Source organism: Pimephales promelas, chromosome 8, assembly GCF_988280905.1.
Source record: "Pimephales promelas chromosome 8, fPimPro1.hap1.1, whole genome shotgun sequence".
Lineage (NCBI taxonomy): Eukaryota > Metazoa > Chordata > Actinopteri > Cypriniformes > Leuciscidae > Pimephales > Pimephales promelas.
The window spans coordinates 35,456,309-35,568,934 of record NC_142776.1 but is presented as its reverse complement, the minus strand read 5'-3'; the positions used below and the strand labels follow the sequence as shown (position 1 = coordinate 35,568,934).

Genomic DNA, 112,626 nt, shown 5'->3' with positions numbered 1-112,626 from the left:
AATTTTAAGTTTTTGCACTACTTTGATGTCTTCACCCATAAATGACTTTAAGAAGAAGAAAATAGTAATTAAAATGAATAAAAGTTTATAAAAAATAACATGATGCATTATAACAGTGGAAAGGTTATAATGTATTAGTAGTTATACTTGAATGGGTTCATTATGCAAACAACCTTCAGTTTTTATTTTTACTACATAAAGATAGCTGTCACATGGAGAGGGGCTTCCTCTTTAAAACATCCCATTTGTTCTGACGTAAACTGGAATGAAACGACCTGATAATCCAGTGTGTACAGTACTAGTACTCTTTTATTACAAGAAAACAGAGCACTGCATTGAAATATAACATGAAAGGGAGAAAGAAAAAACATTAGCGTCTCAATCGTTAAGAATTGTTAAGAAACGTGTTATTCAATTTAACTAGTACTCCATTTTTGTGTAAACCTCAAAAAACAAGTCATTTTCTGACGGAATTTTAATCATCTTCCTGTAATGGACACTAGAGGGCGACACTGGATCATTCCTTCACCTTCACGCAGGGCTTCTGTTTAACACGGTAAGTAAACTTAATTTTGTGAGCCATTAGAGACCATACAGTGATTTCGAATATCAATAACATGCATATTAATGATATATAATATGAAATGACCTGTTTAGTAGCTGATAGGAGCTCCTTGTTGTACTTTTTGACACGAGATAAAACTGAAATGGTTTATGGACATCTCACTTAACGTTACCGTAATCACATAACCACAACATCTGCATAACATTACATGATATTAAGACCACATAATTGTGCCTTTTTCCCCGCGTCTGGTACTGGGTCTCGAAAAAAAAAAATGATGTTAAATCTCGATCTGGATATCAGCTTCTCCTTATTTCAATTTGAATTTCAACTTGATTGGAAATTCTGCAATAAACGGAGCATTTTCTGTTTTAGGTCTTTCTGGTTCTCGAATTGACAGGATTTGGTCTTGGGCCTCAAGTTTCGATGTAAGGATGGGCCCACTCAAGGATGGGCAGACCAAAGGTAGGATAATTATATTAATATTCAACCGTTCAAACCCCCATTACTGTCAAGTCACCTTTATTTCTGTAGGGCTTTTTACAATACAGCTGAAGTCAGCTCAGTGTTGATTCAGTTCCATTGAAAATCATCAATTATTTAATCATTTCCTCTATAAAGCAGTTCTGCAGAAAACAGTGACGTCATCGTCCATTTCAGTGTCAGTGTATTCAAATCAGTAGCCTAATAGCCTATTGTTGAATTATTAAGAGTCAAAATCACAATTAAAGTCAAGTAATAATCTGCATATTCACTGTTTATGGTGGTTACGGGGTCACCAACTTTTTTCTCTCAGATGTAAACGTACAGAAAGCACAACAAATATCCATGTAAATAGATTGACTTGTTCCAGAATGTCCCCAGTGTTTACGTCCCCTAGCCCTGCGCACATGGGCTGGTCAGGTGACTGTTCCTGTCAGCAGGTGAGACGCCCTAAAGGGCATTCCAGTGAAGCATACCTTAACCTTGTGTTTTCCACCACGTCACAGATACTCCATATCGTAATATGTGGTCACTGTCACGGCAGAAGTCATCTCTCACTTATCATGTATGCTTTGTATTTAGATGCAAGTCTAAACCTTAATCAACAATCCACTTTTTTCTGCTTTACTGGTTTCAATTCTGTCTCTCTGCTCCTGTGAGAATGACTTGTAAGGTTGTGTGGATTTTTACAAAGGGGGAACCTCATCAAAGCATACCAAGAAAAGCTATGGAAACACACAAAAGAGTCTGTTGGATGTTGCCAGTGAACAAAAGCTTCCCAGCTAACCAGTTTGCCTAATAATCAAGCCTTTTGTCAACCAGATTGAAGAAACACAGGGAATTGTGCTGGGAGAACATGTGCCACTGCTTGTGTTGTGGTCTGTTTGTTGTTGGTTTGTCTGAAATTGCTCCGAGGTTGTCTCGCTCACAGCTCATCAACTTTGTCTCAGATGTTTCTATTAAAATGTTTAAAGAGAAAGTAAAATAGAGACGCTTCTTAATAAGTAAGAGTTTTACTTATTAAAAGATGAATGTTTGAGTTCACACTGGGACTTTTGTGTCTCTGTAAAGTAAAATTTGAGACTATTTTAGGATTATCATCAAATTATTGCCGTTATTATTTTCATTATTATTATTTAGTTAAAAAAACCTAGAGCTTTAAGTACAAACTTTAAGTACAAACTGCAAACTGTTCAAAAGGCTTTAAACGATTCCAGACGATGAATAAGGGTCTTATCAAGCGAAACGATCGCTCATTTAATAAAAAAATAACAAAGTTTAAGTTTTATAAGCTCAGCTTTATCTTGCTCTGTTCTGCAATGCACGTTTGTGACTCTCCTATTCGAACTCATTCATCAAAATGAACGAATCTTTTTCCGAGTCAATTCATTGAATGAACCAAATGACTCGGAAAAAGATTCGTTCATTTTGATGAACGAGTTCGAACAGGAGAGTCACAAACATGCGTCACAGAACAAGGCGAGCATTTGCTTATAAAACTTAAATTTTATTTTTTATTTTTTTAAATGACCGATCGTTTCGCTTGATAAGACCCTTATTCATCGTCTGGAATCGTTTAAAGCCCTTTGAACAGTTTGCACTGAAACTGTCTTTTGGACCTTGAACCGTTTGGTTCCCATTGAAGTCCATTAAATGGAGAAAAATCCTGGAATGTTTTCATCAAAAACCTTAATTTCTTTTTGACTGAAGAAAGAAAGACATGGACATCTTGGACGACATGGGGGTGAGTAAATTATCAGCAAAAGTTTTTTTTTTTTAAACTTTAACTTGCAAAAAAGTATGAAGTATCAGTCAGTCAACAGAAAGCATAAACGTTTTGATCATGTTGATAATTTAGAGAGCTTAGTTTGCGTATCAAATCTGATAGAGAGTAAGCTTTATAGGTTAAAAGTGCTGCTGTTTGTGCCCGGACTGGTTCCTGTAGTGCTACTGTGCTGGTTTTGTCGAGACTTGTCTCCTCACCTGCGGTCCCTCATTCCCGGCCTGCTCCTTTTGTACGCTGGAATGCTTGTACTTGAATCCTCGGCTCATTCAATCACGGGCTCAGGAGAGGGAACGCCATTGTTCATCCTGGTGGGGTTGCGTCCCCTCGGGAGACTTATTTGATGTAATACAATATGCTCTTTTTTTAAGGGTGGCTGCACAGATTGCCTGATGATGAGATTCTAACTATCTTCTAACACTTGCTGGCTAATTTTCAGATTTCCACTTTTATATATGGCAATGCTATGGAAACATTGGGAAAATATACGTCCGTGTGGAAAAGATTATGCACCAAAATTGAATACTTGGGGGTTTTGAATTAACTATGTAAGCACTAGTAACAGTGGTGCTTTTCTTAGCAAGACCTACTAATAATATAAAGAGACATTTTACAATGTTTATATGGACTTTTTGACCTGAGCTACTTTTTCCCATGGTGTAGGATGAACGGGCATATGGAAGTGTTTAGAACGGCACAGCTAGCGCGGTTCTGTCGCCACTCAACCAACAGCCACCCTCATAGGGGCATGATCCTAGCAACTGGGGGTCAAAGGTCAGCAGAGGTGAGTGAGACTGGAAAGATCCAGATTGCTCTGATGAGTCAGTATGTGTTTTTGAAGGGTTCGGCCACTTATTTCTCATTTTTCCTTTTTATCTGCTTCAGCTGGATATTTTCTTTTTCTTTTTTTTTTCTTTTTTTGTAAGTTGGATCACATGGCTTTTATATTTCTATGTAATAAAAACACCCTGGCATGTTCATAATAATATCATCAACAAATCTCATGATATTGTATAGATCTAAAACAACGTATTAGGTATTAACCATTTGCATTAGCATTACAGCCACACTCTAAAAATGCTGGGTTGTTTCAATCCAAATTTGGGTCAAATATGGACAAACCCAAATGTTGGGTTAAACATGCAATTAGAAAACAATTACAGTTTAAAGTGAAAGTTGAAGTTGGGTTAAAATTTTAAATTACATTTTTCACCCAACGTTTGACCTAAATTTGGGTTGAAACAACCCAGCATTGTTTAGAGTGTGTAATGTTCAGTTTTGCAAGTCATATAATTGGCAAGAATACATTATTGTATTTTGATAGTTCTAATTTTTCAAGAATGTTGAACCGTTTTTGGACAGATCTCTAAAAAATTGTGTTTCAAACCAAATCTGGGTCAAATATGGACAAATGGGCCATTGGGTTACATTTTTAAAGTAGGCTACACTTTTTAACCCAACATTTGGGTTTGTCCATTTTTGACCCAAAATAACAACATGGGTAAAATAACTACTTTCATAGAGTGGATATGATTGTAGAATGTGAAAAGTTTAAAGATTTTTGGGTGGGATGTGCCAGAAAGTAAAGCAATAAGACTATATTCGGAATTAAATACTAGTGACTATGTATACTAAAAAGGATATTTACACAGTTTTGGGTCAAATGTGGACAAACCCAAACATTGGGTTAAAAATGTAATTTACAAATTTAACCCAATGGCTGGGTTTGACCGTATTTGACCCAAAATTGGGTTAAAACAAGCCAGCATTTTTTTAGAGTGTATTATGAAATGAAAATTCACATCTGTTTTGTAAATGCAGTAATATGCATGATAGATCTTATTAATGAACAATTCATCTTTGCAAAAGATTCTTATTTTTACCTGATAATATTTAATCAAAATAGACCTTTCAATGAAAATGACACTCTCCCTGTTTGTGTTTTATCACTGATTAAAGCAACAATTTGAGTACTTCAAGTGTTTGAGTACTGCAAAAAAAAAAGTAATTTTATCTTTTTTCGTCTACATTTGAAATAAAATACTTTAATCGTCCAATTGTCATATTCAATTTGTAATGTTAGAAAAAAATATATGAAATATTTGATAGTAAATATGTTAAAATATAATGCCAACAAGACATGCACTAATCTATTTTGTTGTCCTTATATCTTTCAAATACATATATTGGATCATATTTCTAATTTAGTTTCAACAGACACAAAAAGGGAGTTAAAATAGTCATTTTATGTAACATAAATCAATCCCTTATTTATTCTGTATACCTTTAAATTACTTTCCATTTGGGCATGTGGCATCTTTAAACCCATAAAAATGCATTATGTTTCTATATTAATTAGATGTTTAAGACTCCATTACAGGTTTCATAAGCAAATGAAATTCAGATGAAAGCACTGGTTGATTTTGATCTTCAATCTAATGCATATTAAAAAGGTGAATCAACATATTTTGTTCTAATTAACAGCAATTCATTTGCTAATGAGAGTGCTGGCATTCATCTAGCTTATGATCAAAGAGAAAGTTGTTCTGATTACTTTCTAAACTATCGTCTATCGACTAAACTATGTGAGAGAAAACGTGTAATTCAACACAAATCTGTGTTCACTGACTGATGAGATGAGGCTGTATGCAGTGAAGCTTAGCAGAAGCAGAACATTGATTGCATCAAGCTCTTCATCATGATCAGGACTGCAGATCAGTGCTGGTAAATGCTGGCTCCTTCTTAAAGGAGTAGTTCACTTTTAAACAAACTTTTGCTGATAATTTACTCACCCCCATGTCATCCAAGATGTCCATGTTTTTCTTTCTTCAGTCGAAAAGAAATGAAGGTTTTTGATGAAAACATTCCAGGATTTTTTTTCCATATAATGGATTTCAATGGGAACCAAACAGTTCAAGGTCCAAAAGACAGTTTCAGTGCAAACCGCAAACTGTTCAAAGGGCTTTAAACGATTCCAGACGATGAATAAGGGTCTTATCAAGCGAAACGATCAGTCATTTTAAAAAAACAAAACAAAGTGTAAGTTTTATAAGATCAAATAATCGCCTTGCTCTGTTCTGTGATGCGTGTTCGTGACTCTCCTGTTCGAACTTGTTTATCAAAATGAACGAATCTTTTTTTCGTGTCATTTGGTTCATTCATCGAACGAAACGAACGAGTTGACTCGGGAAAAGATTTGTTCTTTGATGAACGAGTTTGAACAGGAGAGTCACGAACGTGCATCACAGAGCAGAGCAAGGCGAGCATTTGTGCTTATAAAACGTAAAGTTTTTTATTTATTTTTGAAATGAGCGATGGTTTTGCTTGATAAGACCCTTATTCGTCGTCTGGTGTCATTTAAAGCCCTTTGAAGCTGCACTAAAACTCTCATTTGGACCTTGAACCGTTTGGTGCCCAATGAAGTCCATTATATGGAGAAAAATCCTGGAATGTTTTCATCAAAAGCCTTAATTTCTTTTCGACTGAAGAAAGAAAGACATGGATATCTTGGATGACATGGGGGTGAGTAAATTATCAGCAAAAGTTTTTTTTTTTAAAGTGAACTACTCCTTTAAGTCTCATCATCGCTTATCTACTCGAGTTCTGCCTGGCAGACCAAAACATCAGTATCAACTTGTTCAAGGTCAGAAACACTTGATTTGCAAAGACTCGTTTTCAATGTCAAAAAACATTTCTCATTAAATACATTTAAAGCTCTTGTCTCTTCTCTCAATTCAAAGGAAAAAACAGCAACGTCTGAACGTCTGATTGTACCTCAGATGTCCACATTATCACAGACTCATTCCCCTAGAAATGCATATCAGCATATCCACCTTATTTTGCAATGCATAACTAAGCTTTTTTTTATTGCATGTATAACTTCCGATTAGCCTTTTTCACACTTCCTTGTTTGTGGCTTCTGGATTTGCATAACTATAAAAATAACAAAGTGCCATAACCGGTTGAATTGGAACTTCATTGCATATGATATGAATAGAAAACAAGGCATTGCTTTCATTTCTGGGAAAAAAAAAAATATATATATATTTTAAAGGAAATAATTGATGTGCCTTGAAATGTGGAGCGTTATTCAATGTGTTCACATAATTTCTACTGAAATAGGAAGACAGGGCGGGACATATCGAGCAGCTCCTCCCCTTTTTTAAAATAGCCAATAGCTTTAGTTTATATCACAGCTCGCCCAGAGCCGTTGAGCTCGATAAAGCTGCAGTTTCCTCCTAATCTCTAACCGTTTATCCTTCTAATCTCATCCATGACTTTAAAGCACAGCATTCTGTCCAGAATTCAAATGGATCTGATACGTTTTATGATCTGCGTCGACTCGATCATACGATCCGCTCTTTGCTGTCGTGTCTCTGGACCGGATCTGCAGAAACCCGACTTCATTCGCCTCAATGGAAAGCATATTTCCACTGTCCAAATCATTTTCTATGCCATATATAGTGCACTATGTGCCATTCACCATATCTAAAATAGTAAATGTGTGATCAAGTGACCGATTTCAGCCGCAGCTATGTGTAGTGGGTGGGACGCTTTAGATTCCAGAGCATTTGATTGGACAGAAAATCTGATGAGAAGCTGAAGTGCAGAGTGATGTCATCAGAATCATTGATAGATGTTGGCGAAAGTGAGAGACATAAGTTTTGAATGCTTATATCTTCTCAACGTGAATTGTGTCATTGTTTTGGAGCACACTAGCCTGTGGATAACCTTAAGGCTATCATATTCATATTAAAAGCCAAAAAAAAAAAAGATTTTGGGGGATTTTCAAGATTTAAAATATTTTGAAGGAGAATATTTTAAATTTTCATCTTTATATTTTCAGTTATGTGCTTTCTTTTACTATTTCTTTTTAGGTTTTATATATATATATCAGCAGGAGTTATTTCATATATCGTCATATATCGTATCATATTTCACACGTGATTTTGGGGGACTTTAAAGATTTCAAATATTTTGAAGGAGAATATTTTAAATTTTCATCTTTATATTTTCAGTTATGTGCTTTCTTTTACTATTTATTTTTAGGTTTTATATATATATATATATATATATATATATATTCAGCTGGAGTTATTTCATATATCGTCATATATCGTGTCATATTTCACACGTGATGCTTGCTTTAGCAAAAACAACTAATGAAAGCAAGAAACTTTAAAAAATGAAAAGTGTGGATTATAAGCAATAGAGTTATATTAATAGAACACACCAGAAACTCTTTTTATTTTTTCATGAAACCACAGAGAGCACCTGCCGTCTGCTCACTACCAAAAAGCAGAAGAGAAACGGACTCGGTTACATGTTGAGCTTTTGCCAAAAAACCCAGATTCATTATAATATTGGAGAGAACACAGAGAATTATATTGTGTCCTCATCAGAATCATGTATCTTGTAAAATAGAAACACTCATTGAGTATTGAAATGTCACACCTGGCCGAGAGCAAAGACGCGGCAGCGGGTGAAACGGCACAGAGACGTGTTTAGTGTCCATATTGTCTCCTGGGCATATAAACACTCTGAACTGGTAAAATGATCCATGTCAGAGTTTTTGCCTAACAAAGGCAGTTGAGGATAATCCTCAGTAAAATTTGGAGTAGAATGACACTATTCATCCAAACTCCACACCCTGAAACACATACAGTACACATGTACAATTTAGAAATGCATATTTAACTCGATATTTCTGAAACTTCAAAGCACTGCAACACTATTTCTAATTTATTTTTCACATATTATGAAGAAAACAAGTGGCGTTGACTTGGGTGTTTTGTGTGGTTACCAGGGTGTGTAAAGGTGGTTGCTATGGTGTTGCTGGGAAGAATTTTGGTTTCTTATACGTGGGTTTTTTTCACCCATTTTTGCAAATTATTAATCTCATTTAGAAAAATGTCAAAAGTTTGGGGTCAGTATCAGTGTTGTAGTCGAGACCACCTCACTCGAGTCCGAGTCGACACCGAGAGCAGAGAGAGTCGAGTCCGAGTCAAGACCGAGTACATAGAGAGTCGAGTCCGAGACCAGAGACGGTCGAGTCCGAGTCAAGACCGAGACCACTGAGGGTTGATTACCTAATTTACTTTTATTTACTTAGAGAAATCCTTTTTTTTTTACTGAATTTACTTAGAGTTTAAAAAATATGATCAGTTTAGGGTAAAAAGGCCACATAGTAGGTGGTGTTAAAAGTAATTTTATTACAATTTGTCATGCGCAGTTGCGCACTAGAAAATCACCAATCACTGGGCGTGTCAATCAATTTAAAGAAATATTTTATTAACATACATTAATAATCATGAAAAATATTTTTAATTGAACTCGAGTGGACTCGGGAATAAAAAGTCCTAAAAAAAAAAATGTTCGAGTACGAGTCAATTCCGAGTCCAAATGGACACGAGTCCATGACAAGACCAAGACCATTAAAATATGGTCTCGAGACCGAGTCCGAGACGAGTCCGAGTCTCGAGTACTACAACACTGGTCAGTATGATGGTTTTGAAAGAAGTCTCTAGTGCTCATCAATGCTGCATTCATTTGATCAAAAATACAGTAAAAATAAATAATTAAAACTATCAGAAAATGGCCATGATGTGTCACTAGACATTAAGAAATCATGTTAATCTCAAATACTTATATCACTGACAACAGTAGTCCAGCCAGGATATTGTCATTTAAAAAGTGAAGTCATGTTGTGTTTTGGTCTGATGCTCCACCCTCCACCGATCTACCAATCACGGAGTCAGTAGTGTTGCAGCATTCGGGTTGCCAGCTCTGCTCTAGTAACCACAGCTGCAGATACAAACGTGTCGCATTACAAAATGTTGGATCCTGCTGTCTATCTGGCAACCTCGAGTCTGGGTGGAGGGGATACACCGCTCTACAGTAATTTGAAAGTGATTGCATTACCAGTTTTGGCCACAATCTTACATACGGCTCCTTTAAAAGTAATATTGTGAAATATTATTACAATTTAAAATTATTGTTAAATGTCCTGAATTATAAAAAATATATGTTGTAAAATGTAATTTACTGTAACGTATTTTTCCTTTGATCAAAGCTGAATTTTCAGCATCATTTCTCCACTCTTCAGTGTCACATGATCCTTCAGAAATCATTATAATATGCTGATTCGATGCTCTAGACACATTCATTATTATTATTATCGGGTTGAAAACAATTATACTGCGTCATATCTTTGTGGAAAACTATCATGCATTTATTTCCAGGATTCTTCAATGAATAGAAAGTTAAAACAAATGTATTTGGCATGGAAATCTTTTGTGACATTATGTCAATTTTGATCAATTTATTCAATAATTTGTCTTTTTTAAGTTATGGACCCCAACTGTTTGTACAAGTTGATTTTTTTATGAGATAAAAATAACTTTGAAAAAGTAGAAGCTCCTCTGTAACAATCTTTTACTGTAGATTTTAAGGTACAAATTTGTTTTGTTCATGATAATCAATATGAATATCTTTATAAAAGAACACTTTTAGAAGACCCAATGGTATACCCAGCTTACAGCTTTCTTCGTACAGGCCCAACCATTGTCTAATAAATTCCTAGAGGAATTACACCACAACATTTGGCAGAGCGCTAAGGTGAAATATCATTCCTGTGAAACCTTTTGACTCATCATTTATGGTGAGCTATGTTCTCACTGTGGATGAGTGCAGCACATGTGACGTTTTCAGCAGGAAATTCCAGTCATTCCAAACAATTCCCCTATCAGCTTTGCTCAGTTACCACATGGTGTTTCTCGTATCCTTTTCCACACACACACACACTACATCTCCTGCTGTTTAACCCCCAGGGCTTCGTCTTAAATTCTATTTTCTTGCATATGGACAGGAAGTGCTGACGTCTCTGTGACTTTTAGCATGTGTTGGGAAAGGGAACATGGACTCTTCTATATATGGTTTGGCCGTGCGGTAGGCGGATGTGGGTGGAGGGGGTGATCTGGAGCTGTTGTGTGCCTGTTTTTATGGCTTATTGTCAACAGAATGACCTTCTACAGCCTCTATCTCTGTCTCCATAAGGTGAAAGAGAGAGATACGAACAGAGAAAGTTTAAAACAACAAAAATGAAAATGAATTGGAGAGAGAGAAAATACAGAAATAGTGTGAGGGAGCTGGTTAGATTAGAAAGAGAAGGAGGATCCAGTCCAAAGTTCACTGGAATATGGGTGGTGCTTTAGTGATACGGTGGTAGAAAAAAAAAATGGGTGTGTATTTTTTGTGCATGTCCAAAGAAGAGAAATTTACTGAAAAGGCAAAGCAAAATGCGTTCCCATATTCATATTTAAGAAGTCAATATGAAAAGTGCTTTGTCATATAATTAAAATAAAAAATGGATTTCCACAGATATATATACATACAACATTAACTCATCAAAATAAGTAAGCAATTTTGGTAACGCTTCCTTTTACAGTGCAGTACTTACAGTGTACTTAACTAGAAAGTACTGGCTAATAAAAGGTAAGTACATGCACTGTAAAAAAAATATTGATGGTTTAACTTAAAAAAGTAAGTAACCTGGTTGCCTTAAAATTTTAAGTTTATTGAACTGGAAAAAGTGAGTTAATACAATGAAGGAGATTAATTTAACCATCAGAAACTCAAAATTATATGTTATCTGAACTAAATAAATTATTTAAGTTGATTTAACAAAAGAAAAAATGTTGTGATTACTACACTGTAAAAAATATTGTTGGTTTAACTAAAAAAAGTAAGTAACCTGGGTTGCCTTAAAATTTTAGGTTGATTAAACTGGAAAAAGTGAGTTAATACAATGAAGGAGATTAATTTAACCATCAGGAACTCAAAATAATAAGTTATCTCAACTAAATAAATTATTATAAAGTTGATTTGACAAAAGAAAATATGTTGTGATAACAAATCTTGAAAATATTTTTTACAGTGGGGGTAGGTTTAGGGGTAGGTTCAGGGTTAGTACTAGTTATTACCCAGTAATTGTAGTTACTAAAATAAGTACATATTATTTACATGGGTAACTGGACTGTAAAAGGATGCGTTCCCGCAATTTTCAACTTTTTTTATAAGTTATACAGGAGTCACCTAATTTTTCTGCTTATTGAAAACTCTTCAAAAAAAGTCAGTTTAATGTAATTTAAGTTAAAATGACTTCTACAGTCAAGTTGATTGTACTTTAAAATGTAAGTAAATTGCTTGTGTGCAGAACCACCTCTAGCAGCAATAATTTTCTGTATGACTTTATCAGTCTCTCACATCGTCCTGGACTACTTTTTCCCCGCTCGTGGCACTTCTTTACAAAGTTGCTTCATTTCTTTGAGGTTTGGGCATTTGATCATGCACAGCTCTTTTAAGGTCAGGTCCTGCCACAGAATTTCAATCTGGTTGAGGTTTAGACTTTGACTGGGCCATGGCAACAACTTAATTCTTTTCCATTTCAGCCATTCTGGTATAGATTTGCTGGTGTGATCCATTGCATGGCCCAATTGCGGCCGAGCTTTAGCTGTCGGACAGATTGACTGAATGCTTTACTATACAGAGGAGTTCATGGTCAACTCAAAGACTGCAAGGTGCCCAGGTCCTGTGGCTGCAATACAAGCCCAAATCTGTTTTTGAGTGGCTCCCCTCAGGGCTGTAGGACACAAAGAAGGACGGCAACCTTTGTTCCTAAAGTTGTGCAGCCCAACCGTCTCTGACCCCTTGTTTAGCATGCCATGACTTTCCCCCCTCTTATTTATGTTTTAAGTGCATACAGTTACACATGTGTATATATAAGAATGAATATATATAATAATAATCATTAATAATAAAAATGTGTTACATTTATAGCACTTTCTTTTCTGGGAATCTCCTCAAACCCCACCAATGTGCAGCATCACCTGTCAGTCATATAATGCAGGTCTATGGTCCACCTCAAAGAGCATGCACAGAGAAGTCCAGATTAAACATGATTTAATGACTTGTAAATGTAAGTGCACATTGATGGCCAAAGACACGAAATGAGCGTGTGAGAACACAAACAGTATTTATATCGTTTTTACCTCTTGTAACCGCAGCCACATCCAAGTGATCTGAAGGCGCGGGCACTTCGGTCTGCACAAGTGCCGGAAAGCGCCGGAAGTGAGTCATTAAATCATGTTTAATCTGGACTTCTCTGTGCATGCTCTTTGAGGTGGTGACCCATAGACCTCCATTATATGACTGACAGACTAGAACGGTTTGACCTAAAAATATCAAAACTGAAAATGCTGTGGAAACAAAGACACCTACATCTTGGATGCCCTTGAGCTAAGCTAAAACATACCAAAAATTAATTTTAAAGTGAACTATCCCTTTAAATAAATAATGACACAGTGTAATATGTCATGTTTTGTTGTTCATCTGAGGTTATATTTACCTAATTTTAAGTTGATTTATTTATTCGGTCCTGACACGTAAAACCGTAGTTCAATAGGGTGTCCTTTCTTTTTCACATGACTATATATATGTGATAACGACTGATCGTTCATCAACACAGATCAAGACCAATTAATATGTTAATTTTGTTAATGATAGAGGAATGTGGGGCTGCACCCTTTGTAAACTGATGAAGGAAGATAAAGAAAAACAAACAAACAAAAGGCCACCCCTAACAGCATTAACCTATGTTGGCTGCTTAAGTGTCTTCTGTGGCATGTGTTTTTGTGATGAGCTTATTTACTTCATAATGAGTAGTTTACAAAAGCAACGACGAGCCCAAACATCATCTCAAGTGTGACATCTCAAGAATGTCTCAACCTCCACACACCTGCTCCGACTAACACACTCACCAGATCTCTCACAGGGACAGCAGACGACTCAATAGATAGATGGATGGATGAAATGGATGGATGGATGGATGGATGGATGGATGGATGGATGGATGGATGGATGGATAGATAGATAGATAGATAGATAGATAGATAGATAGATAGATAGATAGATAGATAGATAGATAGATAGATAGATAGATAGATAGATAGATAGATAGATAGATAGATAGATAGATAGATAAAATGGATGGATGGATGGAATAGATAGATGGATGGATGAAATATATAGATAGATAGATAGATAGATAGATAGATAGATAGATAGATAGATAGATAGATAGATAGATAGATAGATAGATAGATAGATAGATAGATAGATAGATAGATAGATAGATAGATTGATAGATTGATAGATAGAATGATGGATGGAATAGATAGATGGATGGATGAAATAGATAGATAGATAGATAGATAGATAGATAGATAGATAGATAGATAGATAGATAGATAGATAGATAGATAGATAGATAGATAAAAAAGGATGGATGGAATAGATAGATGGATGGATGAAATAGATAGATAGATAGATAGATAGATAGATAGATAGATAGATAGATAGATAGATAGATAGATAGTTAGATAGATAGATAGATATTTTGTATATATAAATATATATATAGTATATAGTATACATATTCTATATTTATATATACTTTTTCCAAGTGAAAGAAAGATAGAACACAAACAGATATTTTCAGTATATATATATATATATATATATACTGAAATGACGGCATATATACAGTATATATATATATATATATATATATATATATATATATATATATATATATATATATATATATATAAGAAAGAGATAGATAAAGAAAGTCTAAAAGCGAATGGACCACACAGAACTTCATAAACAGTCATAAATTCTTCTACAATTGTGTTTTTTGTTACGGAGGGGAGTTGTGAGATCACACACATACCAGCAATACGGCTACAGAAAATGATTAAACTTTCTAGTCTATCTAGAGTGTAATAAAAAAAATGAAAAGCAAACACACACACACACACAGCAGCGCAGGCACAAAGGCCTCCATTGTTGTGCTTGAACTGGAATGTGTGTCAGACTATGTCAGAGGTTGGGTGGAATTTGCTTTTTACATGGAGACAAAAGACGGACTATGACTGAGTGAAAGTCGAGGCGGGGATGTGGAGAAGGCCAGCGTATGCAGCACTGAGCCAGGCAATTCTCTTTAATGTACTCCATGTGGACGTGATTGCCACAGCGGCTTGAACGAGCTGACCCGAGCTGCAGCGTAAACTTTTCCATCGTTGTTCTCGGATCCGCAGCCGCTATACAACTAAATGATTATCAATGACGGCATAACACTGACAACCCTTGAGTTCTGAGATGCACATTCATGCACAAACCAGTATGTGTCGAGGAATATGTAGTGCAACTGGTCCATTTGAAAAGAACTTTGATTGACGTGGATGGTAAAAGCTTTCGGTTCATAACCATGACACACTGCTAAAATGCTTAAAGGAGTAGTTCACTTTTAAAAAAACAAACTTTTGCTGATAATTTTCTCTCACCCATGTCATCCAAGATGTCCACGTTTTGTTCGTTAAATGACTCAAAAAAAGATTCGTTCATTTTGATTAACAAGTTCGAACAGGAGAGTCACGAATGCCTATCACAGAACAGAGCAAGGCGACCATTTGAGCTTATAAAACTTAAACTTTTTTATTTATTTTTGAAATGAGCGATCGTTTCGCTTGATAAGACCCTTATTCATCGTCTGGTGTCGTTTAAAGGCCTTTGAAGCTGCACTGAAACTCTCATTTGGACCTTGAACCGTTTGGTTCCCAATGACGTCCATTATATGGAGAAAATCCTGGAATGTTTTCATCAAAAACCTTAATTTCTTTTCGACTGAAGAAAGAAAGATCAACGCAGCCAATCAGGACAGATCAACCGGTCCATGACGTCATTTTCGGAAACTCCGGACGTAACAGTTTACAATACCATAGATTCAAATCCATTTTGACAATTTAAACAGCGAAATTACAGTATACGATTATTAGAATAGTTTTTTAAGCTGTAGTTATTAATCTTGTATCAATACAAAACCCTCTGTCCTGTCACAATTTCACATGGTTCATGTTCTAAAGGTCTACCTCTATGACCAATATGAAACGGTAGAATAATGATTAGCATTTTTGAGGAAGTTTTTGGGAGAAGAGCTCGGAAAGTGAAAACACAGACGTAGGCTACATGGAAACTTTCAATGACGTAAACTTACTCACCATACTTTTTGAGACTCTTTCTTCCTCTTTCCCTAAGTGTTATGAAAAACAATGATATTTAAATGCTGTTGATGATAAGAGTTTTTCTCTTTTTTTATCGCTCCCTTGCTGACAGAAATTCTTGAACTAGCTGGTCTTAGTTGGTTTAAAGGGACGATTCACCCAAAAATTAAAATTCTGTAATCATTTACTCACCCTCAAGTTGTTCTAATCCTGTATGAATTTATGTCTTCTGCTGAATATAAAATAAGATATTTTGAAGAATATGGGTAACCAAACAGTTGCTGGACCACATTGACTTCCATAATATGGGGGGAAGAATACTGAGTCAATGGGGCCCATCAACTTGCTTACAGCATATTATATATATTTTTTTGTGTTAAGCACAGCAGAAGAAAGAAATTCCTACAGGTTTCTGTCATCTAGAACACAAACAGATATATAAATATTTATATATATATATAAGAAAGAGATAGAATGCAATTTGTATTGATTTTAGGACTTTCGGTTAATCTTTCTTGGAAAAAATAAAGAACATAATGCATAAAATTGTTATGTAATGTTAGATCATAGCCTTGATTGATTGCTATTTTTATTATCAAATAATAAAATAAAGACCAATTTCTCATGTCGCATTTCTCACATTTATTGCATTCAGTCTAGATGTATTTCACTCAACACTCTCAATCTTAAGGCGAATACCACCTTAAGGCAAATGCTCATCTCTTGCATATTTCAGAACGCTTCCTTCAGTTTGTTTAAAATGTACTTTAGACCCAGACTAAACAAATCAAGGCTGAAATCAGGCCAGATTCTTCTCTCACTTCATAACAGGACAGTCTGAGACCTCATGAGCACCAGGTCAGACGTGCAGCTGTTACTTTTTCCACTGTTTTACAAGCAACCCGAAGTTAAACTTTGCTGTATGTGCAGAAGAGGAGAACATGTACTGTAACCACGCAAGCAATCTTAATACTGCAAGACTCCCCAGAGGACAAATATTACCCAACAAGATCATTTCAAACAGGGCAACATTTACAGTATAAAGGGAATTTCTGTAGAAGTGTATGAATGTACTGTATCTAGGTTGTTGACTTAACAACCATTAATAATGTCTATTTGATAGTATTAAAATGAGACTGTGTGGTCAAGATTATAATACATAATGGCCAATTAAGTCAAATAATTTGCTTTGCTTTTTAAACCGCATGGAATTAAAAGTGGCGCTGCTAAGTTGATTAACCTACTTTATAAAAATGCCTAATTCTAATCTTTGTGATTGAGTATATTCTGGCTTTACAGAAATTAAATGATTTAGGCTATATGAATAAAGTGGACTGGGAGTAGAAATCTCTTCACTGACGGTGTCATGTTGTGACATGCAGAAGTGGTTTCAAGTTCAAAGTCATGAAAAAAAATGTTTCAATGATAACGAGAAAAGTTATCTAGACATTTCCCGTTATTGTGGCTGGATGAGGCTGACACATTTTAGTGGAGACGACAACTGTTAATTCTATGAGCAACACCACTTAAACCTGAATGTAACTGACATTTACGTAAAGAAAGGAAAAATAAAACAACCCAAGATGGTTTACTGGTTTTAGATGGTTTCTCCAGTCAGTTTGCTGAAGAATTTCAGGCAACAGTGAGATTAGCATGATTAGCAGGAGAGACCATTGATAATCTAAAACCATTGATGATCAGCAGGAGAGACCATTGATAATCTTAAAAGGGATAGTTCACCCAAAAAAATGTAAATTCGGTCATCATTTACTCACCCTCAAGTTATTCTAAACCTGTATGAATTTCTTTCTTCTGCTGAACACAAAAAAAAAATATTTTGAAAAATGTCTGTAAGCAAGTTGATGGGCCCTATTGACTCCCACAGTATTCTTCCCCCCATATTATGGAAGTCAATGTGGTCCAGTAACTGTTTGGTTACCCACATTCTTCAAAATATCTTATTTTGTGTTCAGCAGAAGAAAGAAATTTGTACAGGATTAGAACAACTTGAGGGTGAGTAAACGATTACAGAATTTTTGGGTGAACTGTCCCTTTAAACCAACTAAGACCAGCTTAGTTCAAGAATTTCTGTCAGCAAGGGAGCGATAAAAAAAAGAAAAACTCATCATCAACAGCATTTAAATATCTTGTTATTCGAAATAAGGGAAAGAGGAAGAACGAGTCTCAAAAAGTACGACGGGTGCAAAAAAATTCCCGGAAGTTTACGTCATTGAAAGTTTCCATGTAGCCTACGTCTGTATTTTCACTTTCCGAGCTCTTCTTCCAAAAACTTCCTCAAAAATGCTAATCATTATTCTACCGTTTCATATTGGTCATAGAGGTAGACCTTTAGAACATGAACCATGTGAAATTGTGACAGTACGGAGGGTTTTGTATTGATACGAGATTAATAACTACATAGCAAAAAAAAAAAACTTATTCTAATAATCGTATAAATTCGCTGTTTACATTGTCAACATGGATTTGAATGTATGGTATTGTAAACTTGCGTCCGGACGGAGTTTCCGAAAATTACGTCATGGAGTGGTTAATCTGTCCTGATTGGCTGCGAGTTCGAAATGAGGCGGGGTTTAAGTTGGTGAATAAAACCAAAAGGGGATCAATCATTACACAGGAATACTGCGCACCAACACACAGGACACCAGAAAGAATACGCGTTAAAATCCCTTCACATCGACATAAAAAAGGACTAACAAAGCAAGGACCGGTTTATTTTGATTCATAAAAGTGAATCCTTTCGGAAACTGACAACTTTCATCACCCGGGCTCCATATTTTGAAGAGAAGATGTTGAAAGTTTACCTCATGTTGGTTTTGTCAGCGGCTGCTGCTGTTTTCGCTGAATCGGTGAGTATTTTGTTAACATTAACTAATATTCACTTCGTTTAAGATGCTAAGGCTATAATCGAGCCATATCGTGCTCTATAATCAAACTTGACCCCCCAAAAAGTGGTTATATTTGTGTTAGCTAAAGCGTTAGCTTTCTGACAACAGACCTGTTGGTACAACAAAGGCTACTAAGTTATAAATTCAATAAAATTAACAATTTAAATGCACGATTTCAACTTTAGATTAATTGTCTAACGTCTAGGCAAGTCTTCTTTGACTTTGGTCGAATTTACGAATTTGGTGCACATCTGAAATAAACCTAATATTACAAATAAATATGATTAACGTGAGCCGAGTAACTTATTAATCGTTGTGTTGTGGTATTTTGCAAGTCTTTTGTGTGCCTGTACGTGTGTATAATTCAATTTTATATATTTAACGACGATATTTAATGACGAGAGTGACTTTCTGGCACTTGGCACCGAACTAGTCTTGCTCATTTTTGTTTGTTGAGTAACCTAACGAGTAGCACTAGCTTTTTCATGTGACAGTGTTTGCCTGCAGGGATTTTTTTTCTTTTTATATAGCACTAGCTCAATTTGATTAGACTGATTCAGTCATGAGGTTTACATTTCCATCTGTTCATTATGAAATCACCCACTGGAGCACCTGTGAATGGGATGCCACAGCTTTGTGTTGGCCAGTTCTTTCATAACTCAAAAGAATAGCTTGCTGCAGATGTCTGTGGAGCTGAAATAGAAGACAAATGCCACCCAGTGTGCTTGCTCGGTCAGTCAGACACACACACCACACACACAAGTCAAAATGCAAATTCTTTGAGCCCAAAGCCTCCATTCTCACAGACCTTTGGAAAGGTGTTGTCGCAGATCTTTATCTACACTTCAACGCCAACACATGCAGCTTTTTTTTTCGTCCCGTCTTGACCTTGTCTGCTGAATGGTTTAGTATAATATTGTGTAATCCACTGGGAAATAAAGTAATAGAACAGTAAACTTAACTAGCTGTGCAGTTAGTAGTAAATCAGATGGTGTGATTTAATCTCGGGCGGGAATGTTGCAACAAGCTTGCACACTCCCAAAGCCTTGTCCTTCGAGGCGGAGAAGGCCGCAGCATTCCTCAAAATTATGCTGAAGTGTCTGTGTTCCTTTCATCCCCCTCCCTCTCCATTCTTGTGCATTTTCCTGAGGAATTTGACCCCTCCTGACCTTGACCAGCCCTTCTTTTGGGATTTCACACACTTCGGCGGATTTAAATGGTCCACCTCTTTCATCCAGGTCCCTCCTCTTCAGCCGCTGGACAAGTGTGTGTGGCTTAAACTCAACATGGCATGGACACTTTAAACCTCAGAAATAGGCAAAGTAGGAGTGTGGATGTTCTCGATTTTGGCCTCGTTGATTTTATTTGAATACTTGTGCAGATTTCACCCCCTTACCTGATGGGATGATGTTGCTACTGCCACTTTTTACCACGTGTCTTTCTAACTAGATATTGAATTATATATTATATTGATTGACAATAAAAACCAAAACAATTATTGTAAAACGTTGCATTCACTCTGTTATTATTTTAAGTGTAATGGCCATGCTAGATGTCCTGGTAATGATTGTGTTTTGAATAAGGCATGAGGTGTTTTGCATATCAATAGGTTTGGATTTATTTATTTACTCGGTTATTTTTGGGGTGCAAAGCTCATCTGAATGGCTGTTGAAAGGCAGAGCAGTGCACATGATAAATACTTTCGGCAGGATATAATAATGATTTCTGGATTGCTGTCCACTGGCCTTATAAATCTCTTTTGAGGGGGGAATGTTGGCACAGAGCGAGAAGGTTTTATTTGCTGCTTGGGTGAAAGAAGGATTTTTGGTAATTTATGTAATGCATAGTATGTGTCTCTTAATATTTATTTCAACAAATACAATGCCTTATGCTGTACCCTTTTGTTTGCCAAGTCCAGAGAGGTATCTTGAGGCCATGGAAAAGGGAACCTTGTCTGTACTAGAGTCATTTAGCAGACCACATCCTTCACCGTTCCAGTTCTGTTGCTTGCGGAGCTATTAACCATATGCCATACAGGCTTTACTTGGAAACGCTGATAACCAGCCACCAGCTGTTCTTCATAATGACGGTTCCTCTTTCTTAAGTTTGCCTTTTTCTTGTTTTCCAGCTTAGTATTTTGGATAACTCTTTTGCATTAGATTTTGTTTTGTTTTTTAAATCAGGATCAACTTTACTGCCTACTCTATTCTAGTTAGGTTTCCTCTTTGTGGACTATATACCCTCCCCCTAAGCAATTCCCATCAACCCCTTTGTCTTTGGTGGTCTTTACACGCCAGGAAATGTGTACTTCTGAAAATACCCATTCTTCAAATAAACACCCGTGTTTCTCAGGTCAGACTTAAGTTAAAGCAATCTAGTCGAATCACCCAATTTATCACCCTAGAAACATGAAGTCTTCCCCATCTAATAACACATTTACTGCTAACTTGCAGTATCTCGAGTCTTTGTATTGTTCAGATGCAGTTCTTTTACGAGTCCTTTTAATGTGTAATTTTGGAGGGAATTGTTTTCTTTATGTAGAGAAAATCTAATTTGTTTGTGTTGATAAGTGAGAGCATTAATTATAATGTGTTGAGATCTAAATGTTCACATGTATTGTTGTTGGGTTATTTTTGGCCATGTCTAACCGTTAATCTTAATGTTTTTCGTTTCTCAAATAAATGGCTGTAAAAAGTTGAGTGATTATGCATAAGTAAATGAGTAACTTTTCCTGTTGAACTTGCATGTGTGGCATGGCATGGTGTTATTCTTTAGAGAGCCAACCAAATGACTAAATGTCTAATGTGTATAGTTTATTGGTGAATCTCTTGACCTCCATCAAGAACAAATTTAGCTAATTTGATTCCATAATCCAATCGCAGTCTCTATTAACTTAAGATTTTAGCCAGTCAAGGAAGGTCTGTTGTCAGAAAGCTTAAAGAACTCCATGTTTTCAGGCTTAGACTACACAATACTGATTGTTTGGGCTATTCAGAACGGCTCATTGTGTATTAAACAGGCTTTGACTTAATGGTGTGAACCTTCATTAATGAAACCCAGATAGAAGCAAAGCATGATCACACTTCCTGTGGGAGAGAATAAAGGCTGGCGCCAGTGAGGCTGAATAGTCCTTTTTGTTTGGTTTAGTTGTAGATTTTGAAGTCCAATCTTGTTTCATCCACATACACTAATGCTTCAGAGCTTTGAACAGGTGTTGGGGTGAGAATTTGCCGTGTGATTTGAACAATTTGGTATCGTTTACCAGGCAGGTGAGTCTTTCTGCCCCGCTGTTGAGATTCAGCGGGGGGTCTAGAAAGGGAAAATGCAGCTATAAATAGTTCCCACAAAGGTGGAAGGAATTCTCCTGACGTGCAAGTGTGTTTGTGTGTGCAAAGTAGGACGTTCACTCTGTCCCGAGGGAGGAGTGTATCTCATGAGGAGATCAGATGACATGAATAAATCCGATTGGCGGGAGCGACAGACACCGTTTGTATTGACGACTGGGGCTGTAATTGGTTGTGACCTGAAAGGACAACAAGGAGAGTCTCAGTCTTCAAACCACAACAGATGATAGCGGATCATGTTTCTACTGTAGCTTTAATGGGTCATCACCACTGAATCTCAGATGGAGATTTTTTGGAGAAAATCTGTGAGAAAAGCAATGCTTTTTCATACACAGAAGTTGCTTTGTAAAACTCTTGACACAAAACACTTGTGGTTTTTTTTCAAAATTGGCCGTTAAACTCAAACCGTGAATAATCACCTGATCACCTGGGAGAGTTTACCACACTATTGGGTGAGTCACTGATTGTGGTATCTTCTTTACTTCTTTCATGGACTCACTGGAACAGATGCCAGACCATTTGTCAGCAGATGGCCGGATTTGCTCCAAGATTTGCTAGTCTTGACTGAGGCCTGGTTAACTAAGCTGGTTAATTTACACAGGCTTCTCTCTGGCATTACAGCTCACTCAAGAGCCTGGAGAGTCAGTACTAGAGGCATACTCATACTTGTAGACATGCCGTCATCTTCATATCAGACATATTCATATCAGTCTCGACGACTATCATGAGGGTTACCTAAGAAAATAGACGCGTTACTCACTCACCCTTGTGATCTTTTAACCCTAAAACCGTATTCTGGACAAATGTGGCCAAAATAGTTTTGATAAGATACTTCCCTTGATCTGAGCGGTACAAGACTTGGCTACTTTTCCCAAGTTTGCCTCCTGAACACTCAATTCTACAATGTTAAGTGGGTGAATTTGATCAAAAATGGGCACCCATAGAAATGAATGGGTAAAACTGTAAATAAGCCAAAATAAGACGCCAAGTGACCGCAAAGTCACTTCATCTTTAGGTTTTAGCTCTAAGAACTTATTGGAATGATATTTTAAAAATAAAACATAAAATAATGCATAATGTACATCGAAAATATGGTACTTTTTGAAGTAAATAAATTCAAAAATACCCCCAAAATAAAAAAACACACCATAAATGGATAGACAAAACTTTATCGAAGACAGTGATATAACATTTATAATAAATAAAAATTAGGATCACACCTGAGCCCTCTGTGCCCACATTTGTCCACAATTACCGGATTAAGGGCTATAAAGTGAATACGGTTTGAGGGCTACACCTGATGCCAAATCAAAGCACAAATTGGTTAACGACGTGAATAATAACTTTAAATTTCAGTTCAAGCTCTATGCACACCAGACTACTTTAATAGTGCATTTGTTATTTGACTCCAGCCATTGTATAGACAAAAGAAGCATAAACATTGATAAACCTCTCCTTTTGTGTGCAAGAAAGTCATACAGGTTTGAGGGCATGAGTAAATGATGACAGAATTTTTCATTACTTCTAGAGCTGTTATCTCACACATTGGGGTTGTTTCTTTTAAATGAGGGGGGATTTTTGGTGATTGCTGAGAAATTAAGAAAAAAAAACCTTTATTTCCTGCATCGCGACTGAGAAATTTCAAGGGACTTTCTTTAGCCGTCCATCTTAGTCTAGAGCTTTTAGTTTGCTCTGTGGGATTTCTTTTAAACTCTTTTAAGTGGCTTATATACATTTACTGAGAATTTAAGGGGTTGCTTATGGGAATTGAAGCATTGGTTGGTTTAATTGAACCACGGCCTTGCGCCTCTTCGCAGTCAGAGAGCATCCGCTGTACTTTCTTAGACAGCTTTTTTTTTCCCTCTGAGCTGAGTATTTCATAATGCCATTGCCAGGGGATTTTGGTGTGGGGTTTCACAGCACTCTAAGGCTGAAAACCATAAAGTATGTCGGTCTCTCTCCCCACACCCTCTTGTGGTTTCTGTCATTCTCTGTTTCTCGCTCTCCCTTTTTCTTTTATTATCCTCAAACAACAGAGCAGGCTAGAGCTGACTTGCAGTTTCATGTGACGTTTGCGTGATCCTGGTTTTCCTGGAAAATGAGTTAGCCCCCTCCCCGATCTCCATTTTAAAACCTCTTCCATTTAGCGTCTAGAGCCATTTTAAGCATCGAGTTTGTTGTAAAGACGACGTATTGTAAGATGAAGTCACTAAAATCCTCTTTAAAGTGTTTTTGAAAAGTGGTTCCACTGGGTTAGGCGGCATGAGTACACACCTGTACTGCATTATGAAAGTTTTTGACTTCCCGGTATGTGAAACTTTTCAGTGAGTCAACTCTGATTAAATCTGTTTTTGACAGCGAGTCGGCGTGCGAGACTGATAAAGACCCTCGGCCCCTGTCCGACGAATTCTTCCGTTGTTTTACACGATGGAGGCAAACCTGCGCTAACTTGTTCTTACCTCTCTGACTCACTTCGAGGTCAAGAGGGGTGTGAATGTAATACAGTATTGTGTAATTCACGGGCGTGTCATTCGGAATAGAATTTAGAATCTTTTTAAAATTACAGTTAAAAAGAATGTTTTGATGTCTCGCAACCATAGCAACGGTGAAAATAAAAATGGCCACTTCTGTGGACGACTCTTTAGGGAAAGACGAGGAAAAATATAAATCAGTATGCGTGTTCTGCTTCCTCCTGTTATGCTAATAGGCTTTAGTCCGTTAATTGTTTAAAACTCATTCATAGTGCTTGTCCAAATGTCTCTGCTGAAGTGATTTAAAAGTGTTGGTGTGTCTTAATTTAATTAAGTGTGCTTTCAGAACCATCATGATGCCATAGACAAAGTATTAAAGGGATATATAAAACATAATCTTAATCTTAACCAAATAAAAGATCCCCCTCTTGATTAATGTTGCTTTAATGAGGTCTTCAGATCATTCAGGTTTTTTTTTCTTTCATGATTCGCTTAATGCTTTTGAACAAACGGTGTCAATCAAGTGTATTTTCTTCATGATTTTTTTTCTTCTCTTTGTAGGTACGAGAAACGGAAACATGGGTACCTCTGAAAACCGAGTCACCCCATGAGGATCTGGAGTCGTCCGGTGACTCTACGCATCAAGATTTTGAGTTTGCTGATTTAAACCCAATTGACGATGAGGATGCCTATGATGATGATGATGAAGAGGATGATTATGATGACATATCAGGCTCAGGGTCTTCAGAGATCATCATTACGGAGGTAGCTATAGAACAAATTTAGTCATGATGTCAGATTGAGTTGCAGTTATTTTTATACTGCAGAAATGTTCGGAAACAATGAATTTAATGAGGTTTTCATCTGTAAATAATTTAAAAAAGAAAAGCTCTTCAAAGAATTTTTTTAATAGGCAATTTATTTAATTATTTTAATAAACTGTCATAGGCTAATAACTAGACGACATCTTTCTATTGCGTTTTCTCACGGATGTTGTACGATACCAAACATACAGTTCAGCTAGTGTCATTTGATTTGTCTCCTATTCTTAATGAATGTCAGATGAATCATTAGTCTAAAATGATTCATTCATGGTTGCTGACTGCTTTATGAATTTTCTTCCTCTCTCGGAAGGATCTCAATAACTGGATACCTGATCCTGTGGGTCCATTTGCCCCGCTGCCAACTATAGATGAGGTGATTGCGGTTCGAAACAATGAGGTCGGCATGGAGAAATCGCTAAACCAAGAAAATGACCAACAAAGCAATGTGCTCATGACCGTTGCTGGAGAAGAGAGCTTGTTCAACAACACAGAGGTTCTTGCAGGTGAGGAGATGGGTTTAATTCATTTGTAATGATGTTTGTTTAATATGCCAAGTAAATAGTTTAATACTTATTATTGGACCAAAATGTAAATATGTAAAGAGTTCTTTCACCCTAAAATGAAAATTCTATCATCATTTACTCGCCCTCATGCCGTTCCAAACCCGTTAGACTTTCATTCATATTCAGAACAAAAAAAGATTTCTGTCCCTCCATAAACGGCTACACAACTGACACTTTGACGTTTCAAAAAGTTCATGAACGTGAAACTAATCCATATGAAGTGAGCGGTTTAGTCCAAATTTTCTGATTAGACACAATCGCTTTATATAATGAACAGTGAATTTAGGCTTTTATTCACATTTAAACATTGATCTGCGAACATAAATAAATAAATGCGAGAACAAACCTCATTGGTTCTTGTTGAAGCTCAAACGTGATGCGTAGCACAAGAATGAATCTCATTGGTTCTCGTGAGTTTCTTTTGCCACAGCTGATGTGTGCGTTTATGAATATGTGAATAAAAGCCTAAATTTGGTCTGTTCATCATATAAAGTGATCGTGTCTCTTCAGGACTAAACCGCTCGAGTCATACAGATTCGTTTTACGATCTCTTTATGAAGTTTTTCAAGTGTCAAATTGGTAGTTGTGTAGCTGACAACGAAGGGACATCAAAACGATCTTAATTTGCTTTCTGAAAATGAACGAAAGCCTTGCACGTCTGGAAGCCTTTTTGGGTGATCAATTCCTTTTTAATGTTACTTTAGTATAATTTATATACTGTTTGGCCGTGTGTCCACCAAAGCGTGTTTCCACGCGCCTGGCGTTTGTTTTCAGTAGAAGCGCCGCGTTTCTTAAACTGCATGAGCGTAACGAGGCGCTGAGCGTTTTTTCACGCTGAATCGCAAGCGCCCAGCGTTTTTTTTTACAGGTCGCGAGAGTTGAAAAATGTTCAACTTTGGATAAAACGCAGTCACTTTTTACCCAGCCGTCCAATCACAGTGGAGGAGGGGCGGGACTAAACCACACTGTCCAACTGTCAAACATTCTTTCTGTACAACGACATCAACCAGCAGAGCTAACCAAACAAAATGGATGAAAAATACATTTTTAGTATGAAACAAATTATCTTCGAAATTAGTTACACGTAAACTGTGCTGCGGATAATCTGTATAATAGCAAAGAAAACGTCTCAACGGAAAAAACGCTGCGCTTTAAAGCGCCCCAAGCTTGGCGTTTTCGGCAGAGCGGCAGGCTGACTAAAAGCGCTTTGGTGGACACACGACCTTACGGCAGTATTCATATTGTGAATTTATTTTTGATATTTTCAAATTTTAGTAATTATTTATTTTTTATATTAGTATAGCTTTAATATATGTTTTAGTAATGTTACCCTATTCTTTTTTTGAATATTACCTTTCATGCAGTTTGTGAATGTTTTACGGCCGTGTCTGTCGGTTATGCCTCACGTTTTGTATGTTTGTTTTATAGCTATTATTGCGGGCGGAGCAGTTGGTCTCATCTTCGCCATCCTGCTCATCGTCTTCCTCGTTCACTTTGTTCTCCGCATCAAGAAGAAAGACGAAGGAAGTTACGACCTGGGCAAGACGCCCATCTACAAGAAAGCTCCCACCGCAGAAATCTACGCATGAGCATCCTTTCCCTCTCAAACCTTCTCTCTCTCTGTCTCTCTCTCTCCCTCTCCCTCTCTCTTTTGAACTATAAGCTCACATGGTGCCTCGGTCCGACGGGCCGCCGCCAACCTCTCACGCACCACGAAAACCGCAGGAGAACCTCACGAATAATTGACTCTGACTGGACATTTGCATTGCAATCTCAAAGTGAATCGAAGAGGATCGCGTCTGTTGCCAAACTGCCCGATTCTTGTCGTTTTGTTCCCACACTCTGTCAGGTTTATTGCCTTTTTGTCACGTGGCCTGTTGTCTCCATTATTTTTTTTCTTTTTTAATAAAACACTACAAGGTGTAATGGAGCTTCCACGGGTTAAAGGCTTTGGATTGACGATTTTAATCCACCGTTATGATAAGCAGTCAGTGTCATGATTGATGCTACAGAGAGGGGGTGTTACTGTAGCCTTTTACGTTATCAGATGTCTTTTGATTTTAAGTCTGTGCTGTAAAACCTTTTAATTTTCATATTAAACATCAGAGGTGAAACCAAACTGAAGGCACGCAGCATATGTTCGAGATGAAATTCTGTGAGGGCAAAATCTGAACTGGGTGTACTAGACTGACGTATACTCCTTTCAGCCATGGTGTTATGGTACATTCCACATATCCGTATGTAATTGCTGTGGTGGTTTTATACGTCGAGAGACTAGATCCACTACGTGCTGCTTGACTGTCAGCTAAGCTACTTTAACAGGTACAGATGCTGTTGATTGAGAATCAGTTCACTGCAAACAGACTTTGTACATCCAGGGATCTGTATATAGCCATTTGAATAAATGTAAAACTTTGGTACTTAGCCATCTTGACAGCCTTTTATTTACCAAATATTTAAATGCCAAAATCAGTTTTTATTGTTCTTATATCTCATCCCGGTATTTGCTTTTGGCATAACCTGAAAGCTGATGGTTTGTGTCTGTATCTTTCGGAAACATGTTTTGTTTTGAGAACAATGACCAATGTTAGTAGTACTAACTTTTTTTTTTCTCAATGTTTTTGTAGATGTTCTTAATTCCTTTTTAATTTTGTTTGGTATTAATTTAACTCATATTTTATTGCCTGCCTTCAGGTCGGGGGGTCTTTCTTCCCCTTCTCAGCTGTTGTACATGTAATAATTTTTATTTTTTATGGTTTTTAGATTTGTTTTATATACAGTAGTGCAAAAATTCAAAGGCTGTTAGTCTTTCAACAGATTTTAAGAGTTTCTATTTCGTTTAGACTTTTTAAGCCGAATATATTTATGTTTTGTAGAAGGATGTTCTGGATTAGTAAAGGGGAACGTGAATAAGCTGTGCATTACTGTGCATGGTGTAAAATGATAAATTTGCTGCTTTGTTTGGTCACATCCAGATAAAATCACTGATCTAATGTTGAAGTCAATGAATCATTGATTTCTGCATGCAATTTCTGATCTGTTGAAAATAAAGCTATTTTATGCACATAACCTTTTGAACGGTCTTGAGCTTTTTTCATGATAAAAAGAGGTTGCCTTTGACGGGGCGTTTACACGACAACGTTTTTCAACTGAAAACGTTTTCTGACTTTTGGCTGTTCATTTACACCGCAACTGCATTTTGGGGGCATTTTTGCATTTTAATGCAGACTTAAATAAAACTGGTTTGCGTAAAGTACAAAAAAAGCGAATTTGTGAAAACACTGACATCACGCGCATGCGTATTACGTGTTTAGGCTGTAGGCGCGTGCGCGTAGGGTTTTTTTTACGAAGTGACGTCAATTATTGGCTTGGCATGATTAATGTTTTTAGCCGTTTTTGTGGATCAAGATGGATCATTTTGACAGTGTTGTCGTCTGTGTTCGAAAAATGCAAGGAAAAATTTTTCCATATTTTTAGTAGGCCCTATCGTTGACGTATAAATGTACGCTTAATAACGTCACCATAGTTCTCTAGACGTGAAAGATTGGTCCTCCCTCTTGCCCTAAAAGCACACCTGAATCAAGTCAAGAATAAGTTTATTTGGGGGTTCCTATGGTTCAGAAAGACTCTGAAACAGGACAGTGGGTAGCGAAGGTGGATGTATGAAACATCTCGACTTTTAAATTAGATTGAATTTGAACCTAAGATGGCCGATGTTTGGGTTCAGACAATGAGGATCACCGAGGACCAATGGAAAGAATGTATATGTAGACAAGGTAGAGATGCACTCTTTTGTTTATCATTTGAAATCATTTTTATTATTCTGTTGGGTTATCTATGTACAAAATTTTGTTATTTTTTTAAGGAATCCTTAAAAAATGATAGTGATTTTAACGTTAAAAGACGAGAAAATTTCCTTACTAGGCTATGGTAAATATAGGATAACTGATAGATCTAATGGTACACTTAATGTATTTTTACTGTAAAATACCATTCAATTTACAGTTTTTAAAAGTGAAAAAGAACAACTCATTGTATAATTTAATCCGTAAATTGACATCCCCACAATTTCCTGCGTGACACTTCACATTTTATTCACTTCACAAGTTTCTTCAAAATTTTCTTAGTTTTTTTTCTAATCAGCTATGGCTTTTATGTTACATTTAATGTTGTTAAATTAATGTGTATGGCATTTTTAAAATTTCTCGTGTGTTAGCATGATGGAGTTTAATGTTTGTGCGAATGACATTGTGCAGCTTCTATATAATAGTATTAACTTTCTTGTGGGAAAGCTGTTTATGATGAGCTTTGATTGATCATGTGACTCATCTCTGCAGGGATTGTTGGTAATCGGTGTATTGCAATGGTACAAAACAGATATTAACACTTCAATAGGACGGTAAATGAACATAATATCAGATAATGAAATACTATTACTATAAATTATTTTTATAGTTTATTACTATAAATAATAAGTTGAGTCTATAAAACCAATAAAGTTGTTACCGTAAAGTTAAAGTAAACACAACTTTTCCACAACTTTACTGTAAAGTATTTGACGGTAAAGTTGTGGTAACCACAGCTGCTGTTTTTGTACCGTAAAAAATACAATTTATTTTTTAACAGTGTACTATGGTATAAGTACTATCACTAAAAATAGTAAAAATAGATTCTTAAGCCACCATTGTGGTTTCCCACATTGGTGAAACCCTCTAGAGAACCTTGTGGAGGCTTCAAAATCCTATTGTACAACCTAAATATTTTTTTCAAGCACCTCAAATATGATCAAATGTGGTTACTAGGGGAACCATTGACAGTCTTTAGAGTTCCTCTGAGAACTGACCTTTCTGCCTAAAGTCTTTTCACCAGAGTGAGGCCTTCTGTGTGGAATGTCACTTCACATAATGATGACTTTGCCTATGTTTGGTTTCTATGGTTTTGCAACCTGATACCTTTGGAGAAACACTGTAACTTCAATGGTTCTTTAGAAAACCATCTAAAACATTCGAGAGTATGGGATCGTTTTTAAATGTATTTCTCAGCGAGGATGCATTCAATTGGTCAAAATTCACTGGTTTTCGTTCATCAAGTGAACATGCCTGAGCTTCTTTTGCCACAGCTGATGTGTGCGTTTATATGTGAATAAAAGCCTATTCGATCTGTTCATTCATTATATAAAGCGATTGTGTCTCTTCAGGACTAAACCACTCAAGTCGTTTTACAATCTCTTTATGAAGTTTTTGGTAGTCGTGTAGCTGACCTCGGAGGGACATCAAAAAGATCTTAATTTGTTTTCTGAGGATGAACCAAAGTCTTGCGGGTTTGGAAGCCATTTTGGGTGATCGATTCCTTTTTAATGTTATTTTTGTAAAGTCGAAGAGCTTTACGTAGGATTTTCAAAAGCCTGTTTGAACTGAATAACACTCAGATCATTAAGTGTTTGTTTGAAAATGTCAGCTTTCTGGTTCAGTTTGCATATTATTCATACATGGACCTGTTTGTGATGGATGAAAGTTGAGTAATAGGACAGTCTTTAAAGTGTAATCTAATTGGCTCAGTGTTAAATCGGGAATTTCCACCCCTAGAGAAGTGTGTGTGTGTGTGTGTGTGTGTTTCCCATCATGCTGATGCCTGTCTGCTCTGCTACCAAAACAAATGAGCATACCAGAAGAATAGACTGAGTTTGTTTTCTTTTTAGATTGAAGGATAAAAATAGAAACGTTTTGATTAAAAAAGGTCATGCATGAGGCCTTGAAAATGAACTATTTTTGTTTTTTTAAGAGGAGAAAGATTGACAGTATGTTTCTTTTAAAAATAAATGCCATTTGTTTTTAATATTTTGGGTTGCAATGGTGTCATGAGTGTGTGTGACCTAAAATGAACACTCGCCAAGCACCAAATGTGAGTAAAAAATTATGAAACAGTGGTAACATTTTTATAAACCCTAAAAATCGCCACAAAAACGCAAGAAATGACAAGGGAACTCGATTTTTATGCACATATCCGAAGCGTGCGCCCAGAAATCTGCGTCTCACACAGTGCATTGAATTCTCTTTTGCGTCAACTTGTGCTTGAACAGATATGTTGAAGTGAACATAAACAGTTCAGAAATACACATGTGTATCAGTATATTGAATTTGTGCATTAGCTCCTAAAATGACAGCAGCCTAATAATTTTTAACTTTAATCACTCAAAGAAAAATCACTCACTGCTCTTGACTGAATAACTTTTGTAATTTTAATAAAGACATCCATTTATGTTTCATGGCTGGTAAAAATATTTATTTTTATCAGTACATTTTCACTGGCTATTGGCAGGAATGGCAAAAAGTTAGTTTTAGGCCCGGTGTGTGTGTGTATGATGATGCAACATTATGATTAATGACAGGGTGTGTTGAACACATGCCGACCTGAAAAAGACGTAAATGATGTAACTTCAGTACAAACAGATAGTTGAGACATATCGGAAAAAACAATTGAAACCTGTTTGGTCAACAGCAGATTAATCACTTATATTTTACACAGATATAATTATATGACCTGCATGGGGAAGTTGATTTAGTATATCTGGTGATGTTGTAGTGTAACCAAATATCTTAAAGCTCATTTAAAATAATATGCAAATCTTAATGTTTCCATGACGAGTTTCTCATTTATCTGTCATCTGTTGAGAAAAAAAAAAGCACGGCTGCGGTCACATGTTGAATGGACAACTAGACCAGGAAGTTTTTTTTTTTCCTCATAGCACAAGGAACTGTTTCATCATTAACACACGTTTTCTGCTAGAGATATTTGAATGCGAATCAGAAAAACAAGTCTGTGGAACGTTCTGGAAAGTGTTCAAACGCTCACGTGTTACGCAATGCTATTGGAAGATGAATGCCTTTTTGCTTTCAACTACAGTCTGGGTGTGTTTACACAGGAGGTGGAGCAAAAGAAACCGTTTGTGATGATCTCTTTAAAATAAACATTACATTTACTGTGGACTGAACAGGGTTTTCACTAAAATGTAAGTAGCTATAAGATTGTGAATCCACACACACGCACTTTATTATACTATTTTGCAGATGCATACCTTTTAAAATAGAAGCATGTTCGCACCAAATTTGCATTACAACCTGTGTGTGTATCATAGAGGCGGTTATGATAGCTAATATTACGTTTCTGGCCTTGGGGAACTAAGTCAGACAAGGAAAGTAAAGAAGAAAAGCAAATAAAGAAAAAGGCTGAAACCATTTGATCTCACGAGGATGTGCATCTTAAATGCAAGGCAGGCAAATCTCTTAAAGGTAAATAATGCATCTCTCTATTTTTGTAATATGTAAATTTAAAGGCTAATTTTATTTCAGAGAGGAAACATGGATACTGCTGAGTTAAACAGATGATGGCCTAAAGGCATGGCCTAAATTTATCACATTGGGCTACATAATATATAGGGTAGCTATTGCTTGACATGCATGGGAGGTTGCATATGGTATGTAGAAAGCAGTACGCTAGTATTCAATAATACTAGGACTTTATAGTCAAGAAGTCTGGGATTTCTGACGTACACTGTTAAGAGTTGTGGAGAGCATTTGAAAAGCTCCTAACTACTGCCACCTGCTGATTTGTTTTAGACATTACAAATCTTTGTCCTTTTTAATCTTTTATGGGTTTGCTTATTTTTAAGAATATATCATAAAAATACTTTCTTAGAGGAGTCAAAAAACTGTATTATTTGCAAATTCAGAGCAAAAATAAAGAGGCAAGCTTTTGTGCATGCATGGTAGTTTTTGAGGATATTGTGAAGGACAAACTGTCAGTCTGTGTCTCTCAAAGTAATCACAAGGCTTCAGAAGATTTGAAATATTTTTTTACATGGATCAATTTTATTATACACTTTTCAATTTCTCATTAATGCAATCATCAAATCAACCAATCACATGGCAGTTGCTTCAATGCATTTAGGGATGTGGTTCTGGTCGAGTCAATCTCCTGAACTTCAAACTGAATGTCAGAATGGGAAAGAAAGGTGATTTAAGCGATTTTGAGCGTGGCATGGTTGTTGGTGTCTGAGTATTTCACAATCTGCTCAGTTACTGGGATTTTCACACACAACCATTTCTAGGGTTTACAAAGAATGGAGTGAAAAGGGAAAAACATCCAGTATGCGGCAGTCCTGTGGGTGAAAATGCCTTGTTGATGCTAGAGGTCAGAGGAGAATGGGCCGACTGATTCAAGCTGATAGAAGAGCAACTTTGACTGAAATAACCACTCGTTACAACCGAGGTATGCAGCAAAGCATTTGTGAAGCCACAACACACACAACCTTGAGGCGGATGGGCTACAACAGCAGAAGACCCCACCGGGTACCACTCATCTCCACTACAAATAGGAAAAAGAGGCGACAATTTGCAAGAGCTCACCAAAATTTGGACAGTTGAAGACTGGAAAAATGTTGCCTGGTCTGATGAGTCTCGATTTCTGTTGAGACATTCAGATGATAGAGTCAGAATTTGGCGTAAACAGAATGAGAACATGGATCCATCATGCCTTGTTCCCACTGTGCAGGCTGGTGGTGGTGGTGTAATGGTGTGGGGGATGTTTTCTTGGCACACTTTAGGCCCCTTAGTGCCAATTGGTCATCGTTTAAATGCCACGGCCTACCTGAGCATTGTTTCTGACCATGTCCATCCCTTTATGGCCACCATGTCCCCATCCTCTGATGGCTACTTCCAGCAGGATATAAATGCACCATGTCACAAAGCTGGAATCATTTCAAATTGGTTTCTTGGATATGACAATGAGTTGACTGTACTAAAATGGCCGCCACAGTCACCAGATCTCAACCCAATAGAGCATCTTTGGGATGTGGTGGAATGGGAGCTTCGTGCCCTGGATGTGCATCCCACAAATCTCCATCAACTGCAAGATGCTATCCAATCAATATGGGCCAACATTCTCAAAAACAGTATTAGGATGGTGTTCCTAAAAAAACTTTAGGTGAGCGTACTTGTATTGATTTTTTTTTTTTTGCCTTTTTAATGAAACAATTTAATTAATAAAAAAAAAACAATTGTATAAATAAAGTAAAAGCCTTTAAATCCCCACTGAACATTAATTTAAAATCCAGCGGCTCACGCAGCCTTGTAAGTTTGATCTTTTTTGTTTTTCTAAACATATTACCCGGAATTGTCCAAAAGAGGGCAATGCTGCACTTTCTTTCAGCCTGTAATTGTGAAAAACCTTTCAGGGAGCAGACATGGACTGTACAAAGTAGCAACACAATTCTTCACGTGCTATGGGACATTTCCGATTTCCTATTCCAGATGCCGTGATTACGAGTTTGTCGTGTTCAAGTGCTTTTCTGTCTGAAAGAACACAAATCATTAAGGATTTATTCTTGCCTTTTTAAAGCCAAATGTATTGAAGATATTTAACTTTGAATAAAATGGGGGTCTCTCATTCTTTGACGACCACATTCATTGTGTGATAGATAGCCTGCTATCTGACAATGGGATTTCGGTCGAATACATATTATTTGTTTCAAATGGTTATGTGAATATGGACTACTTTACTGACAAAACAAGGCTGTTGTAGAAAAAACTAATAAAGCATATAGGCGACCAGTCAAAGCAGCAAGTTCTCCCCTCCGCCATGTTTAAAGATGATTGCACGCCCAACTCGGGAACTCGAGTATCAAAATTATCTCAGAGTTTCCCAGTAGTAAATACGATTTGAGAGGGCGTTCATCGGTTCATGTCCAATTTCCTATTAGGAAACTCGTATTCACGATAATTCCGATTTTATATCACGTGTGGCCCAAACCCTTTCAGCAACACAAGGTGAACAAGCTTCTGTGAAAACTTGATAGATTGGCTATTAGGCCTATAGGGTCTCTGAAGTTGATATAAGAGAACTTTTAAATTGTGATTACCTGGAAAAGTCACTGATGAAATGAATGAAATCTTTTTTTAAAAAGAATGGGAAAGGGTTTGTTGATAGGCAGGCACAGGAGTTGAGACCACATGATTATTAGCAGAATGTCAAAACTCCTCCAGAACAAGAGCCCATTTATTTGGTTTGTCCACGACTGCACCTGAGAAATGTCTGTGGTTTCGCAACGACTAACACTTCGACAGCACATTTCTCTACACAAAGATACCAGCGTAGCATGGCAATTTGGGGGAATGTGAAGGGGGTCAAAGCCGTATGGTGGGGTCCCAGCCTTTTAAATTGCTTGTAAATCCCTCATTTAGCTATATTATCACTTTATATTGGGTTCAATCTTTTTGTGAACTTATTTTCTTTCATATAGAACAGGTTTTATAATTCTTTTTTTTTTTTTTTGGAACTGATTGATTGTAAGCCGCATTGATATGACTTTATGTCACTCAACGTTCACTCCACCTCAAAAGCTGAGGTGAAATAAGCTCAGATCAATGAGGTCTACAATCAGTCGGTTTCCACAAAGTGATAAAGGAAACAAGGTGGGGGAAAAGTACAAGAATGATTTGAATTGTCTGGGTAAGTTGTTATACCCTGAGTGATCAAAGTCAGTAAGTTTTAGTCCAATGTGATGACAAGCAATTTCAGTAAAAACACAATGTGAGAGTTAAAGTTAAGAGAAACAATCCATATCATAAATGGATGCCATTATTTTCAACTCGACTCTATATTTAACTTTGTAATGAGAACATTTGTATTTAATAAGAAAAATGTCACATGGAAGCATTTTCACTATAGGTTTTAGACTGTATATTCACACAAAAGAAATGTTCCTGGTGATCCGTGCCACTGTGGTGTGGGGTAAACCACAGGCCATGTGTCCTCCGTCCTTCTGAAAACATCCTGAGACGCTGAACACACCTCGGACGGTTGGAAATGTGCTGCGTTCACTCTTATGAGCGGCAGTTTACTGGCCAGCACTGAGGTTTTCACCCCTGGATGAGCATGTTTATGTGTGTGTGTGTGTGCGTGTGTGTCCAACTTCACCTGCGTATTCCACAACACTGTTCATTCCCTCATCTGTTTGTCTTTTTTTCAATGTTCGGAGAGGATTGGAATGGTCCGTGGGCGTGGGTTATAGCGTAACCAATAGTCCATATATTTAACTTGAGGAAATAAACTGTTTCTCCACTGCCCACAGTTCTCAAATATGAATGTATGGTCGAGGTTGAGAAGAAACCGAGTGCATTGCCAGTCTCTATGCCTTAAAATCTGTCTTGTGACCTCTAACCCAACACTAGTGTGATCTTATTTAGAGGATGTGGCTACTAAATCCTCATTTGATCTTTTAGTGCTCATGCTCAATGGAAAATGTTCTACTTGTACATACACTCTAAAAAATGCTGGGTTGTTTTAACCCAACTTTGGGTCAAATATGGACTAACCCAGCTGTTGGGTTAAATTTTTACATTACATTTTTAACCCAACATTTCGGGTTTGTCCATATTTGACCCAAAATTGGGTTAAAACAACCCAGCATTTTTAGAGTGTACTCTGATCAGACAGTAGCTGACTCAAAATCAATATTTACTACAGAAAGGACAGAAATATTTCATTTATAAATGTCATTTAATATAATTAAATATGCAATATATAATAGTAATAATAATAGTAATTATATAATAATAATATAAAAGTTAATACACTCTAAAAAACGCTGGGTTATTTCAACCCAAATTTGGGTCAAATATGAACAAACCCAAATTTGGGTTAAAATGTAATTAAAAAATTTACATTTGAAAGTGAAAGTTGGGATCCAAATTTGAAATGACATTTTAACCCAACATTTGGGTTTGTCCATATATTTTACCCAATTCAGGATTAAAACAACCCAGCATTGTTTAGAGTGTATTTATTTTCTTTGTTTTGTTTTACTTTTGAATAAAGTGAAAATTCTTAAAAACCAGATTAGCCCATGTAGTAGCCAACGGCAGACTCTGTCATATTAAATAATGTTTTTGACAAAATTTTGGTTACTTGACAAAACACGTTTTGATCAGTTAAATCAAACCTTTGAAGAGTACATTTTTTAATAAGGATCCATGAAGTTTAATAGCATTAGCACATAAACTCTTGGTTTTCTTATCAAGTCATGAATAATGCATGGTCATTTGCATATCAATTCTGACCTATGGCTCATAAACTGAGGATTTATTCTGGTGACCTAATGCAAAGCTTTTGGTTTTATGTATTCAGTGACTCATGCTGTAAGAAGAAATATTGCACTTGAATAAATCTGGACAGCACGCATGACATCAGAGAGTAATTAAGCCAGTTTGCGTTGGAATTCCGTTTCCAATTCCTGCGCTCAGGTTTGCGCACAACTTGAGCACCTGCAGGTTTCTGTGTGTGCGTGCTGTTTTCACTGGACGATGTTCAAACTCCGAGAAAGAAAGAGAGAGTGAGGGAGAGAGCGCATTACGCCATCCTTCCCTCTTGGTTGGAAAAAAAAAGTGGGATTTGAAACAAGTCTCTCACAAGATATCAAGCAGAACCGCCGGACTTCAACGAGAGACACTGCGCGTTTGCACCTACTCTCTTGGATCTCCACTCCGACAGAGCTGGATCACTATGGTTCTGAAGAGAGGGGCACATGGCAATGGTTTGCGCAGACTAATCGATCAGACGTTTCCAAAGCTTCATTTTTACCTCTCCAAACCCGTTCATGGTAGTTCGCCAAGAGCCGTTGGTCATTTCTCCATCACCGAAACTCAGAGGAAGATCAGAGGATGAAAGTTCTGACTAGTCTCCCTCTTTTACTGGGCTTCTGGACTCTGTTATACCTGGTCTTCATCCCGCAAGCGCTCTCCCTCGCCGGCGTGGCCGGTCATAGGGGCACCGGAGCGGCCAAACCCAATCCGCGGTTACCGGCGGCGCGCAACGGGACGACGCTCGTTAAGCCCTCCGACAACGCGAAGATCTCTCGCATCCGGGCGGGTCCACCACCTCTGATAAAGACCGAGACCATCCCGGCTCGCGCCTCGGTACCTGTGAGTTTAGGGCGCAGGGAGGCCGTGCGCTCTTGGGTACCCAAGGATGCAGCGAGAGTATCATCCTCTTCCAGCATCCAGCACCAAACGGGACACAATAAAGGAGTTTCCAAAGCGCCAGCTGCCATCAGGGCCGGTCAGCTCAATCCTGGCGTGATGAAAAGCATCGCACCAGCACCTGCCCATCTGAGAGGGAACGACGCAGTTAAACTGGAGGACAGCGAGGAACCCAAACACCCTATAGTGACGCCCCATGACTACATGCTGTCCCTGTACTGGTCACTGACCAGCGGCGAGGTCAATACTAGTGTCCTGCACGAGGCTGGGATGGCCAATACCATCACCAGCTTTGTAGATAGAGGACAAGGTATGGTATATATTTAATCTGGTTTGCATTGGAGAGTTATATATGCACTATATATATACCGGGGCAAGTTGTCACATTGCTTAACAAATTTTAGTTGAGTATTGAATCAAGTCAAATTCCAAAAAATGTATTCCCTCAGGTTTTGCATGTTCAAATAATATTTAAAATATAAAATTATAGCTCTGCTATAGATGTCAGGTAAATGAATGAACACAGTGAAGTCACATTGGTTTATTGGAGAAGGTTCTTAAAGTGACCCAAAACAATGTTTTTATTCATGTGGTTTCGTGATTTTTTTTTTCTTTCATACTAATTTAACTATTTAAAATGAGCTGAAAAGCCTATAATTAGTTATTTTATAGTAGCCTATCAGGTTCTAAATGTGACAACTTACCCCGACATGGCCTGCTAGAGTCAATGTAATTTATACATATATAATGGTGACAAATGGTGAAATATTTCAGCTTTTTTGTAGTCAACACTTTTAATGTGTCTACAGAAACTGAATTTTTTTTTTTTTTTAATGACTTGAGTAAAAAGCGTGACAACCAGCCCCGGTCAAGATTGTAAGTTAAAAGTTATTTGAATGCATCAAGGAATGTATTTAATTACTTTTTAGCTTTTGGAGTGCTATTAAATCATCCATGTGAGACTTTTTTTCTGAGAATAAATATCCCACTTAGATTAATATGAACCAATAAAAATGGTATGATAATGGCACAAAACATTAGAAGGGATAATGTTTGATTTAGATGAATTGCAGCCTGTCAAATGACAGGATACTGCTGTGACTGCTTGAAATGTCACATCAACTACCCATACCGCATTACGCTAAATCATCCTTTTCTGTTTATACAAAAGAAAAGTCATGGATATACATTTTAAAACATCTTATTTCTGCTTAGTATCGCACTACACACTAAACACAATCATTTTTTTTCTTTCTTTTTTTATCTGGGTCTCTGACCCAAACCAACTGTGTCAATATGCATCTGGCATAAGACTTTTGATGGACCTCTGCTTAAAGTAAATAAACTCCTGGGCCGGTTACAAGTAGGTGGCCTCAATATGTTTTTATTTTTTCGAAGTAAATCTGTTTAAAACAGCATTTAAATGGCCCTGCTTTCTGGAGCTGCAAGGTTGACTCCTCAGAAGCTTTAAATGGTTTTAGTTTATGCTCTGTGAAATACCCTTTGCAGATTTATCGTTACCACATCCTCTGTAGACTTCGAGCAAGAAATGCATGCATCTCTTCCTTTCTCACCTACAGGGAAATTCTCCCTAAAAAAAGATAATTTACTCATGTTGTTTTAAACCTGTAAGACTTCTTCTGTGGAGCACAAAAGGAGATTTTTAGGTCTCCATTCACGCCTGGAACATTCTGCTAAACATCTCCTTTTGTGAAGAAAAAAAGGTCAAACAGGTTTGGATCGACATGAAGGTGAGTTAATTATTGCAGAAATTCCAGTTTTGGATGAACTATTTCTCTAAGTTTAAAAAGCCACCTCATGTCCTTCTACATCAGTGTAATTTACGCCGCCACACACACACACACACAGCACTAATCAGTTGCACTCTCTCTGCCCCTCTCTCCATGTGCTTCAGATGTTTTTTTTCAGCCTATGTTAGTGAAAGCCATATGTCACGGTGGTAGGCACACTGGTAAATAGCTGCAGGTTGATAATAATGCAGTGTTTACAGTATGTTGTGATCTCCAGGCCGAGTTCGTCTGGTTTCAATAGTTTTGTGAAAGCAAACTGTTCTTGGATAAAATGAAACCTTTTGATTTTTAAAATGCACTGCCTTTATATTGCATTGCATGCAGAGCGAAAGTGAGCTCGTTCTCCCTTATGTATACATATCTCATTCTCACACAGACAAAGTCACAATATGTGAGCTTTGATAGTGGAGAAGCTTAACTGTGGTGTAGTGATCATTTTACTACTTTATAAATAAATATCTTCCACAATTTGTCCATTTCCACAGATGGAAATGGACAAATACTCTTAAATGTTTCGATCCAATTTGTTTTGTAATCAATGTTCCTTCGTTGGCCTGGGCTCTCCTAAGGTTTTGTTCTCCATTGGCACCTGATGGAGTTTGGGTTCCTTGCCACTGTTGCCTTGCTTTTGGCTTGCTTAGTTGGGGACATTTAATATTTACCAATATTATTGATCTGTGTTGTATTATTTTCATGTTATCATTGTGAAGCTGCTTTGATACAATCTGTATAAATAAAGGTGACTTGACTTGACAATTCAGGTCCAATTCTTCATGCTATTACCATTAAATATTTCCACAAAACCACATTATTAATTTGATTGTCATGTGGAAAAAAACATGGTATTATGATGGTAAATCAAAAACCCTCCAGAAAAACTCAAAATCATGGTATGTCTAAATAAAAAATGTATCACTCTGACACCATTTGCAAAAAACATGGCATCAACATGATAAATGTCCAAAAACATGGAATACCATGGGACATATAGTTGGTATGTGTTTGGCTCTTAAAGGAGTAGTTCACTTTAAAAAAAAAACATTTGGTGAAAAAATTTACTCACCCCATGTCATCCAAGATGTCCATGTCTTTCTTTTTTCAGTCGAAAAGAAATTAAGGTTTTTGATGAAAACGTTCCAGCATTTTTCTCCATATAATTGACAGTGGGAACCAAACGGTTCAAGGTCCAAAACGAATCTTTTTCCGAGTCAATTCGTTCGTTTCATTCGTTGAATGAACCAAATGACTCGAAAAAAGATTCGTTCATTTTGATGAATGAGTAACAAACGTGCGTCACAGTACAGAGCAAGGCGACCAATTGAGCTTATAAAACTTAAACTTTTTTTCTTTTAAATGAGCGATCGTTTCGCTTGATAAGACCCTTATTCATCGTCTGGAGTCGTTTAAAGCCCTTTGAACATTTTCCAGTTTGCACTGAAACTCTCATTTGGACCTTGAACCGTTTGGTTCCCATTGAAGTCCTTTATGTGGAGAAAAATCATGGAATGTTTCATCAAAAACCTTCATGTCTTTCTGTCTTCAGTCGAAAAGAAATTGACATCTTGGATGACATGGGGGTGAGTAAATTATCAGCAAAAGTTTTTTCAAAAGTGAACTACTCCTTTAATATGGTTGTAATCAAGATAAACTGCAACAAATAAAGCGATGCAAAGGCCATTTTCATTGACCTATGACCTTAACTTTTGCAGACGAGCGAGCGCCCCTGCTGAGACGCCAGCGCTACCTCTTCAACATCAGCTCAATGGAGAAGGAGGGTCTGTTGGGCGCAGAGCTGCGCATCCTCCGAAAGAAACACATGGACTCTCGTAAGGCCGCGTTCGAGGGCGTGGTAGCTCTGAGACTGTACACCTGCGCGGCGTCAGGTAAGCACAGAGGCCAACTGGTGTACACTCTTCGCATCGACCCTCACAGCGCCCCCTACTGGGAAGTGTTTGACATCTGGAAACGGTTCAAAGACTTCAGAAACGCTCCTCAGATTTGCTTTGAGCTGGAAGCCGTGGATCAAGGGCGACCGCTCGACTTGCGGTTACTCGGCCTGGGCCGGGCGGGAAGGCAGACCAAGGAGAAAGCCTTCTTTGTGGTGTTCGGGCGTACAAAAAAGCGAGGGCTCTTTTACAACGAGATCAAAGCCCGTTCAGGTCACGACAACAAGACGGTGTACGAGTACCTCTTCACCCAGCGTCGGATGCGTCGGGCACCGTTGCCGCGTGGGAAAAAACCACCCAAGAACCAAACCAAACAGCGCTGCAACCGCAAGCAGTTGCACGTCAACTTCAAGGAAATGGGCTGGGACGACTGGATCATCGCTCCTCTGGAGTACGAGGCCTTCCACTGCGACGGCGTCTGCGACTTTCCCATACGCTCCCATTTGGAGCCTACCAATCACGCCATCATCCAGACTCTCATGAACTCCATGGACCCCAGGTCCACGCCGCCGACCTGCTGCGTCCCCACCAGGCTCAGCCCCATCAGCATTCTGTACATCGACTCCGCCAATAATGTGGTGTACAAGCAGTACGAGGACATGGTGGTGGAGAGCTGTGGCTGCAGGTAGCGAGATGTGAGATGTCTTCTTCATGACTTCCAGACTTTCGTTGACGAGTTTTATTTTATTGACTAAATCAAGAGTTCGATTTCCGGTTGTTGGTCAGTTTTAGAAACAGGGAACAGGGTTGTGCACCATTCAGAAATGCATTGAGATTGTCTTTTACTGTAAATTCCAGAATTCTGGTAGCAAACAGGGTGCAGAATTGCAATTTGAAGGTTAATGGAAAAAAGTATCATTAAAATGAACTGGAATTCGATGCTTTTATCCAAAGCGACTTACAATTGCTATATATGTCAGAGGTCGCACGCCTCTGGAGCAGCTAGGGGTTAAGTGTCTTGCTCAGGGACACATTGGTGTCTCACAGTGGATTCGAACCCGGGTCTCTCACACCAAAGGCATGTGTCTTATCCACTGCGCCAAAAAAAAGTCCAAAAACCTGTCATTTTAACCAGATTGTTGGCAGGACAAACTTTGATTACGGGATTGATAAGCTTTATTGGAAAGATTTGAGGGCTTTAAAAGAAGTGATATTTAAAGGTTTAACTTTTAACATGCTATATTCCAGTAACCTTTAAGGATATTTAACAAAATTACCTGAAACAAAAATGTTACTGCATCAATCCAGCCTTACATTTCTAAAATGTATGTTCATTGGAGGAAATGACATCACTATCATTAAGTAATATTATTGGAACTTTAATTTCAAAGCAATTTCAGGCAATATTTACATGTTATATAACACTTTATTCGCAGTTGATAGATAGATAGATAGATAGATAGATAGATAGATAGATAGATAGATAGATAGATAGATAGATAGATAGATAGATAGATAGATAGCAAACACACATTTCTAAATTACATTACTTAACAGAATAACATTAGTGTACCAGTGTTGAAAAACCTAGAATGCCTCACTTGTCAGCAAATTCATCTTCCTGTCTCTGCATTTCAACTTCCTGTGGATTGTGGCCAATTCGATTCAAATCCACACTCCAAAACTGGAAAGGGATACAGTTCTTCCACACTTTGAATTTTGCACAACCCTGACATTTAGAGATCATTATTAACATCTGGAGGGTGACAGAGGATTCGGAACAAACAAACACTGTTGCCTTTATATCTTGTACCTCTTTGTTAACACAAACCTGTGTCAATGTGCTAATAAAACGCCTCGGCTTCCCTCATCAAACGCAGGTGTCTTCTTCAAAACTAGTTGAGGCCTTCACTGGTTAGCAATGCTCAGTCAGCCCCTGCTGGTAGAGGTCATAACTACACCATCTGGCTGCTAAAAACATTCAGTGGTTTTTGTTAGTGTATTCTGATGGAAGCAAGCAACACACATTTCATTATATTATACACCAGCGCCGAGACTGTATCTGTTGATTTGTGAATGTTGCTGGTGAAAATACACCACTACTCACCAGAGGCATTTAAACTGGTTGATGGTTTTGTTCTTACAACAGAAGTACATTTTTAAGGATTTGTATAATCAATAATGAAACTTGATTAAATGTCTAGTTGTTGTTTAAAATGTGCTGTTTTTGAGCTAAATGTCATGTAGTTCAATACAAAGTTTTACAAAAGAAAAATGTTGCTATTGCTTTGAAAGTGCTTTAACTAAAGGGATAATAAACGTGTATTATTATTATTATTTTTTTGTTTTTTTTGTTTGATTATCCAGTTCAAGGTTACTCCCCAAAGTAACAGCATGTAACGCATATTGTGATGTAAACCATTTAAACAAAACAATGGTTTCAAAACGTTTTGTACAAATATAGAAAGGTCTATAATTCTATTTGAACATGGCATTTAGATTTAATTCAACAACCATAGCACAGATAGTTTATGTCTGCACTTTCTTTATTATTATTTTTTTTTTTTTTTGTATATAAATGAAAACTTTAAACTAAGATTTTTACAATGCAGCAGATATTCATAATAAACAAAAATGACCCAGAAAAAAGTTTCAAGTGATTTTCTTTGCAGGCATTTTCTTTTCAAGGCACACACAAAAAAAGACGGAAAATAGTTTGTCTGACCAAACTAAAAGGAAAAAACTTGAGAATCATTCAATCAAGATGACAATGGCACAATTTCTATGGTAGGCTACTGCTCTTAAGACCAAAATTAATCCACATATAGATTTGTTGTTGATGATGCTTTATGCTTTAATAATAAAACTGTATACAGACAAAGCGCACATGCAGCCATCTTTAAAATTTTGTCTTTGAACTGCCATTATTGCGGTAGATTTTTATATTTCAATGGCACCGCTAGTGGATATACTTATTGTAGAGTTAACGAAAGTTATCATGAGCATTATAATGTTTGAAGCGGATGACAAAAATAGCAGGAGACCTTTTCGTGATCTTTTCAAGATCTTTTCATGATGTGTAAATACAAACCAGAAGAGAGAACAACAGGCGCAGTGTGAAACAGCTGTTGAATGCTTGAATCTGATTGGTTGACAAGCATTCGAAGGTGTGAAATTATTTGCTGGGAAATGCACGACTAAATAAGTTCCAGGCAGGTCTTGACTGCATTACAGTTACATATCACTTCGCCAAATGACTTCCGATATTTCAAAGGTCCTTACAGACTACAACAGCAAAAGAAACAACACCCAACACATAATTTAACAACTTTGACAGCAATGACAGTGACAACAACTATAGACGCTGCTGCCTAATATATTGACATGCACAGACTCAGGTAATTCACACAGGCTAAATCTCTCTCTCTCTCTAGAGTCTGTTAAACTCATATTTGAGGTGAGTTTAATGCAATTTAGGTTGAAATGACTTACATTTTTAAGTTCAATCAACTTTTTTTTACTTTGCTATCAGTGGTTGAAGCATAAAATTATATTTTGGAATTAGCAATGGAAGCTTAAGAATAAATGCATAAGAAATTAGTCCTACACATAAGAGTTTTTAAGGACAAAAAATAAATCCATCATTTGAACAATGTTTTGAAGTGTGGTTAGCATAGTAGAAGAAGAATAATTGCCTCCAGGCCGTTGAATTATTGGAATTATTTTTTAAAGCATGAAACTTTGAAGAAGTGTCATCACATCGAACGCAAATTTAATTATTTGCGTGAGTAGATTACATACAAAGTCAATGCAAATACGCAAATAGATGGATCATTCGCGCCAGGCGTTGCGATTGATCCAAATTGGGCGACGTGTTTGCCGCGAACGTCTTTCGCGCAATTGAAAAATTTGAACTCAAACGGAAGATTCAAGCGTCTAACTAGACGTGATAGTATTTGTAGACGTCTAACTACATGTTTGACGCTCTGTTCGCGCGTGAGTAGATTACATACAAAGTCAATGCAAATACGCGAATAGACGCATCATTCGCGCCGGGTGTTGCGAATGACGCGAATTAGGCGACGCGTTATCCCGTGAACGTCTTCCGCGCATTTGAAAAATTTTAACTCAAGCGGAAGATTCAAGCGTCTAACTAGACGTGATAGTATTTGTTGACGTCTAACTAGATGTTTGAAGTATTTGACGCTCTATTCGCGCGTGAGTAGATTACAAAGTCAATGCAAAATACACGAATAGACGCATCATTCAAACGTCTAACTAGACGCATATTTGATGCTCTATTCGCGTTCCGCGACACACACCAAACGCAAATGTCATTATTTGTGTGAGTAGATTACATACAAAGTCGATGCAAAGCCGCGAAACTGGGCGTTGTGAATGACGCGAATTGGGCGACGTGTTTGCCTCGAACGTCTTCCACGCAAATTGAAAAATTGAACTCAAGCGGAAGATTCACATGACGCTTTGTTGCGCCAACCAATCAACGAAGAGCTAATTGATATGTCCGGTCCACAGCCATAGCGGTCCGGTCTATTACTGTTGTCGAAAATGGAGGAGATGCTAATTGTTGCCGTCTGTGGGTACCCTGAAATATACGATACTACATCCTATGCTAACTGAGACCGGGTAGTTGGTGTCCATCCGAAAAACCTGCGACCCTGGGGTTGGGGTTTGGCTTTCCTCCGTATTTGGGACTTACACAACAAGTACAGAGCAGCAATATCTTTTATTTCAGACATGACGGAAACGTATGCCAGAAAGAAATTGTGTTGTTTTTTTAATCGCGAGTGACGCAGGTTGTTTTGTACGTGCGAATGGGTTCAAAATGTTCAAGCGTCTAACTAGACGCGATGGAAGCGTATTTGACTCTCTGTTCACATTTGGGGTGAACACGCCATAAGCAGAAACATGACTCGTTTGTAGGATTAAGTTTGGTTGTTGCAGTACGTGGCCCTAGATTGTGGCATACTGTCAAACTAGATCAGATTGTACAGTATCACGTTGTCTTTACAGAGACGTGTTTTGTTTCATCATATAAGGAGAAACACCTGCTCACTTGGCTAGGGTAGTTTTAACTCGTGGAGCTAATTGAATACAACTTTAATTGCCCGTCCATTAGCCTGTGCAGATTTCACAATGATACTTTGGGAAAGTTGACAAAAACACGTCTACATTAACATTGGGCAATGGACACTCGCTACTCCAGTCTTTACACACTCTCACTTTTATAGAGTTCCTGCGGCTTTGAGCGGAGAGTGTGTTTCCTAAACCTTAATCTTTCCCTTTCCCTCCATCTCCGTCTTTCAGGCTTAACATTTTTGTTGGCTTGTTATCGGCTCTGGCAGGGAAACCTTGACCGATGTTTAACATTTTTCCAACGCAATCTTATATTTCCTTGACGGATGCCTGTACAATTCTATTATATAGCAGGATACCACGAATTGGAAAACGAATTAAAGATGTAAGCAAGCAGTGATCAAGAAAAAATCTATGTTTTAGGAAGATTTTTTTTTTTCCTTTTAGATGGGGAAAAGGATAAAGTTTAACAAGGTTATAAAACTCAAGAGAGAAAACGTAACACCCAAACACTCCAGTAGTGCCTATGAACTCCATGCTCGGACTTATATATTGTGCACTTATGTCAAATATAAAGTACTTCATTTAAATACCAAAAAATATGTATAGTTTCTCAGCAAGTTCATGACCCAAACGTCTTCCTGACCTTCTAAGGTGCATCTATGAGGAAATAGTTATCTATTATTTGTACTAACTCTATATCACTGCCTCCAAAAGTAAAGCTGACTTATTGCCTCGCTGTCTTATCAGACAGTGTTTCTGCACAGTCACCGTGATTTTGCCAAGTAAGACATGGTCCTGGATCAAAATATTTTTTGGATCCTGGATCAATATTCCTGTCCCAAAATGTAGTCCTTACCCAATCCCTAGCCCTAAACCTAACTCTACCCCTTTCCCTAAAATCATAGGGTAATGAAAGGTGAATAGCATTGATGTTTAAGTTTACTTCACCCTGGTTCTAAGCCTAAACTTGGCAGAAACTCTAAATTTGTCCCTCAAATCTGACTGGTTGATTAGAAAGTTGATGCAGGATCAACAAAGATGTTGATCCAGCAACATGTGGTATCGTTTGGGCACATGCACACAAAGGTACATCACAAAACCGATCTCGGACAGATTTTGGACAATGATCTGGATCACTGTGATTTTGCCAGGTAAGACATGATCCTGGATCAACATTCCTGTCCCAAAATGTATTCCTTACCCAATCCCTACCCCTAACTTTTTCCTAAAATCATGATAGCACTGATGTTTGAGTAATTCATGGTTCTAAGCCTAAACTTGACAGAAACTGTAAACTTGTCCCTCAAATCTGATCGGTTGATTGGACCGTTGATCCAGGATCAACAAAGATGTTGATCCAGGAACATTTGTAACATGTGGTAAACAAGAGAGAGAGAGAGAGAGAGAGAGCTTTGGTGATGACTAAGGAAATATTTAATTACTAATTTCCTGCTAATGACATCAAAAGTGGAAAACATTTCCGTTTTTAGTTCAACTGTCACGGAATGCATAGGATTGTGGGATATCAAAGGCAGCGAATGATGCGTTTCCTTCAAAAATCGATCAGATGAAGGGATCAATCAGGAAGTGAAGCTCACTTTGGTTTCGGACGTGCCTTGATGCCTTTTGACCTTGGGATGTTTCCTCTGGCAGCATTTTAAGCTTTCGGTCGCAGCCTTGCTTCCACAATGTCTTTACAGGACCTGACTGAACACATGCAGTTGCACAACTTTAGCACAGCATTTCAGTACAAACAAAATATTTGCTTGTCATATCTCACCAATAAAAGGCAAAAAGACAGATTATGGCAAAGATTTAATTATGAAACTATATAGAGTTCATAACATAAAAGTAATGATTGGTTTATCAATGTTAATATTGGACAAAAAATGATACGCTCAGTAAGTCTTTTTTTTTTTTTACAAGTTTTTCAAAATTCAACTTACTGCCAATTTAAGTTCTACGACAGCAACTGAACTTAAGTTTTTAACTTATAACAGGTGGATTTTTTTTTTGTTTTGTTTTTTTTACAGCGAGTGCACTATCAGCATTAATTTTTTATTGAATTCCCCTCCGGTATGTGCCGTGTTTTGGAAAAAAACAGCGGCCAACTGTAGCATCAGCAATCCGAGCCAGACAAACTTTGATAACCCAGCCAATACAATGTCATCTGGTCAGGCAAAAGACCACCTTTGTCGTTCATGCATAACCTTCCCAGCTTGCCTGGACCTCCTGGTTTTGGACGCCATGCTGACATTCTGCAGATCATTCCACCCCAGCTTTGAGATCTGCTGTTGAGAAAACACGGGAGAGCCTGATGGATCAATGGCATGCATACTTTCATGACTTCCGTCACCGGATTTGGCAGCTGCTTACATGCATCAAGGCATTCCAATGGATGCACATAATTTTTCCGCCTCCTCCTATTTTCTATCACGAAACGACATCAGAACACCATGTAGAGATCTGTCACAGCTAGACCAATTAGCAGTGATATACTTTGAGCTTTAGTACTAAATCCACATTGCACATCTGCTCGTGGAACAAGAGTGTTAGGGGGTGTTAACTAACAGGAACTGGAGGGTCGCAGGTCTGTTCTGATGGGGTATACAGGGGAATAACGATTCAATGCAAATGAAAAACACTATAATCATGCATAGTTCGGACAAATATTAAATCATGAGTAGTGAAAAAAGTTTAAAATAATTAAAAAAAAAAATTTTTTTGATGATGTTAAATTTTTTCACATTAAGGTGGAAACTTAGCCTGGATGCCAGCCTGAACCCAACAACATTTTTTGGTCGGGAAGTTCGGTCTGGACTCGTTCCTTAGAGTAATTATTATCAGTCAAAAAATGATCAGGCCAATCAAGTTCCCAGGGCGGGCTTTATACGATGATGGCCAGATTATCTGCAAGGACGTAATCATCACGTTATCAAAGTGCGCTTAACTGTTTTCCCTCAGAGATGACTGCAGCTGGAGAATTGAGATGTACAGATTCCGCTGTCGCGTCTGTTGTAAAATAAATCGACAGGGCATTCATTTTAATAGACAAACAGAAAACTGCAATCAAAGCATTTGTCGATCGGAAATTTAATTTTTGCCGTCCTTCCTACATGATTCGGGAAAAGTGTAACTTATCAGTTGGATCTGACGGTCGCTAAGAAGATGGGACGTAATGAAAAGCCTGTGGTCGTTGTGGTTTCTCCTTTGGTCGCACTCATGAAGGACCAAGTAAAAGAAGCAACACTCGTTATTTTACTTCTAAAATAAGTAAGTTCTGTAGTTGACAACGGTGCTATGCAAATTAGTTGACTTACTGCATTGCTCTGATTGGTTGTAGGTCTACCGACTATCCAATTGAGTGCAGAGTTGTTGTTTTTTTCGGTTTTCATAATAAAAGCCCAATGGAGCAGTTTCAGACTCACATTCTGACTAGAATATGAGTATGACGAAGTCAGGCTAGTGGAAACTGGCTTCCCTAGAAAATGTACATTTTACTAACTAACGATGAAAATACTTAAAGTTTACAATATTTAAGGGACTAAATGTATTAATTGCTTTTCTATTGCCAGTCTGTAAACAGCTTATAACGAATTTTGCAAAACCGAGACCTTCCCTGACATCCTATGTTACCGAAAGGCTTTTGACAGATTTTTATGTGAAGTAATCGGGACATTTTAGCAAGAAAAACCAAAAGGATGGGATGTTTAAGTGAGCTTCTGACCCAAGAGCCTCTCTTCTGTTCATTGACACATGAAATTAGTCATTGTGGCTAGCTAGTAGTTGCTATGCAAGCAAACCTCACTCCTCTGGTCTCAATAAGTACTCTAGCGACAGATGCTAGGGGCTGCAGTCTTTAGCCTCCTTGTTAGAGCGCCCGACTCGAGTAGGACATGGGTGGAGGGGTAACGTTGGTGCCGTCGTGACCCGGATGGGAGTGAGGTTTAGGGGGGTGAGTGTAATGGAGGCCAGCTAGTAGTTGCTGTGCAAGTAACCTCACTCCTCTGATCTCAATAAGTGCGCTAGGGAAAGAGTCTTTAGCCTCCTTGTTGGAGTGCCCGACTCTCATGCCGGAGACCCGGGTTCGAGGCCCGAGTAGGAACCGGGCGGAGGGGTTACACTAACATGAACAATGAACAGTTGTATTTTTGTTAACCAACACCACGTATTGCTGCCTGGTTAGTGCATTAGCTGCGTTATCGAAAACAATTTGGGTGCAAAATCATCCTTCATGTGGTAGAAGCTAGAGACAGATTCTCATGGACAGATTGTGTGGCATTCACTCATTTCCAAAAATCGTAAATAATCACACAAAATAAAAGTTAAAACTAGATCCTGAAGCAAAACCAGTTGAAAACCACAGATTTAAACAACTTGAAACTTGAAGCGGTGTGGTCTGTCGTTTCCTTCGCTTTGATTTTGTTCTATTCTTTCCAATGTGGCCAACACCTGCAGTACTACATGCACATTTCCAGGTGTCACTGAAACTGGAGTCTCTCAAAACATTGGCAGTCCACCTTATGGGAATATTTATTTTGTCCTTTACATCGTGTTTTATTGTGTTTATTGTAGTATGCCAGGCGTGCTCTCTCCTCATAGCAGACTAAAATGGAAGCTGAGGAGGCGGAATTTACATTAGAGCTTATAGTTTGTTGAAAGATGAGTACTGCATCCCGTAACACTGATGTATAGCACATTGTAAGAGCAGACGAGAATATTTCAGGCCCGGATTTACTTTGCGCGCCCCCGTTCTTTCAGTGGTGGTTTATTTGGTTGATGGAGTGGCAAATCACACAAGTCATGTTTCATGCAATAAACATTATTTATTATTGTTCAATTGCACATTTCGCTGGAAGCCTTCTGGGGCCCAAGAATAGAAGAGAAGTGGATTTCCAACAAGAAAACAGGTTCCGCTGGGAATAACATGGCTTAGTATCAGCTGTCAAATGAAACCGAGTGCTGCTTGTATTGGGATTTCTTGAGAATACAGGTATGTTTTGTTATAACTTTTATTGCATTTGGCCAAAGTATGAAACCTAAGCCTGGTGGGTAAACACACAGTTATGCCATTTAAAACAATGCTGCAGCATTAGGCATCGAACCACCTGATGCTCATGTACACAGTGATGTCATTTCCCGTGTAAAAATGTGCACCCCCTGTAGCATATGAAGTTAAATTATTAATGAGTTTTACGTTATAAAATCCGGCTTTAAAATACTGTCAGCGAAGGGGTAAAAAAAAGAGTAGTTCACCTTAGAAATGAAAACTTTCACCCTCACGTTGTTCCAAACCTGTATGACTTTCTTTTGTGGAAAACACATAATTTTGAGTTTTGTTTAATTTTGGCATTTTGAGGAAAAGTCCATGTGCACTATAGTTCATGTATGTAAACAAAGGCTTCAAATGTGGAAAACATTTTTTTTTAAATATTATAAAACTATAGTTAATATGACTTGTGCATGAAATTCTTTAGTCAAGTTAGACTTGTAATATAGTGAAGGTTTTGTACAGACTACTTTAAGGTTAAAATCCATGATGGAAAAATAGGCTCCCTTTCAACTCATGAGTGCGAACAGTAAATTTATTTATTTATTTATTTATTTATTTATTTAGAAAAGGGACAGTGTACATTAATAAACATTCTTAAATGTAAATGTACCCAAATTAGCCCAAAGGCTAGTTTTCATTGGTAGTCCCTTTGCCAGATGTTATTAGGCTCTTAACTAGAAAAAAAAAGAGAGAGTTAAAAATTACAGCAATACATCAGTCATAAAACTAGAAGTATACAAAAAGACACTGCATATATATATACAGACATATACAAATTTGGATATACAATTAAAAAAAAAAAAAAAAAAAAACTAAATATAATTTAATTAAGTATGAAAGAATAGGTCTATAATAAAATTAATAATAAGGTTAGTAATAATAATAGAGGAGCAGCGTTAATGTTCACAGTGTTGGTTATGTAGAAGCCATTTCTTAAAATTAAGCTTAAAAGAGTTAAATGATGAGCACTCTCTAATTGGTTGAGGTACTGTATTCCACTGATGTGAAGCTTTGTATGAGAAAACAGCTTGACCGAACGATGTTTTCCTACGTGGAATTATACAATCCGCTCTAATTGCACCTCTTGTAATTCTGTTTTCAACAGATTTAGATTTAATAAAATCTGCCAAAGGAGGTGGAGCCAAACCATGCATAATCCTATAAACTAAACAAACATTTTTAAATTTGATAAGATTTTCCCAGTTAAACAGATTATACTTATTTAAAATGTGACAGTGATGAAAACTAAATTCTTTTTTATCTAAAATTTTTAGTGCTTGTTTGTATAATGATTCTAATGGTTTTAGGACTATCAAATGTGTGTTTGACCAGCTTGTCAAACAATATGTGACATGAGAAAGAATCATAGAATGGAAATATATCTTTGCTGCCTGATTTGATAAACAATTTCTAATGAACCTAAAATTAACCAAGTTAAATTTAATCTTTTTGAAAACTTTTTTTACGTGAGTTTTAAAACCAAGATAGGAGTCCAGATGTACCCCTAGATATTTACATTCTAAAACAACTTGTACTCTTTCTCCTGAAATAAAAATGTCCTGTTTTTTATAAGATCTATGTCCTTTAGAAAAGAACATACAAACTGTTTTTGCCACATTTAACCTCAGAGAATTCTGATTAAGCCATGATGTAACTTTTACCATAACGTCTGTCAATTTTTTTGCAATCTCTTCTGCATTTTTACCATTTGTAAAGATGACTGTATCGTCAGCATACATTAAGATATTACATTGTTCACACTCCTTGGGTAAATCATTAATATACATGCTAAAGAGTATTGGGCCCAATATGGACCCTTGTGGAACACCAGTTGATAGACCTAATAAATTAGATTTAAAATTATCAATTCTTACTAATTGAGAACGGGAAGAAAGGTAAGATTTGATTAAATTTACAAATTGTATAGAAAAGTTAAAATCATACAGTTTTTGCAAAAGATTATTATGGTTTAGAGTATCAAATGCTTTCTGTAAATCAAGAAATACTAATAATCAAGAAATAATCAACGCATTCTCACCCCAAGGCGTCACCTTTGACCATGCTTCAATATTTGACGTTTTAGGCGCCCTTTAGCGTCACTTACATGACGCGATCCTACGGCGTCATCTAACTGACGCTAAAGGAAAGCGTCTAGGACGCGGTTAGGTTTAGGTGTGGGGTGGGGGTAGGGTACACGCGATCCTAGGGCGTCATCTTACTGACGCTAAAGGGCGCCTAAAGCGTCAGATATTGAAGCATGTCCAAATGCTTCCCAAGGCGTCAGTTAAGTGATGCCTTGGGGGTGAGAATGGGCTGAAATAATTGGCCACATGCCACAGGAAGTTGAGTTTTAATTTGAATTCAAAACGAAATGACAAAGAGGAATTTACTGAATTCAACACACAGTGCATTCTAGGAAATCAGTCAGTCAATCAGTCAATCAATCAATCAATCAATCAGTCAGTCAGTCAGTCAGTCAGTCAGTCAGTCAATCAATCAATCAATCAGACCTATAAACCTTTAAACTTCAAGGCTTTTAAAACTTTTTTCCCAAAGCATTCAAACAAGGTTTGTATATCCAACATTCAAAATGTTGTTTTTCTAATTAAAATTCCACTTTCTAATGGTTAAATTCCAAATCTGCATCCTGCTTGCCACCACCATTAAATTCAGAAATAGAACTACATTTCCAATTCAAAAAATGGTCAGCATCCCTGTATATGTTTTTTTTCTTTGTTTTGTAGAGCCTGACAGCCATCCACATTCACTTTCATTGAAGAGCAGCTTTTGTCTTACACAGAAGAAAGCTCACCAAACTTTGGAATGGCATGAGATGAGTAAATGATGACAGAATTTTCATTTCTGGGTGAAGTATCCCTTTAAATCACCATATGATTTACCTGTGTTTTTTTTTTTTTTTGACTGAATGTATTTTAGAAATATCCCTGCAAACAAATTTAGGTTCTGGGAACGTTAGTTTTTGGTTCCCAGAACGTTCCTAGAACTTTCCCTTAAGGTTAAGGGAACGTTCCCGGAACATTCTATTTACTTTATAAAAATGGAATCTAAAAATAACCTACATGGAACCATTCGGGAACGTTAGGGGAACGTTCTGTGTTTGCTGCTGAAGTGAAACAGGTCAGATTCATTTTCCATAAGTGTACCAGAGCACCAAAATTCAGGATATCCTATGTCCTTTGGAAGCTTTCCAGTCTTAAAATCATGGATAAACCAATGGATGGCTACAGAATAGAGAGGGCGTTCAGAGTTCAGACAAACGTCCGGCACAAACATAGAGGCACTTCTATTCGGCAGATTGATGGATCATAATGACACCTGCATGCGCACAATTTTGATTTGGAATCAGCCAGGGCTCATTATTCAGGTCTTCAGAAAATGCTCAGGTGTTGAAAAATAATATTTGCAGCACGGTTCAAGGTCTCGGCCTCCACAGACTGTGTCTTTATACCTGAACATCCTTCTCCTGCCTCCCTGCCCAGCATCTGTTCAAACAGCCGTAATCAGAGCTTTCGGTAAGCAAAGGCTATTCCCACCGAGAAATTTCCAGTGCTTACACAAACACGTCCTTAAGTCCTCTTGTTATGATTGGCCGTCATATTCCTACCAGTCACACACAGGTATACGAGCACTGCGTACGCACACACACTTGAGTTTATAAACTGTGACGCACAAGCTCGGTACCGGCGTGCTGTCATCTTAAAACCCTAAAACACACAGAAAGAGCTTTCATCGGGGCAGTTTTTCAGATGGGAGCTCATAAAACCCATGAGGATCTCCAAAATCAAAATGAAACCAAAATGTTGATATACTTCATTATTTCACACTTCTACAAAGTGTAGCTCATTTGCCTGGCTGATAAATTAGCCTAAATATTACGTTCACTGACGATATAAAAACAGCATCATGAATATTGCTATAATTTCAGAATTAATAATAAATTAAATACATTGTAAATTTATAAACATCTATCAAATAAAGTTGCCATGAAACTAAAGTTGCGATAGTCTTTTCTTCTCTATTGTGACGTGTATCCGAGGGAAACGGCTTCTCGAACAATAAAAAATGAAGGGCGGGGCTTAATTTTGCCCAAAACGAATCTATTGAATGGTTGTGGTTTGTTATTGGTGGATCTCATGTGAGTGACAGGTTTTCCCGCCCTAAACATGTCATCAGAAAAGAGAAAAGATGTTGCTGCAAGAGTGAAGAAAAGTGATTTTGGTTAGAGATCACGAGGGCACATGAATAAAAAATTATGCGCACAGATAATTTATGATAAATATTGCAATATTCCATACAAAAATACAAGAAATACCAATTTCGGTTTCATTGTGACTAATATTGAGCGGTCATGTGAAGATATGCTTACATCAACTGTAAGTTATGTTTTATTTAATAGTATGTAAAAAGATACCATTAGAAGTTTCACTCAAAAACAAAAATGTTCCTAGAAGTCTTAATTTGGTATTTTTCATGTGAAAATGTGTTTTCAGATTAATATTGCTGTTTGTTAGTGCAAATAAATATGATTATGGATATGATTAGGCCTATATATCATTTGTCCTTATTGTGTGGAAAATATCTATATCTATAATCTATAACTAGATTTTTGCTGTATTTTATTGATTGAAATGAAAATGTCATGCCATTTCAAAGCAAATACACATTTATGAATATCGTCCAGCCTTACCAATCACAGACTCTTTACTTTGCGAGCTGAGCGTGTTCAGTGTCAGAGACTGAGTCACTCCCGTTCTTGACGTTTCGGGACATTTCTGCATTTTCCTGCTTTCTTTTAGCTTGTATCAGAAACAGGTGGCACTCGTAGAGCCGCTCTCTGATGAATGAGTTGAGTGAGGGATCTTGTTAAGTGTATTTTTATCGGCTTCATCTGAACCCGGCCTTGAACTGCTGTTTCCTGGGGGAACAAGTCATGTAAGAACCGACTTTTGTTCATCGTGGTTTTGTGCAACGTGGCTTCGACTAACATGCTGACAGTTTCTGCATCTGGCACCGAATGTTAACTTCACTCATGGTGGAGTGGGGCCCCAAACTGCACACACACACACACACACACAAGATTCCGCTGACATTCTCACCTATTACCCGTCATTTAGAAAACAGCGCACTCTCTCGCTCTCTCTGCAAGGTGCTAGGCAAACATACCGGCCCTGAAATATGAAAATATCGGCACTCTCCAAAGCAATTTCCTTCAGCACAGCTTTGCTCTGAGGAGAGACAGAGAGATTGAGTAGCCCAAGATGAGAAATATGCTTCACTTTAAAATCTTTTAGGGTGTGTTCAGACTTGGCAGGTTTAGTTCCACTAAAGGGGGGGTTGATAACGATTTCACTTTTATCATTTTAAATAGTGTGTAATGTTGCTGTTGGTGCAGTAGTTGCAGCACTGAAAGTTCATTGTAAGCAGAGATATCACTTCATGTTTAATCTGATGGACTTCTCTGTGCATGCTCTTTGAGGTGGTGACCATAGACCTGCATTATATGACTGACTGACAAGAACGGTTTGACCTAAAGCTATCAAAATTGAAACTACTGTGGAAACAAAGACACCTATGGATGCCCTTGAGGTAAGCTAAAACATACCAAAAATTAATTTTAAAGTGAACTATCCCTTTAAGAAAAGTCGCTCTTACTGCCCGAAAAGGCTACTATATTATTATTTCCTGAGATCTTCATTCCCATAGGGAGTGCTAACTGCTGCACCTCAACGCCGACTGGTTTCGTTTTAAGATAAAGTCATTTAGGAACCCTGAACTGTCTCACGCACTATCAAAGGCAAAGATCACAGACTTCCACTTATTAGCTGACTCGTGTTTGTATTGATCACAGACGTGAAATGACTCAAACCTGAGACCTGAAAACACATCTTAGGCCCTTGTTCTGGTCGTCCGTCACCACATGCGCAACACATAAACACTTTTTCTATGCCACGCAAACACACAGCATGGAAACCATTCCCAAGACGCTCTGATCCGAGCAAACAAACAACAGTCGTGTATTCCTGGAGGAGATGCAAGAAGAATGAATCAGAGGGTAGTGTGGACGCTTAAAGCTGGGCCATAAGATTACAAATGGCTTTAGAGTAATAGTTTGATCTTTCTGACAGTGAGTGATATCATTTATTGTACCTCAGGGGTTAAAAAGCATGTCATTATGTTTACATTAATAGACATCACGATGCACAATAGAAAAACATTTACACACGCATTCAAAATGGTGTTTTGGCACAAATGATAGTTGTTAATTAAAGGGATAGTTTCCAAAAATGAAAATTCTGTTACTCACCCTCATGTTGTTCCAACCCCGTAAAACTTTCGTTCATCTTCAGAACACAAATTAAGACATTTTTGATGAAATCTGAGAGCTGGATCACTCCTCTATGGGCTTCTGGGTAATTTAATTTGCAGGCCCAGAAAAGTTAGTAAAGACATTGTTAAAATAGTCCAAGTGACTACAGTGGCTCAACCTTAAGTTTATCAAGCGACGAGAATTCTTTTTATGCGCAAAAACAAACAAAAATAACAGCTTTATTCAACTATTCGTTTTCTTATAAATATAAGACACTTATATGAGTGATGTAATATTAATGCAATAAATAATTATTTAATATTACGTTCAAGAGTCTGCGGTTAATACAAAAAATGTTTCAAGAAAGAAATCAAAACTTTTATTCAGTAAGGATGCTTCAAAATGTCAGTAAAGACATTTTATAATGTCACCAAAAAATTTAAAAAAAAAATTTAAAATAAATGCTGTTCTTTTGAAATTTCTTTTCATCAAACAATCCTGACAAAAAATGTGTCATGATTTCCACAAAAATTGTAAGCAGGATTTTAATATTTTATGTCATTTTGTCGCCCCCCAATGTCTATGTTGGTTACAGACCTGGGGTGCGTTACCCGAAAGCATCGTTAGACAACTATGGTCGCAAGTTGGTCGCAATTTCCATTGAACTCTATAATTAGTAACAACAGAACTTGCGACCGTATTTGGCTAACGATGCTTTCGGAAAACGCACCCCTGTTTGTCCTAAAAAGGGAAAATATATTTTCTTGAAAGTTCTACGAGCAGGAAGTTCATTCCAAGGAAGTTAAATTTCAAATTAAAAGTCTCTTCTAGCCAAGCCCCAATAGAAGTTCGTGTAGAATAGTTGTGCTCATCCCACATACATACCTGAGGATTACTTACAATCTGCAATGAGTTTTATGGAGAAGCAATAGTTTAGATATCCTGTTTAACAAGCATAATTTGTTGCTAGACATCTGCTCGTAAACGTAAATTCCGGCAAATCCTTGTCTTCCGTAATTATTTACTTCATGGAAAAACTGCAATGAATATCCAACCAACAACAATTTTGTCAAAAAGAGTAAGTACAGAAGGTTGTATTATATGTAACAGAATGAGTAAAACGGAAACAGGTGTTGAATTTGGTAGTAGAAATTCTAGTTCTGAAGAATTATTTTCATTGTTTCAGATAATGAAGCCCTCATAATGCTAATTCAGAGTCTATAACATGTGTGTGGATTAATTTCATTATGACTTTAAACTCTCATGATCTGTCAGTCTTCCTTTAGTATAAAACCACAAAAAATGCACAGAACCACAGAACACAATCTCACCAAACTGCACTTTTCACCATCACTAATTTGTATGTGTATATATGTTCGATGTTATGTTTAATATGTCGTTTGGATTGTTGGCTGAGCATCAATCTTTGTCAATATGGCAGAATGGAAGCAGTCCTCGTGTGACACCCTGACCGCTTTCTTTGCTCCCAGGTTCCTTGAGTCCAGATATCTCCGTCCGCAGTCTCCCACAAAGAGATCCACTGGCCAACAGCCAATTACTCCATCCTGGACTTCTCAACTTCACCAATAGAAACCAGATGGAGACTCATACAACAATGCTGTATGGCCAGAACTTGAGAGAGAGAGCGATAAAGAAAAAGAGAGGTGAGACAAGTGTTGAGGATCAGTTGAGAAAGGCGCTAAATTCCTAAATCAGTCTTCTGAAGCCATACGATATCTCAGACTGAAACTGAAGTCCTTATTTGCTGTAAACTTGCCCTCTGGCGTTGCTCTCAAATTTGATTTTTGCTTGTATGCATTAAACGTGACACCTCAAGACATGCTATGTTCGACATTTTCACATGTAGTGTAAAAAAGAAACCGAGAAAAGTTCAAATCAAGGCAACATGGTGCACGTTTTCTTCTCTGTGGGCCTTGAGATTTAACGTAGTGAAACTGCGCAACGCTTCTGTGTTGTACGCAACATGCATGACCAGCGTCATCCAATAGGGAGCTTACATGTGATGTACAGCACAGAAGCACTGCGCAGTTTCACTACGTGAAATCTCACGGCCCACAGAGAAGGAAATGAATAGTTGAATAAAGTCGTTATTTTTGTTTTCTTGCGCACAAAAATTATTCTCATCGCTTGATAAACTTAAAGGGATAGTTCACTTTGAAATACATTTTTGATATGATTTAGTGGTAAAAACAATATAAATACTGTTCGTTTTCTCACACAAACCGCTCGTTTCGTGTCTTAGGCCATCAATGTGTACTTACATTTACGAGTCATTAAATCATGTTTAATTTGGACTTCTCTGTGCATGCTCTTTGAGGTGGTGACCATAGACCTGCATTATATGACTGACAGACAAGAACGGTTTGACCTAAAAATATCAAAATTGAAACTACTGTGGAAACAAAGACACCTACATCTTGGATGCCCTTGAGGTAAGCTAAAACATTAATTTCAAAGTGAAACTATCCCTTTAAGCATCAAATCACCATATTAGAATTATTTCTGAAGGATCATGTGACACTGAAGACTGGAGTAAAATGATGCTGAAAATAGCTTTGCATCACAGGAATAAATTACATTTTAAATATTAAAATAAGCAAGTATTAGTAGTATATAGTAACTGCAAGTATTGGAATAACAATGCAAACAGCTTGCAAATAAACAATGCCATCAGTGTACACACTTGATTGCTATAGTCATTTAATGGTGCTTTAGTCTCTTTTGAAGCTTGCCAGCCCATTCTGAATGCCTAAGAGGTGTAAAGGAAGGAAGGAGAGAAATATGGAGGAATATGAAAGAAATGTGTGCGAATGTGCGTGTTGAAGTAAAACCTGGAGTGTCAAAGCAGCATAATTGATGTCTTTGTTTGGTTGGCTTGGTTTCAGTGACTATATGAATCCTTGCAGTGTAGCAGGGCTGAGAGAAAGAGAGAGAGAGTGGCAGTAAGCAGGGAGTTGATGGAGTAGCAGGCTGAAAGAAAGGAGCCCTTTCACATGCCCATTGACCGCTAAGTAGTAAAAGGAGAACAGAGCCGTGGTGCTGACTGAGAACACCTGAAATACACAACACTGACCAGAGATCAGTGCCATGAACTCGCCATAACCCCCACAAGCCTTTCTGTCTCACTCTCTCCTTTTACAATCCGACAAGTGTCCATTTTTGCCTCAACTCAACAAACTCTTTTTCAAACACTTAATCGGTCTAATCCAGCTAGACTTTTGACTACCAGCTATCAAGGTGTACAGGATTTTATTAGCTCAGGAAACATGTAACTTCTGAACTACGGCCAGGTTTATAACAATCTCTGAAGGAACATTTTTCCATCCAAAATAATAGAATCAAGGGAAATGTTCAGTACTGAAATTCATAACAACAACGTCTTTTAATTCAAACTTCGTTTCAACTATTTTAAGTTGGTTATTCACTAAATGCAAAATGTCTTGTTCAGCCATTTTTTTCTCCAACCCAATACGGATTGAAATTCAGATTGAGTACATTTTTAATTAACAGCCAGTGTTATTTTAGTTGTATTAATCATTTGAATTAGCTTTTATAATAGTTTTCATTTTAATTTTAGCTTATATATTTCATGTTAATTTTATGTACTAGTAAATCTCATACTAAATAGTCGAAAGTTTTGATCAAAATATTTCAGTCTAATTAAAAATGTATTATTTTACCCATTTTTTCCTTTAATTGCATCATTAAAGTGTGTCAGGATTTACGTCAATGTGAGCAAACGTTATGCACCAAGTGTATCCCGACTTTTGACTTGTCTTGAGTCATATATCACTCTTAGAAGAAATGGTTCTATTTAGAACCAGAAATGGTTCCATCCCCCGCTTCATATATTGAACTCCAAAATGGTTCTATATAGAACCTTTTTTTTTTTTGGTGAAAGGTTCTATATGCGAAGTATGGAACCCCAGTGATCTATATAGAACCCAGAGGAACCCTTTTTTAGAGTTTATAGAACCTTTTAGGGGTTCCAAATACATAGCGCTGATAGAACATTTTAAGGTTCTATATAGAACCCTTTCTTCTAAGAGTATGGACTATTTTATGATGCTTTTTTGTCCTTTCTGGCGCTTGAGAAGTCATAGCTTTAAATTTTTTATTGTGTTGAAAAGAACAGCGTGAACATTCTTAAAAATGTCTCATTTGTGTTCCACAGAAAAGATGAGAAATGGTTTAATTTTTTGTGTGTGTGTGTGTGTGTGTGTGTGTCTTTCTTTACCTAGTTCCAAAAAAAAGTTTCCTTCCAACTGAGTTCCATCAGTCGAGGAATTAGAAACATTGGCTTTCTCTGTCTGCAAAGAGAAAGAAAAAACCTTGAGTTTTTCATTTTTTCCTTCTCTCTCCAAAAAGCAGTTCCAGCTGTCCTCTCTTTAGCTCTTGCCTAATCAGGTTTAAGCTAATTATGAACTTAGATCAAATTCTATAAACAAACACGGCGTTCAAATCACTTACTTACAACGTCCCGTCGTGGCTTATAGGTTGAAAGAGCGGCTATACGTCCACCTGCCCCCCACCCAAAGCAAACCATAAAATCTGAGTTTCCTTCCTTCCTTGCTTGCTTTAAAATCAAGGGAGTGTTTCAGCTAGTGCTTGTGCAGATATAGATGGTGGAAATGAAAAGCAAGAACATTTCTTTGTTCATTTGTGAACGTAGAGGATGAAGATGATGATAAAGATGACACACTCCGTATGTTTTCCTGTAATGCACTGCAGATCTTGCGACTGACGTCCTGCAAAGAACAGAGGAATGTGGAGTTGAAACAGTTTGCTCTGGTTTTCACTTGTCCCTTAGAGTCATTTATATAGCTCAGTTTAGAAACGCTGTATTGGGACTGCCAGTAAAGTAAGAAATGACTTTCAGCTCTTGGTATTCAGTTTGGGTTTAGTAATTTAGACAACCTGCTATGTTCCACTTATCATCACTGTAAAAAAAAATGTACCATAAAATGTATAGTAACTTACTGGCAACAATTAGCCAGTAAGTTACTGTGAATGTGTTTTACAGTAAGGGTCCTGTACTTCCATTTACAGTATTTCACAGTGTATACATAAAATACTGTAAATGGAAGTACAGTACCTGTGAAACGTATTCACAGTAACTTACTGGCAACAATTAGCCAGTAAGTTATTGTAAAAACAACTAAAATCACAGTATTTAATTGTTTTTGTTGGTACTGTACTTCCATGTACAGTATGTTATGTATACACTGCAATCAAAAACAATTAAATACTGTAATTTTAGTTGTATTTACAGTAACTTACTGGCTAATTGTTGCCAGTAAGTTACTGTGAATAGGTTTTACAGTAAGGGTCCTGTACTTCCATTTACAGTATACACTGTAAAATCAAAAACAATTAAATACTGTGATTTTAGTTGTATTTTCAGTAACTCACTGGCTAATTGTTGCCAGTAAGTTACTGTGAATAGGTTTTACAGTAAGGGTCCTGTACTTCCATTTACAGTATACACTGTAAAATCAAAAACAATTAAATACTGTGATTTTAGTTGTATTTTCAGTAACTCACTGGCTAATTGTTGCCAGTAAGTTACTGTGAATAGGTTTTACAGTAGGGATATTGTACTTCAATTTACAGTATTTTATGTATACACTGTAAAATCAAAAACAAATACTTTCATTTTAGTTGTATTTACAGTAACTTACTGGCTAAGTGTTGCCAGTAAGTTACTGTGAATACGTTTTACAGTAAGGGTCCTGTATTTCCATTTACAGTATTTTATGTATACACTGTAAAATCAAAAACAACTCAATACTGTGATTTTAGTTGTATTTACAGTAACTTACTGGCTAATTGTTGCCAGTAATTTACTGTGAATATGTTTTACAGTAAGGGTACTGTACTTCCATTTACAGTATTTTATGTATACACTGTGAAATGGCGTGGTGATGGTGCAGAGGAAATGGGTGGTGATGGCGCAGTGGATACGACACATATCTTTGGTGTGAGAGACCCGGGTTCGAATCCACTGTGAGACACCAATGTGTCCCTGAGCAAGACACTTAACCCCTAGTTGCTCCAGAGGCATGCAACCTCTGACATATATGGCAATTGTAAGTCGCTTTGGATAAAAGCGTCAGCTAAATGAATAAAAATGTAAAATGAAAAAAAAAAATTAAATACTGTGTAGCCAATATGCTACAAAATATGCAAGCTACAACCTAAAGCATGACTTTGAAAAATTGCCCGGCACACCTGCACATCTCTGAAAACGCCAACAGTGAAAAGGAAGTAATGGAATGTCTCATAAACAGCATGGAGAAAGCCATCACTCTCGATACGGGCCTAAAACCCAACACAAGCTGTCAGACATGATTTTGTACTGGTCTGAGAGGAAGCCTTTGAGTTTTAATCTAATTCTGCTGTCAAACACAATTTACAACATAGCAGACAATGAGAGGTAAACGAAGCAGGGTTCTTGCAAAAGATTGCGTAATTAACTCAAGACTTTGCATTTTTCGAGAGATAAACAACTTGTCAAGACGGCAGCTGATGTGAATTTCTGTTAAATGGCAATGCACTCAGCATTTGGAAAAGGAAAATAAACAACAGATTACAACAAAGAAACAAGTCTGGTTAATTTCGTGGCCTCCTAAACGATTAAAAGGCAATGTAGTATATTTAAGCAATATTATTTGTCTTGTCACAAGGTTAAGGGTTCATTCAAATCCCCAACGTTGTCACATAACTCATTCTGCACCATTTGTGCTATACAGCCATGAATGACAGTTGTGCTATTTCATTTCTAAGCGATCAGATTCATGATTTGTGCATTGTAGGAAATAAAAGATGTGGAAAATTTACCCAGAACACCCAAGAAACCATGAGCAACACCATATGCAATGCCCCGTACAACCCTAGCATTGGTGACATGTCTTGCATTGGTGAGCACTCATTGTTTTGTTCAGAATTACTGAATAGAAATACAGAAATGATTCAGAAAATGCTTGCATTTTCAGCTCCAAAAGAGACATTCATAGGTTGTTTACCCTAAAAATCTGTATAAATCAAGTGTAGCATCAGTTCTACCAGAAAGACTCTGGAGAATAATACTGTAACAATTGACCATTTATTAACAGCCCAGCAAGCAATATTATGATATAAAGTTCTTTTGTGTATAGGCCCCGTCCTTAGCTCGCAAACCGATGGTCCGGACTCTGCATTTCCTGCCTGAAGACCAAGGCAGGGGTGCAGCCGACCCCCTGTGAGGTATGGGAAGGGACCATCCTGGTGGTGGTGGTGGTGGTGGAGGATGGAGGGGAATGGAAGCATCAGCATCTGCAAACTCAGACATGTGTAAGTAGCTCTTTTATAACACAAGTATTAGAACACAATTGGGTAGATGAGATGGTAATAAGTGACGTAACAATTAAGTCTTCCTGGCAGATATTATGCTAAAGCTTTCATTTCTGGCTGGTCACGTTAGTCAAGCAAGCTCGCTCTCAGCTGATCCACGTCTACCTTAAGGAATACGACGCCAATGTATTCATAGACTCCACCAAAAATGGAAGACATAGGGAATATTCATACTTTTACACACTTCCCCTTTAACTTGATGAGTTGTGATGGCTCCTCTATGAAGTGAATGATTGACATTTGATGCTTTTGTTTGTTTATGCGTATGACAAGCAATCTTATATCTCTAGGATTTTGTGAAAGCAAAAGCACATGAAAAACTGCACTGCATTTAGACAACTCAACACAAACAAATCTCCCCACAATCAGCCTTCACACCCAAGCCCTCATGCAGCCTCCGTCCGAACTCGACGCTTCTCGCCAAAGCGAAAACGAAACACTATAAAACACCATTTAGCCCTGTCATGATGTCATCGTCCCTCTACTCATTTTAACTTATCAGCTCTACATTTAATGACTCAGCGGAGGCTGAGAGCGCTTACCTCGGGCCAATAAATTCAAGCAGAGGAGTTTCGAGTTATTTTGATGACCTTGCTCCTTCCTTTTCGCTTTGCAGGGCACCATGTTGCAAACACCAAGCGTTTCAGGCTCCAGGGAGGGTCATGCACCTCTGTACGCTTCTGACCGGAAACTTTATAACAGTGGTGACCTTGGAATCAACCTAATCGTGAAGAAGGGCGAGAAAAAATTACATTAAGAAAATACTAGAGACTGGTTCCCTCACATGGCATAACCGTATATTAGTGAAGAACATAGTGAGACCTAGCAGAGAGAAAGCGCTTGACCACCATTGCCGGAATTTTCCGTCATTTATAAAACAGCGCTTCCCCACCATTTTTCGTCATTTATGAGACAACACTTCCCCGCCATTGCCGGAATTTTTCGGCGTTTTTGAGACAGCACTTCCCCGCCATTTTTCGTATTTATGAGACAACACTTCCACACCTTTGCTGGAATTTTCCATAATTTATGAGACAGCGCTTCAACAGCATTGCTCGAATTTTCTGTAATTTATGAGACAACACTTCCCTGCCATTGCTGGAATTTTCAGTAATTTATGAAGCAATGCTTCCCCACCATTGCCGGAATTTTCCGTCATTTATAAAACAGTGCTTCCCCACCATTTTTCGTCATTTATGAGACAACACTTCCACACCTTTGCTGGAATTTTTCATAATTTATGAGACAATACTTCCCCGCCATTGCCGGAATTTTCCGTCATTTATAAAACAGTGCTTCCCCACCATTTTTCGTCATTTATGAGACAACACTTCCACACCTTTGCTGGAATTTTTCATAATTTATGAGACAACACTTCCCCGCCATTGCCGGAATTTTCTGTCATTAATGAGACAACGCTTCCCCACCATTGCTGTAATTTTCCGTAATTTATGAAGCAATGCTTCCCCACCATTTTCCGTAATTTATGAGACAACACTTCCCCACCATTGCCGGAATTTTCCGTCATTTATAAAACAGCGCTTCCCCACCATTTTTCGTCATTTATGAGACAACACTTCCACACCTTTGCTGGAATTTTTCATAATTTATGAGACAACACTTCCCCGCCATTGCCGGAATTTTCTGTCATTAATGAGACAACGCTTCCCCGCCATTGCTGTAATTTTCCGTAATTTATGAAGCAATGCTTCCCCACCATTTTCCGTAATTTATGAGACAACACTTCCCCACCATTGCCGGAATTTTCCGTCATTTATAAAACAGCGCTTCCCCACCATTTTTCGTCATTTATGAGACAACACTTCCACACCTTTGCTGGAATTTTTCATAATTTATAAGACAATACTTCCCCGCCATTGCCAGAATTTTCTGTCATTTATAAAACAGCGCTTCCCCACCATTTTTCGTCATTTATGAGACAACACTTCCACACCTTTGCTGGAATTTTTCATAATTTATAAGACAATACTTCCCCGCCATTGCCGGAATTTTCCGTCATTTATAAAACAGCGCTTCCCCACCATTTTTCGTCATTTATGAGACAACACTTCCACACCTTTGCTGGAATTTTTCATAATTTATAAGACAACACTTCCCCGCCATTGCCAGAATTTTCTGTCATTTATGAGACAGCGCTTCCCCACACTGACGAAAATTTCCAGCTTCACCGTTATACGGTAGGGGGCGCTATGACACGTCTTCTGAAAGAGTACAGAATCTGTCAAAACACAGGCAAAAAAGAAGCAGAAACAAGCTATGGCATATGTAAGTAGATGCTTAGATGCTCATTCGAAAGTGTGTTATGTTCACCCAGCTGTCAGGTCTTGTTCGGGATTCCCACGGACGTTGTAGTTTGTCAAAAATGGATAAAATTTATGTTTGATTATGTTCCTGAAAATTACAATCGTAATTTAGCTCTCTGTGCAACGCATTTTACGAGAGCGGCTTCTAGAATCTCCACGAATTCAATGCCAGATTCAACAAGAAACTTTCGCCTGTAAAGGTAATGGGCGTGAAGTATCCAGACAACATGCACTACACAGTTTAGCCAATCACATCACACTGCCCCAAACTAACCAATCTGAGCCCACTGCCTGTTTCTGAGGGGGTGGTTTCATAGACTCAGGAAGTCAACCGGTCGTTCAAATGACAGAGGAAGCGACTTACAGTAAAGGTGAAATTTATGAAAAATAAGACTTTTTAAAAAAGAAAAACCACAAATCCATGTTATATTGCACCCCATAACCACAATCATGCAAAGAAAAAAAGCAGTAAACCACCCCTTTAAATACCTCCTCAGAACACAAACTGCACAGCAACGCCCTGGCAATCATCGTGGTGAAGAGGTAAAACACCACTTGCATTTACTTCAGAAAATCTAGTTAGTAGAGTTTGGTTGGTTTGAGCTGCGCCCAATAGTTGGCAGAGATTCTCCCTGGTAAGCAAACATCTTCAGAAAGACTCTTTTTAGTTTTCTGGAGACGGTTCCCCATCATAATTTTTGAACAAACGGAGCAAAGAAAACAAAACGTCAAAAACCACAATTTATTGCCGCTGCCCTTGAAAAGGCTCTCTCTGTTCTGGGCAGCTCAGCGTTTACACTCGATTTCTACTTCTGGATGGCCGGACAGTAAGATATCTCTCTGTCATTCTCTACTGAGGAGCCAATTCAGTTCATTTATAAGCCCCCCCCCCCCCCCAACCCCCGAACCCTGTCTGACATCACTCGCTAGTTGAACTTTACTATACCAATGCGTCGTTTACTCAAGTGTGGCGTTTTATTATCAGAAGTGCTATTAGAGGAGAAAGAAGTCTCCTTGCGGTTTATAGGGCTTGGGTAAGCATTTCAGAAGTCGGTAGAACAAAAATATGGGCATTTGTTATGCAACCACGTGAGAAAAGAAGGAACAGCAAGTTGCCTGAAGGTTTAACTGAGCTATTAAATAACTCTCCATATTGTTAGCAGCCTATTTAGAGGGGCTGCACTCTTGTTTGGGAGTTTAAATTACCATTCAGGGTATGAAATGGGGATCTGGTACTTAAAGGGGGGGTATCGAGTAGCTCAAGCCCTCCCGTTATAGCCCCTAAACTGGCCTGCTTGATGTCTTCTCCTCTGGAACGGCATTGTCCCACGTTGGCGTACCGTTAGTGTTGCATTTGGGAGCTGTTTGCTGCCACTGTAAAGAGTCAGATGGGACACTCAATGAAAAACAGGCAGCAGTAATAAAATAGCAACTAAACAAGGAGCCACTGAGTAGCGTCGGCCTCCTACGGCGCTACAGGAGCAGAGTGCAACTCAGATGCCCACAGCCAAACCAGAGCATGTCTACAAACTGTAAACAGATGCGTGCAAATGTATGCCTTTAAAAAGGCTGAGAGTGACGGGCATTGGGATTCTTTAATTGTTTATTCATAACCTGCACTGTAGTTTTTTTTCCCCCTCAAATTTGTAGATTATTGGAGAACGTGTTACAAGAAAATATGGTAACACTTTATTTCCACTTTAGACACTACTGAATAACTTTGCAACTACATGCCAACTATCTCTCATTAAAATATTAGTAGACTGTCTGCTTAATATCTCTTATTTTTTTTAAATGACTGATTGTTTCACTTGATAAGACCCTTATTCATCGCCTGAAATTGTTTAAAGCCATTTGAAAAGTGTGCAGTTTGCACTGAAACTGTCTTTTGGATCTTGAACCGTTTGGTTCCCATTGAAGTCAATTATATGGAGAAAATTTCCTGGAATGTTTTCATCAAAAACCTTAATTTATTTTCGACAGAAGAAAGAAAGAAAGACATGGACATCTTGAATGACATGGGGGTGAGTAAATTATGAGCAAATGTTTTTTTTTTTAAAGTGAACTAATCCTTTAACCCTAACCTACCAGTCTACTAGTTTTCTAACTCGACGACATTTAGTTGCAAAAGTAGTTTGTAGTGTCTAAAGTGGACCATCGAAATAAAGTGTAACCAAAAAACTATTTCAGTCTATTTTAAAATTTCACACCTAAGATAATGTGTTACTTGCCATTCATATTTATTTATTGGTAGTTTTAAAACTTTACTTGCAATTTTAGAGTGAAAATGGTTTCAATGTAAATCCTACTCCAGATTTTTTTTCTAGTGTTGAAACAATATTGAGATCACATAGTAAGGCACTGAATTTTTTTTTTTAAATGATTGTAATACACACTAAAAAGGGCAGCTTATGTGGACAGAAATTCACCATAAAAAATTCTGTGACATTTTTTCCAGAATTACAGGGTGCTTGTACATTTTCCAACATAAAACTGTATATTTCATTAAGTGATACAATAGAAAGCTCATCAGACAATGGTCTGTTCATAAAAAATGTCCTTTTCTCACATCTAGATGGTGCACATGGTCATAAACACAGACAAAACACCATCAACGCACATGACACTAATAAAATAATGGAATGTAACATTACTGATAATCTAAGAAGAAACCAGATTATACAAAATATAATTATGTGTGATGTCACAAGGACTGGGAATGTGCTTTTACTGTTTTTCACCATAACTGATATGGCAATTAATAGTTTTAACTTCCATAAACCATAAATTTGACAGTAAAATGACATATAATGCCATGCTAAACAATTTATAATTGTTCACTGTAAGGCATGGGTCACCAAACTAAGGCCCGCGGGCCGAATCAGGCCCGCCACACCCCTTTGACTGGCCCCCCAACCCCTCTGCCCCCCACTACTTGAACCGGCAATCCCAAAAGTCGTCATGGCCTATTTTTTTAAATTGCTTTTTGGAAAATAATAACATGTCTGCATTTGGTATTTTGATGTTTATTGAGCATGCTCACCTGGATAGGCATAAGAGCTGACTAGTTCTATTACTCATGTTGTTGTTATAATTTCAATGTTTATTTATTTATTTTATAGGCCTATTTATTTGACCTTTATTAAGTGCTGTACACAATTATTATAAATAGTAACAGGCCTACCTATAATTTATAATTTTTCATTCATCCTTACCAGTGCCACTCACCTCAACTAGGCAGATGTTTCTTACCTTGACAGGTTTGATGTTATTTGTATTCGAAAATAAATAAATGGAAAATCTGTGGTATTTCAAATTAAAACAAAGTGTGAAGACTCGATTACTACTTTTGCAAACAACTATTAATGATAAACAAATATGGCTGTGCCAGGCTAGTAATCTCTACTATGAGGCCTGCTGGTGGTCAGTTTGGTCTTGGTCACACAATTCTATTTTATATAGCCCCGGCCCCCCATCACAGTCAGGAACGATAATGTGGCCCCCAGAGAAAAAAGTTTGGTGACCCCTGCTGTAAGGTATCTTACAGTTAACCAAAGGTTTTACTGTAGCATTTTTATAGTATTTGTCTATAAAAATAAATTACAAACATTTTGTACAGTGTAGGAATGATCATTTGAAAAGCCTTTTGCACGTACGTGGCACTACAGTGAAATATCCCTTGCAATAAAAACTAACCACTGTTTTGCTAAAATACTATAGTAACGGCAATTACTGTTACTACCGTAAAACCTACATAAATGAACATGGGATATTCTTTAAACAGAGTAAGACACTTTCAGGATCTTTCTGTCATTGTTTCATTTATTGTTTTAGTGACTAATACTGAGTTACCACAGTTTTATTGTAGTAACTACCGCAACTGTGGTTTTTTGGCAGAAACTATAGTTGCCAAAGTCAATTTTTCTCAAGCAAGGAGTTAAAAAAAACCTCTCCCAACCACAGTTTATATAAAAAAATGCCACCATACAGTTATTGTTAATACTGTAAACCCATAGTAGATTAATATAAGATGTTCTTCAAAGAGTGTGAGTGTCATTTTGTTTAGTTTTTCATGTAAGAGGAGAGTAATAGGCCTACTAAGTTACCACTGTTTGTTTTTTTGTATAATAAGTCTACTGTGTTTTAGCATGGTTTCTATGGCAAATGTAGACGGGGCTTATCTAATAAATCATAGGCTCATTCGATAAGATAATCAAATCGAGGCGTTATTAGGCTAAGCCATATTGCGGTAGTGAGTTGAATGATTTATAGAGGCTGATAAATTGTTGAGCGTTTCATTAGCCACGCGCCTCTCAACAGCACTTAACTTACACCTCGTGCATTACATGCGCCTTCACAAATAGGCCTGTTATGCTTCGCAATTAGCGCTGAGTGAGTGTTGCACAGCTTCGGGCAACGCGTCAGATCTGGCGGTCTCTCTGAGCCCCTTAAACCCTGTGCAGCGTTTGCCGAGTTGTTATTGTGTTACCAAATACATGAAAGATATGAGGTCAGCGCTGTGTGTTGTGTACAGGGCCCGCAGCCGCTGCCAAGCAAAACACGCGTGGCCGTGCCACCGTTTAGTCCAAGCTAAGCGACGCATGCAAACGCGTTCCCGCCAGTGCTGTCGAGTCACATTGCTGAGGTTTTCAGCATCTCGGCTTTCAGCACCAAAGTCCGTTAATTGATTCTCTGTAGAGTAATTGTGTGATATACAATTTCGCAGCGAGATGTCGAAGTAATTGGTGGTGTTGGAGCGGCTGTTGGCAGCCCATCATGCTTTTAGGGAAAGGTTCGGAGCGTACGAGTGAGAGAAAAGCATTTAATGCGTTGAAATGCCCTAATCATTGTGTCGAAAATTAGCTCATGGCCTCAAAACGAGAGGATGGTGCAACTGGAAAACATTAAAATCACTGTTTACTATTCAAAATGCATCCTTGATTGAACACCCTGGTTTTAAGGGGTGTGCGAGCAGCAATGGCAGGTTAGTGTCTCTCAGATGTTTGTGCGCTGGTTTTTATTAGGAAGGGCGTTTATGACATGTCTTTTCACCTAAGCATGACAGGCCACGAGCCAGGAAACTATGAACAAATGCATCCACTTCTTTGTTTTAGTGCAACTGAATAGCAACACGTGTGAGGTTTTAGTGTGTTATCACACATACTCTGTATGAGATGGTAAGACAAGATACAACCCTACCAACATGTCAACTGTGCTTTACTATATTAAGAGTGAGTATTCTTAGTGAATGTATAAACACTTAAACGTTTGGGGTCTGTAAGGTTTTTTGGGGGTCTGTAGGGCCTTTTTACACCCGAAAGTCCGCACCAAAGTTCATGTTTTGATACATTTTATACTTTCAGAAAGTTTTGGCTTGGTTTCACACTGCAATAATGCGAGCGCACTAAAGAACTTTACGTGACATATTTACGTCCTGTCGTCATCATCGTGGGCTGCATCTTGACATAGAGAGCCTAAGTCCCTCCCCTTCCGGTCGACCATCATGGGACCTTATTTCAGAAAAATATTGAATGGTAGTCAATGGCGAGAGACAACAAATATTTTGGTCTCGTTTTAATTATGCCTTGAATTACACATATGATGTTTGTCAATTTAAAAGATACATTTTAAAGTAAAGAAAGTCGCAGTTTGATGTAAAACCGTTGAGATATAAGACTGTGAAAATACGTAATTACAAAGACTACAAACCCCAAAGGTGCGCATTTTCTCTCAATGAATGAAGCTAACTTTACTGAGGCTATTGTCTGTCATTGTTTCTATAGTCTTACGTTATAATCGTAACGTTACGCCGTCATACCTGAGTGTTTTGTACCAGACTGCACACACACGAGCAGCGGATCTCACTCGTTGTTTCGCTTCCCGGGAGATGTAGTTCATAGAGCGATTTTCACAGAAAACTAAATGTTACTCTTCTGTTTTATGACAAACTGCGACGTTTTTGACTTTCAGAATTATCTTTTAAATTGACAAACATCATATGTGTAATTGTGGGCACAGTTCAGACGGAATAAAAAGATAAGTTGTCTCTCGCCATTGACTACCATTCATATTTTTTCCGAAATAGGGTCCAATGAGCCGGAAGCGGAGGGGCGGGACTTAGGCTCTCTATTGGTATACTCTATATTATACCTGCAGCACCAACTATACGCCAAATTCGCCAAATGAACGTCCTCATCGTGCGAACATTTTATCGTCGCCGGCAGGAAAGGAGAAGACTGTAGTTGATTTCTCATTATGTCATCAGACCATACTTCAATTAAAAGCCTCGTCTCCTCATCTCCCCATGTGCAAAACGGCCCATTTCTCGTGCCACCTTCTGTTTTTTCTGCTTTTTGGAAACCACCAGAACTTCCTGTAAAAGGTTTGGAAGTCCGAACCACAGAAATGTTTTCACGCTATAAACGAACCCAATCTTTGCTCAGTTTGATCCGGACCGAGACTACCTCTTTTCATCGGACCAAATTTCATCTGTTTGGTCCGGACCGTGATCCGGAGGAGGTTTCACACCTAAAATTTTGATTCGGACCAAACTGAAAAGTCAGAAAGTCCGGACCAAACAAGGTGGGTGTGAAAGTCGCAGGGGTTCCCTCGTTTGAAAAGCTATGCATTTTCCCCATAGTCATCGACTTTTGGAAAATCGCAAAAAATAAGATCTGTGTTTAACAAAGAGTTGTGACGTTACACGTTTACACGTTTTGTCTATCAAAATAATCTTTATCTTAAGTTAATCCAAAATGTATACATTTTGAAGCCTATATAAAGTTTAAAAAATACACAATAAAGTTTTAAAAAAACACAAGCGGGTTATAACTGATGTGTTTTAAGTCATAGATCAAAACGTGAAAATATTTAGAGGGTTTGTTCACCACAGACCTTATTTCAGGCGATTTAGCAAAAACCCAGCGAGGGAAGCGGAAGTGCTAAAATGCTAACTCACTTCCGCGTTTTGGCCTACAAAGTGACATCATAACTTCGGTACTCTATAATGCTGCATTTATTTGATCAAAAATACAGTAAAAACAGGAATATTGTGAAATATTAGCATTCAAAAGAACTGTTTTCTATGTGAATACATTTTTAAATGTAAATTATATGTCATTTTCAGCATCATTTCTCCACTCTTCAGTGTCACATGATCCTTCAGAAATCATTCTAATATGCAGATTTTCTGCTCAAGAAACATTTCTATCATTGTTGAAACATTTCAAGAAACATTTCTAAACGGTTGTGTGCTGCTTCGTATCTTTGTCTGAACTTTTTTTTCAGAATTTGGAACAGCAGAACAGCATTTATTATTTGACATATAAATCTTTACGTATTGGATATATCTGACTAAGGTGTCAAAGATCAGAATTGAAAATGTCAGATTCAATGTGACAATCAGATCTTGGGCCACATTTATCTGTAATATAGTTCTGATCTAGTGTGGGTGGGTAAAGGGCCAAATTTCACATTTATACCACCTCTAAAAATAATAATACAGCCCGAGTGCCACATAGCTGAGTGATACCCTTATATACTCACTTGGGAAACTGGGTGGACCTAAATGACCTTTGCAGTCAACTGAAACACACTGCACTCCAAGATTCAACAAGGCATGTTGTGAGTAGCTGTAGTGTCAATACTGCCCCTGCCAAACATCCTCACCATAACTTTGGCCAACCTCACACAGCATGCCGAGTTCCGAGATTTGACTTGTGAGAGAGCGTTTGGACTTGTTTGCCAGTGTTTTGCTGTTTATGATGCCCTGGGGCGATTGTTTTGAGAGCTTTAAACTAATGCAAATTTAATTTGAAGTCAACCAATTAAATAAGTATTAGGGTCAGTGCTAACCTTTCTTCACCTCATGCCAACGGTTCGAAAGGGAATGTAGATTCTTGGCGTTTCTCGACCTCTCCAAGTTTCCTTTTTAGTGCGAAACATTCAAGATAGCCATTAATGCTGTTCGCGTCAATCCTACATGACTAAGAACAAAGCTATGCTCTTGCTCAACCAATAGCAATACAAAGCACCTGCTAAAATGTACATTGAATGCTCCTTTAGATAAGAGATTACCAAAATAATTATTGTACTGTAAATGTTTATGGGTTAGCAATCCATACCCAAGGTGAAATAGATCTTGGCTCTGGGAAAGAAAAAAAGGGAAATTGAATGATATTAAATGTAACAGTGATGCATTTCATTTGACCACAATAGTGTGCAAAGATACCCAAATAATAGGCAAAATCAACATGAAGTATTTTTTTGTTGTTTTTTGGGGGGTTCTAACAATAAAAATTTTGGGGTCAGTCCGATTTTTTCTTTAAATAAACCAATGCTTTTATTAAAGGAGTAGTTCACTTTTAATTTAATCACCCCCATGTCGTCCAAGATGCCCATGTCTTTCTTTCTTCAATTTATCAATTTTTTGATCAGGTTTTTGATCAGGATTTTCTCCATATAAAGGACTTCAATGGGTACCAAATGGTTAGAGGTCCAAATGAGAGTTTCAGTGCAGCTTCAAAGGGCTTTAAACAACAGCAGACGATGAATAAGGGTCTTATCAAGCAAAAACGATCGGTCATTTAAAAAATAATTAAAAAAGTTTAAGTTTTATAAGCACAAATGCTCGCCTTGCTCTCTTCTGCAATGAGCATTCGTGACTCTCCTGTTCAAACTCGTTCATCAAAATGAGCAAATATTTTTTCAAGTCATGACTCGAAGGGTCCTAGATAAGACCCTTATTCATCGTCTGGTGTCATTTAAAGCCCTTTGAAGCTGCACTGAAACTCTCATTTGGACCTTGAACCGTTTGGTTCCCATTGAAGTCCATTATATGGAGAAAAATCCTGGAATGTTTTCATCAAAAACCTTAATTTCTTTTCGACTGAAGAAAGAAAGACGTGGACATCTTGGATGACATTTGAATAAATTATCAGCAAAAGTTTTTTAAAAGTGAACTTCTCCTTTAAGCAAGTGACGGAAAAGACACTTATAATGTTACAAAAAAAAAAATCAATTTCAAATAAATGCTGTTCTTTTGAACTTTCTATTCATCAAAGCTAAATATCTAATGAGCTAAATAAAATGAGCTAAATATTTTATACAAATAAATAATAATAATGTTTTCTTGAGCAGTAATATTGTAGTAATAATTCACAAAATTACTGTTTTTTTACTGTGTATTTTTACTGTATTTGATCAAATAAATGCAGCCTTTGTTTTAAGGAATTTATCAAAATAAAATCTTATCGACCCCAAACTCATACATTTGACTGTATTTTCAAATGGAACAGGACATTCAACAGAAATAATTTTTGGATCTGATTTGATCAATTGGGAATGGATAAGATTGTGACTGAAAACTGTTTCTTACTATCAAAAATAATACAAGTGCTTGTATATGAGGGTTTGAAAAGGCATTCATAACATCCTTTGAAAAGGAAAAATGCTGGGTTGTTTTAACCCAACTTTGGGTCAAATATGCACAAACCCAGCCATTTTTTTTATTATATTTTTAACCCAATGTTTGGGTTTGTCCATATTTGACCCAAAGTTGGGTTAAAACAACCCAGCATTTTGCGAAACAAACTACTGCATTTAGATTTCATTTCAAAAAAGAACTTTTTAAAGAAATATTTGTGCACCAGAAATGAATTTTGCAGAATTAGAAACCAGGAATGTGCATTACAATTAATAATGTAGGCTAAATCAGGTTTATTTTGTAGACCGTAAAGCAAGGGCATGGGTTCAATTCCCAGGGAATGCATGAATTGTATATTGAATGTATTGTACATCATTAAGCCGCTCGGACACATGCAATCAATTTTATAATTTGCGCACATCACATATACAACATTACATTTAAAACAGCTTCAGAACAAGTTTATCCAGCTGTAGTTTGTTATGCTAATTTGTTAACACAGCTGTCAAGAACAAGATGTTCAGCGCTAACACTTGTTTGATTGTTTACATCAGCTGTGACAAAAAAAAGTCAATTTTGAAGCATTTCTAGAATGAAATCGCCAACCTTTGAACTCAGGAAATCTTTGCTTGTGGGCACACCTCCACCCTACCTCTCTACGCCGTACCCCGCAACTCTTTATGGTGGGGGTTTATTTTTCTAAGTCTAAACTTTACACACAGGCCAGCTAATTAGGGCCCGGGTTTGTTGTTTCACCTCCATCTGTGTCACATGAGTGAAATATAATGATATGTGCTGACCCTTCAACTTCGCATGTGCTGAGTTCTGTCTTTTTATGATATGTGCAACTAGACTTTATGGAAAAGGTCACGTTTTTATCTTCAAATTCCGTTATCTCAGATGACAAAACATGATTGGTTTGGGATCTTTGTAGTTGATTTTGGCTTCAGGGTGTCTAAATAAAAGCCACATTTTTAGACAAGTACTTCAGTCAAGTTAAAAAACATTGACGTACACTTAGGACAAGTCAACATTTGTGAAAACGTGATGTTCCCTTAAAGCGGACCAAGCTGTAGCAACAGCCTTTTCATGCTTTTATGGCTTGTAACCGACTGTGGACACCATACAGTATATTTACATATTTCCTAGTTCCTGTGTGGCCTTGCAATCCTTATAGCCCAAATGATGCGTCTCTGGGTGATTCAAGTTAAATACTGGAGAAAGAAATACATACTTGTATATAATAACATAATATAGAATATAGAAGGCTATTAACATGTGTCACCTCACTGAACTCAGTGCATTATTGTGAACGTTTGAGTAATGGACTAATTCTGCAAAGAAAGTGCACACTTGAAACTTTTGTATTGACATTTGCTGTGCATGATTGGTCAATATTTTCCTTGCCTTGTTTCCAAAACTTGTCGCCAGTCGGTCCTTCATGCCAAATTGACATACTGACAACGCACACACACACTTGACACACTTCGACTCTCGCTCACACACACACCCCACACCCACGACGTGCCTAAGCGGGATGGTCGTTGCACATGAACCCACACTCCTTATTTATAGCTCTCTTTCCCATGGTTTTTCTCACAGGAACGGGAGCAGAGCAGGAATCAAACGTTTCCTCTCCTGTCTTCATCAATCACTCCTTATTAATCCAAACATGCTGGAGAAGGCAGCCCTCGCTTCACTTGAGGAAAAAGGCCCGCTTTGTTTTCTGTTCTCATTGAGTCAAGCCGGGTTTGAAATGAACCCTCTCAAGGAATCAATGGGTTAAGAGCATAGACTGTAAAATAAGATAAGCTATAACTGTATCTGTGAGAGAAATGTGCCGGCAGGTGAGCGATTCACAGATGAAATTGTACACAAATGATCAGACTTACCATTTAAAATAAAATTTACAATAATATGAGTTATGATTACCTTTAGATGTTATTTCATTTAAAGTTGAGAACTTGTGTTTTGAGATGTATCAGGGAAGCCAATTCTGAGTAAATATTAAAATAAGTAACTGCGAAATAAAGTTAAAAATGTCACAATTATGAGAAATAAAGCTGCAAATGTGAAATGTCGCAATACAAGTTATACGAATTCACATTTTGAGATTTAAAGTTGCAATGTCAGTAGGCAAAGGTGCAGATGTGAGAAATAGTCACATTGTGAGATATGAAGTCACATCTACACTGTAAAAAAATATTGATGGTTTAACTTGAAAAAGTAAGTAACCTGGTTGCCTTAAAATGTTAAGTTCATTGAACTGGAAAAAGTGAGTTAATACAATGAAGGAGATTAATTTAACCATCAGAAACTCAAAATTATATGTTATCTGAACTAAATAAATTATTTAAGTTGATTTGACAAAAGAAAAAATGTTGTGATTACTACACTGTAAAAAATATTGTTGGTTTAACTTAAAAAAGTAAGTAACCTGGGTTGCCTTAAAATTTTAAGTTGATTGAACTGGAAAAAGTGAGTTAATACAATGAAGGAGATTAATTTAACCATCAGAAACTCAAAATAATAAGTTATCTCAACTAAATAAATTATTATAAAGTTGATTTGACAAAAGAAAATATGTTGTGATAACAAATCTTGAAAATATTTTTTACAGTGAGGGAAGCCAATTCTGAGTGAATAATAAAATAAGTAACTGCGAAATAAAGTTAAAAATGTCACAATTATGAGAAATAAAGCTGCAAATGTGAAGTCACAATTCTGAGTTATACAAATTCACATTTTGAGATTTAAAGTTGCAATGTCATAGGCAAAGGTGCAGATGTGAGAAATAGTCACATTGTGAGATATGAAGTCACATCTAGGAGAAATCAAGTAATAGGTGCAAGAAATAAAGCCATGAATTAGGAACAAAGATGCAAATGTAAGACATTAAGTTGCAAATGTGAGACCAATGCAATTAAGATTAAGTTGCAGAGATATGAAGTCACATTGCGAGATTTAAAGGCGAGAAATACTCATTAATCAAACAAATACGGTCACAATTATGAGACATAAAGTCACAAATGCAATGAATAAAGTAAAAAAAAAATGTGAGAAAGAGACGCAAACAAGATCAAGTTGCAATTGTAAAATACAAAGGCACATTTTGAGAAGTGGAAGTCGCAATTACGTGAAATAAAGGCGCAAACGTGTGACTGTCACAACTTGATATGCAAATTCACATTTTGAGATCGTCTCAATCAGTCTTAAAGGGGTGGTAAAATGCTATTTTCACAAGATGCTAAATAAATCTCTGATGTCCCCAGAGTGTGTGTGTGAAGTTTTAGCACAAAATACCCCACCGATATTTTTATATAGCATGTCAAAGTTGTCACTTTTTGAGGGTTTGCAAAAACGCACCGTTTTGTGTCTGGCCCTTTAAATGCAAATGAGCTTCTGCAGAGGGCGGGGTTTCAAGAGCTCCTGCTGCGATTTCCTCACTCAAATGACAGAAACTGTTCTCCCTTTAAAGTTAAAACGGAGTCAGTAAACACAACTCAAACAGCAACATTACACACTAACTAAAGTTAGAAAAGTGAAATCATACTTTACCAGCCTTTTAAAATCGTCACAATTACTTTTATATATAGAGTATATATTTACTCTGGAGCATAAAGGTGCTTCATTGTTTGCTGACACGACCTTGAGTGAGTGAATGAAGCACTCCTTCTTTCTTCTCCTTCAAGTCGTAAAAATGACTTTTTAGTCTGCGCAAAACAGACAAAGAACCAAATATGTTGTACTTACACACATCATGTCCCGTATGAATTCACCCAACTGCTTGCTTATTTTTTCAGGGATGGGTGACATAGGGATGAACAACATTTAGGCAGTTCCTCAAGAGGCCAGCTATAATACCGTGCTGTACAGTCCACCTCACCTCCTCCACTGTTTCCTGAAGGTATAAAGGTGAAAGCAGTGAAAGCTAGACAAATATTTCACTGGCAATAACGGTGACATTCTCCTTCCTGAGTTTGGAGTGTAGAAACAGAGGGACTTGTGACATTGAAGTTAAAGCTCCACAGCTATGAGGAAGAACTTCTCATCTAGCATAAACAGTCATTCGGAAAGCTACGCAAAGACAACTCAAACATTACCTCATCGACTCCCTGCTGTGAAAACATCCCTAGTTCAAAGCGCCGGAGTGTTTTACGTGTGTGCCATACAAAGAAGGTGGGGCTCTGTGTATTATTTTTCCTAAATCGTTCATGCAGAAGGGGCATTACATATTTTTGTGATTTTTGGATGGAGCCAGGCAGGAAGTTGCTTCGATGCCCGGGTGACTTTGAACAATTTGTGGACGCAGCAATGCGTAGTCTTGCTTATTTTGTGGCCCGGGAGCTGTGAAGCCAGGTACTTATTCAACATAAATCTTTAGTACAGACTACAGCCAGTCATTAGTCATGTCGACTGATGCGATTTCTCTGTTTAGCAGCCAGTCAGGCGCATGCCACTGTCTGACATCATCAAGCTGTTCACCTGTCGCTGCCAAAACACTTAACATCCCTCTGCAATGCAGTTCAGTTCAGAGGGTCCACAGCTTATAGAAAAACAACTTAGCTACCACAAAAATACCACGATATGATTTCCGTTTACTAACTTTTGCTATCATCGCTATGAAACCAGTTTTTTTTTTATATACTTGCTAATAATAATAATATATTATACAATAAACACAAAAAGTACCAAATGTACCATTGAACTACAGTTTTGGACAAGTACCATTTTAATATATTTTAGTATTTCTTTAACCCCCGGTTTCACAGAAAATGCTTGAGCTGTTTTAACTGAAAGCAATGCACTCATATCTTAAAATGCAAAATGTCATAATGCACACCAGTAATGTTTATAAGCCACATTTATAAAAGCTATATATAAATGTCCTAATTAAACTAATCCCTGTCTGTAAAACTGGGTCTTAAGTAACTTTTTTTTTGTCTTGGAAAAAAGAACATTACTGGTGTGTATCTTGAGATAAAACAATGGCACTGACATATTAAGATATGTCAATGCAAGTTGCTTTCAGTTAAAACAGCTGAACAATGCATTTTAGTCTGGGACTAGTTTAAGCCTTATCTGTGAAACAGTCTTGGAGTACCATGTAAATACCATAAAATTATGTACCATGGTTTCACCATCTAAAATTATTGTATTGTGTATTGTAAGTGTAGTTAGCTCGTCTAATTACTATAAAACTTGATTACTATAGAACTTGAAAAGGTATGCCTGGTCAAGCAACACAAGTGGTGGAAAGGGAAAACTAAATTGATTTATTGGATTGGAAAAAAATGATGGCAAAGCTTACTTTGTGAGGGGTTACTGCCAACAAACTTACAATAACAAACCCCTCAGATGGTTCCTCACCCAGCGGAACTATATTCCACAGCGCTGAAATCCACAGCTCTGATTTCCACACGGACCATTTTAGGAGAGGGACATATTCTTTGACATTGCTGTAAAGGGGGAGGGACAAAAACAAACTGTTACAAAACGTGTTAGAAAGTATCAATCACTGATTTCTGCTTTATAGTTACAATAATACTCAATTATTGTGATTTTAGCAAAACCATGTATCGGCGACCGCTGCAGTCCGCCGTTAGACAGTTATTAAACGCTTCAGCATCGAGAGCTGTCCTCGGAAAGGTAATTTATTGAAACTTATACATACAAAAATACAGTAAAGTCTCCTAGGCGGTTTATATTGCGGTCCTTTAAAACGTTGTCTTCATATTACGTTCTAAGACTGACATTATAATGTTGTTTGGAGTTATTTACATTATTACATAATGATGGACATCAGTAAATCTGACCTGCACCAGACGTGACATCATGCAAACATTGAAAATATTCCAATATATGTGTAAGATTATAAAAACACATCTTGTAATTATTATTATTGTTATTATCATCAGTGCATTGTGCCATAAATCTTTCAAACCGAATTCATATTAACTAACTTACTAGTAATGTTCCAGTTTAGATCATTTGCATACATCTACTGCTCTTGATCTGTTGGTTTATCAGTCATATTAAGACAATTAAGTGATAAGCAGTAGTCAGTAGTCTAGTTTTTTTTTTTTTTTTTTTTTTTTTTTTTTCAAACTAGATAGAAAATGGAAAGCACTTGTCAAGATATTTTTGCTTCCTAGGTCATTGTACAACCTACGTGTCAGTCCAGGGCTTTGGTGGCTTGCCGGATAACTGCGAATGCTTGGGTCCCCAATCTCTCTCAATGTCGATCTCTTCACATCACTAGAGAGGTGTGTGTGCCGCCTTTTCCTATCTCAGTTGTCCAGTTATTTCTCAAGCTAAGGAATCCAGTTTCAAATCAGCCAAAGGGATCCATTCTGATCTCTGGAAACTTTTTATAAGCAATAGAATCTTAATTCATGTGTAGGTGGGATATTAAAACTAAGTACATAATTTTATTACAGTAACAAAACGAGAGTTCCCATTGCGGAAAATGATTTGTACTACAAAAATAAAATGTCCAGAGACATTTTTTTTTTTTTGATCGCAAAAGAATAGACTATTCAGACTCATTGTTACAGTGTAAACTGTTTCTTGACACTTTTTACCTGTTCTTGAATCAGTGGTGTCATAAACATGAAATACAGTACCAGTCAAACTTTTCACACATACACTTTTTGTTTATTAGTACCATTGATTTATTATTATAATATTATAATGACAGTTATCAAAAATTCGAAATCACACAAATGGAAGTAATACGGGAATGTTGCTAAAAATGTAGACAAATCAAAACTCTGATCATTTTAGCTTTAAAAAAAAAAGTATAAATAGGCAGAGTTTTTCTTTTTCTACAAACGTTTGACTTCTATATGTTGGCCCGCCGTAATCATTTCCTCCCTATATGAGCCCAAAGGGCAGGTGCTGATTAAGTCTACTAAACTTCTACTAGTTTAGCAGTATTCCCAATCATAGCAATAAAACATGAAGTTGCGGTGAGAAATCCATTGGGGAAGGTTTTATTGCATCCATAGTGGTGGCTTGGGGGAATTAGCTGAATATTTTCACTGCAATTCCTCCATAAAATTTACCTGGGTTGAGTTGAGATTTACAGGGAAATGCTGATCTTAAACAGGAACAGTTGATGGATTTGGCACTATAATGGCTATTTGTCAATATTAAAAACCTTAGAGATCCTTCAAAATGCAACTTGAGTTGGTCTTGTAACTGAACAGTTTTATTTCTCCCCCAAATACATTTGCTTTTGTATTATTTTGATTTGTCTTCATGCTTTCAGTTTGCCAGATGCCCATGTGTCAATGTCAATGTTTTATATAGCTCTAATATAAGACATATTTCTTCTGTTTCAAGCTGTGTACTGTTAAAGAGACCGCACAGACTACAGAAGAAGAGGTGGGGGCCTTCACTAAAATGATCGAGGCTATGGGCTTCACTGGACCCCTCAAATACAACAAATGGGTAAATAAATCTCATCTAATGTTACTAAACAGTCTTTTTTTTTTAAATAGTCCCCTTTTGATATTTGATCATTTGTTCACAGTCTTTCATAAAATTTGATGTGTGAATTCCACAGAACTTACTAGAGAAGCACCAATATTTATCAGATGATTTTTGATCAATTTTAAACCATCAACATAAAGGCTATAGCGTGAAAAGAGCTTATGAAACAAATCGATAGGTATTAACTAACTGTGTGAAGGCACTGAGTTGTATACTTCTATTTATTAAAGAGATATGTAATAGTCAAATATGAGTTAATGATGTTGTTAAAAAATATTTGATTACAAAAATAACCTCTGAAAGTTATCATGTATTTGTGTTTTGTTCTTGTTTTTATCTTACTTTGTGCCTGTTGAATGATAAATAGTTCAAATCCATGTTCTATAAAAAGGATTTGATGCAGCAAAAAAACTAGCTTGTGTACCTTAATGCATGTGTTTTTCATTTTGCTAATTTAGAACATGATCAAAACAGTAATCTTTATTAATGACAAAAGTTAAAAAAAGTGAGCAACTGACAAATATCAATGTCGTAATCAGCCAAAAGTTGTTTCTAAAAATTGGTATCGGCCAAAATAAATCCTCATTCTCCATCCCTAGAACTTACACATGTCCAGGTTATATTTCACGCCAAAATCAAAAGAAATTAATACATTTTTATTTTACTTAAAGATGAATGTTATCAAATTCTTTTGCTTTTTTTCCTCATTCTTTTTTTTTTTTTTTTTACTGGAGTCCCAAAAATCTTGCTTCTATAAGTGGAATGTGGGAAAAATTCATGATATATTATTTAGATAATCATAATAAGATTCACCATTTAGAATAATACTGGAAATTACCCTTAATCATCCATAATGCATGTCACAACATGTAATAGTCCTTAAAAATAGGGTTAATTTTTTAGTTGAAATAAAGAAAACATTAAAAATGAATGTAAATAGGATGATACTGATATGGTGGCCGGTATATCATGCATCCCTAGCATAAATAGGCATATTTTTATGAGCTATATATATACACAAAGGTATCCTCAACCAGATTTTTTGCATGTTCAGTTCAATTTAGTAGTTTGCCGGCACCGTGTTTGTTTGCATTTCCCGTTAACCCCTCAAACGACTCGACAGTGACATGGACACTATCAAATTTTGGTTTTGGAATTATGACTTGATTTCGTACCGCTACCTGTTTTGTGTTTTCAAAAGCAGGGGCCACACTTTGTGAAATTCGATATGACCTTCCATGTTAGAGTCATCAGCATCATGGCTGTCTAAAACCTCAGCATGTCTGCTTCATTTTGGGGCAAATGTTTGGCCCGCTAGAACGGACTGAAAATGCGGTGTCTTGTACCAATTTCGTCAGTTTCTGCTTTTGATCACACCGGATTTAGTGGCTTTTTGATCATGTGTGTCACAAACGTTTCTCTTCTTTTGCAGAAAATTAAGATAGCTGCCTTGCGCATGTACACATGCTGTGTAGAAAGAATCAACTATGATGAATTTTTTGAAAGTAAGTATTTTTGGCCCTGAATCTTTTCAGGTTTTATTATTATTTTTTAACTCATGGCTTATGAGTCTTATGTCATGCTCATTTAAATTTTTTGAAGAGCTCCTAAACACCCCTCACTTTATCCGAAATGATGAAATGAGCGTTAAGGGACCTTTTCAGCAGCACCTGAAAGATTTATGTGGCACTTTACAGCTGTGTTACGTTGTTTTCTTTAGCTGAGGAAAAAACAGGTGTAAACCCAATAGCGGTTTTGGAATCGGAGCTCAAGTTTGCATTGGTTTGGCTACATGTTGTGTTTTCTTGTTCCCCCTTATAATGCCCTCTTCTCCCTCTCTTTCTCCCAGAGTGCTCTCTCCCCGACACGCTTAACTCCTGGTTCTTGGTGGCACAGCTCCACGTTTGGTGAGTTTTTGGACACCATTTTGGTTAGAATCTGCGACATTGTGTCATGCAAATTCCAAATCCTTGATTGGTTATTCATGTCACGAGTTGATTAATATTCATCTACTAGATGGATTGCAAATGGTGTTTCACTAGACCTATTCATTCTGACGAGCGCACCCATATTTGCATACAAAGCAAAACAAGTCTTTTTCTCACCAGAGATTGCAACTTATTTTATTTTGTTTGTGTGTATGTGCTTTTATGCACTGATTTTAGTCTTTAAAGATTCTAATATCTTTTTTCCTCTGCAGTTTTTCCTCTTTGTTTAGTTAAGTTTCCTATATTCAAGTTTCTCTGCTTCCTTGGCTTATTTGATGCACTGATTATTTGAGAACGAGACTTATGATTAATGGTGGCGGTTTAGCGCCAACACTTCCAGTTAAAAGCACTTTGTGTTTGCGCGTGCAACCGTGCATTCGCATTGATGACTAACTGTGTTTGTGCAGAGAAACATGGACTGAGAAAACACTGTCTGAAATTAGGCAAACTAGCCAGTAGTTCATTCATGCATACACATGCACTCACGCCTTCTTATCATCTACAGTATAAAGCAGTTATTTTCAAATGTAATAATGTCACAGAAAATATTTTAAATTTTTGCCTCAGTTTGAAAAAAATGGTTTCTATGGTAACCAACGTCACACAGATGCTGTCTATTTAACCCAGACGTTTCCTCTCTGTGAGTGTTTTGTCTGGCTGATCTCCTGGTTACGCAGATCCTCACACAGGCCCTCGGTCTTGAGTCAGCGTTCTGCTTTTCTCTGACAGGATGTGTCTGGTCCGGATGCGGCAGGAAGGCAGAGCTGGGAAGTACATGTGCCGTTACATCGTCCACTCCATGTGGGAGGATGTGGAGCAGAGGAGCAAGATTATGGGAGTAAGTACATGTGCATTTGATTCAATTGCATCTTGCATTTTGAAACACCTTGCCATTAGTATTTTGTGTTTTGTGTTTGGCCGTCCACAATAGTGACAGTCAGCTTGAGCACTTAGCCGATATTTGGCCATTTTGAGATTATCCGTGACCGATAATTTGAGTATATTTTGAAGTGGATGTTTAAATGATTCCCTTATATAGATATACTACCATTCAACATACCTTTTGGGGTCATTAAAGGAGTAGTTCACTTTTCAAAAAACTTTTGCTGATAATTTACTCACCCCATGTCATCCAAGATATCCATGTCTTTCTTTCTTCAGTTGAAAAGAAATTAAGGTTTTTGATGAAAACATTCCAGGATTTTCTCCATATAATGGACTTCAATGGGAACCAAACGGTTCAAGGTCCAAAAGACAGTTTCAGTGCAAACTGTTCAAAGGGCTTTAAACGATTCCAGACGATGAATAAGGGTCTTATCAAGCGAAACGATCGCTCATTTAAAAAAAATATAACAAAGTTTAAGTTTTATAAGGTCAAATGGTCGCCTTGCTCTGTTCTGTGATGCGCGTTCGTGACTCTCCTGTTCGAACTCGTTTATCAAAATGAACTAATCTTTTTTCGTGTCATTTGGTTCATTCAATGAACGAAATTAACGAGTTGACTCTGGAAAAGATTTATTCATTTTGATGAACATTTGTTCATTTGTTTGTTTTTTTATGGGGTTTTTTAACGCTTGATAAGACCCTTATTCATCATCTGGAATCGTTTAAAGCCCTTTGAACTGTTTGCAGATTGTACTGAAAGTGTCTTTTTGACCTTGAACCGTTTGGTTCCCATTGAAGTCCATTATATGGAGAAAATCCTGGAATGTTTTCATCAAAAACCTTAATTTCTTTTCGACTGAAGAAAGAATGACATAGACGTCTTGGATGACATGGGGGTGAGTAAATTATCAGCAAAAGTTTTTTTTAAAAGTGAACTACTCCTTTAAGATCAGCATATTAGAATGATTTCTGAAGGCTTGGGTAATGATCCTGAAAATTCAGCTTTGCATCACAGGAATAAATTACATTATTCATGTTACAATAGATAAGTTATTTTAAATTGTGATGATACTTTGCAATATTACGGTTTAAATAATATTAGATACAAGATATACTGTAGATGTGCATAAACAACATGTTCATAGTTAATGTGAGGAACTGCGGTTCACCAGTGTGAACTTGACAGTACATCCACTAAAAATCACCAAAACACCAGTTGTTGAGAAAAACAAGACTAACTGCCTTGTTAATGTTAGTGAAGAGAAGAGATCCTACATCATTTGTGTTTCCCAATGCCAGTTTGTTTGATATATCTAATGCAATGGCATTCAGACCTTTTTACTTGTTAAATACTGTTTGAAATTTGAGCCTATCATCAGGACTAGGTCTCATGAATCAAAGTGCTTTCTGCTTTTTAAACAACATCTATTTTCTCTCACAACTGTTTTAGCATGTGAAATTGCTAATCAGGTCTGTTGTTTGGATATGTTGAAAAATGGTTAAATTATGAGGATATACAGTGAAATACTGCCTTACTCACACACACACACACACACCCTCAGGCTTTAGGATGTAATTACTATGCTCTACAGACTGTGGAGGCATTTTGAGCCGTGCGCTGTCCAGCGGAGTAGCAAAAGGTGTTTAAATCTCTGCAAGGTCAGTAAAGATGACATGCTTCTGCTGCGCCAAGTGTGTGCATATATATGTGTGTGTTTGAGAGGAAGCCAACGCAAGGCGCCTAAGGGGAACTGCTGTCAGAAAGGGTGGGAACAAGACTTGAGCCCAGCTGTGAAAACAAAAATCTCTCTCTCTTTCCCCGCACTTCTCTTTGTTGACCCCCCATCTCTTCTACCTTCCGTCTTAATAGTATTGAATTAGTATTGCTAGAACTAGAACGTATGTATTATATATTGCATATATAGTAGCTAACTTATAGCAATGGCCTGGCCTAGATCATGTATTGCATAACCCTGTAAACTAGTTAACATGATCTAGATCAAACCAGCTGCGGCTAATCAGTCATCAGAGCCTTATGGATATGCCAGTGCATGCAAGGGCTGGATGCGAGCCAGCCGTCCACAGGATTTGTTTGACTGTCAGTTAGAGTATTAGCAGTTTTGAGTCGTCGAGTAGTTTATTTATCTGAGGGAACAGCTCTTAGGTTTTATGGCTTAGACTTGAGGATAGAGAAAGCTTTGTTCTCACTGAAAGGTCTAAACAAAAACTTTACATTTGAATTGTCTACAATAACAACGTTTGGTCCAAGCAAACAAGTAGTAATCTGTTAGACTGTTTGCACCATAAATATATATATATATATATACTGTGTCTGTAGCCATACATGTTTAGACGCACATTGTTGCAATTTGTCACACATTTTTATTTTTAAGGTCCTGCCATTAGTTATTTTTAAGGGGTTCGTAATTAATCCTGGGTAGACAGGTTTGCAACAAGTAGATATATATATATATATATATATATATATACACATGTATACATATATGAAGAGTTCAGATGCAAAAGTCTCTAAGTGCCATTTGAAATTTTCTTCTAGAATGATCATTTTAATCGAGCTTATATATTCAAGTTCAGTAATTTCACTTAAATGACAATTAATAGGTAATCTTCATTGTCATTTAAGTGAAATTACTGAACTTAAACATACAAGCTTGATAAAAAATGATCTTTCTAGAAGAAAATTTCAAATGGCACTTAGAGGCTTTTGCATCTGAACTCTTCATTTATATATATATATATATATATATATACTGCCATTAGTGTTGTGTTTTACTGTATAAAATAAAAAAAATAGTCCAACTTTTGGAAAACTTACAATTCTGAAATGATGTTGGAAAAATAAAAATTCTGATAAGTCAACTAAATATATATAGCAAACTAATTCTTAAGTTGATTTACTACTAATATGCAGCTGTATGATGAACACAATGTACATGCAGCTTTATTTATAACTGCTTGTCCATCTGTGAAAATGTTGGAATGTAAAGCTTGTTTGTCTTAAAACAGTGTTTCCCAACTCTTTCGTCCTGGTGTGCCAGAAGTACACACTACACAGTACATTTTGTACGTCTTCCTAATCAAACACACCTGATTCAACTCTTCAGCTCCTTAGTAGCGACTCCAAGACCTGAAATGTCAGATTAGGGAGACATCCAAATAGTGTGCCGTTGGGGTTTTGGAAGCACCTTTTTAAAGCAATAGTTCACCCATATATGAAAAATGTCATAATTTATGTCATTCCAAACCTGCATGACTTCAATTCTTCTGTGGAGCACAAAAGGAGAGATTTATTTTTTATATACTGGTTGGTTTTTCCCACAAAAGAATTGGGACTGGGGACTTTTTAAGTACGCAAAAGCACCATAGGAAATGAGCATGAGTAAGTGATGACACATGACAGAATTATCATTTTGGAGTGAACCATATATATATATATATATATATATATATATGATTACCATGAGCTGGACATACAGGTGAAACTCGAAAAATTTGAATATCGTGCAAAAGTTCTGCAAAATAATTCAACTTAAAAGGTGAAACTAATATATTATATAGACTCATTACATCCAAAGTGGGATATTTCAAGCCTTTATCATTTTAAAGATTATGGCTTACAGCTTTTGAAAACCGAGCAACGGTGGAGCATTTTTAAGATTTCGACTCTGGAGGGTGGTTTCACTTTTTTCCCAAAAAATATGTAATGTATTGCATATTGCATTGGTACAAATGTTGCAATAAACAACATTACAGAGGATCTTGTAATAAAATAAAAAATTACAAAATGATCTCTATTTGTTGAATATCTGTTTTATCAATAATAGCCATTATAAAAGTAGAAGTAAAAGGTACAAAAAGCTATACAGTAAACCTTTAATAACATAAAGCAAACAATTCAGTCAAATATACAAATTCACTGCTCAAATATATGAAACTTCACTTAGTCTTCTACCTAACTATTGGCCAGGGAATTAATTATAGATTCACGAGACCAAAGATCGTCTGTTAGGTCTATACAAGACGAATTATATCTCATGTTTAACCACTACAGAGACGTCAGAGTCAGCGGCAAACATCAGAACGACTAGCCGAGGAAAGGCTGTTCCAGGTGGTGTACACGAGCGCAGAGTGATTGATCTCAGTCAAATGATCATAAATCTATAAATAAAACACAGATTTGAGCTTTAAAAAACTACATTCTCGCCTGAAAAACTCTTAAAACTACATTTCGTGACACAATAACAGTAGTATTATATTTCAACTGTGTATTAAAAAAATGGCACTTCTAATGCCCTTGTAGCCCGCGCAAGTGACGATACTCTGTCAACCAATCACCGTTCGACAGTGAGTCTAGCTCCACCTTTTAGTACCGTAACAGTGTGCTAGGTACCCCAATGGAAGGATACCCAAAAAGTGGTATGGTACGGTTCGGCTTTTTGGTACCATTCGCAACTTTTGACAGTGGAAAAGCAAATAATTGCGTACCCAGCAAACCAGCAAATTACCCAGCAAACTCGCCTGACCCGAACCCCATAGAGAATCTATGTGGCATTGCCAAGAGAAAGATGAGAGACATGAGACCAAACAATGCAGAAGAGCTGAAGGGGCAAAAGGGGCCCAAACCAAGTACTGAGAATCTGACATTTCTGTATTTAAAATCCTTTTAGATTTTGAATTTGGGGTTTTCATAAGCTGTATGCCATACCATAATCATCCAAAATTATATGTAAAGCCTTGAAATATCTTACTTTGCTTGTAATTAGTCTATAAAATATATTAGTTTCACCTTTTAAGTCGAATTACTGAAATAAAAATTCAAATTTTTTTGAGTTTCACCTATATTATGTGTGAAAAGACTTTTTAATGTGATTGACCTCTCATCCCATGGAACTGGGCAAGAAGCCTTTATGAGACTCGTGTGAGAGAAAGACGGTGAGCATCGGAGGAAAATAAGTGCACTTAAAAACACTTTAAATTGTGTGTGTGTGTATTTAATGAACTCAGCACCTCTCTTACGCCATGCTGTGAAATGACTTTTTCCATAATGTCACTTTTCCCCCTCTCCCAGAGCCCATAAATCAAAAATCTCCATTTTCTCACGAGGACTCTTAATATAATCCTCTCGTTTTTCAGGTGTTCTGTTCAGCCAGTAAGATTTTACAAGCTTATTATCAATTTAACTTTGGAATCGAGTAAATATATTAATAAGAAGCCTAAAATTTAGGGCCAGATGAAATTTGGTCTCCTAAAATTGCCCCCTTGCTAGGAATGTCAAACTCATTTTATGTCATGAACCAAAATGGCAGGGTTAGTTTTTTTTTCTTCTTTGTTAACTTGGTATACCCATGTAGAGTCCATAAACTTGTTGTTCTAGTTACTGACATGACTTGCTTTACGAGTATAATGAAATGGAGCATGTGGAATGTATTAATTGCATTCATCAGCATCCTTTAGATTTCATTTACACACAAAATCAGTAAATAGAGAATATTAATAACAATATTGAAAAGAAAAATGGATAAACACGTTTTCCTTTGGTGGATAAGTTTAATGGTTTAAATAAAAATCTTAAAATGAAAATGAACAACGTTAATACAATATTAAGTGTAATATTTTATTCAGTAATTTCAATATTTAAAATATTGCATGGATTTGCTGTTGTCATTTTGTGTCAATATGCTGAATTTAGGTGTAAAACCATACCCATATATTTTGTATTGTTATATATATTAACAACTCATCAATTAAATATTTATCATTGCATATTTTGCATTATTGGATGTTTTTTAATAAACGCTGACCAAAAAAAAAACTGTAAAGTTTTAGGGCTGGACGATATGATGATATATATATATATAGGCTATATAACACTGATCTAAGTGATCACCTGGATTTAGACCTACCTATATTGTATTTATATAAAGCGTTCACAATCAAATTTGCTTTATTTTAGGTCTATATTGCTTTTATTTCCCCGGTGTCGAAATCAGGCAAACATAAATGTCCGGCAACACGATTCCTGGTTGCATGTCAGTATCCATGGATCACTGGATCTTTAGTAAGTTGTAAGGAACACTATATTGAGTCCAGCATTTAGTTTAAATTGATAAAATTGTTCGTTTTAGTCGCATTTTCGCAGTTTCCCCTATTAAATCCAGTCACGCAGCAGATCTTTTGCCACTCATTCAGGCTGAGAGGAGTTGTTCCGGTGGGAAAGTGACGTCAATGCATTCCCTCTATAGTTACTATCTTACTAGCTACTACTTAAAAATCCTGGGTGTTGTGACACTTTTGCTTTTAGATCAACAAATAATAACCCAATATTACTGTCTTGATAATGTCATGCATAGACTTTTTTTTTTTTTTTCCCTGTCCTGGACTCGGTCTTGTCTTGGACTCGTTCTTGACTCGGACTCGACAAAGGTGGTCTTGACTACAGCCCTACCAAATATTATATTTTTGTTTATTGAACTCTTGTATAAAATCAGTATCACACTTGCAAACATGCTGATATTTGTAAAACAGCATTCTTGCTTGTATGGTTTTGCCTAACTATTTCCTGTTATACAAAAACAAGAATTTGTACAGGGATTTTTTTTTTACTCATATCTTGATTTTTGGGGGCATTTTTTTTAAATTAAATTTAGTGTCATTTTTGCCCCAAGTCCCTGGTTTATGTGCGATATACTGTATAGCGAGGGGTGGGTCTATTTTTCAAGCACAGGCAGAGGCCCCTTCTGTTGCGAGGCCCATTTCAATTAAAACATAGCAAAGGCCACAATTTGGTATGACGTTGCCTCCAGTTTTTTGGAGCATGTATGATTTTGAATGAGATGTGAGGTGGATTGTGGTGCGCATTTTGGCTAAAGGTACATTCGGGTCTGAAGACATTTGACCCCTCAGGCCTGGCAGCGGCCATCGAGTGGCACTGTAGGAAAGTGACCTCATTTTCCATCACAGTCTTTCTCTCACTTCAGTTCTTGTAGGTTCTCCTGCAGAGTAAATTGGCGAACAATCCTCATATATTAGCAAAAAGGCAACATATACCCTAATTATCTGCTTGTTTATTTATTTTTTGCTTGTATTTTTTGTTATACAGTGACCCAAGTGACATTCAGACTTTTTAAACTGTAGCTTTAAAGTATAAGTTGTAAGACCTTGTAAGACTTTCGTTCATCTTTGGAGCTCAAATGTAGATTGTTTTCTGAGATTTCAGTCCCTCCATTGGCTGTCTGCACAACTACCACTTGTACTTGAGTTTGTAAAGAGATCTCTTTACCTATCTCTTTCATATGTCATGATCATATGATTATTATTTTTATATATAACTAGCATCTGGTTTTGGTAATGCAAAAACGGACTGTCATGCTTATTGTTTTTTTCTTCTATGTTAACTAAGTTAACGGTACGTAAAAAAAGACGAAAACGTTACTTGTTCAATTAATAAACAGTTTCTTTGACAAATCACTATAGATGAAATTCACCTTTAACCTCCCTTTCTGTCATTGTGAAGTGTGCGTTTTTTTTCTTTTCTTATTTATTTATACATTTATTTTAGATTTTTTTGAACGAAAATCAACTTTTGCTCAACGATTTTCGATTGGCACATCCCTAGTTAAAAGACACACATAACAGTCCAGGCAGTAAACACTAAACAAGCAATAAAAAAAATATAATAACAAACAAAAGAATCACATGGATCACATAAAAACCACCCCCAAAAAAAGTATGTTTTGGGACGATTTAAAAGCGCCAAAGGGATTCTGCATTCCTAATCTCAGAGGGCAGGGAATTACACAATTTAGGAGCCAAAGAAGAAAGATGTCGAACAAATGTTGTTCAGACCCCAATGTTCTCCAAAATATCTTTAATGTAGCACAGAAGAAAGAAAGTCAAACCGGTTTGGAATGACATGAGAGTGAGTAAATTATGACACAATTGTCATTTTTGGGTGGAATATTTCTTTTAAGTTACTGCATAATGAAGTGATAATGGACTAACCCTAACAGCTTGTATGTGCTATGAACACCGGCTCTGTGAAGACAGGCTCATGTTTGTACACTCTGACCTGATGTGGAAGTCTGTTTTCACAGGTCAGAAGCGAGCAGTTATTTCACGTTGTGGCCGAACACGTTATTTTTTAAGCTGTGGAAAATCGTGTGTAAACGGAGTTTAATCAGCGCGTCTGGCAGGTCCGTAACAGGTCCAGTTCTGTTGGATCGGGATACAGTTACAGTGCTGGAAATGGAAGGACCCCCACTCACTCAATCCTCACTACGGTTAGGTTACTTCGCCTAATTGTGCTAAAATACTTGTCATTTGTGCCATGTTAGACCAACCCCCCCTTGAACTTTACCTCTACACACGCTCACGAGTGTGCCGGGCCGTGTGTGTGATTCTGGGAGTTTTTCTAAGCCGTAGTAATAACAGTGAAGTGAGATATGACACTAATTTGGCGGTATAGGAGCGAGATTCTGCCTCTCAAGCAGTTTTTGGTCCCTCAGCCTGATTACTGTGAGGGATTAAATATCCCCGCCTGGTTTTACCAACCTGCGTACAACATGGGAAAGGAGGATTGAGGGACGAAGATGAATGAACACGAGAGGAGATCAGGGAGACAAAATTAAAGACGAGAAGTAAGTAAGAGGAGAAAAGTTTTTACTGTGGTGGTGACAAACATCCTTACTCAAGCACTGATGCGTTATGACAGTGGTCATAAGAATCGATTCTCTCATTCCGAGGAAGGTTTTGATTCATTCAGGTGATTTGATTCTTTGGATTTTTTTCAGCAAAAAGAATCATTCAGATTTGATGTGGCTTGGTCAATCAGGGCTCAAAAAGAGTGGACTGACACTAGTGTATCAGAATTGACTAATATATTTGTTTCATAACTGATTCATTTTCACAAAATCAACACTGTCATTTTCCTGTTATTACTGTGAAGCTGCTTCGAATCGATATGTAGTGTATAAAGCACTTTATAAGTAAATGTAATTTGACTTCATTCATTAATTTGGTGACACTTATAGGTTACTAGTACTAGTATCGAATATCTGAATCATTCACTCAAAAGAATCTTTTGAATGAATTGTTTTGCAGAGTTCTCTTAGAATTGACGTTCACATACTTGCGTGGAATGTTCCGGGCTGTAGGCATGAACACAAAGGAGAGTGAGCGTGCAGAGAGGACGGGGAGGGTAGAAGAGTTAAAGCACAGCCAGATGAGATTGATTATTTGCAGGTCTGCGTAATTATGCACAGGTGCTTTTCTGCCCTGTGTGTACACACACACACACACACACACACAGTGACCCGACGCACTCCAAGCTTGCAGAAAACCTGACATACAAGACTTAAGAATAAACACACTTGTTTTGAAAATCTCCCCACCCAATACCTCCCAAGGGTTGGTGTCTGTGGCCGTTTAGATTCATTTGGAGCGAAGCACCTGGGCACTACAAGCCCCTCGCTTTAGAGCCAGTCCTGCTTTTGTTTTTGGGCGTAAGATTGTTGCATCATCCTCCATATGTTGGGTACTTACTGCCAAGGACAATTCCAGGTCTGACACTAAACGCACAACTTTGATCTCAAAATTAGGCAGAGACTCCAATTGCTTCATCACCTGTTAGCGACTAAATGAAGCTTCACAAATTACACAAAAATCACTGTGAAAGAATCTCCACTCACAATTTTTTTTTTTGTGTGTGTGATTTGTACTTTTCAGTGGCTGGTTGTTGGATCCGAAATGATCAGTTATACTTTGAAATTAATTTTTTGATATGTTTTATCTTACCTCAAGAGCATCCAAGATGTAGGTGTCTTTGTTTCCGCAGTATTTTCAATTTTGATATTTTTAGGTCAAACCGTTCTTGCCTGTCAGTCATATAATGGAGGTCTATGGTCACCACTTTAAAGGAGCATGCACAGAGAAGTCCAGATTAAACATGATTTAATGACTCGTAAATGTAAGTACACGTTGATGGCCTAAGACACGAAACGAACAGTATTTATATCGTTTTGGTTTGGTGACTGACAGACAAGAACAGTTTGAGCTAAAAATATCAAAATTGAAACTACTTGCGGAAACAAAGACACCTACATCTTGGATGCCCTTTGATAATTTCAAAGTGAACTATCACTTTAATGGCTAAATATTAATTTTATTCTAGTCACTAGTTACCTTTGAACTTGCTTCACATTTTAAACAAAAGTTACAGTAAAGTCACAGGTGTTTCTTTTATTTATTTATTTATTTATTTATTTTGCGCAAGAACAGACATGATTGTAGTTTTCAGTTAGTGGTTTCAGGGTCCAAATCATTTATTTAATCTATTTTAGTTTTATTTATTTATTTTTATTCCCTTTAACTATTATCTAACTTTTTTCGGCAGGATTACTGGCCAGTACCCATAAATTTAAAATGGGCATATTGTGAATTATGATTAATTGTCCTGGCTAAGTTTTCAGATGGTTACTGGGTATGTCAAATTGCTCTGAATATTGTGTTTTGATTCATTGTTTCACTTTGCATTTAAGTGTCTAAATGATGCATTAATATTTTGTTTTATTTATTTATTTATTTTTCTTCTATTTTGTTTTTAGTCTGCCATTAGTTATGGTATATTAATCTGAATATTGTGATTTGCCTTCATTGTCTCCACAGATTGATGCTATTCATAGAAAAGAGAGCATGAAGGTGATGACGGAGACGTTCTACGCTGCACTTTTTGGTTATGATGAGGTAAGCTGTTGAACATTGTCAGTACTCATATTGTAACTCATTCTGACCTAGATCCACCCATTTAGATAGAAAGGTGATATTTCAGACTTACTTAATTTCCAATCAATAACTGTCGAGAGTTAACAGTAAAGTTTAGGGCTCATTTGTCTCTACTGTATGTTTTAGGGAATTCTTTCGGACGATTGCGTTCTTGCGGCGGCTCTCTGGAGGAATATGTTTAACAGACAGTGTGAAGACCCCAGACAGCTCGAGATGATGGTTGAATATGTTCGCAAACAGGTCAGTGTGTGTCTTTGCACACGTCTGTGTGTGTTTGTGTGAAAGGTCAGAGGCCAGTTCTCTACTCCTGTGCTAACAGAGACATGTTGTATATACAACACCGGCTTCCTCACACACATAAACACGTTGGAGTGCTGCACGTCACCCACTCCGTCACTCAAATCAACTGGCACCGTGTTTAACAAGCAAACGCCCCCATCTTCTCCACCCCATAATGTGACATTCATTGAGTTGGAGGTCAGCATTTACAGTGTGCTGCTGGTGGAGAGCTTTCCTTTCCTTTTCACCCCTTCATGAGCCCCTCTTCAGGCTCAACAGCACGAATGCTAGAGCTGCACAAACATAATCGAGAGTGGATTTTGACTGATTTGATTGACTAATCATGAAAAGTGTCTGTTAAGCCAGACACACACGGTGCAATTTAGTGATTAGTTAAGTTTGTTAGCTGTCTTACAAGCTTGCAATTTTTTTTCTCTTGGGAGAAACCGTTCATGCTGGAATTACGAGCCGTGCCAAGTATATTACAACCACCTTTCGACAATTTCCAAAAAAAGTGGGTAGTCTGCCTGATTTTGACCAGTGTATAGGCTGTCCCCTATTGCCACATCATACACAACCATGTCACATTTACCAATATTATTATAACAAAAAATGAGCAAATTAGCTGAATGAAGGGATATGCAGCCTTCCGTTTAAGAAGCACCCAAGGTCTTTGTTTGATTCTGATTTGTTTTCTTTCCAGTAAATTTGGATAAATTTCATTTATAATGTCAAAGTTACTATACAGATTTAATTTAAAGGGACAATGTGTTCTTTTTTTGGTATTTTATTATCTAAAATCAATATTTTTATTCACAAATATGTCCTCAATGGTGTACAAATACCTCTGCCAATTATCTGACTTATCCTCGTAAACTAATAATTTATTATCTTTATATACATGGGACGGGTAGATCCACGAAGGCTTCCATGTTGTTCCGCCATCTTGAAAAATTATAATAGCAGGGAGGGACAAAAAGTACTAGGCCAACGCATTTCCACAACGCGTTCTCGATTATAGCTAGCGTGACGTGACTGAAAGCAGCAGAAATGGCGGAGCAGAGCGGTGAGAGACGCTTGTCACTGCCCCTAGTAAGTTTCACAGTCAGTAATTCATACTGTAACATTCGTTTGTTCATTGTGTCAAGTTACAGTTTGCTTGAAATAACAAACCCGAAGGAACGAGGTTAAGCATGTCCTCCGTTTGCAGTCCTATATCTGCTATAACCACACCAGTGTTGGGTGTAACTAATTACTAAGTAATTAGTTTCTGTAATTTAATTACTTTTCCCTTGAAAATGTAAAGTAAGGGATTACTCTTAATTTATCTGTAATTTAATTACAGTTACTTCTGATGCAATTGAGGTAAATACTGTGTATAGATCAATCCGATCTCACAGCGATTCGTATGCATTTTATGAGGTGTCTAAATATTACGGCCGCACTCGTACAAATTCGTATGAATTATTGTAAAATATGTGTGAAAAAAGTGTGAAATTTCATGAGATCAGACATAAAACAATAGTGGGTTTAACATCAAAATGTATTGTCTGATGCTAAAAAGTATGTTTTTATAATGTAACCTTCTCCACCTTGGTCAGTTTAAAGATAATTCATGCAATTTTATAGTATTTATTTGAAAGAATTAAAACAGATTCATGTCTATCCTTGTATTATTCAGCTGGTTGAGATTGATATGGGATTTTGAAAGTAATTAGTAATTAAATACTTTTTAAAGAGAGTAATAAGTACAGTAATCTAGTTACACTGTTGAAGAGGTAATTAATTACTTTTTTAGAGTAACTTACCCAACACTGAACCACGCTATGTAAGATTGCCAGATCGGGTCGCGTTTCTGCGGTTCTAATGAGACATAAGAAAACTACAAATTTGACTTGCTTTACGTCAAGCGTTACAATAGTCATTATTTAGTCTTCGTTTCTGATGTCGCAATGCATCATACTTTCATGAAATCATGCAACGTACTCTACCTTGTCTGTGGACATTATTCATTCCAAAGCCGGTGCTGGAAAAACAACTAGCGTGTGCGCGACAGTAGGCTGCGGTCGGCTAAATTATTTACGACAGCGGTAATGGACAATTCCGCTTCCAACCTGTAGGGCGACTGCAGAGGAAAAGTTACTTGGTGTTGCTTTAATATATTGGCCAGATTTTCTTATAAGGCCGATTACGATATTTTTTAAAATTAACATAAATCGGCCGATTCCAATATTGTGGCTGATATATCGTGCATCCCTAGTAGTGTTTTTAGCGAATATATATATATATATGACATTGTCAAAATAATCACCATATGAATTTTTTTTATCAAATCGTGCAGCCTTACCTCTGACTCTCATATTGAGAAACACACATTTTAAACAATGTCTTGTGCCAAATCCTTTGTAATTAAAGGATTTGCAAAGTTTATACAGTTTTCGTTACATTCATAGACAAGCTGATTCATTGGCGTGAATCTTTGAGAGATTCCTCCAGCACACACCTTACCCTCTGGCGAGAGTGGCGTGACAACACGGATGTAAACACAAACAGGAACTGTTGACCTGCCAGTGTTGTCACGCCAATGTGTGTCGGTGGTTTCCGCTACGCTAACAGGCTCTTACATCTGTAAGTCTTGAGTTCTTGACCCGAAATAGAGCAGATTGAACTGTTTTGTTCAAAACAAAAACAGGTAACATTGGTGCATCCCTAATAAATTCACCAGGTTTCCGCCGTTGGACTTTTTCCCGGCATGTTTATCTAGAATAAAGTCTGTGTGAAGACCCCATCTCTATCATTCAACAAAACACACAATGAGTGTTCGCCATGAGCTCATTACAGGTGCGGGCAGGAATTTATTACAAACGAGTGTGTTTGCCCGAGGTGTGTGTTATACGCGATCGAGCAGGTGCCTGCAGGCATTCTGCTAAAAAGAAAGAAAAACAACAAATAAGCGCCATCCGAGTGTCAGGGGCCTGCTTAGCTCTGGATGGAGGGAGAAGCAGAAGGTGAAACGAAAAGAAAACAGTCACAGGTGCAGCGACTGATGACACAGCGCAGAGAGGGACACCGTCGCCATGCCGACAGCGGCCTCTCCTGATGAAGTCACATGTGCGCTGGTGCTTGACTGCATCGTTATTCAACGCTAATTGCTCCTGACAAACACCCGCTAGCTCTGACATCATCGTGTGTATTTGAGTTTTGTAAACTCCTGCAGCATTAAGAAAGGTCCACTGGCTCATTTAAAGTGTGGCGACTTTTTTCCAAGCTGAGATTTGGAGTGGATACGTCTTGAGTGTGGAAATGCAATTGACTTATGGCTAAGCCACGCCCCCTCCACTCACTCGGACAAACATTCGGGGACAGGCGCTATGGCAGCCGTCACATTAGGAGACATTTCACAGGTGGCAATTGGTGATTTTTGGAGACAGAAAGATTATATATCATCTCGAAGTCTCCAAAAAGGCCTTAAAGGGATACTCCAGTTTTTTGGGAAATAGGTTCATTTTTCCACTCCCCCAGAGTTAAACTGTTGGGTTTCACCGTTTTCGAATATATTCAGACGATTTTTTGATATTTAAAAGAATATCAGTAAGCAGACAGTTTCTGGTCTCATTGACTTCCATAGTATATTTTTTTCCTACTATGGAAGTCAATGAGACCAGTAACTGTCTGGTTACTGATATTCTTCGAAATATCAAAAAATCGGCTGAATACATTCGAAAACGGTAAAACACAACTGTTTAACTCTGGGGGAGTGGTAAAATGAGCCTATTTCCAAAAAAAAGTGGAGTATCCCTTTAACTATGCATTGGAGGGTTTTATTAATAATTGTATTGTTGAGAAGGTCGATTAAAAAGCTTCAGCTCCAGGCAAAAATGTACAGGTCACCATGTAAACGTGATAAACCGCATATCATTGCCATCACCGTTTGGTGCTACAGTATTTACATCAATCATTCAGCACAACATTATTAACATTTATCTCGGTTATTTACAGATACGGTAATGACGCTAAGCGACATGATGTACAACGCAGCTAGAAGTTAACGTTTTCTAATGTTAGGCTAACGTTACGTTAGAGGTTTTAATGATAACGTTTAAATACGTTGTGGATTTAACTTTGAACAGATGTAGACATCCTTGTTTAATATATCCACGTTTAGTTGGTGTTGTGGTTTACCGCATAACTAATCCAGAGCCGACACTAATCTCGGTTGAGATGTGGCTTGGGAAAGGATAAAAAAATACACACCGTCGCCCAGCCTCTCGGGAACCTAGTGTCGGAGTTGCATGTACCCCATACACACCGTTTGACCATTTTAAACTTAAAATGACAAGAAAAAACTAATGAAAACTGACTAACTGCAATTCATTTGAATGGACGTGGAATGTCCGAGTGTATTGGGTTAGCTGCGCACTGTGATTGGCTAATCGCGTTTGAGGGCGTCGCTTAGCCATAGGTCAGTTGACGACATATTTCACCCCCCAAAAATCTGACATAATTTACTCAACCTCATGTCATTCCAAACCCTTTATTTGGTGAAAAACAAAATTAGATGTTTTGAAAATTTGTTGCATTTTAGGATGCATTGACTTCCATTGTAATCCCCCTCCCCCCCATACTATGGAAGTCAATGGCTATCGTCAACTGTTTGATTCTTTAAAATATCTTCTTTTGTGTTCAACGGAACAAAGAAACTCATACAGGTTTGTGATGATTTAGCATGGCTCATCCTGTCAGGTTTTATAGCAGTAAGTGCCTGTTGTTGAGTTGTCATCGGTTTGTAATGTTCCCATGACGCTGCTCTGGTCCTGCATTCATTAGCACAGCTGTCCTCACTATAGTCGAGTTTTAACTAGTTTTCCTGCTTTTAACACTAGGAGGTGAATTCATAGAGGTCTGGTTTTTTACAGCGCTGTTGCAGAAATGATGTAAATTGAGCCTGGATTTGATCAGGCTCGCTGTGAGGTTCTGCCCCTGAGTTTGGATCACACTTGTATTTCGTGAATTCATTGTTATGGGGCTAGTAGCCACACTTTTCACTAAAGTGAAGGACTAACTAGTGTATCGTAGATTTATTTAGTTGTTTTTGAAAGTCAGTGACTACATTTGCTTCGTGTCCGAAGGAAAATTTGCCTATGAAAATTGATGCAGTTCACACTCCACACAGGCTTTTTACAGTGCACTGTAAAAAATATTGTTGGTTTAACTTAAAAAAATGAAGCGACCTGGCTGCCTTAAAAATGTAAGTTCATTGAAATAGAAAAATTGAGTTAATACAATGAAGGTGATTGATTTAATCATCAGAAACTTAAAATGTTATGTTATCTGAACTACATAAATTATTTAAGTTGATTTGACAAAAGAAATAATGTTGTGATTACAAATCATGAAATTGTTTTTTTACAGTGTGTATTAAACACATGTGACAACTTGCCCCAGCCAGACGTTTCTGGAAAAAATAGCCTTCAAACTTGGTCGAAATAGGCTTCCATTGTGCCCAAGTGTCACCTGCAGATAATCCAGATGTTGTTTTCCCCAACACAGATGCAGTGCATCGATGCTCTGGATGGGGAGGACCTGCTTTTAACAGGAGAAGTCAAATGGCGCCCCCTGGTGGAGGAGAATGCCCAGAGCATCCTGAAGGTTCCCACCCCCACCTACAATGATGCTGGTCTCTAAGAGCTGCCAATCAGGAAGAAGCACTCACCTGATTAGCCACACCCTCTTCCTGTCTGTGTCTTTCTCTCCCTCTTCTTCCCTTACTTTCCTGGCTCACCTTCCCCACTGATTACTTCTCATGTCAACACAGTGTTGGGAACACGACAAGCAAGCGCATGCACACACACACAAACACACACATTTGTTCTCACGTGTATTGAGAGTAATAAGGACTCATCAGAACGGTTTTGCACTCGTTTTCTATATCTATAGAGTATTCTTGTATTTATATGTGTCTTTACATTTGTTGCAATATTTATAGGAATATTTCCTGGCTCTTTCACTGTATCTCTTCACAGCGTTTACAATGCGGACAGTTTTTTTTTTATTTTACTCTCAATTTGTTGGAGGAAAATGTTTTGAGTGTGTGTGTGTGAATGTGAGTGTATTTTTTTTTTTTTTTTTTTTTTTCAGGGTCGTCCACCAATAAAAGCACTTCTCGAGTAACCTCTTCTGACCTCACAGGATTTTTCATTACAAAAATTTCTTGCTTTTTTTTTTTTTAGCACTTTTAGGATTTCTCTGTTGGTCTCGCTGGTTGTGTTCAGACTTCAGAATGGAATATTAGCGTATTGCTTACTGAGTGAATCACCTCCCATAAAAACTAAAATCACTTAAAGGGTTAGTTCACCCAAAAATGAAAATTCTGTCAGTATTTCCTCACCCTCATGTTGTTCCAACCCCGTAAGACCTTCGTTCATCTTCGGAACACAAATTAAGATATTTAGGATATTAAAATCGCTCCTGCATACAGTCCATAGGCTTCTTGAGGGACTGGCTCTTGCTGTCCTCGAAAAGTAATTGAAGACATCGTTAAAATAGTCCAAGTGTAATAGACCAATAGACCAATCTTAAGTTTATCAAACGACGAGAACACTTTTGTGCGCAAAAAAACAACAAAAATAACGACTTTATTTCAACTATTTACTTCCTTCTCCATAAGCCTATAGTCCGTTAACGTAGTGTGATTGCGTAGAGCTACGTCACACGTAGGCTCACTATTGGTCGACGCTGGTCATGTGTGTGTGATGCGTGTGACGTACAATAACAGAAGCTTACGCTATTAAACTAGTTAGCTGACTCGCGCAGAGGGAGAAATAAACGAATAGTTGAAATAAAGTCGTTATTTTTGTTGTTTTTTTTGCGCACAAAAGTGTTCTCGTCGTTTGATAAACTTAAGATTGAGCCCCTGTAGTCACTTGGACTATTTTAACGATGTCTTTTATGACTTTTCGGGGACGGCAAGAGCCAGTCCCTCAAGAAGCCTATGGACTGTATGCAGGAGCGATTTTAATATCTTAAATATCTTAATTCGTTTTCCGAAGATGAACGAAGGTCTTACGGGGTTGGAACAACATGAGGGTGAGTAAATACTGACAGAATTTTCATTTTTGGGTGAACTAACCCTTTAATATAAATTGGTCAGGTGTTGCACGTTGCATTGTGGGATACAGTATTAATACAGTGTGCACACATGCATACTATTTCTGCAGTATACAGTATCCACTCTCTCTCTCTCTCTCTCTTTGTGTGTGTGTGTGTTTGTGTGAAGCAACAGCAGGTGTTCTGTTACGACCTCTTGGCTTCCCATCTGCTTTGCCACTATAGGTTATACATCCAAAAATCTTGTTGATATTGTCTTAGTTATGTTATGTTATAGTATTTATGTGAGCACTTATAATGGAATGCTGTTGATACCACATAAATGATATGAAGTTTCTTATAAAAAGACAAGGTGACAGTACTGACACCAATAATGCATAGCTTTTCATTGCATTTACAGTAGCGCATTTGACTATCATGTAAACTATATGCACAATTATACCTGTGAAGCCGCTCACTCCAGTAATGCCGATAATAATTCATCACTTCAGGGATCTTTAAAGCTCAAACAACATTCATGTTTGTACAGTGTGAAAGAACAAATATAAGTGCTTCAAAAAATATATGAAATGCATATTCCTGCCTTTAAATTCTCAGGAACGTCTTTCCTCAGATACTTCCTTGTCATTGATATTGTTGAGAACTGGTTTTGGATCCAGGATATTCCTTTAAACAGTGCTAGTCATTCAATGGAGATGCTTTCCCTATGAAGCTAGAATTGTGACTTTATTACATGCGAGAAAAAAATGTATCATTATCTGAGAGAGAGAAAAAGTTATCACACTGATAGCAAAAAAAGCATTTCATGAGAGAAAAAAAAATATTTCAGAGAAAAGGTTTTCTACGGAGGTGTTTTGCATTCACTTGAAGAAAAAAAAATCTACTCTGTTTTTCTGAATTAACGAGTTAATTTTTCATGAGAAAAAAAATTTGCTCTGTTTTTCTGAATTAATGAGTTAATTTTTCATGAGAAAAAAATATTTTGCTCTGTTTTTCTGAATTAATGAGTTAATTTTTCATGGATTTTTTTTTTTTTTTTTGCTCTGTTTTTCTGAATTAACGAGTAAATTTTTCATGGAATTTTTTTTTTTGCTCTATTTTTCTGAATTAACGAGTTAATTCAGAAAAAACAGAGCAAAAACTTTTTTCTCACGAAAAATTAACTCATTAATTCAGAAAAACAGAGAAAAAATGTTTTTTCTCTTGAAAAATTAACTCATTAATTCAGAAAAACAGAGTAGATTTTTTTTCTTCAAGTGAATGCAATACGCCTCCGTAGTTTTCATACCAACAGCAAAAATATTAATATTTGAAACTATCTTTTTTTTTTTTTTTTTTTTAGAGAGAAAGTATTTTCTCATAGAACATAAAAAATATCATTTTGAATTTTTCAAAATTATTTCTGAGGAAATCTCTCAAAATACTTAAATACTGTATATATTGAAACTTTTTTAGTCTCAAATATTATTATTTTTTGCTATTGGTTTGAAAACTTTTTCTCTCAAATATTTTTTTCTCTCATGAAATGCTTTTTTGCTATCAGTGTGATAACCTTTTTTCTCTGATCATTTATTTTCTCGCACATAATAAAGACACAATCCTAGCTCCATACTTTCCCCCCGAGACAACAGAGGGCGCTAAAACTTGCCAAAAAGTCTGCTGTGCAGTACCTTCACCAGGTCAGTGAAGTTTAGGGGAATATATAATCCTTCATGCTAATGTGGAAAATCCTCCTCTTCCCATATGTTATCCAGGATGTCTCAGTATTTTCTGCAGAACTCATTCTGATCAGTGTTTGCAGATCTTCAGTTGGTCAAGAGTGTTGACAGATGAATGTGTCGTCATCACGTCATGTGCTTGACAAATCCATCATTCTTAAATTGAACAAACTTGTGTTTGTAACATCTCTCTGTCTATTTATCTCATCTATATCTATCTATCTATAGTTATATATATATATATATATATATATATATATATATGTGTGTGTGTGTATCTCTCTCTCTCTATATATATATATATATATATATATATATCTTCTGTTGTACTATCCATCATTCTGTCTTTTCTAAACACAAAACCTGTATCATTGTAAATTCCAGGAGGCCAGTTTGTCTGGATATAGGCTTAGTGTTTCAAAGGTAGATCATGTTGTAGTGTCTGTGCTGTCACTGGGCCAGTGGTAAAGCGATGAGTCAGTGGAGGGTGATAAGCAAAAGGATGTTGTTCACCGTCTCTGACCCTGTCGTCCTGCTCACATGATGCTTCTGTCACTCTTCTGTCGCCTGAGGTTTGCTCAGTCTTTTGTGTACTGAGCTGAGACCAGTTTTAGTATTTGCTAACAAGCACCATTAAAGGGATAGTTCACTTTGAAATTAAATTTTGATATGTTTCAGCTTACCTCAAGGGCATCCGAGATGTAGGTGTGTTTGTTTCCGCAGTATTTTCAAATTTGATATTTTTAGGTCAAACCGTTCTTGTCTGTCAGTCATATAATGGAGGTCTATGGTCACCACCTCAAAGAGCATGCGCAGAGACGTCCAAATTAAACATGATTTAATGACTTGTGAATGTAAGTACACATTGATGGCCTAAGACACGAAACGAGCGGTATTTATATCGTTTTTACCTCTTGTAATCACAGCCACGTCCAAGTGATCTGAGGGCGAGGGCGCTTTGGACTGCGCAAGCGCCAGAAAGCGCCGGAATTGATCTCTTGCGCAGTTGCGAAAAAAATTTGACGTTGTCTGTTGATATATTGCGATTTCCTGTATTTCTAAATATGTTTAGATCTTCACAGTGAAGGGTAACGCATCCGAAACCTCTGTGTAAACAATGAGTGACATACACGCGCGAGATATCACTTCCGGCGCTTGCACAGACCAAAGCGCCCACGCCCTCAGAGTACTTGGACGTGACTGTGGTTACATGAGGTAAAACCAATATAAATACTGACCACATGCATTATATGATGACTATGCATTATATGACTGACAGACAAGAACGGTTTGACCTAAAAATATCAAAATTGAAACTTTTGCGGAAACAAAGACACCTACATCTAGGATGCCCTCGAGGTAAGCTGAAATAACACAGTCTCATCCCAAGTCGTCATATAACTGACGTCTTATGACCATACGTCAACATCCGCCTTTTTAGGGTACCCTTAAACGTCGGTTAGTTGACGATCCCGGGCCGTCATACAACTGATGCTTTATCTTTAACGTCAGTGAGGTGACGGGGTAGGTTTAGGTCTTGGGTAGGGTTAGGATCCGATAACGTCATCTAACCGACGTTTAAGGGTACCCTAAAAAGGCGGATGTTGACGTATGGACAAAAGACATCCCAAGACGTCAGTTATATGACGTAAACATACTAAAAATTAATTCCAACATGAACTATCCCTTTAAGTGCAATTAGTTGGTAGGAAATAAATCCATACGGATTTCCTCATGGCTTCTTTGTTTTCCTGTTTTCTTTGTTGACTTGTATAAACACATGGCTGTTGTTGTGTGAGGCCAAAGACAGGTGAGTTACATGCAGTTTAACAAGATTATTCTCGGTGCTGTCATTCCCTGGCAAGCCTTTTCTTAATCACTAAACATCCACTTGTTTTGTACTGAATTGTTGTTTTGAACACACAGTGCTTTCGCGTAAGGAAGTGGTTTCGAATTATGTGAAACACTCCTGTTTCTTTTAAATGCACAACACAAATGTCCTACTTTTGCCTGGTAAGCTCCAGGTTTTCTTGTTGTCACTATCTTTCTGCTATTAATATCACCAGGCCAAGGTTTTATTCAGGAAGTGTTTAATGGCTTTCTTAACAAAATAAAGGATAATTTCTGTCAAATATCAAACTGAAAGCTTGTATGCAAAGTAGATTTACTATTTTGTTTTAAATTTGAATAATTGTCTTATTTTTATCATTACATCTTACATAGTTTTTCTGTTGTTATATTTAATACTACTGTTCAAAACAAGATTTTTCTTAAATAAATAAATGAATTAGCGTATATTCAGCATAGTGTCATTATATTGGTCAACAGTGACAGTAAAACAGTCGTTACAAAATAATAATATATATATAAAAAACAATTATCCCTATCCCGTTCTATACACTCTTAAAAAAAGGGTTCCTCTGGGTTCTATATAGAACCCTGGGGTTCCATACTTGGCCAATAGAACCTTTTACCAAAAAAAAAAATGGTTCTATATAGAACCATTTTGGAGTTCCATATATGAAGCGGGGGATGGAACCATTTCTGGTTCTAAATAGAACCCTTTCTTCTAAGAGTGTATTATAATGATTTCTAAAGGATCATGTGACACTGAAGGAGTAATGATGCTGAAAATTCAGCTTTGATGATCACAGGAATAAATTACATTTTAATATATATATTCAAATAGAAAACAGTCATTTTAAATTTCAATATTACACTATTCACACAAACAGTAGTTCAGTGCACAGTTTTAAACAATGGAGGAGAAATAAACTATTGTGCTTCCTATATGAAATTTTGTTCATTTGTTGATGAGCCAGAACAGAATGTCACACTTTGGTTTCAGTGTGTTAACATGAACAATGTAAACTTCCCTGTTAATCCTCTCAGCAGCCATTAAGCACTTTACCAGCTTTACTCGTGTGTTTTACAGAGCTGAGAAAGTGCATCAGCAAGACGTTGCATGCAAGCGCTCCTGTTTTTACATGAATGATTTGGTGTATTCTCCAAATGTCATCTCACTGTGGGAAGAGAGGTTTGAGCTCTGAAGCTTCCCAAGCAAAAAATGACCGGTTACACCCGTCTAAAATGCTGCCAGTCTCTGGATATGATGTGCAATCTGATTGGCTGCTGCTGATTTGAATCAAAGCAAAATGTGCTGTTGTTGCATACCTCGTTTTGTGATTTGTAAATCACCGACACTGAAAAAAAAATTGCGAGTAGTTAACAAATAATTGCAAATAAATGGCAAACACATTAATTTCGAAGTAAAGACCTTTGTTAAGAAAAATCTGGCATTCCAGTCAACACTATTAAGGTGTTCGTAAAATGTGCACTTTGTTAGTGTGATTGCATTAAAGTTGAATTGCATAACGGGGAGAACGAGACATAAGAATGTCTGTAATGGTGCTGTTAAACTCCGACATTGTGTGGCCTTAAAGGGATAGTTCACTTTGAAATTAATTTTTGGTATGTTTTAGTTTACCTCAAGGACATCCAAGATGTAGGTGTCTTTGTTTTCACAGTATTTTCAATTTTGATATTTTTAGGTCAAACCGTTCTCGTCTGTCAGTCATATAATGGAGGTCTATGGTCACCACCTTAAAGACCATGCACAGAGAAGTCCAAATTAAACATGATTTAATGACTCGTAAATGTAAGTACACATCGATGGCCTAAGACACGAAACGAGCGGTTTTTAAACAGTATTTATATCGTTTTTACCTCTTGTAATAACAGCCACGTCACAAACGAACAGTACTTGTGTACTTAAATTTACGAGTCATTAAATCATGTTTAATTAGGACTTCTCTGAGCATGCTCTTTGAGGTGGTGACCATAGAACTCCATTATATGACTGACAGACGAGAACGGTATGATATATATTTGCATGATGTAATACATTTAACAATATATT

At 37.3% G+C, this 112,626-nt stretch overlaps 3 protein-coding genes and 1 long non-coding RNA gene across 5 annotated transcripts; all 4 read left to right on the top strand.

Moving 5' to 3' along the window:
- The first annotated feature begins 3,480 nt into the window (after window positions 1–3,480).
- Window positions 3,481–28,484, top strand: sdc4 (syndecan 4). 2 transcript variants are annotated; one of them, XM_089134471.1, is made up of 4 exons: window positions 3,481–3,615; window positions 25,235–25,438; window positions 25,808–26,000; window positions 27,489–28,484. In XM_089134471.1, exons 1-4 carry the CDS (start codon window positions 3,496–3,498, stop codon window positions 27,647–27,649), a joined length of 678 nt encoding a protein of 225 aa, XP_088990597.1. In that variant the 5' UTR covers window positions 3,481–3,495; the 3' UTR covers window positions 27,650–28,484. The 2 variants fall into 2 exon arrangements, with proteins under 2 accessions (XP_088990597.1, XP_088990598.1); XM_089134472.1 differs by lacking the exon at window positions 3,481–3,615 and adding an exon at window positions 18,584–18,819.
- A 9,876-nt stretch (window positions 28,485–38,360) lies between these two features.
- On the top strand, window positions 38,361–43,724 carry gdf5 (growth differentiation factor 5). The gene is made up of 2 exons (XM_039691902.2): window positions 38,361–39,404; window positions 42,615–43,724. Exons 1-2 carry the CDS (start codon window positions 38,777–38,779, stop codon window positions 43,478–43,480), a joined length of 1,494 nt encoding a protein of 497 aa, XP_039547836.2. The 5' UTR covers window positions 38,361–38,776; the 3' UTR covers window positions 43,481–43,724.
- A 16,357-nt stretch (window positions 43,725–60,081) lies between these two features.
- LOC120494177 (uncharacterized) lies at window positions 60,082–83,214 on the top strand. The gene is made up of 5 exons (XR_016169564.1): window positions 60,082–60,350; window positions 60,763–60,936; window positions 66,451–66,625; window positions 80,036–80,280; window positions 82,237–83,214. It is a non-coding gene; the product is annotated as an uncharacterized LOC120494177 (long non-coding RNA).
- A 497-nt stretch (window positions 83,215–83,711) lies between these two features.
- uqcc1 (ubiquinol-cytochrome c reductase complex assembly factor 1) lies at window positions 83,712–106,059 on the top strand. Its single transcript, XM_039693360.2, has 9 exons — window positions 83,712–84,082; window positions 84,589–84,699; window positions 85,781–85,888; window positions 87,363–87,435; window positions 87,780–87,837; window positions 88,648–88,756; window positions 99,487–99,564; window positions 99,730–99,843; window positions 105,433–106,059. The coding sequence occupies exons 1-9, from the start codon at window positions 84,008–84,010 to the stop codon at window positions 105,565–105,567; spliced, it is 861 nt and encodes a 286-aa protein (XP_039549294.2). The 5' UTR covers window positions 83,712–84,007; the 3' UTR covers window positions 105,568–106,059.
- Window positions 106,060–112,626: the final 6,567 nt, after the last annotated feature.

What these genes read in the sequence shown, in the direction of transcription:
- sdc4 (XM_089134471.1), top strand. Translation starts at nt 3,496, where the DNA reads ATGAACGGGCATATGGAAGTGTTTAGAACGGCACAGCTAGCGCGGTTC. An exon ending in GGGGTCAAAGGTCAGCAGAG is followed by an intron (nt 3,616 to 25,234) that starts GTGAGTGAGACT and finishes TTCTCTTTGTAG; the next exon opens with GTACGAGAAACGGAAACATG. An exon ending in CAGAGATCATCATTACGGAG is followed by an intron (nt 25,439 to 25,807) that starts GTAGCTATAGAA and finishes CTCTCTCGGAAG; the next exon opens with GATCTCAATAACTGGATACC.
- gdf5 (XM_039691902.2), top strand. Translation starts at nt 38,777, where the DNA reads ATGAAAGTTCTGACTAGTCTCCCTCTTTTACTGGGCTTCTGGACTCTG. An exon ending in CTTTGTAGATAGAGGACAAG is followed by an intron (nt 39,405 to 42,614) that starts GTATGGTATATA and finishes TAACTTTTGCAG; the next exon opens with ACGAGCGAGCGCCCCTGCTG.
- uqcc1 (XM_039693360.2), top strand. Translation starts at nt 84,008, where the DNA reads ATGTATCGGCGACCGCTGCAGTCCGCCGTTAGACAGTTATTAAACGCT. An exon ending in CGAGAGCTGTCCTCGGAAAG is followed by an intron (nt 84,083 to 84,588) that starts GTAATTTATTGA and finishes TTTGCTTCCTAG; the next exon opens with GTCATTGTACAACCTACGTG. An exon ending in CCCTCAAATACAACAAATGG is followed by an intron (nt 85,889 to 87,362) that starts GTAAATAAATCT and finishes CTTCTTTTGCAG; the next exon opens with AAAATTAAGATAGCTGCCTT.